This window comes from Ictidomys tridecemlineatus, chromosome 2 (assembly GCF_052094955.1).
Source record: "Ictidomys tridecemlineatus isolate mIctTri1 chromosome 2, mIctTri1.hap1, whole genome shotgun sequence".
Taxonomy (NCBI): domain Eukaryota; kingdom Metazoa; phylum Chordata; class Mammalia; order Rodentia; family Sciuridae; genus Ictidomys; species Ictidomys tridecemlineatus.
Genome location: NC_135478.1, coordinates 8,124,950 through 8,245,067, shown reverse-complemented (window position 1 = coordinate 8,245,067; position 120,118 = coordinate 8,124,950). Strand labels below are relative to the sequence as shown.

At 49.5% G+C, this 120,118-nt stretch overlaps 8 protein-coding genes and 2 non-coding genes across 21 annotated transcripts in view; 4 read left to right on the top strand and 6 right to left on the bottom strand.

Annotated features, from left to right (window-relative positions):
• Positions 1-3,598, bottom strand: part of Mrpl4 (mitochondrial ribosomal protein L4) — a 4,840-nt gene extending 1,242 nt beyond the window's left edge. The window contains exons 1-7 of the mRNA XM_078035933.1: positions 3,443-3,598; positions 3,291-3,357; positions 3,050-3,200; positions 2,219-2,270; positions 1,151-1,268; positions 312-418; positions 79-188 (exon numbers count right to left, since the gene is read on the bottom strand). Coding sequence (XP_077892059.1) covers positions 79-188; positions 312-418; positions 1,151-1,268; positions 2,219-2,270; positions 3,050-3,200; positions 3,291-3,357; positions 3,443-3,499 — 662 coding nt within the window. The 5' untranslated portion in view covers positions 3,500-3,598. The remainder of the gene's footprint in view (positions 1-78; positions 189-311; positions 419-1,150; positions 1,269-2,218; positions 2,271-3,049; positions 3,201-3,290; positions 3,358-3,442) is intronic.
• A 15,739-nt stretch (positions 3,599-19,337) lies between these two features.
• S1pr2 (sphingosine-1-phosphate receptor 2) lies at positions 19,338-26,717 on the top strand. 2 transcript variants are annotated; one of them, XM_040290486.2, is made up of 3 exons: positions 19,338-19,626; positions 20,368-20,524; positions 24,319-26,717. In XM_040290486.2, the coding sequence occupies exon 3, from the start codon at positions 24,361-24,363 to the stop codon at positions 25,417-25,419; it is 1,059 nt and encodes a 352-aa protein (XP_040146420.1). In that variant the 5' UTR covers positions 19,338-19,626; positions 20,368-20,524; positions 24,319-24,360; the 3' UTR covers positions 25,420-26,717. The 2 variants fall into 2 exon arrangements, with proteins under 2 accessions (XP_040146420.1, XP_005336175.1); XM_005336118.5 differs by lacking the exon at positions 20,368-20,524 and having other exon boundaries at positions 19,341-19,626.
• Positions 26,718-41,160: 14,443 nt separating this feature from the next.
• Dnmt1 (DNA methyltransferase 1) lies at positions 41,161-86,441 on the top strand. Of its 8 annotated transcripts, none has more exons than XM_078035859.1 (40): positions 41,161-41,363; positions 49,494-49,530; positions 50,295-50,402; positions 50,597-50,813; positions 51,414-51,489; positions 53,043-53,115; positions 54,663-54,718; positions 55,050-55,131; positions 55,939-55,973; positions 56,909-56,996; positions 59,812-59,846; positions 60,220-60,298; positions 63,206-63,240; positions 63,550-63,595; positions 63,686-63,766; positions 63,844-63,953; positions 66,854-66,972; positions 67,247-67,339; positions 68,380-68,531; positions 68,762-68,949; positions 69,034-69,232; positions 71,663-71,760; positions 71,924-72,071; positions 72,983-73,098; positions 73,261-73,465; positions 73,538-73,677; positions 75,533-75,706; positions 77,938-78,159; positions 78,801-78,993; positions 79,767-79,851; positions 80,095-80,223; positions 80,371-80,653; positions 80,888-81,029; positions 81,933-82,099; positions 82,517-82,694; positions 83,170-83,365; positions 83,824-83,987; positions 84,185-84,301; positions 85,481-85,571; positions 86,089-86,441. In XM_078035859.1, the coding sequence occupies exons 1-40, from the start codon at positions 41,284-41,286 to the stop codon at positions 86,121-86,123; spliced, it is 4,872 nt and encodes a 1,623-aa protein (XP_077891985.1). In that variant the 5' UTR covers positions 41,161-41,283; the 3' UTR covers positions 86,124-86,441. The 8 variants fall into 8 exon arrangements, with proteins under 8 accessions (XP_077891985.1, XP_077891999.1, XP_077891982.1 ...); XM_078035873.1 differs by having other exon boundaries at positions 41,162-41,363; positions 69,049-69,232; XM_078035856.1 differs by having other exon boundaries at positions 41,162-41,363; positions 83,821-83,987.
• A 9,273-nt stretch (positions 86,442-95,714) lies between these two features.
• On the top strand, positions 95,715-100,051 carry Eif3g (eukaryotic translation initiation factor 3 subunit G). Of its 2 annotated transcripts, none has more exons than XM_040290499.2 (11): positions 95,715-95,836; positions 95,977-96,023; positions 96,396-96,479; positions 96,576-96,727; positions 96,866-96,925; positions 97,961-98,065; positions 98,160-98,349; positions 99,016-99,123; positions 99,249-99,385; positions 99,468-99,574; positions 99,935-100,051. In XM_040290499.2, exons 1-11 carry the CDS (start codon positions 95,817-95,819, stop codon positions 99,948-99,950), a joined length of 1,026 nt encoding a protein of 341 aa, XP_040146433.1. In that variant the 5' UTR covers positions 95,715-95,816; the 3' UTR covers positions 99,951-100,051. The 2 variants fall into 2 exon arrangements, with proteins under 2 accessions (XP_040146433.1, XP_005336174.1); XM_005336117.4 differs by having other exon boundaries at positions 95,716-95,836; positions 96,639-96,727.
• Positions 100,052-100,105: 54 nt separating this feature from the next.
• On the bottom strand, positions 100,106-102,890 carry P2ry11 (purinergic receptor P2Y11). The gene is made up of 2 exons (XM_005336274.4): positions 102,834-102,890; positions 100,106-101,446 (listed from the first exon to the last, which is right to left on the bottom strand). The coding sequence occupies exons 1-2, from the start codon at positions 102,850-102,852 to the stop codon at positions 100,347-100,349; spliced, it is 1,119 nt and encodes a 372-aa protein (XP_005336331.1). The 5' UTR covers positions 102,853-102,890; the 3' UTR covers positions 100,106-100,346.
• A 312-nt stretch (positions 102,891-103,202) lies between these two features.
• On the bottom strand, positions 103,203-107,064 carry Ppan (peter pan homolog). The gene is made up of 12 exons (XM_005336116.5): positions 106,949-107,064; positions 106,690-106,860; positions 106,217-106,318; positions 105,973-106,023; positions 105,696-105,866; positions 104,806-104,882; positions 104,499-104,606; positions 104,279-104,402; positions 104,113-104,191; positions 103,876-104,005; positions 103,648-103,805; positions 103,203-103,568 (listed from the first exon to the last, which is right to left on the bottom strand). Exons 1-12 carry the CDS (start codon positions 106,964-106,966, stop codon positions 103,351-103,353), a joined length of 1,407 nt encoding a protein of 468 aa, XP_005336173.2. The 5' UTR covers positions 106,967-107,064; the 3' UTR covers positions 103,203-103,350.
• On the bottom strand, positions 104,684-104,763 carry LOC120892132 (small nucleolar RNA U105B). The gene has a single exon (XR_005736788.1). It is a non-coding gene; the product is annotated as a small nucleolar RNA U105B (small nucleolar RNA).
• Positions 106,087-106,172, bottom strand: LOC120892125 (small nucleolar RNA SNORD105). The gene has a single exon (XR_005736782.1). It is a non-coding gene; the product is annotated as a small nucleolar RNA SNORD105 (small nucleolar RNA).
• On the top strand, positions 107,057-114,955 carry Angptl6 (angiopoietin like 6). 3 transcript variants are annotated; one of them, XM_078035647.1, is made up of 8 exons: positions 107,065-107,203; positions 107,905-108,009; positions 109,091-109,181; positions 111,451-112,033; positions 112,701-112,878; positions 113,381-113,568; positions 113,648-113,918; positions 114,523-114,955. In XM_078035647.1, the coding sequence occupies exons 4-8, from the start codon at positions 111,458-111,460 to the stop codon at positions 114,711-114,713; spliced, it is 1,404 nt and encodes a 467-aa protein (XP_077891773.1). In that variant the 5' UTR covers positions 107,065-107,203; positions 107,905-108,009; positions 109,091-109,181; positions 111,451-111,457; the 3' UTR covers positions 114,714-114,955. The 3 variants fall into 3 exon arrangements, with proteins under 3 accessions (XP_005336172.2, XP_077891773.1, XP_077891769.1); XM_078035643.1 differs by having other exon boundaries at positions 109,074-109,181; XM_005336115.5 differs by lacking the exon at positions 107,905-108,009 and having other exon boundaries at positions 107,057-107,203.
• Positions 114,364-119,254, bottom strand: Shfl (shiftless antiviral inhibitor of ribosomal frameshifting). The gene is made up of 8 exons (XM_078035826.1): positions 118,915-119,254; positions 118,352-118,475; positions 118,147-118,196; positions 116,788-116,826; positions 116,426-116,575; positions 115,869-115,972; positions 115,595-115,749; positions 114,364-115,221 (listed from the first exon to the last, which is right to left on the bottom strand). Exons 1-8 carry the CDS (start codon positions 118,933-118,935, stop codon positions 114,986-114,988), a joined length of 879 nt encoding a protein of 292 aa, XP_077891952.1. The 5' UTR covers positions 118,936-119,254; the 3' UTR covers positions 114,364-114,985.
• Positions 119,255-120,118: the final 864 nt, after the last annotated feature.

The following is a 120,118-nucleotide window of genomic DNA, read 5'->3' as shown; positions in this document are numbered from 1 at the left end:
CTGTGAGAGGACAGGAGGTGAGCCCTGTGGAGGATGGAGCTCAGGCCTCCTCGTCCCTGCCCTTCCCAGTATTCTCACAAATCCACAAGGAGCACAGAGTTCCCCCAGCGGCGGTAGCGCGCCAGCTCCGTCAAGTACTGAGGGTCTGGAGTGGGCAGCTCCAGGGAGTCTACAATATGCAGGTCATCCTGGTGGGAGGAAGAAAGCACCCCTGAGCCTGGGTCCAGAGCTCCCCGCTCCAGCCGGCCTCCCCAGGCACCCTGCCCCCATTCTCCAAGATCCTCATGGCTCCCAGTAGGACTGCTTTGTACCTGAGCCAGCTTGACGGTCAATGCCACCTTGAGGCCCAGCGCCCTCATTTTCATGGGTAGCATGTAGTAGTAACTTGTGGGGCCTCGGGGACCATGGGCAACACCTCCTGTGGGGACAGAGGTGTGTGAGCAGGTATGGGCCACTGCTGGGCCTGGAGGTCAGAAATGTGCCTCACTGGCTGGAAAGAAGTTGCTGGAGGGGAGGCTGCCCCCCTGCCCAGTCAAGCAAAGAAGTGGGGATCTTGGGAAGGGAGAGAGAGAGGAGGCTGGACCAGTGACTTTACCTGTCTGGAACTTGGTCTACCCAGGTGTCAAGTCCTGAGTTTTGATGATTCCTAACCCATAGGACACTGGGAATTACAGCATGACATGAGATTAATTAAAGCACAAACCATTAATGTTGCAGTTATGAGGAAGTTAAAATGTTCAGGACTGGCCAGGCTTGGTGGCACAAGCCTATAATCCCAGTGGCTCAGGACCTGAAATGCCAAGGTAAGGAGCTCAGACTTCACTTAAAGGCTTGTGGAAGCTGGGTGGTTTAGGAAGATCCCTCTGGGTGCCATGTGAAATGTGGGCAAGGAAAGATGAGAGGGGAGGGGAGGCCAAGAGGGGCTGTGGCCATGATCTGAAAAGAGAAGACATGCAGATGAGGAGAGGGAACAACTCTCAGAACTCTGTTCCCCACTGAGAAAATAGGGTCTGTAGTCCCAGCCTCTTAGCTGATGAGGAAGGGTGCATGGGGCTGAGATGATATCACACAAGAAGTGGGCAACTGTGTGTGAAAAAGCACCCAGGTGCTGGACTCAGCCAGAGCCCTTCTCCCCCTTGTCCCCACTTGCCTCCTCGCCAGATGGGGGACCGGATGCTGCCATGCCGAGCTCGCCCACTGCCTTTCTGTGGCCAGGGCTTCCGGCCACCGCCCCGCACCTCAGCCCTAGTCTTGGTCTTGGCATAGCTCTGTGGGTACAAAGTGAGCAGGGGTCAGGTCCATAAGACAGATGACTTTGCAGGTGCCTGGTCCAAGAATATGGTGGTAAGCCAGGCTGACCTGCTGCCAGGAGGCACAGAGATCAGGGCTCTGATGGGACAAGCACAAAGTGCTTAGAGATGGAGGAGAAGATGAAGAAATCAAGAGTTCCCTCCTCTGTACCAGAACTTCAGCCTCCCAAAGGGTCTTGCTGGCTCTCAGCAGATGTCCTATACTTTTTAAATTTTAACGTAGCTACACATTAATGGTAGGTGGCTGGAGAGAACAAGGAAGAGGCGCGGGGTAGGAATCATGAGGAACATGGGATGCCATGCTGGTGGCTTTATTCCCAGGGTGATGTGGAGACATGGAAGGAACTCTCTGGACCTCTGGGGCAGGTGCTTAAAGGCGGACAGACCCTGACTGATTCTTCCATGTTTTTGGCATAAAACCCAAACACCTCACTATTGTTCCCATTGAGCTTTACAGCACTATTGGGCGCCTTCTGGTCCCTGCCACAGTACTTTTGCATAACCTGCTTTCATTATCTCCACCTTAGCTCCACTGCCACCTTAATCTAACCAGATCTACAGGAAGGCTTGAGGTTAAATGCCCTTTCTCTGGGATGACTGCCCCAAACTATACATTTACAGACATGACTACTTAAGTAGTGTTCATCTCTCCCACATGACTGTGAGCTTCATGAAGGCAGGGACAGGGCCTGTCTTGTCCACTGTTGAATCCTCTCACCTAACACACTGCCACAATGCTGGGTGCTCAGAAAATGTCTAAGAATTGACCTACCCTTGAATGGCTCTAGAAAGAAAAGACGAAGTCCATGTTGAGCAGTCCAGAGAAAACACACCATTGGTTTCCTCTGCTCCTGCCTGAGCCCCACAGGAAACTCCATCCCCTTTCCTCCCTCTACCCAGGAACTCACAATTCTCTTGAAGTTCTTCTGCCAGGTGGCAACCTGGTGCAGGATATCTAGCCTAGGGAAGAGGAGGGAAACATGAGAACCAACTCTACTTAAAACCTCCAAGGTCCCACAAGACCTGCGTTTTCCTGACCCCATCCTGTACCTGCTCCAGCCAAGTTGGTTTCTCTGAAAGATGAAGTCTAGCCTCAGGGCTTTTGCACTTGCTCTTCCCTCTGCCTGAAATGCTTTTGCTCTGGCTGGTTCCTTTTCAGCTTGCAGATGCCAGCTTAAACTACTTGAGAGGAGTCCCTTTTTACTACAGCTATACTTTACCTTTTTTTTTGGTACTAAGGATTGAACCCAGAGGCACTTTACCACTGAGTATGGATAGGGTCTCACTAAGCTGCTTAGGGCCTCATTAAATTGCTAAGGCTAGCCAAGCCAGGCATGGTGGCACACACCTGTGCCACCCACAGGCTCAGAGGCTAAGGTAGGAGGATTGCAAATTTCAGACCAGCTCCAGCAACTTAGTGAGGCCCTAAGCACTTCAGTGAGACTCTCAAAAATGAAATGAAATAAAATAAAATAAAAGGCTGGGGATGTGGTAAAGCACACCTGGGTTAAATCCCTGGTACCAAAATAGAAAGACAGACAAGACAGGTAGCTAAAGCTGGCCCTGAACTTGTGATCCTCCTGCCTCAACTTCACACAATCCCGAGGCAGGGAAAACCGTCATCCCCCTTTGGCAGGTGGAGGAACAGGTTCACGGATATGAGTCCTGGGCACCCCATTCCTGAACTCGGGCTCCCCATCCCTTGGCCGATCAGTTCGCCATTACAGACCCCCACTCACCTGGGTGCTGTGGCGAAAACGTCAGGGTGCAGTTCAGCCAGGCCCACGCGCTCCTGCTCGAAGCCCCGCAGGGACTCGACCCAGGCCTGCACAGGGCGCCGGTGCGCGGGTAGTGGGAGTTCGCACTTGCGCAACACCGGCTCCCGGAGACCTGAAACAATTGGGAGGTCAAGGGTCAGGGTCAAGAGTCAAAGTTCTCGGTCGCCGCCGCCCCTCCAGAGGACGACCCTAGCTGCCTCACCCGCACCCGCCACCGGCTCCGAGTTCTCCGCGGGCCGTGCTGCCTCTTCGGCCAGCGAGCTGAGGCCCTGTTAGTGGGAGGCAAGAGTGAGAGACGACCCCCCGGCCTCCCTGCCTTTGTCCTCTGACCCTGTCTCCCGTCCTCCGCCTCACCCTGCAGCCCGAGGGCCGAAGCCAGGCCCGCGCCCCGACCCGGACTAACTGCAGCATCGCCCAGCTGCTTCCCACGCCACTGGAGGTCGAGGCTCCCTCGGGTCGCGCGCGTGACGTCACGCGATGATGTCACGCGCGCGACACCGCCCGCCGCGCTCGGATCCGATGCAGGAAAGCCGAGTGTTGCGAGAACGTGGCTCGGCCGGGGATGCAGCCCAGCGTACCCCTACCTCCGTCCCGGAACTAACCCCCGGCCCCACTCTTCACTTCTTAGCTTAGGGACCTCTACGGCTCGACTGCATCGCAGGAAGCCCCACCCTCCCTTAGGCCTTGTCCCCCCCCCCCGGGTTCCGCCCCCAAGGAACCGTGCAGGAATCCAACCAATGAAACGTCTCCTGCCTGAAGCCAATTAGCCAATGGTCGTTAAGTGGGTGGAATGGCCCGCCCACGACCGGGAGGTTTTGAGCGGGTACCCAGGAATGCCGGCAGTAACTGCTGAGTTTCTGCTGCCGGCCACGCCCTCCGGCCACGCCCCCATTTAGCTTCGGATTCGCCGGGTGGTTTTCTATGTTCATTTTTTTTTTTAATTTATTTTTTAGTTGTAGTTGGACACAACACCTTTATTTTTATTTATTTTTACGTGGTGCTGAGGATCGAACCCAGGGCCTTGCACGTGCTAGGCGAGCACTCTACCGCTGAGCCCCAGCCCCAGCCCAGCCACAACCCCAGCCCCTGTGTTCAATTTTATGGGTTGGTGGGTGTAGTTGTTTAAATGCAGGGCCTTGTAGCTCCCACAGAACCCCTTCAGGTTTGGGCCTGCCAGCTAATATCCCCCAGGGGAGGGCTGCGTCCCCTGGAAGCCCCTCAGATCAGCTCTGTGTCTCCCTCACCCCTGGGCCGAAGTCCTGTCCCCTCTCACATCTTCTAGAGCTCTCCGAGGACAGCAGAGTGGGGGTTTCAAGCTCCCAACAGTAATCCAGATGCTTATCTTTAGGCTCTTTTCTTCGTTCCCACACGACTCCAGGGGGCGCCACGAGCCCGTATCTGGCCAGAGCTGTCCACTCGAAGGCCGATAGGCTCTCGCCTCACTGCCGACCTCGAGGTTTCGGAGCCAACCTTAGTTTCTTCATCTAGAAAATGGAGAGGTTATGAGATTTTGATAAAACGATGGCGGCAAAGTGTGCCAAGTTTGGAATTCAGTTAACATAGCTTTACCAGGGATTGAATCCAGGGACGCTTAACCATTGAGCAACACTCCCGGCTCTTTTTAGTTTTTAATTTTAATTTCCAGGATCTCCCTAACTTGCTGAAACTAGCCTTAAACTTGAGATCCTCCTGCCTCAGCCTCCTGAGTCACTAGGATTATGGACATGTGCCACCACGCTAGGATGTAGCACTATTATTGAAGGGAGAGGTTTGTCATCAAAGAGAAAGGAGACAAAACAAGGGTGGGAATGGACCCTGGAGGATTTAAGTGCTGTACTAAATTGAATGTGGGCTTTTTCTTCTTTCTTTTTCCTTTTTTTTTTTTTTTTTTTTTTGCATCTGATATGTAATACTTTGTAGGCATTTTTATGGAGTATTAGTTAAAATTTACAATGGAGCTGGGGGTGTAGCTAAGTGGTAGAGTGCTTGCCTAGCATGGGTTTCATCCCCAGCTCTGCAAAAGAGCTTTTTTTTTTTTTATATTTATTTTTTAATTTTCGGCGGACACAACATCTTTGTTGGTATGTGGTGCTGAGGGTCGAACCCAGGCCCCACGCATGCCAGGCAAGCGCGCTACCGCTTGAGCCACATCCCCAGCCCCAAAAGAGCTTTTTAAAATTTATTTTACAAAGTATTTTACAGTCATGTGCCACCACATAATGAGGCTTCAATCAGCAGAATAATAGAACTAAACATTAATACTGCTTGGTAACTTTTTTTTTTTTTTGGTACCAAGGATTGAACCCAAAGGCATTTAACCACTGAGCCACATCCCCAGCCCTGTTTAGTGTCTTTTTAAATTGTTTTTTTTCAGTGCTTATAATATTCAGTATAGTAACACTGTACTGATTAGTAGCTTAGGAGCAGCAGGCTGTATCACAAAGCTTAGGTGTGCAGTAGGCCACATCTCCTAGGTGTGATGTAAAAAGCATACCCTCTGATAGTCTGCTCTGAGGACAAATCTGCTCTGAGGACAAAATCCCCTCTGTATACATTTCTCAGTATGTGTCCTTGTCATCAAGTGACATGACTATTCTATCACCACAAAATGTGAATGTGTGTTTAAAACTCCATAGACTTTCCTTTTTTGTTTGTTTGTTTATACTGGGAATTGGACCCAGGGATGCTCTACCACTGAGCTATAATCCCCAGTGCTTTTTATTTTTTGAGACAGGGTCTCACTAAATTGCTGAGGCTGGCCTTGAACTTGTAATTCTCCTGCCTCAGTCTCCCCAGGTGGGTACCAGTGTACTTGGCTATATTTTGCAATTAAAAAGAAAACTGACACATACATACACCCTGGGGTGGTGGTACATGCCTTTAATGCCAGAGATACAGGAGCCTGAGGCAGAAGGATCACAAGTTCGAAACCAGCCTCAGAAACTTAGTGAGGCCCTAAGCAACTCAGAGACTCATCTCAAAATAAAAAAATGAAAAAGGGCTGGGGATGTGGCTCAGTGGCTAAGCACCCCTGGGCTCAATCCCCAATTCTCCCTCCCCCAAAAACATAATAATTATGCATTTTATGGGATACTGTGTGACAATTCACTATGTATTTATATAATGTGTGATGATCAAATCAGGGTAATTAGCATGTGCCTGTCTGTAAACATGTATCATTTCTTTGTGTTGGGAGCCTTTGAACTCTTCTTTCTTTATAAAATACATAATAAATTGTTGCTTGCTAGTCTCCCTACTTTGCTGTAGGATATTATAATGTATTTCTCCTATTTATCTGGGTTTTTCCTTTGGGGGAGAAGGGCAGGGATTAATCTCAGGTCCTCTCATGTGCTAAGCAAGCACCTACTACCGAACTACACCCCAGGCCCCTTCTAAGTATATTCCGGAACCTGTTTTCCAACTTTGTTCTCTCTCCCCTTCCCCTACCTTCCCAGCCTCTGGTGACCAATTTTTTTTTTTTTTTAGTGGGAGGGGTTACTGAGGATTGAACCCAGGAGTACTTCACTACTGAGCTTCATCCCCATCCCTTTTTTATTTTTTATTTTGTGACAGGGTCTTGGTAAGTTGCTTAGGGCTTGGTTAAATTGTTAAGGCTGGCTTTGAACTCGATCCTCCTGCCTCAGCCTCCTGAGCAGCTGGGATTACAGGCATGTACCACCACTGTTTTACTCTATACTCCTATGATATCAACTTTCATAGCTTCCACATGCATGAGAACATGCACTATTTGTCTTTCTGTGATTGACTTATTTCACTTATAATGTCTTCCAGTTCCATCTGTGTTGCCACACATGTAAGGATTTCATTCTGTTTATGGCCGAGTAATACTCCATTGTGTATGTAGACTACATTTTCCTGTGTGGATGGACACCAGGGTTGATTCCATATCTTAGCTGTTGTGACTAGTGAAGCAATAAAGCCTGCCCGGGGAGGTATTTCTTTGGTTCACTGATTTCATTTCCCTTGGTTATGTGTCCAGTGTAGAATAGCTGGATCATATGGTAGTTCTATTTTTGGTTTTTTGAGGAACCTCCATACTCTTTTCCATAATAGCTGTACTAATTTGCATTCTCGACACACACAAGTGTTCCCCTTTCTCTGCATCCTCACAAGCATTTGCTATTTTTTTTGTCTTCTTGATTAAAGTCATTCTAACTGCAGTGAAATGACAACTTGTTGTGGTTTTGATTTGCATTTCCCCTAATGATTAGTGATGGTGAGCATTTTTTTTTCCTGTGTATTTCTTGGCCATTTACTTTGCAATTTTAAAAGATCTTTTCATTCCCAATTTTGTAGAATTGTATTCATTTTGTGTTTTCATGGGTTATTCACATACCTGGTAAAGAAAAGTTCAAAAAAATTACAAATGGAAGGGCTGGGGGTATAGCTTAGTAGTAGAGTATATGGTTAAGTATTCACACAGCCCTGGGCTCAATTCCTGGCATCAAAAAATAAAGAGATAAAAAAAGAAAGGGGGGTTGGGGCTGGGGCTCAGTGGTAGAGCACTTGCCCAGCAGATGTGGGGCCCTGGGTTGGATCCTCAGCACCACAAAAAAAATAAATAAACAAAATAAAGGTATTGTGTCCATCTACTACTAAAAAATAATAATCATAAACAATAAAAAGTAAAGAATGAATAGAGTTAGAACCATCTCTTCCAATGTATGCCCCTGACCCAGTTCTCCCAGAAGCCACCACCACAGGGTGTCTCCTTCCAAAACCAGTTCACGATTTTACAGGCGGATTTGCAAAGTTGGCAGGGAGTTTAGCTTTCATATAGTGATGATGGAACAGCACTTAGTTGCTTCATGATTTATTAGGCACCAACTGTGCATTACCAGGGTAAATCCAGAAGATACTCTTGGGATACTCATAGCCCAATGCAGAAGGCTGTGGGGTCAAAATGGGGGAGGAGATTAATATGGTAGCAGGGAGCTCAGGGGAAAAATTCCTGCAAAGGGACAGGGGTTAGGGGGTGAGTCCCTAGGCTGTAATCTGAAAACTACAGCTAGAGGGTGTGACAGGACTCCCCTACCCCCCAGATTCTGAGGATAAACCCAAGGCCCCAGGGAGCTGGCTAAGTGCTCTACCACTGAGCCACACCCCAGCCCAAGTTCTGCCAGGACTTCGACCAGGGGATGAAGTATCTGAGGGAACGAACTGCAGTTGCAGGGGCCTGGGGTGAAGAGAGACTTTCCTGACCACCACTTGCGTCCTTCATGGATTTTCACTAACGCTGGTCCACCTCAGGGCCTTTGCATCACTGTTCATTCTCCCTGCAATGTAGTTTCCCCAGAGCTCCCAATTGTACTTGTTCCCATGCCTCCTTGGATTCTTTGCCCAAATATCACCTCCTTAGAGGATCCCATCCAACCACCCTACTGAAAACAGCAATCTCTGCCCCTCATCCTTCTTTTTGATCCCTTATTCTGCTCACCCCACCCCTCTTTTTGGTACTGGGAATGGAACCAGGGCCTTATCTGTGTTAAGCACTCACTACCACTGAGCTGCACCCCAACGCCCTGCCCTATTTTTCCCCATTAGTATTTATGTTCTCCATCTTCAATGCTTTTTGTTTGTCTCTCACAGTGGCTGGGGCTGGAATTTTCTTCTGTCTTGATTCCTGCTGTAGCCTCAACATTCAGCATATTGCACGAACACCAGAGGTGCTCAATAAGTGCTTCTTGAGTGAGTTCCTTCACTCATTATCCTGATGCAGGATCCTGGGCCTCAAAGTCTCTACCCTCTGAGGTCAATGATTTTTTTTTTAACCCATAGTCCCAGAAGTCACATAGACACAGGCTCAAATCCAGGGGCTGCCACTCCTCATTGACTGGATGTCCTTGTGAGCTCTTGGGAGCTGTGGCCTCCTTCGTAATCTGTAAGTGAGATATGCCCAAACTCTCCCCTGCTGCGCTGTGCTAAGGATCTTTTCTTCCATTCCAGCTCCTCACAGAGGAAGTCTGTAAACACCTGAGTCAGATCATGTTCCCTGTTTTCCTTAGAGAAAAAGCCAAAGTCCTTGTCACAGCCTACAAGGCCCTAGAAGGACCTGTCCTCACCTCCTCCTTCCCTCCACCTGTATCACCCTGTGGCTGCAGCCTCTTTGCCAGAACCTGCCAATAAGATCCCAGCCTCAGGGCCTTTGTACTTTTTGTGGGGGTACTAGGGATTGAACTCAGGGGCACCCAACCACTGAGCCACATCCCCAGCCCTATTTTGTATTTTATTAGAGACAGGGTCTCACTGCGTTGCTTAGCACCTCACCATTGCTGAGGCTGGCCTTGAACTCACGATCCTCCAGAACCACTGGGATTACAGGCGTGTGCCAACCCACCGGGACTTGCACTTGTTTTTAATTTCTTCTAGATCCAGAATCATTCCCTTCCAATTGGTTTTTCCCCCATCCCAACACCTGCATTCCTCAATCCCTTAACTGAAACAATCCTTCTTTTTCTACCCCACATTCATCATCCACCTTTCTTGTTTAATTTATCTGCAGAACATTCGCCACATTCTAAAAGATGATGTCATACTCTTCTTTATCCTGGTTTTCTGTGTTGTTTTCTTTCCTAGTGCGGGGGATGGAACCCAGGGCTTCACTCATGCTAGACAAACACTGCACCACTGAGCTACACCCCAAGCTTGCCTTGTTCTGCCACTAACATATTGATTATGAGTCTTAATAAAAAAGAGGTGATGGCTTTGAAACCTGCACCCTAGGAGGCTCAAAGTTTGACTATTTGAGCCTAAGCCTTGGTAGAGGTCAAAGGTTGATGCAACCAGTTCTTTCCTGTGGATCAAAGGCTCAACTGCAGGTGACCTGTGTCACTAGTAGTGACACAGCTAGCAGCAACCTTGCTTTCCAGAGAGGCACTTTGCTGGCTGTGGATATCCCGGCAATTGAGGGGATGCACTTTGGATGCTGGAGGGTCCTGCAGCATCTGGGTTCCTGCATCACTTCATAAAAGCCAGCACAGGGCTGGAATGTCATGGGTCAGATCACGGGTAGGAAGTACAAGGCAAGCGGATGGGTCCAACGGGGGCAGTCCAGCCTAAAGTCCCCTCCCCCACCAACTGCCAGAACATCTGCTGAGCGTTTCTATTCAGCTCAGCCTGTGAGTAACTGCCAAACCCCATGAGGAGGAGGAGCCTCCTATCAAGGCACCCCTCCAGCCTCTGGAGATGAGGCTGATTTGCATGGACATTTCTGTTTGCTTCATTTCCCTGAGCAACTGCAGTGGGGGAATGAGGCAGAAAAAAGACAGAGAAATAGCACCAGAGCCAGGTGTTGGCAGAGTCTGACCTCCCACTCAGGCTAAACCCCTAGGCCGCTCACATGGGGTCCCTGGGCCTCCGTTTCCTCCTCTGTAAAATGGAAGTACAATTGCCCCTTCCTCATATGTTTTTTGTCCCCACCTCCAATACTAGGGATGGAACAGAGGACATGCACGTGCCAGGCAAGTGCTCCACCACTGAGCCACATCCTGAGACACTCACATGGTTTGTGGCAGGACTGGGCTTCTGCATCCTCACGTCTCCTCCTCACCTCCTTCTTCCCTCCGGCTGCATCACCCTATGGTTGCAGCCTCTTTGCCAGAACCTGCCAATCACATCCCAGCCTCAGGGCCTTTGCACTTGTTCTTTTTTGGGGGGCACGGGGGTCTCCTAGATGGCGAGGGGCCAACCTTTGCATGACATCTCTTGTGCATTGGCTCTTGTGAGACTCAGCTGATGGGAGGCCCTGGGTATAGATTGGAGGCAGAAGAATGGGAAGAACCAAGGCTTTTCTCCTCTCTCTGTTTCTGAAAGCCTCTCTCATCTGACAAAACTGCCTTGTATGCTAATTTTTGTTTGTTTGCTTGTCTGTGGCACTGGGGATTGAACCTGGAACCTCAAGCCTTCTAGGCAAGTGTCTAGCACTGAGCTACATCCCCAAGCACCACCCCACACTGTAAATTTTGAGACAGGTTTTTGCTAAGTTACCCTGTTTGGCCTCCAACTTTTGATCCTCCTCCTCAGCCTCCGGAGTAGCTGGAATTACAGGTGTGAGCCACTGTGTCCAAAGCATGTTTGTTCATTTTTAGTTTCATTCATTCCTTCGTTTTTGCTGTGTTAAGGGTGGAACCCAGGTCCTCTCGAATACCAGGCAAGTGACCTACCACTGAGTTTTACCTATACCAATTTTAAGTAGTCCCTCAACTCTGTTATCAACTACGTCCTCTGGTTTGGGATTGTTTTCTGATTAGGCCCTGAGTGTTGCAAGGGTAGGAGGATTCTTTTGTAATTGTTTTTGCTATTATTTTTAGAGATAATTTAAATACAATAAAGTCTTGCCTTTTTAGTGTACAGTGATGCAAGTTTCCACAAACCTATATAGTCAAGTAACCACCCCCACAGTCAAGATCTAATATGGTTTCATCACACAAAAAATTCCCCATGCTCTTTTTTTTTTTTTCCAATTTTTAGTCGTAGATGGACACAATACCTTCATTTTATTTATTTATGTGGTGCTGAGGATCGAACTCACTGCCTTACACATGCAAGGCAAGCGCTCTACCACTGAGCCACAACCCCAGCCTCCCCATGCTCTTTTGTAGTCAAAGACACTCTAGAGTCTGGCAATCACTGATCTGTTCACCTTCCCTAAAGTTTTCTTTCTTTCTTTCTTTCTTTTTTTTAAAGAGAGAGAGAGAGAGAATTTTAATATTTATTTATTTAGTTTTTGGTAGACACAACATCTTTGTTTGTATGTGGTGCTGAGGATCGAACCCGGGCCAAACCCATGCCAGGCGAGTGCGCTACTGCTTGAGCCACATCCCTAGCCCAAGTTTTTAATAAAAGTTTTGCCTTTTCTTTCTTTTCTTTTCTTTTTTTTTTTTTTTTTTGTCCTAGGGATTGAACCTTGGGGGCATGACCACTGAGCCACATCCCCAAGTCCTTTTTTTATTTTTTATTTTGAGACAGGACCTCAATAAATTGCTTAGGACCTTGTTAAGTTGCTGAGTCTGGCTTTGAACTTGTGATCCTCTTGCCTCAGCCTCCTGAGCTGCTGGGATTACAGGCATGAGCCACCATGCCCAGCTACTCTGGCCTTTTCTGGAACATCCCAGAAATAGGATTATATGAGTTATAGCTTTTTTTGTTTGGCTTCTTTACCTCCTCACAATGCCTTTGATTTTCTTTCACGGGGCTGGGGATTGAACCCAGGGCCTCCCAAAATCTAGGCAAGTGTCCTACCACTGAGCCACCGAACCACACCCCGAGAAGTGCAGTGGGAAGGATAGACTATGAATTCTCTGTTCCTTCCCTACTACTGTGCTACTGTGAGAGTTTGCTTTGTTGTTGTTTAAGGGAGAATATGTATTTATTTATTTTTATATAATTTTTGCCCCCAAAAAATATCAATTTAGAATCAGCTAGACTCAGTTTAGATAATCCCAGTTTGATCGGTGACGTTCAAAACATCACAATCAAGATGAACAGATGCCTCTTCTTCATTAGGCCTGATCAGGCTTGTTTTTGTTTGTTTGTTTGTTTGTTTGTTTTGTATATTTATTTGTCAGTTTTTGTTTTTTTATTTTTATTTATTTTTTATTTTTGTTACTGGGGATTGAACTTGGCACTCAACCACTGAGCTACATCCCTAGTCCTAGTCCTTTTTTTTTGTATGTTATTTAGAGACAGGGTCTCACTGAGTTGCTTAGTGCCTTGCTGTTGTTGAGGCTGGCTTTGAACTTGGGATCCTCCTGCCTCAGCCTCCTGAGCCACTGTGATTACAGTGGCTGATTTTTTTTATTTTAGTGGCTGATTTTTCTTTATGTTAGTTAGTGCTGGAGGGGCAACACAGGGTCCCATGCACACAAAGCATGTCTCTACCACTGAGCTACACTGCCAGTATCCTTGATCAGGATATTGACCTTGGTCATATCAGTGTCACAGAATGATCTGGTGCTGGTTGACCTTGACATCCACAGAGAACACAAGGCCACGGGTAGTTATGATGATGGCATGGAGGTCAAGTTTGTTAATCTGGGAAGTGGCTGCCTTGGGAGCCTGGGAGTCCTGGCTCCCAAGAGGCGGGGTGACTTAGGGAATCTTCTTTTTTTTAATTGGCTGTGGACCTCTTTCAGCATTGACCTTCAAACCCTGTGCTTGGTCTTGGCCTTTGGGAGGGGCAGAAGCCCCCCTCTTCACCTTCTGACCCATCTTGGTAGAAAGGCTGCTGTAAGCTTTTGATGTGTTAATATTTCTCAAGGGCTTAGGGCAGTAACTGGCCAGTTACTCGCAGCTGTTACTGTTGCAGGGGGGGGGGGGACTTGCTGAGAAGTGGGCTCCTCCTCTCATTGGGGCCAGAGGAGGAAGCCCACCTCTTCAAGGCTCCAAGGGCCAAGACTGCATCTGGTGAGGACGTGGCAGTGGCTAGGTTCCACTGGGAGCCTCCCCATCCTATCCGTCCCCGCAGCTAAGAGTGGGCCCCAAGCCCATGGACGGCTGAGACAAGGCAGCTGCCAAGATCGGCATCTGGAAGGTTTCTCCGCAGCCTGGGGCCCCTTCCCCCGTGCTGGGGCGGTGATGAGAAAGTTGAGACCCATCTCAGACACTTCTCTCCTTGTGGCTCCTCCTGCCAAAAGCAGAGGGCTGGGGGTGGGGGGCTGGTGGAGGGCCAGGGAGAGCTGAAAACAGGCCTAAACCTCGTGGATTTGGGGACGTTAGCAATATATGAAGTGGGGATGGCACCGGAGGTCAAAGGGTTCCCTTCCTTTGGATTATGGAGAACATGCTACCTTTCCTCATTGACTGATGCGGGCTTGACAAGTAACCACTTCCCTTCTGTTCTAATCCCTAGGGCAGGGGCAGGAGTCACTGTGTAAGACTGGAGTGAGACTCAGGATGAACAAGAGGGCTGCCAGGCTAGAGGAGCCAGGTGGCTCCAGTTCAGGTCCCACCATGCCTATTAACCCAGGCTAAGGCAGGAGGATCATAAATTCATGCAGAGTATATTAAAAAAAAAAAGAAAGCTGGGAATATAACTCAGTGGTAGTGCCTTATTTAGTACACCCAAGGCCAAGGTGCTGAGTTCAGTTCCCAGTACTGCAGAACAAAAAGAAAAGAAAAAAGGGAAGAATGCCATCACTCCTATGTGCCTCCGTTCTATCACGGAGCTACACCCCCCAACCTCCCTGTTTCTCATTACTATAACAAAATACCTGAGAGAGGAGAACTTATAAAGAAAAGAGAGGATTCATCTTGGTTCATGGTGTTGGTCTATCTGGTGATCACCTCCTTTTCCTTCTCTTCCTTCTCATGTCTACGTAGTGCTGGGAATTGAATTAGGGGCCCTCTAACACTGAGATGCACCTCCAGCCCTTTTTATTTTGTTATTTTGAGACAGTCTGGCCTTGAATTTGCCCAGACTGGCCTTGAATTTGCAATCCTCCTGCCTCAGCCTCCTGAGAAGCTGGGATTACAGGAATGCTTCCCCCACATCCAGCTGGTGATAGCCTTTGTGCTGGCAAGAGTCCCAAACCATGCAGGGCTTCACATGTCAAGAGACAGGAGCACGTGTCGACAGGAGCCCATATCTGTTTGTCACTTCTGATCTCTGTCCCTCTATCACCCCTCCTAGGGATGGAACCCAGGGCCTCTCGCATGCTAGGTAAGCGTTCTACCACGGAGCTGCACCCCCAACCTCCCTTTTCTTAGCCAACAGTATTCAATCACGGGGGCTGCACCCTGATGACTTATCCTAATTACCTTCCAAAGGCCCCATCTCTAAACACCATAACGGGAATCAATTTCCACCTCTTAATACTCCACGGTAGGAACTCAATGTAAACCTGTGAAGCCCGGGGTGCACGCACCAACCTTATCCAAACCACAGCACTCAGGTGTCCTCATCTGTAAAATGGGGTGATGAGAATAATAATAATATCCACCTCCTTAGGTTGTGAGGGTTCACAGAGCCACGCCCAGCACACAGTGTGGTGTGAGCGTTAGCCATTATTGTGATTCTATAATTCGTGGAAGCTCATCTGAACCCCTTCCTTCTCCTCTATTTTCCCTGCCTGAGAGCTCTTCAAGAAAGGTCCCCGTTTCCTTCCTCTGCCACTGTTCCCTCGTTCACGGGCCTCCTAGGGCAGGGCCAGCTCTCCCTTGACCTCTTCAGATTATCAGGAAGTCCAGGCCTCCCGCGTCTTCCAGCTGACCTGGAGAAGACCGCATATTGCCCCAGAGGCAGGAGGGAGGCGGAAGTTGCCTGTTGGCGTGTCTGTGTGTCCCTGGGGATATCACCTTCGTCTGGGAGCCACTGTGGCCCTGGCAGACACCGGATATGTCTGTGGCCTTGACATCACCCCCACCCCAAGGTCCCTGGGGAGATGGCAAATTGCTGAGCCAGCCGAGAGGCAAGTGGGGGGGCACTTCCTCCCCAGCCTTCAGGTCCCCGCAGAGGTCTGAGATTTCCGCTCCGATAGCTTCACTGAAGAGAGGACCCAGTTTCTCTGCGTCTCCTCCCCTGTGGGCTGAGCACCTGGTTTCTAGACGTTGTCTGGGCAACACATCTTCATCAGGATGCAGTGAGGGCTGGCTGAAGTCCAAGTGAACCCCAAGATCTGGTCCAGAATCAAGTAGTCTCCAAAATGCAGCTCAGGGAAAGAAGTCTAGAAGGCCACAGCCAGTCACTCTCCCTGTGTTAGGACTCTCTGGTTTCTCTGCCTCCGGTCAGACCGCAGCTTTTCTTCCCCATGATAAGGATTGAACCCAGAACCTTGTTCATGCCAGGCAATTGCTCTGCTGCTAAGCCACATCCCCAGACGACCCAGACCGAGGACTTTGAATGGTACAACTAACAAGGCATCACCAGGAGCTAGCCAAGAATATCATGTACGTGTCACGTGCATGTATTTGTTGCAGGCATATATGTAACATTCATATGTTGATTCCTAATATTAATTTCTTTGTCTTTTTAAAAAATCTTTTTCTTTTTGGCAGTACTAGGGTTTGAACTCAGCCATGTTCTACCTCTGAACAACATCTCCAGTCACCGCCCCCCTTTGTGTGTGTGTGCTACTGGGTGTTGAACACAGGTGTACCCCACCACTGAGTTACTTCCCCAGTTCTTTTTTTTTTTTTTTCAGTACCAGAGATTGAACCACCCAGGGGCACTTAACCACTGAGCCACATCCCCAGCCTTTTTTTTTTTTAAATATTTTTTTAGTTGTTGATGGACCTTTCTTTATTTTACTCATTTATTTATACGCAGTGATGAGAATTGAACCCAGTGCCTCACACATGCTAGGCAAGCACTCTACCACTGGGCCACCACCCCAGCACCCCCAGCCCTTTTAACTTTTTAAATTGCTCAGGGCCTCCCTAAGATTGCTCTGTGCGATCTTCCTGTCTCAGGTTCCTGAGCTGCTAGGATGACAGGCATGCACCACCACACCTGGCTTCCACAGTCCTTTTTACAAATTTTTTACTTTAGCCTGGTGCAGTGGCGCATGCCTATTATCTTAGCCGGAGAATCACAAGTTTAAGGCCAGCCTGAGCAATTGAGTGAGACCCTGTTTCAAAAAAGACAGAAAGAACTGGGGATGTAGCTACAGGTAGTGTGTCCTTGGGTTCAATCTCCACAGTACCACAAAAGAAAGAGAGAGAGAGAGAGAGTTTACTTATGCTTCCAGGCCAACCTCTAACTTGCAGCCCTCTTGCCTCAACCTCCAGAGTAGGCATAATTAGAGATGTGCACCATAGCTCCCAGCAATATTCATTTTTTTATTGATTATGTATGTATGTATTTATGAGTTTCTGGAATTGCAAATATGCACCACTGCTCTCAGAAAAAAAAATTATTTACAATATTATTGGGGCTGGGGGTGTAGATCACTTGCCTAGCATGTGCAAAGTTCTGGACTTGATCCCTAGCATTGCAAAAAAAAAAATTATTAATTTTTTTCTTTTGGTACCAAGGATTGAACCCAAGGGTGCTTAACCACTGAGCAACATCCTAGTCCCTTTGTATTTTTTATTTTAAGACAGGGCCTCGCTATATTCTTTAGGACCTCCCTGAGTTGCTGAGACTGACTTTGAACTTGTGATCCTCCTGCCTTAGCCTTCCAAGCTGCTGGGATTATAGGTGTGCACAAACACCCCCCGACTATATACTAATATTTTTGATATTGTTAATTACTTTTATTATAAGAAATTTTTTACAACTAGAAGTCTGGGAACTTGTTGCCTTTTATTTTTCATGACTGTACATTTTTGGAATTGGTAGTACGAGCTAAAATTTTCAATCTATCCCCAGGGTACACCGTGAAAAGCTAGCTCCTGTCCCCCATTTCTCCTCCCTGAGATTAACAACTGTGACTAGTGTCTTGTGCCTTGTGCTGGAAGAGACCCGTGAGTCCACAGGCAAATGGGTATGTATTTATACAGCACTTATAAATACACCCTAAAATGTAGGCATGCAATGTATTTGGCCCGCATTGGTTTTTTTTTTTTTTTTTTTTTTTTTTCAGTTTTTAAACTGTTGAAGACAGTTTCACATCAGTGCACATAGGACTACTCCATTTTTATTTTTATCTTTTTTTAAATTTGGTGCTGAGAGGTAAATTCAGGTTCTCCCACATGCTAAACACAGGCTTTACCTCTGAACTTCACCTGCAGTCCCATTTTTATTTTTAACAGGCATTAGTGGCTCAATTCTTTCTTCCCTTTTTTCTTTCCTTTCTTCCCTAGAGAATGAATTCAGGTGTGCTCTGTCACTGACCTTTTTGATTTTTATTTTGAGACAGGGTCTCATTAAGTTGCCTAGGCTGGCCCAGAACTTATGATCTTCCTGCCTCAGCCTCCTGAGTAGCTGGGATAGTAGGCATGCGTGATGACACCTGGCTTCAATTCTCATTTTCTTTTTCTTCTTTTCGCTTTTCGGCACTCTTCATTAAGGTACAGTCTGCAGAGAAGAGAGTGTAACTAGCCACTCCCTTCTTTTTATTGGTTGCATCATCTGCGTATCGAGCAGCCTTAATTTTTAAATTTAATTTATTGTTGGAATAGAACGTGTGGGTGCATGTTATGAAAGTCTAAAAGTACAAAGGATTCACAGATTGAAAGCACAGCAGCCTTCCTCCCAGTGTGTCCCCCGTCTCTCGGTTCCTCTTCCAGGAAATTTACCACTTTCTTTTTCCTGTCCTATTCTGGATATTCAGCACTGTATAGAGAACATCAGCTGCACTGGGTCAGGAAGATTTTGTCTGTTTCTTTCCATGACATACTTCACGTTTTTAGTCTCTGGCACACAGTAGGTGCTTAATTGGTAGATAAACATGTAAGCAGATTATGTATACATTTGCAGGAATGGTACTTTTTTTCTTTTTCTTTTTTTTGTCATGCTAGGGATGGAAACCAGGGCCTTGTGCATGTTAGGCAGGAGTTCCACCATCCAGTTACATTCCCAGGTCCTACAAATATGTCTTAAAAGACAGTCTTTCCTCCCTGAACACACAAGCTCCATGAGAGCAAGGAATCTCCCCACCCGGGGCTTTTGTTCACTACTGTACATAGTAAATGCATTAAAAATATTTGTTGAAGAAATGAGGGGCTCTCTTATCCTATTATCAAGTTCCGGTTTTACTTACACACACATGCACACACGCACACACACAAAAATATCAGTAAATGAAGGTGATCTTCATTTTCGCAGTTAAGCCCAGGATAAACTGGAAGATGGGAAAAAAGGAGAAATTAGGAAACTTTAGTCTCACTTCAAAAGCAGCAAGTATGACGTGGATCTGCTGGCTGACTTCAGCAAGAGCAGAGCAGGATCTACAGAAGTAGGACAGGATAGAAGTGTGTTCAATTTCCTAGGGGGAAAAGGGCAGCACCTGAGTTCTGGGGTCTTACCAAGGCAGAGAACAATCCTATTTTTGGGGCAGGGTGTGGCACGCAGTAGGAATTTGTTTTAAAGACAAACCGGCGCTCAATGCCTATTTGTTGTGTTGACACACAGTAGGTGCTCCATGGCTTCTGGTAGAGTAAATAAAGGAGATCCTCCTATTCTAGAGTCTCAGGCATAAGCCAAGAGGACATCTAGATTTGAAGACAGTTGCTTTAGGTTGAGGCCACCTGGCTAGGAGAGCCATGACGTCACGGGGCTGCGTGAAGCCACGCACTGGCCGGTTCTCACGGGTGGGGGCTGGGAGGGGCAGGGCGAGAAGTGTGGGGGGGCGGACAAAGGGGCTCTGCGCACCGCCCCTGTCGGCCCCCGCGCTAGCCCGGGCTGGCCGGCCACATCTGGAATTCATTGCAGTCGCCGCCGGAAAGGGGAGGAGAGGAAGGCGGGGCAAGAGGGGGGGCCGAGGCGGCGGCTCTCCCCGCCCCCCTCTGCCCCGGGTCCCCAGCCGCTGGACGCAGCTGAGCCCTGTAAGCAGCCCCAACCCCAGCCACGGCCGCCCTGGGGACGCAGACGCCAAGGCCCCTCGGGCCAGGGCAGGGACCCGGGCCGGCTTGACCAGGTGAGCGCTCACGGCCAGAGAGAGATAGAAAGGGCAGGCCCCTGTCCCCTGAGGTCGCGGGATCAGAGGTGGGGGGCCCAGCCAGGGGTCCGGGGCGCACTAAGGCACGCACGCGCCGCCCGTGTTTCTGCTGCACGGAGGGGATGGTCACGGTGCACCCTCTCCACGATTCCAGGCGATCCCCACCGACGCGGCTGCGAACCCCCAGACTTCTCTCCCCGCCTTTCCCGGGGCAGGAAGTTGGCGCCGAAACATAAGGCGGAATCCTAGCGCTTTCGACTGGGGACTTTGGGAGGCTGGACAGTGTTCCTAGGGATCAGGGTTTGGGGGAGTGCTCATGGTGGGGGGGCACAGCACCCCTCCTGGCTGTCTCGGACTGAGTCAGGGCTAAAGGTGCTGTGGGTGCAAAGCCTCCAAGTTAGGGGGCGGGGCCCCACCGGAGGACTGATGCCCACCGCCTGGGCGTCTAGTTTCCTGCCTCGGTTTCCCTGAGTTGTTCGTTTTCTCTTAGCCCCCCGCGGGGGCGTGGCTTCGTTCTGGAAGGAAAGGAAGAGTGACTGCGTGGCTGGGGCACCTCCTCTTTCCCCTCTAGCCAAGTGATGAGGCGTAGATGGAGGCACGCGTGGCGTGGACTCCGCGGAGTCCCGGGCTCTGCAGAGCGTTGGAATCTCGCCCCCTTCTCAGGCACGAGTTGACTCACCCGGGGATTTCCACCCCCTCCCCCGTCTCTGCCCTTGTCAGACACTCCAGGCGCCACTCAGAGAGCCCACGGTCCCCCGCGTGTCGCGACGCGGGAGCGGCACTGGTGCATCTCCTGCAGCTGGGATCTCCTTGCTCCCCCGACCTCCGGGAACTTCGAGGCGAGGTCACTGGTGAAATCACCCACCCGCTCTGGGAGGTGTGAGGGTACCCCGCGTGGGCCGGTCTCGGGAGGGAGAAGGCGCCGCCCCAGCGCGAGCGAGTGGATACCGCACATTCCTCGGCCAGATAAGGAGGCCGAGAGTGCGGCACGGGGCGGGGGCGGGTCCTGCTCCGGTCTCCACGGAGACGCGCCGCGCGTTGTGTTGGGAGGGCTGCTAGGGGACCTAGGCATCTCCAGCTCCCTTTGTTTTTTGGTCTGGGCGGCGCTTAGGAGCTGTGGTCCACCCTCAGAAGCCCCTTGGTGGCTAGGTTGGTTCCTTCATTCATTCATTTGCCCACTCCGCTGGTTTTCTGAGTGCTTGATTTGTGCCAGACATCATTGGAAGGACTGAGAATGAAGTTGGTCCTTAGTTTCCAGCAACTCACGTGGCACTCTAGAAGCCAGACAAAAACCCAGATAATTTCTGATAGCGGCAAGTGCTGTGATAGACAGGGATTGCGGAAGGCTGCTGCTGTAGACTGGTGGTCTGGGGAGGCCCCAGTGAGAGAGTGACCTTTACATAGAAACCTGAAAGAGGAGGAGGCTGTCACTCAAAGATTTGAGGGGAGGATGTCTGCCGGAAAGAACAGCAGCAAAAGCTTTGAGGTAGAGATGGCTCATAGGAAGCCAGTATGGTCACAATGGAGTGTCTCTGGGAGAGAATGGGAGGAGGCTGGGTGGGCAGGAGCCATAGGGAGCCATGGGAGAATGTGGAGCTGAGGAGCGGCATGAAGTTATAAATTAAAAAGCTCCCCCTGGCTGCTTGGAAGAGAATAGCAGTGTAGGGAGCCCTGACCGCCAGAAGGCAAGCAAAAGAGATAAAGCTGCTCTTGGCAAGGGGCATGGGATCTCTGGGGACCAGCAGGAATTATGACCACAGGGTCTACCTCTCTGGAACTGTGAGGGGATGGAGGAGAGAGAGCCTGGAAGCCACTGAGCCTTCCTCCTCCCTTCCCCCTTCCTAATCTCCAGCCAAACAGTCGTGTCTGGGTCTATCTCTTTTCCCTTCCCTCCCAACCCTGTCACTTGTCCCTCTTGTTCCATTTCAGGCGTGAACATTGCATCTCCCCAGAGGCCTCTTCCTGAGTGTCCGAGGGGGAGTCTGGACTGCCCTGGTGAAGGTTAACAGGAGACAGGCTCTAGGCCTTGGAGTCCGGTACAGGGAGAAGCAGGGAAGGCCAGCAGGAACAATGAATCTAGGATACAGCATGGTCCTCAGTTTACCTCTAACCAGGAGAGCTGCCCTCTCTGCGGATGCCTTAAGCTTCCTGGGTCTGCAGAAAGTGAGAGTGCAGCGCCCACAGTCTTCCTCTCTAGAGAAGAAGACAGACTTTCTGATCAGTCCCTGGGGCATGTGGGCTGAACACGTTTCTTATTTCTCCAGGAAATGGCAGTAAATCTTTCTCCTCCACACTGGAGAGGGGTGGTGGCCCCTATGCAGCCTGCGAAGGGGGCAGCGGCAGGGGAAAAACCCTGGGCTTCTTGCCCACCATCGAGTGAGCGTCCCAGGCTTTCCAGGGGACCTTGATTCTAAATTATGAACCCCAGGAGGGACCCAACAGGCCAGGGCTGCCTGGGGGGCGTCTGATGGGGTGACCCAGCGGTCAGGCCACGGTTCAAAGTAATCCTCAGGGACAGCTACTCAGCTTTAAGACTGTCCTCTGAAAGAGCTGAGCTCCACTTGCTCGTGAACGCAGATAGTAGGATTAACCGGAGAGCGCCCCCAACCGGGCCAATCAGAGGCCGAAGATGGAAATTTCAGGCCAATAGGCAAATCGCTCAGTGCCCTGGGATTGAAAATGAGCCAATCAGTGCACGGGATGTTTCTGGCTCGACGGCCAGTCCCGTGAGGCCGCTGCCCAGGCCGAGCCAGCCTGGGAGCTGCTGCTGCGGGCAGAGGGCATCAGGGCGCCCGGGGCCCTGTCCGGCAGGGGAACAAGGGGCCTCTGTGTGGCGATCTGGGCGGGGCTGCTGTCCCCGAGGACACGCACAAGCTCTTCTCTGTTCCCAAACTAGGACGGATGCCCCTCCGCTCTGGGAGAAGCAGCTGCCTCTGTAGGGCCCAAGGCCAGGACGCCCCTCCCAGGGGGCATCCTGGAAGTGAGATGACTGGGCGACCCCGGAAGCCCCTATCACTCCTAGGCTCACCAAGAACCGGCCTAACCAGCCTTTTCTGGAACCGTGCTTCTGGCTTACACTTGGCCCTTGGCAGGAGTGTTTCCATGGACTGGGGAGGGTTCTTAGCTCTTCTCCCCTTCACTTAGCCAAGGGTTGGCGCTTCCTCCCCGCTTCCCTCGTGAGAGGCAGACACTGGCCAGGCTCCTTTGAGACGCTCCTACCCCACCCCAGAGCTGGCCACGGTGTGTGCCTCTCATCCTCCCTTTCTAACAAGCCTCTTCCCGCCCCTTCCCCCATGGCTCAGTTTTCCTTGAAAGGGGGGTGGGTGAGTCAGGCTTTCATGGAAACAAATGCCTTCCCTGCGGGGCTGCACGCCCCCTCACCACTCACATGACTTAGCACAGCTGCCCCTTCTTCCCAGCCAAGACCTCCCAGACTGGTCTCTGGTGACCCTCCATTTCAGCTCCCCCCACCCAGACTTTCCCACACCGGATGTGACTAGGGCTCCACCCTATTTGTTCCTGGGGCCTTACACATCTGGATTTTATCCTGGCCAGGGAGGGGGGCTGCCAGCGCCCTACCCAACCCCCTGGGACCCTCTGTCCCAGGGCAAAGCTACATGGTGCTGATGAGAACAGGCTGTTGGGAACCTCTTGGTTGATTTAGTCAGCATCCTCTTCCAGAAGATTGGGTGGAGTGTACCCAGCCCAGAGTCCTTTGTGTGTGCCAGGAAGAGGGACGCTAAGAACATTAGCTAACACTTGTTGAGTGCTTACTATGTGCTAAGTGGGTTGTGTGCTTTCTTAAAAAAAAAAAAACAGGGTCTCACCATGTTATTCAAACTAGAACCACAGAGAGGTGTCAACACCACACTAAGCTTCATGATCCTTTATTTTATTTATTTACTTTTTGGTGATGCTAGTGATTGAGCCCAAGGCCTTACACATGCTCAGTAAGCACTCTACCGCCAAGCCACCCCTCCATGCAATCTTTAAAAGGATTTTCCTAACATCCCTTGGAAGGGGGTTTTCTTCTACCCAGTGCATAGATGAGAGCTTTGAGGCTAAGAGGCTGAGTGACTTGCCTGGCATGTCAGAGTTGGAGTGAGAACAAACTCACTCTGCATTGTCCCCAGGGTCTGTGTCCTTAAGATAGTGTGACCTCTGGGCTGCTTGAACCTCAGGGCCGCCCTGGTGTCTCCCAAGTCCTTATTTCAGGAGCACCCATGGCTTCGAGGCTTAGACTCAGCCTGAAATCAGGGCAATGGGTGGTAATAAGCAAGGGATGGTACTATCAGTGGCATGAATCTCACTAACCCAGGTCAGCAGGCGGCATGAAGCCAGAGGCTTGCTCTCTGAATAAGTGGACAAAGTTTCTGAAAGCCCAGGGTGTCCACTTCATGGCATTTGGGGACTCTTGTCTGTTCCTGTGAAGGAGGATGCCTCTGCAGGGTGACGGAGGCTGTGGGGCCGCCCTCTCTGGCCCTGCCACTTGCCAGCTTGGAGACTTTGGGAGAGTGAATCAGCCCGACTGGGTGTCCTATCTGAAAAGTGGGGATGATGATATTCCGACTTCCTGTGTCTACTCAGTGAGGACCGTCCAGGATCAGAGCCAGGCATCAGCCACGGCACTGACCTGTTGTCTGTGTGTCTTTCTGTCTCTCTTCTCTGCAGTTGTGACAGACCCATGGCCCCGGCCAATCACTGAGCCCCACCATGGGCGGCTTATACTCAGAGTACCTCAATTCCAGCAAGGTCCGGGAACACTACAATTACACCAAGGAGACGCTGGACACACAGGAGACGCCCTCCCGCCAGGTGGCCTCGGCCTTTATCATCATCCTGTGCTGCGCCATCGTGGTGGAGAATCTGCTGGTGCTCATCGCGGTGGCCCGGAACAGCAAGTTCCACTCCGCCATGTACCTATTCCTGGGTAACTTGGCTGCCTCAGATCTCCTGGCAGGGGTGGCCTTCGTGGCCAACACCTTGCTCTCGGGCCCTGTCACTCTGGGGCTGACCCCTGTGCAGTGGTTTGCCCGGGAGGGCTCAGCCTTTATCACACTGTCAGCCTCCGTCTTCAGCCTCCTGGCCATCGCCATTGAGCGGCACGTGGCCATTGCCAAAGTCAAGCTCTACGGCAGTGACAAGAGCTGCCGCATGCTGCTGCTCATCGGGGCCTCGTGGCTCATCTCGCTGGTTCTCGGGGGCCTGCCCATCCTGGGCTGGAACTGCCTGGGCCACCTGGAGGCCTGCTCCACCGTTCTGCCGCTCTACGCCAAGCAGTACGTGCTGTGTGTGGTGACCATCTTTTCCGTCATCTTGTCGGCCATCGTTGCCCTCTACGTCCGCATCTACTGCGTGGTCCGCTCGAGCCATGCGGATGTGGCAGGCCCCCAGACGCTGGCCCTGCTCAAGACGGTCACCATCGTGTTGGGCGTCTTCATCGTGTGCTGGCTGCCAGCCTTCAGCATCCTCCTCCTGGACTACGCCTGTCCCGTCCGCTCCTGCCCCATCCTCTACAAGGCCCATTACTTCTTTGCCTTCGCCACCCTCAATTCACTGCTCAACCCTGTCATCTACACGTGGCGCAGCCGGGACCTGAGGAGGGAGGTGCTGCGGCCCCTGCACTGCTGGCGGCCAGCGGCAGGGGTGGCGGGAAGGCGGGACGGGACCCCAGGCCATCGCCTCCTGCCCCTTCGCAGCTCCAGCTCTCTGGAGAGGGGCACGCACATGCCCACATCACCCACGTTTCTAGAGGGCAACACAGTGGTCTGAAGGGAAGGTGGATCAACAACCAGGCCTCTGAGGGCTGCAGAGAGGTGCTGGGTGACCTCGGACAGAGACAGGGGGCTGCCCAGCAAGGCTCATCCCAATCCCAGAGATCTGGGAGATGTTGAGAGTTCACAGCTGGGGTGGCCAGTGGGGACACTGACTAATCAGTAGTGCTTCAGTGGGATGCTGGAGGCTAGTACAGTAACCATGGGGATCTTCAAAGGACTAGGATGACAGCAGGAGGGAGCTCAGAGCAGGAGCAGTTTACCATCCAGTACAAAGGATTCAACATTTTCCTTTCCAACCCCCCAACCTGCACCCAGCTCTTGTCTCTGAATTTATCTCTCTTGCCACCTTTTCCGGACAACCTCAGTCCCTTCTTTGGAACCACTGTCTCCAGTTGGTTGGAAATCTCAGCCCCAACCTTCCCAGACCCAACTCCACAGCTTCCCTAAATTTCATCAGCTGCCACTTTGACTCCGTCTTCTCTTTCCTTTCACATGCCCAGAAAGGAAACCACGGGGTTAGAGATGGGGCGGGGAGGGGGCCCGAGCCCCATTCCTCACTCTCAGACCTCATTGGCCAATTGCACTATTTGGGGCACAGAAGAATCACTGAGGGCTGGAAAAACCGGTTTGGGGGGCTGAGGAGGGCTCTGGGCCTCCCTGTGGGACAGGGTAGAACTTGAGAAAATTCTGGGGGAGATGTTTGCCCATTTCCCCCCACTCCTATCCCCAAAACCACTCCCCCAAGCTCTTCCCACCTTCACAAGTCCTCCCCAGCCCAGGGCCCAGGGCCCCAAAGGCAGGGCAGCCTTGAGCCCGCTGTGCCTCCTTGCAAGATGTCTTGAATGGAGCATGGGGGTGGGGTGGCCCAGGCCATTTCCTGGGGACATTCTCCCCTCCCCTGCCCCAGAAGGACTTTGCTAATTCCTGTGGATAGATGGAAGAGCTGTTGCGGTACAAACTATATTTATGTGTGTCTGTGTGCAAGTGTGTGGTGTCTGTGTCCTCATCCCTGCCCTGTTTCCCCCAGAATGGATGCTGTTCTGTCTTAACGTTCATGTCCATGTTGAAACTGCCAAAGAGGGTTCTGGTCCTGCCCAGAACCTCTTTGGAATTGCTGGCTTATCTCTACAGGAGGAAAACCTCAAGTTAATGTCTTTGTGAATGCAAAGGCTGGGGGAGGGGGGCTTTGGGAGGCAAGGAGCCAGTTGGGGGCTTGTCTCCCTTTATATAGCTCCCCAGATGCCCCCCCCATGCCAGACACCCAGATCTGGGCCAATAAACGGTTCAATTTTTCTTTCTGGTGCTGTTGTGTCTTTGGTGACCATTCCCTCATGAGCACCCCTTGGCTGGGCCAATTGAGTCAGGGAAGGGTGGCTGCCCATCCTTTCCTTTGCCAACCTTCCCTTTTCTTTCTTACTGCCCCCCTCCCCCCCCCCAACCCCGCCAAGCTGTGAGAGCAGTGGCTTCTGAGAAAACGCTGTCCTGCCACTCCCAGTGATTCATGAAGGCTGGGGCCTCCTTGCCTTTTTTCTAAGAGACAGCCTGGCTGGTGATGGGGGCCCCTCCTCCATCCCAAGTCCCTTTGCCTTCCTGTGAGGGAGGTGTCATGTGGATTCAGAGAAGTTAAGCAAACTGAGGGTCACACAGCACTCATCAGGGAATTCCTGGCTGGATTTGAACCAAGGGGGCTGATTCTGGCTTCAACACTGGGCTGGAGAAAGGCGCTGAAACCTGCTCTTTGATATGGAAGGGGAGGCTACAAGCCTTTCCCAGGACCAGAAGAAACCCAGATGGTCTTGCAGCTGGGGGGGTTGAGAGGCCCCTAACTGGGCTCTTCTCCATTGTCTGGAGGCCGGGAGCCCAGCAGCCCTTTTGAAGACAGGTTTTGATGGGGGATTCCAGGCCCCCAAGCTAGAGCCTCACCCAGTGATACCAGCTGCCCAGGACAACAGACAGAAGCAACCCCCACAGGAATTCCCCTCTTTATTTAGAAACCTGAACCCTAGCTGGGACTCAGGGTAGGAGGTGGTGGGGTTGCAGAAGTGCCAGAAGCCAGCCCAGAGTCAATGAGTTTTCTCCAAATATCTATGCTTCCTCCAGCTCCTCCTTTAGTCCTGCGTCAAATGCCACCTCCTCAGAGAGTCCTTCTCTGCACATCTCATTCCCCCTTTAGCCCCTTATCTGCTTACCACCTGGCAGTAAATTATATCAATTATGTGTCTGTCCCATTAAAATGTGAGCACCTTAAAGACAGGACTGTGTTATTCACCAGTGTGTCTCTAGCATCTTAAATAGTACTTAGGGGACTGGGGTATAGCTCAGCGGTAGAGCATTTGCTTAGCATGCATGAAGCCCCTGGTTTGATTCCTAGCACCACAAAATACAAAACAAAAAAAAAAAGTACTTGGCATGTTCTGACTCTAAGACCTTTGTACTTCCCATCCTCTCCGCCTGGAGTATGTGCTCATTTAGTGTTTTTTTTCCCCCCTTTTCTTTTTTAGTTGTAGAGGGACATAATACCTTTATTTATTTATTTTTATGTGGTGAGGAGGATCAAACCCAGTGCCTCACATATGCCAGGCGAGCACTCTGCCACTGAGCCACAACCCCAGCCAGCCTCATTAGTGTTTGTAGGATGAGTGGAGGCTAGGGTAGGCTAGCCCAGTGGCAGAGAGCATGCTTAGCTTATGGGGAGCTAGATTCAATCCTCAGCAGTGAAAAAAAAAAAAGTATTAGCTATGAAGAAAATACAATAAAGTGTCACTTTGTGGGTACAGTTTTTTTTTTTTTTTTGGTACTGGAGATCAAATCCAGGGGTGCTATATCTCTGAGCTACATTCCCACCCTTTCTATTTTATCTTGAGGCAGGGTCTCACTAAATTGCCCAAGCTGACCTTGAACTTGTGATGCACCTGCCTTAGTCTCTAGAGTTACTGGGGTTACAGGTGTGTACCATCATGCCTGGCCACAGGTGATATTTTAGATGGCAAACCCAGAGTCATACCCCACATTGGTTGGATAGCCCTTTGGAGATAAGGCTAATCATAATAGGAAAACCATCAGTGCTAGGAGGTGTTGGGAGTACTTGACATCTGCAAACTCATGAAATCCTCAAAATAGCCCTTTAGAGTAGTATTAGTGCCTGCTCTTAGACAGGTAAAGAAACTGGGGCACAGAGAGGTCAAAGTGAGGAGTGAAGTGAGACCCCTCCACTGGGATCACATCTGGTCCTCAATATTCTGGTCTCAAGATCTGATTTACTGATAGCTCCCAATCTTTGGAGTCTAGAATGAAACGGACCAAGTTGCAGGAAATGCAAGATGATTTCCATTTTTTTTTTTTTTTTGCTAGGGAGGCTGGTAGCTATCAGGGAACATTAGAATCTCCTGAAAGAACTTGTTAAAATGCAGATCCTCAGGCTCCACAGGCAGAAATTTAGATCTAATAGGTCTTACCTGATGCCAGAAATGTGCATTTTTCACCAAGCAACCCTGATAATTGAAAAATGTCTGGTCAGGAAAAAAAAAAGTTTTGATTATTATTGTCATTATTGCAACTCATCTTAGACTGGGGCTTGTAGCTCTGTGGTCGAGCACTTGTCTAGCATGCATAAGGCCCTGAGTTCCAACCACAGCACTATGAGGGGAACAAAAGTGATTCTTAAACCATACTCTGAGAAACATTCTAGACCCCATAATCCAGAACACGAACATAATCCACATCCATGGGTACATTTTTTTCTGTTGTTGGTACTGGAGTGCTTTGCCACTGAGCTACATCCCCAGCCCTTTTAATTTTTTTTTTGGGGGGGGTACCAGGGATTGAACTCAGGGGCACTTGACCACAGAGCCATATTCCTAGTCCTATTTTGTATTTGTTTATTTAGAGACAGGGTCTCACTAAGTTGCTTGGTATACCTCGCTTTTGCTGAGGCTGGCTTTGAACCTGCCATCCTCCTGCCTCAGCTTCCTGAGCCGCTGTGATTATAGCCACCTTTTTATTTTTATTTTTTTTGTGACAGGGTCTCAATAAGTTGCTGAGGGTCTTGCTATATTGCTGAGGCTGAACTCAGACTTTCCTATCTCAGCTTTTTGAGTCACTAGGATTACAGGTGTGTGTCATCCGTACCCGGCAGATCTATGGACACTTGAAATGTGGTTAACATAAAGCAGAGACTAAATTCTAAATTTTAATACCCATGCATGGTCCTTGGTTACAGTATTAGAAATCACAATTCTAGACTCTTTCAGCATCATAACAAAAACCCACAGGGCGTACCACTATTATGAACGACGTGGTAACTTCCATATATTTCTTTTAACAATGATGTCAAGATGAGACTCAGTTGCAAATGATAAACAAAATATTAGTGACTTAAATGAGAAAGAAATTGACTTCTCTCAGGTGAAAGAGCTTCAGAGGAAATAGGTCCAGGTCAAGAAGGAGGGATGGCCACTTACTAGTACTTAGGCTCCCACTGTCTATCCGTTCATGTATCCATCCATCCATCCATCTAAATACTTCACCAAGTTTCCTAAGAACAAAGCATTCTTTTACATAACCTCAAAAAGCCTCAAAAGCAGGAAATCAGCCAACCTTAATCAGATGTCACCAGTTGTCTCATTATCGACCTGAACAGCAGAAAAAAATCCTAGATCACTCATTGCACTCAGTTGTCTCTTAGTCTCTTTCAACTGGGACACTTTTTGATCGTGTCTTTCATGATCTTGACATTTTTGAGAAATAGAAGTCAGGATAATGCCCTTCTTCTGATATTTCCTTACCTCTAGACAAAGACTATGAATGTCTGGCAGGAAGACCTCAGAAGAAGTGAGGCTGTATCCCTCTCCCTGCATCCTATCAGGAGGAACCTGCTGATAGGTATCATTACCGATGCTGATTAGTCCCATCAGTGGTAATGTTAACATTGATCACTTGCAATCCTCAGCATCAGGAAAAAAAAATTTTGTTTGATCACTTGGCTAAAGCAATATCCTCCAGATTTCTCTGCTTTAAATTTACTTTTTACAATTATTAAGTATCTTGTGGGAAGATACTTGGAAACTGTTAACTATGCTCTTATTCATTAGGCTTTCACTTCCATCTAGTTTTGCTTGAATCGGTTATTACTCACCGGATATTCTGAAGCAAATCTGAGAGGTCAAATCTTTTCATTTGTAAATACTCTTCTTTTTTATCTTTAAAAGATAGCAATACTTAAAAAACTTAACCACAGGTTTGGGTTTGTGGCTCAGTGGTAGAGCGCTCGCCTAGCAATGTGTGAGGCCCTGGGTTCGATCCTTAACACCACATAAAAATAAATAAATAAAATAAAATCATTGTGTCCATATACAACTAAAGAAAAATATTTTTTAAAAAAACTTAACCACAATACCATCATCATACTTATTAAAAGTATCAATTAGAAGTTAGGTGCAGGGCTGGGGTTGTGGTTCAGCGATAGAGCACTCACCTAGCACGTGAGGCACTGGGTTCAATTCTCAGCAGGACATAAAAACAAATAAATAAGTAAAATGTACTGTGTCCATCTACAACTAAAAATATTAAAAGAAAAGAAGCCAAGTGCAGTGGCGAACACCTGTAATCCTAGTGACTCAGAAGGCTGAAGCAGGAGACTCACAAGTTCGAGGCCAGCCTCAACAACTTAGGGAGGCCCTATCTTAAAAAATAATAATAATTAAAAGGGCTGTGGGTACCAAAATAATAAAGTTCCCCATTTATCAGTTTTATATGGGGGGCGTATTTCTGAGGATTGAACTCAGGACACTTGACCACTGAGCCACATCTCAAGCCCAATTTTGTATTTTATTTAGAGATGGGGTCTCACTGAGTTGCTTAACACCTTGCTTTTGCTGAGGCTGGCTTTGAATTTTCGATCCTTAGGCCTCAGCCTCCAGAGCCGCTGGGATTAAGGCATGCACCCCCATGTCCAGCTGGTTTTATTCTTTAGCATATAATGCATTTAAATTAGAATCCAAATAAGATTTATTTATGCCTGTATTTACCACTGCCTCAGCAATTTCATTTCCAGAACTTGTTTGCAGAAGTAAATACTCCTTTCGGTATCAAAAACACCCAAACAATGTAAACTTGAATACTCTTATCAAAAAGGTTAATAAATTCTGTGTGTCACTTGGTGGAACGTTACACAACTAATAAAATATGATTTTGAGGAACAAAAAAAAAGATTTATTTATGGAATTTAATTAAGGAAAGGTGTTGCAAGGAATCTCTAAAATATTTTTTTTTTAAAGAGAGAGTGAGAGAGGAGGACAGAGAGAGAGAGAGAATTTTAACATTTATTTATTTTTTCTTAGTTCTCGGCGGACACAACATCTTTGTTGGTATGTGGTGCTGCTGAGGATCGAACCCGGGCCACACGCATGCTAGGCGAGCGCGCTACCGCTTGAGCCACATCCCAGCCCCAGAATCTCTGAAATATTGTATTTTGAATTTTTTTAGTTGTTGATGGACCTTTATTTTATTCATTTATTTATATGTAGGGCTGAGAATCGAACCCAGTGTCTCACACATGCAAAGCAAGTGCTCTATCACTGAGCCACAACCTTAGCCCCTGAAATATTGTTTAACATATAGATTTTATTTTCCTTTCCTATTTACTTACTTTTTGTAAATCATTTGTTGAAGAAACCAGGTGATTTTCCTTGGAGAGCTTCCCACAATAACATTGATTGATGTTATTTAATGTGCTCCTTTGTCCTAAATCAGACTCAGGATGCACAAATATTTTGGGAGTCTGGGGCTTCAGTTCTTTATAAATGGTGGAGAAAATGTCTATCCGAAGGCCAAAGTCGGATTATCTCTCCTTTTTACTGATAACTAAGACTGATCTGTGGTTTCAGATGCCGTCAACTGGTCCTCCCTTTGTCAATTCCTCGAATTCCCTAATGGTTTATCTATGGGCAACACATCGTTTTGTTAGCAGTCTTCAAAGGGTTTCTAACGCATCTCCCTAACCTCATATCCTGGTCATTTTCCCCATTTGTCTACAAAACTGATATACTTTCCTCGAGTTCAGACCGCCAACATCTATTACCTTTCCCTAAATGTCTTATCCTGGAATAGTTGCCTCTACAGGAGAGGGAAATAATACTGGTCAGATGTGATTCATTTTTAGTGGTCATTGTGGTGTAAGTGTTAACAGTGCCTACTATGAAGTTAGAAAAACTAGATTTGAATCTCAATGCAACCCTTAACAGCTCAAGTAGACTTTGGGCAGGGCACCTGACAACTCTCACCTGGTTTCATCATCTGTAAAAATGGGCATGTTAATAATCCCCACCTCCAATGCAAAATGGTATAGCTGCTTTGGAAGTTGGTTTAGCAGCTTTGTACAAAGGCAAACAAGACCCAGCAACCTGACTCCAGGTATCCACCTCCCAAAGAGAAATGAGAACACATGTCTTCCAGAGACTGTATATGAACATTCATAGCAGCATTTTTAATGGCCTGAAAGTGGAAACAACCCAAATGTCCATCAATTGGTGAATGGATAAACAAGTTACAGTACATCCCTACAGTAGAATAACATTCAGCAATAAAAGGGGACAGAATACTGACACACACAATAACCTCCTTGTAATGAAACTTCCCAACATGATTTTAAAATGTTGTCCACAAGCAGGCAGCTTGTGAAAAAAAAATACAGGTTCCTGGGCTCTACCAGGGCCTGAAGAGTCTGATTCCAGGGCCCAGGACTCCTCCTGGTTACATTGCCCTGTTCCTGATGTGAACCATCCATGACTTATAATTTTCCCAAAGGCTGTTTTGGGGCTGATTTTAGGCTTAGGCATCCAAGAGGTGTCCAGAAGGCAAATGGTTAGGACAAGGCTCAGGTGCTTTATATAATGTCATTTCTACATGGTTAAATCAGAGATTCTACCCCGACAGGAGACATCTGACCATTTATGGAGGCGTTTGGTGGTTCTGCCTGGCTGGAGGCAGGTCAGCAAGGAGGGTGCTGCTATGGCACCTTGTGAGCAGGGATCAGGGATGTGGCTCATTACATGCATAGGACACAGCCTATGTGACAAAGGATAATTCAGCCCCTTAATTAAGGAAAGGTGTTGTTAAGGAATCTCTGAAATATTGTTTAACATATAGGTCTCCTTTCCCTTTACTATTTATTTATTTTTCTATTTATTGTTTATTCCACAGTGCCCAGATTGTGGAATCCTGGGCTAAAGGAATTGTGTGTGCTTTTCTTTTCTTCTTCTTCTTCCTCTTCTCCTTTTTTTTTAGTTGTAGTTGACACAATACCTTTATTTTATTTATTTATTCTTATACGGTGCTGAGGATCGAACCCAGGGCCTCACATGTGCTAGGCGAGCGCTGAGCCACGACCCCAGCCCCATGTGTGCCTTTCTCATTCCCTCTATTTGCTCAGATGAGTTGTGGCTCCTTAGTCGGAGACTGGGAAACTTCTAGAAACATCCCCAATACTCTGACTGGAGAGCTTAACTCCCTCTCTTTGCCAGGTAGTTTTAATAACTTGGCAATTGCCTTTGGAGAATCAATTGTGGTTAATTGATGGTCATTTTGGGGACGGAAGCTCCTCAGGTGAAACTCGTCTGGTTTATTGGTGTGGGCAGGCCCAGCCCTTATTTCTACCCCCGTCGCCGGGAGAGGGAGACTTTCTTTGCGGCTCGAGAGCGGATGCTGTGTTTTCACATTATTCTCCAGAAGGTAGGCACCTCTCGCCTCTGACCACTGTTCTTCTCCAGGGCTGTGAAGGGCAGAGGCTGTGGGACCCAGGCTGGCCAGAGAGGCCTGAGCAGAGCTAAAGGAGGGGGACACGGTGTAAGTGGCCTGGAGGGGAGAAAGCCATGGCCAGAGTGGGAGGAGTGGGTGGGAACTGTGGAGAGAAGAGGAACCGTCAGTAGGTATGTCCCCGTCGGCTTCTCTGATGCACCACCACGTTTGAGATGCGATTGTCGTTCTAAATGGGATTGCCAGGTCCAAGTTCTCGAAACTTTGTGGCAGGATTTGGCAAAATCTACCCGTAAGGCTAGTGGGCCGAATGTAACCACAGCCAGTTTTCATGCAGACAGTGGGTGTCTTTTCCATTTTTAAAGGGGTTGAGGTGAAAAAAAAAAAGAAAAAGAACCTTTTGTGACACTCGAGAATGGTGTGGAAATTGATTTTTCGGTGGCTGTACGTGGTCTTACCGGCTCACCACAATGCTGACTCACTTATGTATTGTCCGTGACTGCTTTGAGGCCACAAGGGCAGAGTTGGTAGTTGTGGCAGACTGTAGAGCCCACAAATCCAAAAAAAAAAAAAAAATTCCCTCTGTGACCCTTTATAGAAAAAGCTTCTGACCCCCCCAGGTTTAGTATTCTCTATCTGTCCCTTGTGGCTTATGCTGTCTTCAGTTTGGGGCTGTTGAGAATAAACTCAACAATTTTGTTCTTGTCATTGGATTGCTGGGTCCTGGGGCAAGAACACATCTAGCCTCAGCAGGTGTTCCCAAACCAGTTTCCAAAGTGGCTGTACCATTTTTGGACTCGCCCCAACAGCATCAAAGAGTTGTGCTCTCTCTGGCTAACACTTTCATTTCAGCCGTCCTGGGGTGTGTGTGTGTAAGATATGGTATTGAGGTTTTATTTTACATTTCCCTGATGACTAAGGAACTGGAGCAGCTTTCCCGATGAGCCTTGTCCACTTGGATATCCTCTTTTGTAAAGGGCCTGTTCAGACGCTTTTGTTCACTTAATAAAAAAAGGGATTGTCTCTGACTAATTTGAAGGCGCTCCATGTGTGATAGATTGGCGTTGTGTCAGGCTTTGCCAGCGGAGCCTGGGAAGGGCTGCGTTTCCCCGAGGACTCCGAAGTCTTCCAGGTGTGCTCAGTGAGGTAGGAAGGAAGTGTGCTAATCAGATTTGGCTTCTAATAAGTTTCTCCTGAACACTTGGGGAGGGGGCAGAGGGCAACCTGGGCTGGCATCTAGGAGAAAGCTGAGGGAGCTTTGAGCCAGGAGGGGCAGATAGGTTAAGTGACTCGAGGGTTCTGTGAGGCAAAGCTTGCAGGGGGTGGCAGCTGGCCTCCTGTGATCCCCCAACAGTCATCCATCAGTTTGCTCAAGGGGCCTCACAAGGAGGAGGCAGCTGTGTCCAGCACACTCCAAAGGCCATGGGTTTTCCTGGATTTGATTCCTGGCTTGGGCAAGTCACTCAAGTCTGGAGAGTTTTTGAGGACCATGGGGTTGAGACTGGTGAAGTGTCCCTGTTGAGTCATTGAGTGCTACAGCTGCCGCTAAGGGCCTCTGTGGGGGCCTGGTGCTGAGCACGCGCTCAGTTGCTGTGACAATTTCCCTGGCATCTGCGGTGACTCAGCTTTGGCCTTCTGACTGGGGCTTGGGACACGTGGCTATTCCTCCACCAGTCTTGCCAAATTTGGGCAGCCTGGCCCCTGGCCAGGCTGATATCTGGGCCTCTGCCGAGCGTAGCCCTTCAGGTGGAGCTGGAATATGACTGGGAAGCAGGGGCTTGGGCCTGGGAAGCCTTTTGTGGGTGCTGTGGTTTGTGAACAGGACTTCAGAGTTGTAGAGATGAGGCAGACAGAATACCCACAAGCTGGTCCTGTTTTTTTTCTGGTGGTTTCAGTAGCTTCTCTCAAAGGAGGACTGTCTTCTAGGCTGTGGGTGGGGGATCTCTCTGTTGGTCCAACTACTCATTCCAGGGGATTCTGGAAATCCCTCAATATCTTCTCCCACCATGGCTTTGTGTGGCAATTCTACCGGCCAAATGATGGAGAGAGCCAACAAGGTAGGGCCTGGAGATGGAGTAGATTTGCAGCCTGGTCCAGTTTGGGCCTCAGTTTCCCCTTGTGAAATGGAAGTTACAACGTTGTAGGACAGAAAACTGCTTCATTACACTCCCGTATAGCCTTGTCTCTTTTGGGTACCTTCCATGTCGTATATATTAATTCAACTGATAACTGCATTTCTTCGGAGAATGTAGTCTATGTAGGATTCCACACATGCCGCCTGAGAGACAAATCTGGCCCACCATCTTTGTGGCCCCCACCCACCCCATACTGGGTATTGAACCGGATTGAACCCAGAAGTACTTTATTCCTGAGCTATATGCCTTTTTTTTTTTTTTTTTTTAAATTTTGAGATGGGGCCTTGCTACGTGGCTAAGGCTGTTCTTGGACTATCACAGCAGACTTGAGCAATTTGATCAGGGAATGTGTGACTCACAAAACCAAAAATATTATCTGGTCTTTTACAGAAAGGTTTCCAACCTCTGCTCTAGTTGGGATAGATAGTATTTACCATGGTCAGATTTTTTTATTATGAAGAAACAGTGTAATAAGATGGCGTGAGTAGAGGGCAAACTATTGCTTACAGGAGGTCTGGAGAAAGCTTCTAAGCACAAGCAAACTGTGAGCTGTGCAAATTTTCCAGAAGAATGGTCTGCACAGAAATTACAGTAAAAACAAAGGCCCTGGGGCACATGAGCCTGAAAGGGTAAAAATGGGTCAGTTAAGTTGGTGATCAACGAGATGGAGTAGAATCAGATGAATCTAGGCTGGGTGCTGAAGATGGAATAATTTTTCTTTTTTTCTTAGCTACAGTGTGGAGGGGAAAGAACTCTCTGCAGCAGATAGAATTTGAGTTGTAGAAAAATTTGGATTGTAGTTCCAAAGAACAACCAAGAGGTTGTATTCAACTTGTGGGAAGCCTGTAGGCAAACTTTGTCTGAGCCTTGGCCCCATCCATAAAATGACCAGACTCATTCCTTCCTAGCAAGGTTGACACAAGTATTATAAAGAATCTGCCTTTGTGGAAGTCCCCAGTAAATACAGCTGCTGTGGCCAGGGATGTAGCCCGGTGGTAGAGGACTTGCCTAGCAGTGCAAGGCCCTGGGTCTGATTCCCCAGCTCTAGAAAAACAAAAGCCCAGCTCCTCTCCCTTGTATTGAGTCTCCTTTTGCCCTGGAGCGCCTCTTTCCCCAAGGTATATGAGGCCCACGTGCTAGGTGCTGACAGTTTTATGAGCCCGAGTTGCACTCTGTTGAAACTTTCTTGTGACTGTTACCCTGTTTCTGGCTTTGTCAAGTTTCCCAGTCCTGTCTCTTTTGGCCATCTGTGGGATGGCCAAGTGGCCAACACTGGGGTCACCATTTTGTATTCGGGCTCTGGACTAAAGACATCTGGTTGCTGATTGAATCTATGATCTTGTATAAACAAGTAGCTTTGGAGTCAGAGTCCCATGTAACTAATCTCCTAGGCCATAGGAAATGCAGTCTTAATACATAATCATAAAACCCTAATCATAAAACCCAAAACTTAGGAGGCTGTGTGTGAGGCTTCTACTTAATTCCCAGCAAGTACACATAAGTAAAAATCCCTAAACCTGATTCCAAAATCCAAAACTTTGAGTATGAATATGTTGTCACTAATGGAAAATTCTATGCCATGAAACTTTCTTGCCCCAAATTGTTAAAAAAAAAAAAAAAAGTACAAAATTATATTCTAGGGACTGGTGTTGTGGCTCAGTGGTAGATTGCTCACATAGCATGTGCAAGGCCCTGGGTTTGATCCTCAGCACCACATATAAATAATGAATTAAAGGTATTGTGTCCAGCTACTTCTAAAAAATCAATATTAAAAAATAGGGGCTGGGGTTATGGCTCAGTGGTAGAGCACTTGCCTAGGTAGAGCACCTGTCTAGCATGTGAGGCCCTGGGTTTGATCCTCAGCACTGCATATAAATAAATGAATAAACTAAAGGTATATCAACATTAGGAGAAAAGCTAAAAAAAATATTAAAAAATTATATTCAGGATGTGTATGAGACTTATATATGAAACATAATTTCATGTTTAGACTTGCATCCCCTCCCTAAGTTATTGTTGTATGTATGCAAATATCCTCAACTTAAAAAAAAATATTTGAAATCCAAGATACTTCTGGTCCCAAGCATTTCAGGGGAGGGAAAATAAACCTGTGCTTCTCTTTAGGGTTGTTAAGCACCAAATTAAATAACTCTAAAGAGCTATTTAGGACCATTTATAAGTTCTACTAGATGTTAAATTAATATGTATTTTGGGCCAGGCATAGTAATGCATGCCTGTAATTCCAGCTACCTGGGCTGAGGCAGGAGTATTGCAAGTTTGAGGCCAGCCTCAGCAACCCAGTGACACTCTCAATAATTTAGCAAGACCCTGTCTCAAAATAAATAAGGGCTGGGGATGTGGCTTGGTGCCTCTGGGTTTAATCCCCAGTAGCACAATAAAAGATTTATATTTATCAATTCTAAAATTAACATAAAACATTAAAATTACTTTAACCAAAGATTTTTCAGTGTTCCAGCAACCTGCCTTATGTGATTGATGCATAGCAAGGTTGGACATTTTGGGATACAAATACTTTGGTACAAAAATATAAAAATATGTCCAAGTTAACATGCCATTCTTTGTCATAGATAAAATACCACATTAAAAAAATCTTAATGTTTTTGGTACTAGGGATTGAAACAGGGATGCTTTATTACTGAACTACATCCCCAGCTCTTTTTATTTTGGGACATAGCCTCATTAAGTTGCTTTGGCTAGCCTCAAATTTAAAATCCTTCTGCCTTGGCCTCCTCTTGTGATTATAGATGTGCACCACTGTACCTGGCCTAAGTTTTTGTGGTACTGGGGATTGAACCCATTGCTTGGCTGTTACTAGGTAAGTGCTCTTCCACTGAGCTATATCCCCATGCCTAGTTTCTTCTTTTTTTATTGCAATAAAAAGCCACAAAAAAAAAAAGATTGTGTGTATGTGTTTCTAGGGATTGAATCCAGGGCCTTACACATGCTAGGCAAGTGCTATATCAAAGAGGTACATCCCAACTCCAAAATTTACCTTTTCTTTAGAGACTTTAGGATCTTGCTTCAGGCTGGCCCTGAGCTCAAGTGATCCTCTGCTTCAGTCTCCCTAATGCTGGGACTACAGGCTCAGTGTTGTACCTTAGCTACCATCTTCACCATTTTTAAGGGTACAGTTCAGTAGTGTTAAGTATATGCATATTGTGCAACAGATTTCTGGAAACCTTTCATTTCATGAAACTGAAACTCTACATGCAGTGAACAATTCCCCTTTTTCCACTCCTTTTCATCCTTGGTAGCTGCCATTCTGTTTTCTGTTTCTAAGGTTTTTGACTTTAGATACCTCACAGAAATGGAATCCTGTATCTTTTCGTGACTGTCTTATTTCACGTGTTCTCCAGGTTCAGTCATGTTGAAGCATGAGATGGGAATACTTTTTTTTTTTAAATATTCTTTAGTTGTAGGTGGACACAATACTTTAATTTTTATGTGGTGCTGAGGATTGAACTCGGTGCCTCACACATGCTAGATGAGCACTTTTCCTTTGAGCCACAACCCCAGCCTGAGATGGGATTTATTTTTTAAGGCTGAATAATATTTCACTGTGTATGTGCCACATTTTCTTTCTTTCTTTCTTTTTTTTTTTTGGTGCTGGGGATTGAACCCAGGGCCTTGGGCTTGCAAGACAAGCACTCTACCAACTGATCTATACCCCCAGCCCCTATATGACACATTTTCTTTACCCACTCATCTGTAGATGGACATTTTGATTTCACCTCTTAGCTACTGAGTAGTGCTTCAATGAAGATGGTTGTGCAAATACCACAAGATCCTGTTTTTTTTAATTCTGTGAATACATGCCTGGAAGCTAAAACACACAATCCATAGGCTTGTACCCTGTGATGGTGCCAGGCAGAAGTGGGACTGTGGGATCACAAAATTCTATTTTTAACTTTGAGGAAATTTCATACTGTTTTCTATGGTGGCTGAACCATTTTTCTCCCATTTCAGTTGCTTGTTTCTGTTCCACTGTTGTTTGATTCATTTGCTGTGCAGATGTTTTCAAGTTTGATGTAGACTCATTTGTGTATTTTAGATTTTGTTATATTCAAGTATTGTCAAATTCAATATCATGACGCTTTCCCTCATGGTTTCCTCTCTAGTTCCATGTTTTCTTACATAGTCTATGGTTTCAGGTCTTACATTTAGTTCTTTAATCCATTTTGAGAAGTTGGGATCTAACGTTTTTTTTTTTTTTGTGGTGCTGGGGATTGAACCCAGGGCCTTGTGCATGGAGGCAAGCACTTACCATGAGCTATAGCCCCAGCCCTAACTTCTTTCTTTTGTAAAAGTTTTCCCAGAACTAGATATTCAACAGCCCATCTTTTTCTTATGATTTGGTGCTGTATCAAATAGACAGGCCTTGGAGGTGGTCCCTCGCCTCCCTACAGTGTGAGATCCTTGGCGTTGGCTACAAATTCTGAGTATCCTCAAGATTTTCTGGAATAAGTGCTATTAGCCCGATCTATAAAGAGAACACTGAGGCTGAGTCCAAGTGTTCAGCCCAAGGTCACACTGTGAACAAATGGAGGTTGGATTAGGACTGAGGGCTGTAACTCAAGAGCTCAAATGCGGGCTTTTAACTCCCCCAAACTGCTGGAGGCTCCACTGCCCGCATGCCCGCATGCCCGCATGCCCTCAGGCCGGCAAGAATGAATGAATGTCTCCGGCACTGCGCCCTCTAGACTGCAAATGTTAGAGGAGCTTGGACGAACCCATTGCTCTGTGTGTGTGGGGGTGCATGCCCGCCTCACGCATGCGCAGCCTCGGAGCACAGCCCGCTCCGCTCTGTCTGCCCGCACATGGTACGTCCTTCCTTCCCCCGTGCCCGAGCAAGGGTGGTACGCGCTGCCTCCGCTCACCGCCCCTCCCCGTCAGTTTCCGCGCGAAAAGCTGGGGCTGTCTGCTTTGCTGCCGCGTCTGCTGCAGTCTCGGAGATGCCGGCCCGCACCGCTCCGGCCCGGGTGCCCGCGCTGGCCATCCCGGCCATCTCCCTGCCTGACGATGTCCGCAGGCGGTACGTATTGTGGAGGACAGTCGGCCCAGGGAGGGAGAGAGGCAAAGCATTAGGGTGGGGGGTCGCTTTCCCTCCAGGTGGCCCGAAGCCGCTGCTGACAGCCGGGCACGCATGCGTAGGGATGAGGCGGCGCGCCGCTGTTGGCGCGGCAGGGTGTCACTTCCGGTTGCGCGCTCCCCTTGCTGTTTGGCGCCAAAATGGGCCGAGGTCCCTCTAAAATCCCTGGTGACTAAAAACTTGAGTTCTTTTTCTGATCCTCAAATAGAACAAGCTTTGGGTTCGTCTAGGCGGCTCCCCTACCCGAGCAGCTGTGGGCCGCGCTCTCGCCGCCAGCCTAGTCGCTCAGGAAGTGGGCAGCCCAGGGCCTCCAGACACCCCTCAGTCCTGGTACTCCGGCCTCCACTTCCGGTGCCCAGCTGGCTCCCCTCGGGTGCTTGGGGACCCTTGGGCATCCCCTTTGATGCTTCCTCCTCTCCCTGAGCTGTGCATCCTGATGGAGGCTTCCAGAGATGGACGTTACCCGGGCGCTGCCAGCTCAGGCTCGCGAGCTCGGTCTTCCACCCGGGCTCCGTCCCTCACCTGGGACTACAAGGTCCTTGCCCCGCGGGGGAACTTGTGTTTCAGAAGGAGCGCTTAGAGTGCACGTCAGGCCTGGGCAGCATGCAAGCTGGTCTCTCTGATAGTAAATCTGCGCCCTAAGCCTTGGGCCTCAAGGAAGCCTTCACAGCGAGGACTGGTCAGTGTCCAGTGTGCACCTAGGAATAAGTGAGGGATGACGGCTGATGGAGGGGACCCCCTCCCCAGCTATTCTTGCCCTCCTAGGACTTCTGTGCACAGGGATTGGCGGGAAGATGGCCTGGCCTCTTGCTGAAGGACATCCATTCATTCCTGAAAAACTTGTTCCAAAGGAGGTGTGTGTGCATTAGTCACGGGAACCCTGGCTGGATCTGGACACTTCATCTAGATTTGTGAAATTAATTTCACCATCTTTTATTTCCACCGGCTTGTACCCTGTGATGGTGCCAGGCGAGTTTTGATTTGGGTTTTGGAGAATGAAGTAGGAAGGGGGCTATTTGATGCACAACTACTTCCCTTTAACACTTTTTTTTTTTTTTTTGGTATGGGAGATTGAGGCCAGAGGTACTTTCCCATTGAGCCACTTCCCAGCCCTTTATTTTGAGACAGGGTCTCACTAAGTTACTTAGAGCCTCCCAGTTGCTTGAGAACTGATCTGAAACTTGAGATCCTCCTGCCTCAACGTCCCAAATTGCTGGGATTACAGGCATGGGCTCCCACACCCAGCCTGATTCACCCTATTTTTTTGGTACTAGGGATTGAAGCCAGGGGCACTTAACCACTGAGCCACATCCTCAGTGCCCCCCGCCCCCATTTCAAGATTTTTTTAATTTTAGAGAAAGGGTCTGGCTAAATTGCTGAGGCTGGCTTTGAATTCAGAATCCTCTAGCTCAGCCTACTGAGTTGCTGGGATTACAGGCGTGCACCACTGTGCCCAGCTTCACACTTTTTAAAAATATATATTTTAGTTATTGGTGGACTTTATTTATATGCAGTGCTGAGAATCCAGGCAAGTGTCCTACCACTGAGCCACAACCCCAGCCTTTCACAATACTTCTGAACCCACAGTTAGAAAGTTTACATCTTATTGAGTCTGTATCCCCCACATGCCCCCTACCCACAAAATAGAACTTGATTTCAGATGGAGTAATCAGAGTACCTGGCTTCATAATATTAACAGTTGAGAAGTTTGCACCCCCCCTTCTTGTTAGTCTCAAGTACCAAAAATAGTCATCTTTCAGGGCAAGCCACATTTTCTTCAGCCTGGTTGTTCTTACCCAGTTGATGCTGCCATCATTTGCTCCATAAGTGTGATCTCCCCTTTGTCTTCTGGTGTTTTTTTTTTTTTTGGTTTGCTTTTTTTTTTTTTTTTTTGGGTGTGGTTCTATGGGTGGAACTCGGGGCCTTTTGCTTGCTAGGTAAGTGCTCTACCACTGATCTATATTCCTAGCTTTCTAGCTTTCAGTTATGTCTTCTATAAAGTAGAAACTGATCTTGTTAAAAGACCGGTTGGAGCCAGTAGTTTCCCTGCTCCATACGCTTCCTTGCACACTTGGCCAGAATTCCCATTGACTTCTCCACCTCATCTTGTGCTCTTCTCATAAACCCGCACATGCCTTCTCTGGTGACTCTCGGGTCCATACAGAGCAACCAGCGTGAGGCCGGATGCCACCAACCCCTTCCCCAAGTTGATTTCTGTCCATCCCCTCCCCCACCATTGTACCCAAGGGTCCCTCACTAAGCATGTGCTCCACCACTGATCTGCACCCCACAGCCTTATCCATTTGTTCTTAACCCTTCCCCTTAAAGATAGTCTGGCTTCCCTGCAATAAGTAGCCTTGAATTCATTTTAAAAATAACCATTACCTTGTTGTCTAGAGATTGAACCCAGGGCCTTGCGCGGCGTGCTAGGACAGAGCTCTACTTCTGATATGCATCCCTGGCCTAGAAGGGTGTTGATCTCAGTTTACTCTGCTTGTTGCCTTTGCTACTTGAGTTGCATTATTTCAAGTAGCGTTAGACCATGTTTGCCTTGTTCATTGTATCTGCAGCTTGGTGCACATACACATGAGACTCTTTAAAGAGTTTGCAGTCAGATCTTCCCTGTGAGGAAGCCTAGATTTACGATTCTAGCAGCAGCCTCTGCATGGCTGATTATCTATCATTTTTTTTTTCTTTTTTTCCCCATGCTGGGGATTGAGCTCTGCCTCATGCATGCTGAATAAGCACTGTGCCATTGAGCTACACACCCAGCCCTGCTGATTAGCCTTTGTAATTACTACAGCTTTCTTATCTGCTAGTCATTCTGTGATTAGATTAAACTGGGTTTTGAACATCACCTCTTAATTTCATGGCAGCTACTAAGCAGATGTTGAATAGAGCAAAAATGACTAATCTTTTTCTAGTTCTTCCCTACAGTAGAATTTTAGGGATGCAAACTACAGGAGTTCAAATCCTGTACCATCTTTGTGGCAAAGCCATCTAACCTCTTGGTGCTGGTGCCCCATCTATAAAATGGGGATGGGGCGGCCCCTTTATGGTGTTACAGATTTAGTACAAGATGTAGGTGTGTTGAAGCGCCTGCCTGGAGGTCGTTATCGCTTGTTATCGAGTGTTCAACCTTGTATTTCACTTCTATCAGGGAAGCATAATTTATATTGTATATACAGATCTGATACCCTGGCAGATGTTAGTGTGGCCATGTAGTCTGCAGGAGATGAGGGATACAGGGATAGGTTTACTTCTTATTCCAACCTTATTTGTTGACTGGCTGCTTCTGGAATCATCTGGGCGCTTTTTTTTTTTTTTTTTTTTTTTTTTTTTTTTTTTAAGTGGTGCTGGGGTGGAATCCAGGGTCCCACATGTTAGCTAGGCAAGTGCTGTATCACTGAGCTACATTTCCAGCCCCCGGCTTGTTCTCTTTTGCTTCTTTAGCTTTTGTGCCAGGTGTCTAGTTCTATTTTATTTTTCTTTTTGCTTTGCTGGGGATTAATTCCATGGCTTTACACCTGAGTGGCAGGTTACTACTACTGAGCTATATCTTCAGCCTTTATTTTTTTTTTTTAACTTTATTTTTTGGTACTAGGGATTGAACTCGGGACACTGAGCCACATCGCCAGTCCTCTTTTCTATTTTATTTAGAGACAAGGTCTCGCTGAGGCTGGCTTTGAACCCACGATCCTCCGTCTCAGCCTCCTGAGCCACTGGAATTACAGGCATGCACCACTGTGCCTGGCCTCTGTAGCCTTTTTTAAATTTTGAGAAGGTCTTGCTGAGTTGTCCAGAGTGGCCTCAAACTTTATCTTCCTGCCTCAGCCTCTAAAGTTGCTGGGTTTATAGGCAAGTGCCACCGCACTCAGTTCCAGTTCTATTCTTAAAGACCTTTTTTTTTTTTTTCCCTAGGCATTGAACCCAGGGAGCTTTGTCACTGAGCCACATCCCCAGTCTTTTTTTAAATCTTGAGTCAAGCTCTTCCTAAGTTCTTAGGGACTTGCTAAATTGCTGAGGCTGGCCTCGAACTTGTGATCCTCTTGCCTCAGCCTCCCAGGTCGCTGGGATTACAGATGTGCACCACCACTCCTGGAGATCCTTTTCCCTTAAGAGATGTGGTGGCTTTGTCTTTATCTCAATATCTTGCTTCTCAATTCTTAACTTTGGATTTCTTGAGGTATATACCACCAGGGACCCTCTCTTCCCCGACTTCCATTTTCTTTCTTCTGTTCCAGTCCTACAGTTACTTTTAGCAGTTGGGGTACCAGCTGGAGATGCCAATTTTAATGCCTATCTTGAGTGCCAGTGCTAATTTCTAGTTGCTGAATAATTGTCTCCTTAGCTGCTGCGGGGCTGGGCTGGAGCTGTAGTAGAGGGCTCGCCTAGCATCTGAGGTCCTGCATCTGGTCTTTCACACTGCAGGCAACAAATACATAGCTGCTGTTCACAACTAAGTTACAGCCTGTGTACTCTCCTTTCTCTCCACCAACAAGTTTAGAATTTGGTAGTTTTTAGTTGCTGCCATAACAAATTGACACTCAGTGGTTTAAACATCAAATGTTTATTATCATAGGTTGTGCAGGCCTGAAACCGGTCTCACTGGATGAAAAATCACGGTGTCCGCAGGCTGCATTCCTTTTTGGAAGCTCTGGGGGAGAATGTTTCCTGCTGTCCCGGGCGGGCGTTGGCTGAATTCAGTTCCTTGCAGTTGTAGGACTCGGACCTCCATTTTCTTGTCTGAGCTGAAGGCTGTTCCCAGCCTTTGAGAGGCTGTCTCATCTTTTGGCTCATGGTCTCCTTTATCTTTAAAGCCAGCAACTGCAGGTTGCATCCTCACATCTCTCTGACCCTTCTTCCATAGTCATATTTCTTTTGAAATGCAGCTGGGAGGTTCTGTGCTGCTAAGGGCTAGATTAGAGATTAGATCAGGCCCACAGATCATGCAGGTTAATCTCCATCTCAAGGGCTGTTGAACAATCACATCTGCAGGGTCCTTTTTGCCACATAAAAGAATATTCATGGATTCGGTAGGTTGGGGTATGAATATCTTTGGGGTATTTACTGTTTGCCTTCTGCAAATACCATTGGCTAGTTCCCTCCTGCCTGTGGCCTTCTTAAGCAGGGCTGAGTCTTAGAACTTGTCTTACATAGCCCACTCCTATTGCCTAACCCATGTTTCTCACCAACATATCTGGCTTAGATGTTAGAGTAATTTAACATTTTGTCATTTTGCCTTGTCCAGGTTTTTGGGTGCTAGTGATCAAACCCAGAGGTATTCTACCACTCGCTACATCCCCACCCTTTTTATTGAGACAGGGCCTCCCTAAGTTCCCTAGTCTGTCAAACTTGTGATCCTCCTGTCTCACTCCCTTGAGTAGCTGGGATTATAGGCATTTACCACCTGTACCTGGTTATAGTGTGCCTCTGCCAGATCAGTTTTTCCAAAGCATGACTCTGGTATCATGGTTTCTCCCTCCCTTGTGATTCCTCTGGTTTGTTGACTGGGGAACAGAACTCATGATTTTTAGCCTGACATCCTGACCTCCTTCAGGCTGTCGCCAGCCTTCACTCTCTGGTCTTGCCTTTCTGACCTGGTATGCTTGTCTGTTTCTTGGGTGTCTCCTGAGTGACATTCAGAACCCTGGTGCTCCAGCTTGGGCAGCTCCCTCTGCCCAGGTCATAAAGAGCTCTTGGTTGCCCTGAGTCCCTCCTTGGTGGCCTGACTGCCCTTTCTCTGGGAAAGTGCTCAGATGTTGACTGTGGGGTATTGCCTTACTTCATATTGTTTCTATATTTCTTATGACTGATCTCTGAGGAATACAATTGGGAATGAATCATGAGATCTCAGGTGGGCAGAGAGCTAAGGTTATATAGAGTTGAGTCCTCTGCTAAGTCGTGCTCCATTTCTAATCCTCCTAGGTATAACTGTCAAGTGGGCATAGGATGGCATAAATGTCACTAGGGGAGGGACCAACTCAAGCAAAGGCCTGGTGGCAGGGAGGAAAGCCGAACCCAGCGGCCAGCTTCCTTCCCACCAGCTCCTGGGATCCTGCTGTGGTTCACTTTGGGGACAGGAAGGATAAATGCAGTCTTCAGATGCCTTAAAACATCTCGCCCTGTGAAGATGTGTTGCTCTTTGCCAGGCTAAATATCCCAGTGTATAGCAAGATTGAAAGAGTTCAGACCTGCAGGTCTGTTTAATGCCCAGGTGCAAGAGATGGCTGAAAAGGGCACCTTGGTGGGCTGTACAGTCACTTGAGCCATGTCCCTAATACCTGGATAACCTCGGGATTCAGGCACTGTTCAGCTAGTCAGGGTAGAAGCTGTGTCCTGCCACTTTGAAAACAGTGACCAGAGCCGGAAGTGAAGCTTAGTGGTAGAGTACTACTTCGAATGCATGAGTCCCTGGATTTGATCCCTAGCACTGCCCCAAACAAAACAAGAAACCAAGTGACCGAGAAGGCAAAAGTAATGCTGCTGCAGTAGCGTGTGTGCCTCTGGCTGGTGATGCCCACTTCTACAGCTGTCCTTATTGCAGGCTCTCACTGGACAGTTACTATGGGAATAGGAAGACATTTTTGCCTGCAAGGGGCTTCACGTGTTTCTGGATCTCCCACTTCTTCCTGCAGTGCTGGGGGTGGAGCCCAGGGCCTTGTGCACCCTAGGCAAGTGCTCTACCACTGAGCCACACCCCAGCCCTTGCTCCTGAAGGTCTTTATTCCAAAGGTTCCCAAGCCCAAGTTACAGTCCATATAACATACAGTGTATATCACCACTGTGCCCACAGTGAGCCAAGCTTCTTTTTCCTGACCACCCAGCAAGTCAGAAAGTCCCTGCTTGGTGGCACCCATCCAGCCACCCAGCCTGGAATTGGGGCCTGGTATACAGTTGGTGCCTACAGACATGAGTGGCACTTGAAGAAAGTGAGTGCACTGCCACAGTGTGTGGCAGTGGTCAGGCCAGACACATCACTCGAATTCCTGGCTTTGCTGTTTGTTCTAGGCCTCTGTGGAGGCCAGCCAGGGAGAGCTATTTCTGCCCCTTGGCTAGTGATAACTGAGCACCTAGTCTTTGTGGCGCTGGGTGGGAGAATCCAGAGATGGCAGAGGCCTGGTGCCGCCACAGGGTGCCCTCCATGGATAGTCACCCACCCAACTGGTTAGACCTGTTCTTGCCTCACTCTCTGCAGTCAGCACTGGCTGGGGACAACAGCCTTTCGCTCTCCTTGGTGTCTTCATTCCTTCAGTTTCTCCATCCCCTACAGCAATGGCAAGCCACTGTCTTCAATAATCAGATTTTCCACCAAAACTCGACAGTTCTGCTCTTCTGAACAACGGGAATAAATATGAATGAGGTGCATGTATTCTGAAGGATGAGCTTTTTGGGGAGCCAGCCCGCTCTCCTAACTTGGTCTCTAGTTCCCGTGGGCAGGGTGGGGCACTCCGCTGCTCAGATGCCTTGACCTCCAATTTAGCTCCTCAATGAGAATGTTCCACCTTCTCTTGCCTATGGAACATTCGCTGCCTGTTCCTTAGTGTGACCCTAGTCCACTCATTGTAGCACTGGCCACTCTGGCACACCCTTAAGGGCTCTGGAGAAAGACCAGAAGGAACCAGAATTTACAGAAGGAACCTGGCTGCCGATATCGTGTGTGCACACTGGGGATTGAACCCAGAGGCACTCTGCCACTGCGCCACATCCCCAGCCTTTGTTGAGACAGGGTGTTACTCCATTCCTAGAGCCTTGCTAAGTTGCTGAGGCTGGTCTCATGCCTGGCCTGATACCTTTTTAAATAATATCTATTCTGTTCTAGAGTTCATGTGTTGTCCTCATTATCTCCAGAAAACCAACCTCAAAAAGGCAGCTTTGCTCAGTTCACAAATGACTTCTTGTGTACGCATCGTGGAAGCACACACTACACATCGTGGGGGACGGGGGAAAGCCACCTTATTTGTGTTCTGTCATTTTAAGCTTAATTCCAAAATTCATTAAAATTGTGGTATTCTTACAGCTAAATGAAGTTTTTACATGAGTGTTTCATTCTCCCTTATTTTATTCCACCAGGCTCAAAGACTTGGAAAGAGACAGCTTAACGGAAAAGGTAATCTCCAGAGTGCGGGGTTTTTTGTTTTGTGTTTTAGATAGTCTTACTAGCTTGCCCAGACTGTTGAATTCCTGGGCTCAAATGACTTTGTCATCTAGAGATGACAAATGTCATGTTAATGCTCTGCTATGTACATAGTTGTTGTGCTGTATTGTTTAGGGAATAGACAAGAAAATCTTTTTTTGGCCGGGGGGGGGGGGTTGGTACTAAAGATTGAACCCGGGGAGCTTTATCACTATTATCACTAATATCTCCAGTTCACTTTTTTCTTTTTTTACATTTTTTATTGGTACATTAGTTTTATAGAATGGTGGGATTTGTTACATATTCGTACATGCACACAATATAACAATATTTGGCCACTAACAACACTCCCTAGCACTTTCCCTCTCCTTTCCTTCTACCACCCTCTTTTTTTTTTTTTGAGACAGGGTCTTGTTCAGTTGCTGAGGCTGATCTCATACTTGCAGTCGTCCTGCCTTAGCATCCTGACTTGCTGGGATTACAGGCATGTGCCACTCCATCGAACCCAGATGAAATTCTTTTAAGAATATTTTCCATCTGAGGATGGTTGAATACTTAGATGCAGAACCTGTGAATATGGAGAACTGACCATTTTTTTTTTTAGTGTGTTGGCTGAGACAGTGCTGCCTGCCATTCAGTCATTGTGATGTGACCAGGTGGTTCGGTTACTTGTGTATTAGCCCATTAGTTAATATCTTGGGAGTTTGGGGACTGATGAACATATATTCTTCCCTTAGGAGTGTGTGAAGGAGAAATTGAATCTCTTGCATGAATTTCTGCAAACAGAAATAAAGAATCAGTTATGTGATTTGGAAACCAAATTACATAAAGAAGAATTATCTGAGGTAAGTCAGTTCCCAGCCTCTTGGCTACCAGAAGAAACGTCTCCTCCCTGTAACTTGTGTGTCACCAAGGAGTCGGAGAAACCCCCGCTCCTTGTTGCCTGATGATTGTAAAGGAAACACATGTATTTGTTCCCTTGTTCTTATTGCCATTTATTTACATTCACTGCTACTTAAATTATCCTTTCCTGCTGTAGGAGGGCTACCTGGCTAAAGTCAAATCCCTTTTAAATAAAGATTTGTCCTTGGAGAACGGAGCTCACACTGTCAGTCGAGAAACGAACGGCCATCTAGAAAACGGGAGCCAAGCAAGCCGTGCAGACAGGAGAGTGAAAATGTCAGAACCAAACACCCCCAAATCCGGTTCCAAACCTCGTGGACCCAGAAGAAGCAAGTCTGATAGCGAGACTAAGGGTAAGAACCCTTGGCTCATCTCCAACCTTGGAGGAGGTTATAATACACACGAGGGCACAGACTTTGACTCATGCACCCCTGGGCAGTGTCTTGTTTTCTTTTTTCGTGTTGAGGGTGGAACCCAGGGCCTCCTACATGCTAAGTGCACTCTCTACCACTGAGCTACTCCCCAATACTTCTGTTTTTTTTTTTTTTTTTTTTTTTCGTGTGTGTGTGTGTGTGTGTGTGTGTGTGTGTGTGTGTGTATACTTCCTAACTTAGACTTGGGTAGATGTTTCCCGAGTTCGGTTCTGGGCTTTTTCAACTTTATAATGTCCATACTCGCTGAAAAACATATTTTGAATTATTTTTGGTACTAGGGATTAAACCTAGATGCCTTTTACATGGAGCTGCATCCCCAGTCCTTTTTGTTTATTTTGAAGTGGTCTCTAAGTTACTGAGGCTAGCCTTGAATTTGCAGTCCTCCCGCTGGTTATTGACTAGGATCTAAAACCTCAGGATACTTAAGCCTCAATACCTGACTTTCTGAAATAGCTAGGACCATGCGTGGACTTATCTTTTCATAGTGGCTTTTTCTTGTTTGTTTTTTTCCTCAAACAGCTGAAGCTTCATCTAGTCCCATGGTTACGAGGAGAACGACCAGGCAGACCACCATCACATCTCATTTTACAAAAGGGTCAGTATATAATGAATGGATTGCTACTTTTTCTTGGTGCACGGCTTTTGGTAAAACATGAATGGAATAGTTTATAATTTATCAGTGCCAACTTTTATGTTGCATAGATTTTTTTCCCCCCGTTTTTTTTTTGCATTGTGCTGAGATGGAATCCAGGGCCTGGTATATGCTAGGCAAGTGCTCTCCTCCTGAGCTACAGCCCCTGCATACGTTTTCATCTTGCAGTTTTTGTTGACATTCATAAACGGCATTTTTAAAGATATTTTTTAGTTATCGATGCACTTTTTATTTATGTGGTGCTGAGAATCAAACCCAGTGCCTTACACATGCTAGGCAAGGACTCTACCCCTGAGCCATAAAAAAAACAACAAAACAAAACAAAACAAAAAAACCCCAGCCCCAATAACAGCTTTTTTCTGGGGGGCGGATACTGGGGATTGAACTCAGGGGCACTCGACCACTGAGCCACATCCCCAACCATTTTTGTATTTTATTTAGAGACAGGATCTCACTGAGTTGCTTAGCACCTTGCCACTGCTGAGGCTGGATTTGAACCTGTGATCCTCCTGCCTCATATTCCTGAGCTGCTGGGATTACAGGCATGTGCCACCACCCCTGGCATGAACAACATTTCTGAATAATTCATCTACTTTTGTTTTTACAGAAAACTTCAATATACACAAAATTAGAGTATAGTACAGTGAACCCCTGAATACTCATTCATCCAGTTACAAATGGCTATTGTTTCATAACCTAACTATCACTTTGAAACAAATCCCAAACATGTCATCCAACATAAAAACAATATACTGTTTCATGCCTTTTACAATTTTTTTTTCCCTCTGCTGAGGATTAAGCTCAGGGCCTGTAGGTATGCTACTTCTGAGCTATATACCTAGCATAACTTTTTTTTTTTTTTTTTTTAACTGAAGACTTAAACCAGGGATGTTTACCACTGAGATCCACCCCAGCCCTTTTTATTTTGAGATAGGGGTCTCACTAAGTTGCTGAGGCTGACCTTGAACTTGGAATCCTTCTGTCTCAGCCTCCTAAGTTGCTGGGATTATGGTGTATATTGCCGTGCCCAGCTACTTTTTATTCTTTGAGGCTGGTTTCTTTTTTTTTTTTTTTTAATATTTTTAGTTTTAGATGGACACAATATACTTATTTTTATTTATGTGGTGCTGAGGATCGAACCCAGCTCTACCACTGAGCTACAGCCCCAGCCTCGAGGCTGATTTCTTTATAGATGGCACTGTGTATCAGGTGTGTGATGTCTCTTCTCTTTGTGACATTAGCAGCCATTGTTCAGTATTTAGATGGCATGATTTCTTAGGACATGCAAAATGGAATTATCCTAAATCTGTCAAAGAAATATTAAATTTAAGCCTCTTTCAACATCCTGCCAATAAGGGTCTCTCCTGGGAGGAAAGAAGGCATCTAGGTCCTGCATTAGGCTGAGTCCTTTTGGGAAGGAGGGCCACAAGTTATTCTGGGCCCACTGGAGGGCAGGGGTCTCTCTGAACTAACAGTTGCCTGATTCTGTATGACAGCCCTGCTAAACGGAAACCTGAGGAAGAACCTGAAAGAACAAATTCAGATGACTCTGAGGAAGACAAAGACCAGGTAACACAGGCATCTCACAAAAATTAGAGTTCAGAATCGATATATGCTTAGATAACCTAGCATGTGGTTCATACTGTCAAGTTGGGGTTCTCCAGAGAAGCAACAGCTGTGTGTGTGTGTGTGTGTGTGTGTATGTGTGTTTTGATACATATGATATATGGACATATAAAATGTCAGAAAGCTATGTGATTCTTTGGCTCAAAGATGGTTGGAAGCTGGGACCAGGGTTGTGGCTTGGTGGTAGAGTGATTGCCTTGCATGAGTGAATCAGGGTTTGAAACTCAGCACCACATAAAAATAAATTAAAGATTGTGTCCATCTACACACACACACACACACACACACACACAAATGATGGTGGAAACTGAAAGGACAGGCTGGCATCTGTAGGATAGGCTGGTAGGCTGGAGGACCCAGGAAGAATTGATGTTGCAGTTTGAGTCTAAAAGCATCTGGAGGCAAAAACTTAATTTTGGTGTTGGTCGAACTGAGGGCCTCACACATGCTAGGCAAGTACTTTACCATTGAATTATATCCCATCCCCAGAATTTTGTGTACTCCTAATCAGATGTTTCATATATAAATGTTTCTTGTGATAGTACACGGATGTTCCATATACCCTATGTTCCACTTTTCACCAATGATAACATCTCAGACTGTTAGGTACAAATGGCAACAAACCCTCAGGAAATTAACATTGGTACAGGGTACAGACTATTCAGATGGTATCAGTTTTCATACTTGTATGGACACATGTATCATTACATGCAGCTTTATCACAGGCATATATATATTGGGGTTTATGGGATTCAACCCAGAGTCTATGCACACATGGTAAGTGCTGTACTGCTGGCATATACTCCAAACCCTTTAGTTGTCAAATAGCGTTCAGATTTGTTTTTATTGTAACTTTTCTTTGCTGAAGATGGAACCTAGGGCTTCATGCTAGCAAACACTATACCATTTCTACATTCCCAGCCTCCTCATCACTGTATTTTTATCCCTTTTTAAGTTAAATGAACAGTTAACCTAGAGATGGAAAATCTCATGACCTTAGGGAAACAGTACACTAGTGCATCCACCTGAGAAAGGAACTAATGTCCTAGCTGGGCAGTCACAGTTGCTTCCTGATATGAATCCCAAACTTCCACTTTGTTTTATCCCAGTACTGAAGAATTGCTGACCTGAGAGAATCTGACTCCTATAGCATCCCTAGGCAGTCTCTAGGAATCAGACATGTATTGGCCTAACTCCTGGCCTTGACTTGGTTTGGGGAGCTATGGGGCATTGAAATAAGACCAACAGTTTCCCAGATAGCCCACAAACCTAGACATCCCTCTTTTCCCACCCGTTTTTATCTTTTGTTTTGCACCATTAGGAATGGAACCCAGCGCGTGCTAGGCAAGCACTCCACCACTGAGCCACCCGGCTCCACCCTGCTTTTAACTATATCATGTGTGTTTATTTGATAATTTGACTCATGATTTTGGTGATATTCCTTTGAATCCCATATTGTCTTTTTGTTCTCCCTCCTTCCCTCCACATAGGAAGAGAAGAGACGTTTACAGGAAGAGAAGAGACGTAGAGTTACAGCCACTGAATCGTAAGAATAATTATTATACCTTTCTTTTTGTTTGTGTTGTTTCACCTCCCAGAAAGTTTGAAAAGTGGAGTTAATAGTTTCCCTAGCAACAATAGACCTGTTAAGGATGCTAAATTTTGGGTCAGATAAGTAACCATTTGAGGTAAAATTCTCCATTAAAAAGAATAAATTAAGAAAAATATCAGTTTTCCTCATCAGAGCTGGATTTAAAGGTAATACCAAATACATGTAAAATGAATATTACCCTTTGGGGCTCGGAGATTTTATGAAATAACTTCAGGGAAATGAACCTGTATAAGTCCCAGTTGCTGTATTTTATTTTGCTTAACAGATTTGCTGAACCTAGTGCAACAGAACAGGAAAGAGCGACACCAGGAACACATGCTGACACTGAAGAGGAAGAGAGAGGAGGAGTAATACCTTGTTACCTCCTTTTTTTTTTTTTTTTTTTTTTTTTTTTAATTCTACTGTGATCTCAAGTCTCCCCTGGTTCCAGGCATGAGGGCAGGGAATGGGCAATGTATGGGTACACAGTGAGTGTCATGAATAATCTAATAGCCTTAATTTGGTCAAGACACTCGACACTCCCCAACTGTCCATAAGGAAGGTATGTCATAAGTTGTGATGGTAAGACCTCAGTGGCAGACCTAGGGGGCCAGCTGGACCTTGGTTACTTGGTCACAGAGCTTGTCTGTCCCCTTACTTGCCCGCCTTCAGTCTTTGTGAAGACGTTTTAAACATGGGAGGTCCTTACATTCTATAGCATCATCCTGATACAAAGTTGCCTTCTTGGACTAGAGATGTAACTCAGAGGCTGATACCTTCCTAGCAAGGGTGAGGCTCTGGGTTCATCTATAGTACTACCAAAAAGAAAAAAAAAAACTTAATTTTCTTTTGAGATGGTGTTTCTTTGTTGACTAGGCTGGTCTCAAACTCCTGAGCTCAAATGATCCTCCTATCTCAGCCTCCCAAGGAGCTGGGACTCTTGGCTTAAACTACAGTGTTACAGGATCTAGTCTTTTTTAAAAAAAAAAAAAGAAAGAAAGAAAAAGAAAAAAATTTCCTGATTGTCCTGCCATTTGCCCTATCAAAAAGAAGGGGCAAGAAAAATTGTCTCAAAGGCAGATAGTTTTTACTCCTACCAAATAGATGATAGGAGCAGTTTAGAACATAAAGATTCAGGCCCACATGGAAAAATTACTCTTTTTATTCCCCCTTAGGAAGAGAGGAGACTCAGAAGTCAAACCAAAGAACCGTAAGTATAGTTAACTTGCCTTTGTGCTTTGACACCTAACTGTTAACGTGAGGGTTTCAGTGCGATGACTAGAGTGCTGAACGCTGGTGCAGGACTCCAGCCTGTGAAGTTCAGATCACTGCAGGGAAGGCTAAAGTCACCTGGGATGTTTTCTGACCCTGGCCTGCCCTCAGGGTGGTCCTAAACAGGCTGTCATGTGGTGCCAGAGGCCTCAGAGGCTGGTTGATTATCTTGCTCTGATAGTGCTTGGTGACAACCCTCCCGGAAGCTCAGCTGCTTAAAACGGCACTCATCCAGCTCAACAGCTGTTAGGTGGCTGTGGTTTACTAGGACTGATGGGGCTGCCCCAGCTGCCCCATGAATAGGCCAACCTGGGCACACTCTCCTGACAGGGGTAGAGCATGATGGCACAGTGAGAAGTGTAGCACTTTCTCAAGTTTCTGATGTCCCATATGAAGGACCTGAGTCCAGAGGTGGGTTGGGTACCCCATCCAAGTGCAGGTCCCTGGTGGAGAGAGACTGATCCCTCACATAGCCAGTTTACTATAGTTGCTGGTGCAGACCATACTCAGCCTAGCTCCAAAGGCTAGATGTCCACCTTCTTCCACCACAGGCAGAGCTCCCATGGGGTCCAGGTAGTGGAGGCCCCCTGTCTGTTTTTCATTGCCATCTCTGATCAATATTCTGTGCAGGGCTGGGCTGGAGCTCTGTGGTGGAGGCTCTGGGCTCAGTTCCTAACACCAAAAAACTCATGAAGCAGTATTTCTGAAGATCTTAAGTTTCAAAGTAACTGGTGCCTTTTGGATTTCCCCGCAGTGCAGATAAGAGGTGGCTTGTGCCCTGAATCTAGGAAGGAGACCACTGTAAGCCTTCCGTGGGGCTGCCTGAAGTAGCCCTAGCTCCCCAGCTGACACATCTTTCGTTTTATGTGACAGAACACCTATACCGAAACTGGAGGAGGAGCTGGATGGAGAAGCCAGACCAGGGACTCACAATGAAGCGGAAGGAGATAAGCGAGTAAAGGCAAAATTTTTTTCATTTTTAAATAATATTTTTTGTGGTAGATGGGCACAATACCTTTATTTATGTGATGCTGAGGATTGAACCCAGGGCCTCGCAAGTGCTAGGCGAGTGTTCTACCACTGAGCCACAACCCCAGCCCAAGGCAAAAATCTTTATTATCTATTCTCATGTTCCTGTTTGGTTGGTGGAAACAGTACAGGGCATGGCTCTGGGATTCAAACCCAGCCCCACATACTGTGGGATGACTCTGGGCAACTTAATGTGTCGGATCAGTGTCACATGTCTGCACTGATACATAGTGAGCATTGTTGTTCTGTCTCTGCACCATGTTGGAGAGCCTGTGTTTCTAGACTGAGACTGGTGTGCAACCTGCTTCTCTTGAGGCCTTTTCCACCCAAAAGTCTTGATCTGTGCTCAGCTCAATTTGGCAAGTTCTCCTTTACCAGCCTGCCTGTTAAATCCTTCTGAGCCTAGTTCTCTTCTTGCTCCCCAGCCAGCCTCCCTGCCTCCTACTCGGCCAAAGAAGCATTTTTAAAACCTAGAACAAGCTGGGTGTGGTGGCACATGCCTGAAACCTAGCCCCTACAGAGGCTGAGGCAGGAGGATTGCAGATTCTAGGCCAGCCTGGGCAACTTGTTGAGATCCTGTCTCAAAGTAAAAATAAATAAATAAATAAAAATGAAAAAGGGAGGGGGTGCTGGGGATATATCTATGGTGGAGTGACCTAGGGTTCAATGCCTAGAATCAGACACACACACACACACACACACACACACAAAAAAAAACACACACACACAAATAGTTCCCTAGTTTTTTCCGAGGATTGGTGCCAGGACCCTCTGATACCAAAGTCTGCTCAAGTCCTTTACACAAAATGACATATTTGCAAACTACACACATCCTCCCGTATACTTTAAATCATTTCTAGATTATGTATGCTGCCTAATACAACATAAATGCTATGTAAATAGTTGTTATACTGTACTCTTTTTTTTTTGTACCAAGGATTGAACTTGGGGCACTTGACCAATTTAGAGATAGGGTCTCACTGAGTTGATTAGTGCCTCACTAAGATGCTAAGGCTGGCTTTGAACTTGCGATCCTCCTGTCTCAGCCTCCCGAGTTGCTGAGATTACAGGCATATGTGACTGTGCCCGACTGGCTGTTACACTGTATTTAGGAAATGACAAGAACAGTGTGTTCATGTTTTTTTTTTTTTGTGTGTGTGTGTGTGTGTTCATGTTAAGGATAGGAAAATCCTGAGCATCTTCCGTCCCCAGTTGGATGGATCAGATGATAAGGAGGGCCCCTAGTTCTTGGGGCTTGACCTCTGAAAGTGTAGGCTGACAGTACTATCCTCTACCTGAGCTTTAAGCAAGAGGGACAAGCTGTGTGCTGGGGGCTGCAGGCCTCTGCTCCTCTAATAGGGAATCACAAACTTGGGTAGTCCCAGGGCTACCCATGTGGTTTTTCTGCCTGTTGAGATCTAGAGTGAAGCCCAAAGTCACAGCCTTACTGGGTCATGAGCTGGTTGGCAAGGGTTCCCTGTTTTTGTCCCGTGGCACATGAGCCCATAGGTATGGCTGCCAGTGGGCTGTGATGTCTCACTGCCTCTCTCTTTTCCTGTCCAGATATGGGTTGCATTTCCATCAGTGTTTGCCTGAAATCCCTTCAGAAGGGAGAGACAATAGAAGTATAAACACTCTATCCTCAGTTGGACTTTTTGTCCCTTGGTAGAAAGGGATGTCAGGATCAAACATGGGGCTTTTTAAACTTTTAGTTGTAGAAGGACACTACACCTTTATCTTATGTTTTATGTGGTGCTGAGGATCGAACCCAGTACCTCACACTTGGTAGGCAAGTGCTGCTCCACTGAGCCACAACCCCAGCCCCCTAGTAAGGTATTTTATTATACACAGCCTCACAAAATACTAGATTGTCCATGTAAGTTAATAACAGAGTTGGGAAATTCTGCTTTTTTTTGTTAGCAGTAGGGATTGAATCCAAGGCAGTTTATCAATGAGCTACATCCCCAGCCTTTTTTATTGTTTTGAGACAGGGTCTTGCCAAGTTGCCCAGGCCAGCCTTGAATTTATGATCCACTTGCCTCTGCCTCCTGCGTTGCCAGAATTAGTAGTGTTCCATTGCACTGGCCTGGAATTTCTGCTTTTTCTCAATCTTTTCTGAAACCCCATTCCTTTTTTTTTTTTTTAATTCTTTATATCCCAATGTCTGTAAAAGTCTTAACCACTTACCAGAGGACTGGTGGGACTTTAGCCTTTCTGGACAACATCAGCAAAATGTCCACAAATTCCCCGTTACACTCAACTCTCCTAGGACAGAAGTTGGCAGGGTGTGGCTAGCAGGCCAAATCCAGCCCACTGCCTGTTTTTTGTAAACTTTTCTTAGAATGCAGCCACATCTCTTTATTCATACTTTCTGCGGCTGCTCTTGTGGTACAGTGGCAGGAAGGATAGTCGTGACACAAACCCCATGGCTTACAAAACTGAAAATACCTGGCCCTTAACAGAAGCAGGTCATCAACCCCTGGTCTAGGCAATTTGTTTGCAGGGGTATGTGTTGGGTGTTATAGAAAATTCTTTAGTACCTGCTTATTGGTAGGTTGGGGAAACTGAGGAGTAAATATTTAAAGCTTCATCTTCACCCTGTAGTCCTGCCCGTGCTGTTCCTGTTCTCTGGCTCTGTAGTGCAGAAGGCTTTAGCCTGTTTTCTGGTATCGAATTTCATCTTGCTATCTGTCTCAAACTAATTTTTCTAATTTTTCCCTTCTTTCTCTCTCCCCTTTCCTTGTTAGGATGAAAGGAGGTCTAGAAGTCAATCCAAAGACCTGTAAGTAACTAAAATGCTTGTTTGTCATCCCAATTATTAAAACCTCTGTTCTAGAACCTGGGATGATACAGGAGTCATGGGGAATGGTTGGCTTTGGAAGGAAAGTGCCGATGCGCAGGGCTGGGTGCCAAGTCATCCTGTGCCCACCCTTTCCTGAATCTAGCACAGTTGTGTCTCAACTTCCAGCACTTCCTTCAGGGCCCACATCTGTGGGGGCTTCTGTGGGCCTTCTTTTTTGGTGACAAGTTAGCAGTCTGCTTCAGAGCCCCATGAACATTTTGCTTTTCAATAGGGAGGCCTTATTTTGTCATTTGGCACAAGTTGACAAGTTTTTTTTGAGCTAATATTTGATACATATTTTTCCACCCAACAGAGCTGCCAAACGGAGACCTGACGAAAAAGAACCTGAACAAGTAACTCCACAAATGTCTGAGAGAGATGAGGATGAAAAGGTAAAGGTCATGCTTTCAATCTCATTGTATTTCATAAAGTCCATTGACTAAATGTTTAAAAAATGGGATTTTATTTAGGTATTGGGGGGGAAGCACTCACCCAGCATGTACCAGGTCCTGGATATAATTCCTAGCACTATGCAAAAATATTTTTAACTTGCATTTATTATGAAAATATTTAAACATACCCAGTAGACCAAAGGTAGTAAATCTCTACATACTCATTCTCAGTCTTCAGCAGATAGCAGCTAAGGCCACGCAAGTTTACCCAAACCTTGTCCTACGTGATGTTGCATAAGTTAGACATAGTACAGGAGAAATCTCAAAGGAAGAACTCATTTTAAACATGATCATAGGGTGTTATCATACATCAGTTAATATATCTAGTCTGTGTTCGCATTTCCCTGGTTGTCTCTTATTTTTAGAGTTTGAATCATAGGCCCAAAGATCTAGACAATGTACAATCATGCATTGCTTAATGACAGGGATATATTCTGGGAAATGATTCCTTACATGATTTTGTCATGGTGTAAACACGAGTGTACATACACAAACTAAGATGGCTATGTGACATCAGCAGATGACAGACAATGGTCTCATGGGTCCATCAATCAAGATATTATGCAATACAGGATTGTATTTGGTTGAGATTTGTCCTAAACCTCTAGTTTTCCTGATCTGCAAATTTCTTTTTTTTTTTTTTTATTTTTTTTAAAGAGAGTGAGAGAGGAGAAACAGTGAGAGAGAGAAAGAGAACCCCTAATTTATTTCTCAGTTCTCGGCGGACACAACATCCCTGTTGGCATGTGGTGCTGAGGATCGAACCCGGGCCGCACGCATGCCAGGCGAGCGCGCTACCGCTTGAGCCACATCCCCAGCCCCTGCAAATTTCTTAACTAAGAAATTAAACAAATTTCTTATCTGTAGTGTCCTAGGTTCTAGATTTTACCAGTTATCTTCTTCAACCCTGTCTCCTTCAGGCTGCTTGGCTAGATGCAGGTTGTTAACTTTAGAGAACTTATTAGGAGGTGGTGCTATATGCTTCTTGCAGTATCACCTTGGTAAGCACAGTGGTGTCTCAAGGATGAGATTGATCCTAGGCTCAGATGGCATCAGCCTGATCCATCCATTATAAAGACCCTTCACCTTTTCACTTTTTTTTTTCCCTATTGAGGATCAAACGTAGGGCCTTCTATCACTGAGCTACCTGCCAAGTCCTCAGTGGGTGTGCTTGGGTTTTTTTTGTTTTAGTTGTTGATGGACCTTTATTTTTATGTGGTGCTGAGGATCAAACCCAGTGCTCACATGCTAGGCAAGTGTTCTACCACTGAGCCACAAACACAGCCCTGTCTTCACTGTTTCGAACTGTCATTGCAACCGTGATTTTTGCCAAAAGTTGCAAAGTGGCAGTAATCTAAGTCCTTTGCTTGCCTTATTTTTGGCAGCACTGGGGATTAAACCCAGAACCTTACACATGCTAGGCAGGAGTTCTACCTCTTAGCTACATAGCTGGCCCTTTCAAAAATTTTATCTTTAGGCTCTCTTGCTACATTATTACCCAGGCTGGACTTGAACTTGTGATTCTCTTGCCTCAGCTTCCTGAGTTGCTGGGATCAAAGGTGTGTGCTACTACACCTGGCTTACTTGAACCCACTCTAAAAATTTCCCTACAATGAGTTTGCTCAGGCTGCCATAACACATTGTGCAGCTCACATGACTGACTTTGGGCTGGGGCTGGGGCTCAGAGGTAGAGCACTCGCCTAAAATGCATGACCACTGGGTTTGATCCTCAGCACCACATAAAAATAGATTGTGTCCACCTATAACTAAAAAAATCAATGCTAAAAAAAAAAAAAAAACCTGACATATATTTGCTCCATGTTTGGAGGCTAGAAGTAAAAAGTTAAGGTGGTGGTATTAGGGATAGTCTCTAGTGAGGCTTCTCTGGTTCATATAGCTGCCACCTCACTGTGTTCATGTGGATTTCCTCTGAACTGGCACCTAAAGAGCGGGCTCTAGTGTCCCTTTCCCTTTAAGGACATCACTCATACCTTTAACCTCAGTTGCCTCCTTAAAAGCCACGTCTCTGGCCAGGCATGGTTGTGCCCACCTGTAATCCCAGCAGCTCAAAGGCCAAGGCAGGAGGATTGTGAGCTCAAAGCCAGCCTCAGCAATAGTAAGGCTCTAAGCAACTCGGTGAAATCCTGTGTCTAAACAAAATAAGGCTGGGGATGGGGCTCAGTGATCGAGTACCCCTGAGTTCAATCCCTGCTGCCCCCCAAAAAAACCTGAATATAGTTGGCAACTTATTGGGTTTTAACATGTTTCGTCCCATAGTCCCAGAAGTAGAACACCTAGGAAAATTTAAATTATGCAACAAATAGTCTAGTTATGCTAACTTTGAAATGTTTTAAGAGACTATTTTTTACTATTTTGAGTAATAGGTAACTGATAAGAGCATATGAATATAATACTCTTTATTTCACATATGGAAAAAAATACAGGGAAAATAAGCTCTAGGTTATGACTTTTAAATCTATTTTAATATACTTGTGTCAATTTTACGGAATTATTCACAGAATTAATAACTTGAGGCTGAATGGGTTAACGTTAGAATTTGGAGGGGACACAGTTCGGCTACTTTCCTAGATACCACTTGTACAAGAAAGCTAGGGTTTATTTGTTTTAAGTTGGCTCCTTGGGACTCCTGAGGAAGTCTTTGGTTATAAGACTTTTGTAAGATTTGGGCACTGGGATGAGTCGGGTCTTATCTCCTGTTCCTCTCATTACTTTATTCCCCATTGCATAAGTTTTTTGATAATTATATATGGAATTCTCAACTCAGAAGCCCCATCCAGATGTAGAATTCTTTCTTACTCTTACTCTGCTTTTGTCTCTTGTATTTAGGAGGAAAAAAGACGAAAAACTACACCCAAAGAACCGTAAGAATTTTTTTTGTTTATATGAAGCAGATCATAAGGTTAAGACAGTTCTTCTAGAAGGAAGTAGCTTTGAGTTGCTGGAGCAACCTTAGCCGTTGAGTTGGGTTGGGGACCAGGATACTCCAGTTCTGCAGCCTGGAGCAGGATTCCTCTAGGCAGTAAAGAACCACTTGTGACCTGGTGCCTCGTCAGTTACTGTGGCAGCTGGTGTCTGTGGTTGGGGGGTGGAGTAGGCTTCAGTCTGACAGGGTGGATTTTGATATATTCTGAATTGATTAAAGTGCAATCAGTTTTGTGCTTTATTCCCAGAGCTGAGAAAAAAATGACTCGGAACAAAACCCTTTTGAACCCCAAGGTAAACCTACACGTGGGAATGAGGCAGGTGCTGTGGTGCCGTGAGGTTGCTCCCTCTGCCTCTGAGGCCATTTCTGTTCTGTTCCCACAGGTTCAGCCACCCAAGTGCAACGAATGCGGGCAGTTCCTGGATGATGTTGACCTCAAGTATGAGCAGCACCCCTCTGATGCGGTAAGTTCCAGCACTTTTGTCACCCTTTTCTATCACACCTCCTGTGTGCTTCTGCTTATTGGTCCCATGTCCCTCAGCTGGAAGAGCCCCAGATGTTGACAAATGAGAAACTGTCCATCTTTGATGAAAATGGATCTGGCTTTGGGAGTTACGAAGATCTTCCCCAACACAAACTGACGTACTTCAGGTAACTGATGTGCTTGCATGTGGGTGTTTGCTTCATTATATTAAGTCATATCTCTGAAATCATTCAAGTTCTTGCTATCCTGGAGAAATCCTTAACACCTAACCTGCAACATTTCTCAAGCTGCTAACCATTTGTGGGTAAGAGCACAAAGCTGGTGGAGGTATAGTAGACCTTGCCCAGGTATATCAGTTTTGTATTTTGGTTCTTAACATCTCTACATATTAAGTCTGCAGTCTGTATCCATCTTGAAGGTCAGCTCTGTGCTGGGTGCTGATCTAGGTCCTATCAAGTCCTAGTCTTCATGAGACAATATAAGTGACACCTGCTGGGTATAGGTTGAACATTCCCTATCTGAAACACTTGGTCAGAAGTGTTAGATTTCTGTTTTATTTATTTAGAATATTTACATGTACATGAGATTTCTTGGATGGGGCCCAAACTTAAACATGACATTCACTTGTTTCATATGTTTTATATGGCAGGCATTTCAGTGCATCTGCTTTACACAGGGTCAGGGGTGCACTTTTCCACTTGTGTTGTGTTGATGCTCAGTGTTTTGGGATTTTGGATTAGTGATGCTCTCTCAAACTGTAACAACTATGACAAATTTCAAAGCCTGATGAACACAGGTGGGAGAAAGATCCTCTGTTTAGAGGGTGATACCTTGAATAAGCTCCTTGGTCACAAGAGAACTCTGGGGAGAGCTGGGGTGGAGGTGGCGTGCCTAAGGGCTCGGGTGGGCCTGTGCTGGCTGTGGAGGCTGTTAATCTGGTATGGCCTACATGGCAATGGGGCCCAGGCCTTGGAGACTATTTCTGGTGGTGGGGAGCCCCTCAGGAGTACCCATTAGAAGTCTCAGGTGGACATAGCTCCTGGAACCACACCCCTTCCCAGGCAGGGATTCTCCTGCTGGCTTGGACAAGATCCATTTATGTGCAGCCTCACTCCACATGCCTTCTGTGGTTGACGTGCCTCCTCCCCTTCTTCCCTACCACTGTGACCCTGATCCATGTCAGGAGGCTGTCTGGCTTCCAGCAAGCCTCAGGGCCAGGCCACAAATAGGGTACCAGATCTCTGGTGAGCTTGAGTGAAGCCTGCTGGGGCAGACACAGCATAGGGTCAGGCCTGAGGGCCTCCTTATGATGTTGACCTCAAGTATGAGCAGCACCCCCTGATGCGGTGAGTTCCAGCACTGTTGTTATCCTTTTCTCTCGCACCTCGTGTGCTTCTGCTTATTGGTCCCATGTCCCTCAGCGGGAAGAGCCTCAGATGTTGACAGATGACAAACTGTCCATCTGAGCTAGGATGGGGGCTAGTGCAGGCTTGAATGCCACTGCTGTCTGCTGCAGTCAGGGGTTTCTGTCAATCTGTTCTTGTTGAGGGGGTGCTACTGAGGATGTGCTTCCCTGGAACCAGACTGCCTGGGTTGTTCAGGGACTCTGCATGTGATGGAAACAAGTCACAGGCAGGATCCAGCCTGTGAGTCTGGGTTTTATCCCTGCCTGGAGACAAAGTCCTCTCCAATGTTGCCTCTATGGAGAGAGACCCTGTCAGGCCGAGGACTGATGTTTCCCTCCTGTGGCCTTCCTTTGATACATTCTGTCCATGTCTTTCCACTGGATCTTAAGTCCTGAGGGCGGGATTGTGGAGTCTGTCCATGGTGCCTGGCATGGGGTCAGGCTCAATTCTGGGTGTTTAGTTTTTTATTACTTAAAAAGTTCTGACTGGGGCCTAGCTCAGTGGCAGAGCCCTGGAATATACGCAAGGCGGGGCCAGTCTCTAGGACTGCAGAAATATTGCGAGAGGCCGAGGCGGAGCTCGGTGTTATAGGATCCAGCATGCCAGGCAGATGCTCTGTTGAAGTCCCAGCACTGCAAATAAAGTTTTGAAGTTTGCCCTCTTCTGATTCCTCACTTATGGAAGAACTTGCCCCTAAATGTCAAGGGGTGTCTGAGCAGAAATGTGGATGCCCATTTTATGGTTGAGATTGAACCCCCAACAAGAGGCACAAGGCATTCCCTACATGACATATTCTCCCTTTTCATCTGTTCTATAACCTGCTTTAAGTTGTGGAATTTTTGTTTTTGGTAGCAGGAATTGAACCTGGGTATACTATACTGCTGAGCTATATCCCCAGTATTTTCTATTATTTGGAGATAGAGTGTCTCTAAGTTGCTGAGGCTGGCCTTGTACTTGTGATCCTCCTGCCTCAGTCTCCCAAGAGGCTGGGATTACATGCCTGACCATCATGCCCAGCTTAATTTTCTTGAAGTGATTCACATAACCCAAATTAACTATATGTAGTACAAAACATCCTGAATAGGTAAATCTATAGGAATAAAGTAAATTGCAATTCCTAAGGATTTGAGGGAATAGAGAGCGACAACTTAATGGGTACAAGGTTTTTTTGGGTAATGGAGATGTTTTAGAGCTAGATGGGTCATTGTGCAGTGTGGTGAGCAAGTAGTCTATTCTAGAAGCCAGTGTTTCTCCCACTGTCAGTCTTTTTTTTTTTTTTTTTTTGTAATAGGGATGGAACCCAGGGAACTTCACCACTGAGCTACATCCCCAGTCCTTTATTCATTTTGAGCCAAGCCTCATGAAGTTGCTGAGGGTGGACTTAAACTTGCAATTGTCCTCCTTCAGCCTCTTGAGTTGCTGGAATTAGAGGCATGCACACCACACCCAGTTTCCCACTGTCTCACCTCAGTGTCACTTTGACATAGGTCAGGGGATTGGATAGATGCCATGGGTGATAGAACATGGTACTAATCTTAAGTTCTGGCAGCCGAAAAGATAACCAAGTCTAGTGCTTGTCCATTGCTTTATGCCCGATTCTAATCATAAGTGATGACCTGCCTTTTCTGGTCATTTGTTGAGCCTCCCTTTATTGCCCATAGTGTGTACTGTAAGCGAGGTCACCTGTGCCCGATTGACACTGGCCTCATCGAGAAGAACGTGGAGCTTCTCTTTTCTGGTACAGCAAAACCAATCTATGATGATAATCCGTCTCTTGAAGGTAAGTGTTATGATTCAAGGTTGTGTTTGGGTGTGATGGTTTAAAACCAAATGCAAAACACTTCAAAGCAATAGTCCACTGAACTGCTGCCCCTTACAGTTAGTTTGGATCTCTGCCTTGCCCAGTGAAAACAGTCACCCTGATGAGGACTATGCCCCCAGCTAATAAGAAACATCAACTGAGCTGGGTCCTTAGAGCCTCACATAGCTTTCTTGGGTCCTATGAGTCAGCGTGCTTATTTAGTTTCCTATTGGAAAACTTCTTCCTCTCACAGGTGGTGTTAATGGCAAGAATCTTGGCCCCATTAATGAATGGTGGATCACTGGCTTTGATGGAGGTGAAAAGGCACTCATCGGCTTCAGCACCTGTAAGTGTCGGACCAATCTCAGGATGTTCTGAATCTGAAGGGGCCTTGGCTCTTGCCCTTCCTGGGGGTTGATTGGACTCTAGTAGAAAGTCTTGGCAGGCTTGGAGAGCCCTGCTCAACCATGGCTTGTTTATCTGCGTCATGTTATCTCTGGCCTCTCATGTTAATCTCTGGCCTTGGAAGTGACCCTCTAGTTTTTGGGGTTTTTGGAACCGGAGATTGAACCCAGGATTACTCGACCACTGAGCCATATCTCCAGCCCTATTTTGTATTTCATTTAGAGACAGGGTCTCACTGAGTTGCTTAGGGCCTTGCTAAGTTGCTGAGGCTGGCTTTGAACTCTCAATCCTCCTGTCTCAACCTCCCTAGCCGCTGGGATTGCAGACATGCACCACTGCATCTGGCTTGCCCCTCTAGTTTTAAAGGCAGGTCTTATTCTTTTTTTCATAGTGGGGACTGAAACCAGAGGGGCTCTACTCCGAATCACATCCCTAGCCCTTTAAGACGGGTTCGTGCTAAATTGCATAGGACCTTGGCCTCCCAGGTTGCTGGTATTACAGGCATTGTCACTGTGCCTGACTACAAGTCTTACTCTGGCAACTCAAACCCAGACCACACTCCAGAAACCAGGAACAAGCTCACTGAACACCAGCTTAGCTCATCTTCATTCTCTAGCCAGCCCAGACAAGCCTCTTTAGGATGAGCTGATGTGTTATACTTTTTATTTGGATGTGGAAGGACTTTTAAACTGTATTACTGCCCTTTTCCCAGTGTAAGTGCCATCAGGTTTAAACTGCTTTTTAAAATGTCACATTCCAGGTATGATGGCACACACAGTTTGAGCTACATGGGAGACTGAAGCAGGAAGGGTCAGTGAGACCAAGCTTGGGCAACATTGCGAGGTTCCCATCTCTTGAAAACCAAATGAAATAAAAAGAACATCTTTGCAAAGAAATAAGTGTTTGAGATGGAGGTACTGATAATTACCTCAATTTGATCATTCCATTTTGTTTTTTAACAAAATCATGTGTTCCTGCCAGCATTTGCCGAATACATTCTGATGGAACCCAGCCCAGAGTATGCCCCAATATTTGGGCTGATGCAGGAGAAAATCTACATCAGCAAGATAGTAGTGGAATTCCTCCAGGGCAACCCTGATGCGACCTATGAAGACCTGATCAACAAGATTGAGGTAAGAGGGTTGTGGTCTGCATCACCTGGGTTCAGTCCAGTTGGCATCCACTGTGGTCGTTGCTTAAACACTCACATCCACTTCCAGAATCAGCAGAAGCTACCTGTTGGTTCTATGAGGATACCAGGGCTGGGGCTAGAGTGCTGACCTAGTGTGTGCAGGGACCTGGCTTCCATCCCCTGCACCACAAAAAAAGTTGGAAACATCCGCCTTTCTTATCTTTTTCCAAGACCACGGTTCCCCCTTCTACAATCAACTTGAATCGGTTCACAGAGGATTCTCTCCTTCGACACGCCCAGTTTGTGGTGAGCCAGGTAGAGAGTTATGATGACGCCAAGGACAGTGACGAGCAGCCCATCTTCCTGACCCCCTGTATGAGAGACCTCATCAAGTTGGCAGGGGTCACCCTGGGACAAAGGTAAGGATGTAGCGGGAATTGAAGTGAGAAGCTGAGACCGGGACAATTTCCTGTGTCCAGTGTCCCGGTCACATAAAATGTTAGACGCTTCTCCCTTAGGCGAGCCGAAAGACGTCAGACCATCAGGCATCCTGCCAAGGAGAAGGATAAAGGACCCACAAAAGCCACCACCACCAAACTAGTCTACCAGATCTTTGACACTTTCTTCGCAGAGCAGATTGAAAAGGATGACAGGGAGGACAAAGAGAATGCCTTTAAACGCCGGCGGTGTGGCGTCTGCGAGGTAATCCACCTGAGCTGCATTCTGGTCCCCCTGAGCTGGCCCAGGTCCTAGCCACATCCCTGTGTAGCTCCTGTCTTTGTGCCTCAAGACTTACTGCTCCAATGTGGTCCCTACAGTAGAATTGTGGGGAAAGAGTGGTCTGGGGGAGAACCTGCATGTTGCATAGAACAGTCTGAAGCATGACAGTAAGCCACTGTCACTTACTGGAGAGCCTGGCCTCCTGGGGGCCTTCGGTCTTCCTGCACTTCCTCATGCGAGTCTATAGGCTCCTTGTGGTCACTGAAGTAGCAGCTACCACCCATAGACGAGAGGCCATTCCCAGGAGCCACCTGTCTCAAACTTCCTGCCAAAGTAGGTGCTTGATTCAACTTAATTGGAGGTCATAAGAGACCTCTTTTTTTTTTTTTTTTTTTAACATAACTAGTTGTCTCTCTGTATTCATGGGTTCTACATCTTGTAGTGAGCTAATCGCTGATCAAAAGTATTCAGAAAGATTGCATCTGAGCTGAATGCAAACAGGCTTTTCCCTAAGCGATTATGGTGACAATTCTGTACATAGCACTTCCATTGTGTTAGGGATTCTACACCTAGAGATGATTTAAAGTGGAAGGATGCACATTTATTCCAAGTAAATACCGATTTTGCATAAGGGACTTGAGCATCTTTGTTTTTGTCTGTTTGGGGCAAGTCCCAGATTCTGCAGATACCAAGAGACAACTGTAGAGAAATTAACCCCCAAATTCTATGGCCCAGAGAGCACATGTTTTGGAATGTTTTTTAGTTTCTTTGAGGCAGCTACTGCACCTCTGCCTGTCTTCCTCAGCAGCAGCCCTCGGCAGGGGTCTGTACGTCTTCACCATTCTTGTTTTGTTTATTTACTTAGCATGCATGATTCTAATGATTATTACTTGTGAAGTCTTATAATATAACTGCAGTTGTATGCAACTGATATGTGTTAACAGAGATAGTTAACACATCATAACTGTTTTCAACGGACTCCTCCATGACATTAATGTTGTAATGCTGCAGCAATATCCTGGAGCAAAAATTCTTGTGAGTTTCTCTTAGAAGCAGAGTTGCTGGGATACAGGTGTGCATACAGCTATCTCTAACTGTGGGGTATTGGTTCCAAGACACCCTTGAACACAAATCCTTATGTTTTAGTCTCCTATATGATGGCATAGTATATGCCTGTAGACTCCAAATATCCTCTGTACACTTTATTTTTAACTTAGTTGTAGATGGACACAATACTTTTTTTTTTAGTTTGGTGCTGAGGATTGAACACAGTGCCTCAACATGTGCAAGGCAAGCACCACTGAGGTACAAACCCAGTCCCTCTTTGTGGGGACTTTAAATCAACTCTAGGTCACTTATAGTACCAGATATCATGTAAACACTATGGAAATGCACTGCTGGGAATGGTACACAGGCTTGTTCAACAAGCCTCTCCTGCTGTGCTATGTGCCTGGCCCTTTTGAGATGGCATCTCCCTAGGTTACTGAGGCTGGGTTTGAACTTGCCATCCTCCTGCCTCAGCCTCCTGAGCAGTTGGGATTACAAACATGTACTGCTATGCCCACCTGGAAATGGTTTTTTATATTGTATTGTTTAGGGAGTAATGGCAAGAAAAAGTCCCTGTAGTGGTTTTTTGTTGTTGTTGTTGTTGTTGTTTTTTTTCAAATATTTTAATCTGTGGCTGGTTGGACCATGATGTGGAACTCACAGATGTAGAGAGCCCACTACAGTTCATTTATGAACATCCCAACTTATTCTTCATGATGGGCAGCTTCTCAGTATTACAAATGACATCCTTGAGCAAGGCTCCTGTGAGTGTCTTGGAGGTGGAGTGGCCAGGGTGTGGTGTGCACTTACCTGGAAATTGTTCTCCAAGGTGGTTTTACCAATTTGTCTTCTGAGTGGTGCCTTTCCCATGCCACCTCTCTGGCTGCTTAATAATCCTTGCTAATCTGGAATGCTATCTTGTTTTTAACTTTTGTCATTCCTCCTATAATGTTAAATGTAGTTTTTAAAACTCACCAGAAATGATTGGTTCCTTATGGCCAGTTGATTTGCCTTTTTTGGGGGGGGCGGGGGTGGAGTACTTGACCACTAGGCCACACCCTCAGCCCTTTTATGTATTAAAGATGGGGTCTCACTGAGTTGCCTAGCACTTCACTGTTGCTGAGGCTGGCTTTGGACTCACAATCCTCCTGCTCCAGCCTCCCAAGCCTGTGGGATCACAGGTGTGCGCCATGGCGCCTGGCTTCAATTGCTTTTTTTTTTTTTTTTTTTTTAATTATAGGTGGACACAGTAACTTTTATGTGGTGCTGAGGATCGAACCCAGCGCCTCACGCATGCCAGGAGAGCGCTCTGCCTCTGAGCTCCAGCCCCAGCTCTTCATTTGCCTTTTTAATGATATTTTTCAGGTTTGCCAACAGCCTGAGTGTGGAAAGTGCAAAGCCTGTAAGGACATGGTTAAATTTGGTGGCAGTGGACGGAGCAAGCAAGCTTGTCTAAAGAGGAGGTAGGTTGGGCCACCTGTTCTCATGGCAACTGGTGCAGGTGTGCTGTGCAGAAGGGCCTGCCTGGTGTAGAGCAGGCAGGTGTCCTATGTTGTCCAGACTACAACAGCCTCTGTTGGTTTGACTCTCCTCATAGAGAGGTCCTTACAACAAGTGACTTTTCAGGTGTCCCAATATGGCAATGAAGGAGGCAGATGATGATGAAGAAGTTGACGATGACATCCCAGAGGTGCCATCACCCAAAAAAATGCATCAAGGGAAGAAAAAGAAACAGAACAAAGATCGGATCTCTTGGGTTGGGGAGGCCGTCAAGGTAATCCTCAGATCAGACTCTCCTTTGATTTACCGCGGGCTCCTGAGGAGCAAGTGGTCTGATAATTTCCCTCGTGGTAGCCTGGACCTTGGGGCCAAGAACCTGTGTGCTCCATAAGGAGCTGGAGTAGCCTAGCTCCAGAGGGGCTTTGTCTCCACCCTCTACCTTCAACCTCGTGGTGCTAGGAATTCAACCCAGGGCTTCATGTGTTTTAGGCAAGTGTTTTATGAGCTGCACCCCCAGTCCAAGCTCCTGATTTTTGAATGAAATTGTGAGGAGTTCGGTTTTTTTTTTTTTGTAGTTGTATATGGACAGCATGCCTTTATTATTTTTACTTAATGCTAAGGATTGAACCCAGTGCTTCACATGTGCAAGGCCACTGAGCTACAGCCCCAGCCCATGAGTTGTATTTTTAACTTTTTTTTTTTTTTTTTTTTGGTGTTGGTGCTGGGGATTGAGTATGTTTTAGTTTTTTTTGTTGTTGTGCTAGGGATTCAACCCAGGAGCATTAACCACTGAATTACATCCCCAGCCCTTTTTTGTATTTTATTTAGAGACAGAGTCTCTCTGAGTAATTTAGTGCCTCACTAAGTTGCTGAGGCTAGCTTTGAACTCAAAATCCTCCTGACAGCCTTGTGAGCCACTAGGATTAGGAGATTGAATCCAGGGCCTTTGCATGCTTGGTAAGCATTCTACCAACTGCAACTGAGCTGTATCCCTAGCCTGTTAACTTTTTTTGAGGGGTGTTGGGGGTTGAACCAAGGGCCTTGCACATGCTAAGCATGTGCTCTGTCACTGAGCCATATCCCCTGCCCCAAGTCATGTTTTAGTCTGATTTCCAGAGGAATACAGAGGTGAGGCCTAGCAAGGACCCTGGAGATGACCCTTATTTGAACTTCATCTTGTTCCAGACTGATGGGAAGAAGAGTTACTATCGTCAGGTGTGCATTGATGCGGAAACCCTGGAGGTGGGGGACTGTGTCTCTGTCATTCCAGATGACTCCTCAAAACCTCTGTATCTAGCAAGGTGTGTATCCTTCTACTTGTCTTTAGCATACTCACAAACAAGTAGGAGGTACCTGTTGAGCCAGAGTAAAACCCAAAGCCCCCCCACCGTTCCTGCAGGGGACTCCGTCAAGCTTCTGATTATAGGTCAGATCTTTCTCCATATCCTGTCTTCTGACTCCAGGGTCACGGCACTGTGGGAGGACAACGGCAATGGGCAGATGTTCCATGCTCACTGGTTTTGTGCTGGGACAGACACAGTCCTTGGGGCCACATCAGACCCCCTGGAGCTGTTCCTGGTGGATGAGTGTGAGGACATGCAGCTTTCCTACATCCACAGCAAAGTCAAGGTCATTCATAAAGCTCCCTCGGAAAACTGGGCGATGGAGGTGAGTGCCCCTGCCCCTGCACCCCTTTCTTTCTGTGGAGGTTGTTGCTGACACACATTCCTATCCCCAAAGGGAGGTATGGATCCGGAGTCCATGCTGCCAGGGGACCATGATGATGGAAAGACCTATTTCTACCAGTTCTGGTACGATCAAGACTATGCAAGATTTGAGTCCCCTCCCAAGACCCAGCCAACAGAGGACAACAAGTTCAAGTGAGTGTTAGGAGTGGGTTTGGTGGTTCCCTCCCCATGGCCTTGTCCTGCTACTTGAGGACAATATCTGCCCCCCTACTCCATGCCAGTCCCTCTAGTATCCCAGGTGCTCCTGTCTGGTGGGCTTGCTCCCTCTCCATTGGGTTCCTTGCTGACCAAACCTTTCTGACAACCAGAAAGGTTTGACATTTATGGCGACCTGCAGCTAGCTACCTTGTTTTCCTCCCAGGAGCCCTATGTGTCCTCCTACTCATGCATTGCTCAGTGTGGTACAAAGCTTGTGTGACTTGGGTGTTTTCTCCTGTAAACAAGATCATTTTATACTAACTAGTGGGTAGCTATCTAGGGATTTTTTTTTTTTTTTTTTTTTTTTTTCCTGTTTCTGGAGATAAGAGCACCCTGTGTTCAACCACTGAGCTACATTTCCATACTTATTTTGAGACAGGGTCTTGCTGAGTTGCTGAGGCTGGCCTCAAACTTGGCTATTTCGCCTCAGCCTCCCAAGTTGCTAGGATTAAGGGTGTGTGCCACCACACTTGGCCGGGTATTTAAAAAAAAAAAAAAAAAAGTGCCCTGGGCTTTCCTTCTAATTTTTCTCGCACATGAACAAAAAGCTGCTGCTGTGCCTCAACTGTTGACTATCTTGGGCAGCTTGCTTTTATATCTATCCAGAATTGCCACAACAGAGCACTCTGTAAAATATTGGTTATTTCCCATTGTGGTCATGTTGTCTGAGAACCACGTGGCTCTCAGATCACAAGAGGATCATGCTGCCTGTGGCTAACGCAGGGAGGGATCAAAGTTAAAAATCTGAAGTGCAGTTTCTACTGAACACACATTGTTTCACCATCGCAAAGCTGAACCGTCTGGAGTTGGACCATTCATATACTGCAGTACAGGTGATGGGGCAAAGGCAAGAAGAGCTCGCTTAGAGCTTTCTGCGTTCTCATCAGTTTGCTGGCTTTTTTGGCTTGTTTCAAATTCTGTATGTGGTGCTGGAGATGGAACCCAGGGCTTTGCATTTGGGAAGCATGTGCCCTGCCACCCAGCTATACCTCTAGTCCTTTGGGGGTAAGTGGTTTTTTTTTTTTTTTTTTTGTACTAGGCGTTGAACCCAGGGGTGTTCTACCATTGAGCTCCATTCCCCAGCCCTTTTATTATTGATAAGGAGGCTCTAAGCAATTTATTGAGACCCTAAGTTGCTGAGACTGGCCTCAAACTTGAGATCCTCCTTCATCAGCCTCCCAAGTCATAGGGATTACAGACACACACCACCCACCTGGCCCCTTGATGTTTATTTTTAAGGCTGTCTCCAGCTCTTTATTCTTAAATAAGTCCTTAGTGTTGGACTAGGTGTGATGGTGCATGTCCATAATCCCATCTACTCAGGATGCTGAAGCAGGAAGATCACAAATTCAAGAAACAAATAAAATGAAAGGGCTGAGAACGTAGCTTAGTGATAGAGCACTTGCCTAACATGTGAGGCCCAGTATCAAAAAAAAATTGTTGGATTTTTCTCACCCTTTCAGCCTTTATGGGGAGAGCAGGATGAGGCACCTCTGGTTTGAGCGCCTCACTGAGCCACTTTTACATGCTTACTCGGGTGGTGTTAACTATATTCCAGTTTCTTTATTGATGGCCCAAAAGTGGGATTGGCTTGTCATTTTTTCAAGGTACCTCTCTGGGATCTGATCCCAAATAAATACCTTCAAAGTGTGACCATGAGAAAGCAGTTCCTTTATACGTCCCCATCTTTGATTCCCCCCGTGGTTACCAGTCTCTGGATTAGACTGGGGATGGTGGCTGCACAGTCTCTGCCAGTCAGTCCACGGCCACATTTCTGCCTTCACTGCAGGTTCTGTGCAAGCTGTGCCCGACTGGCCGAAATGAGGCAGAAAGAAATTCCCAGAGCTCTGGAGCAGCTTGTTGACCTGGAGAGCAAAATTCTCTACAACTCTGCCACCAAGAATGGCATCCTGTATAGGGTGGGTGACGGCGTGTACCTGCTTCCTGAGGCCTTCACATTCAAGTGAGTGAGTACCCATCTTTGCCAGGCATGGATCCCTCATAGCTGTCCCCCCCATCCCTCAGTATTAGACACTGCCCCACTACTCCTATTAGCATCTGTGGTCACCGCTGTCCATTAGAAGGGTTGCAGTTCCCCTGAGCAGTTAGTTGAGTTTCCATTACTGTAATAAAATGCCCAAGGTGACCTCTGTGTTTCACTCTACAGTTATGAGATTTTTTTAATATCTTCTAGTTGTCAATGTTTATTTTTAAGGCTGTCTCCAGCTCTTTAAGGACTTATTTAAGAATAATGTTGGACTAGGTGTGATGGTGCATGTCCATAATCCCATCTACTCAGGGGGCTGAGGCAGGAAGATCACAAATGCACTCACTTGGGGTCCCTCTCCAGCTCTGACTATCCCTGAGGCCTCTTCTTGGTTGCCACTTTACTATTTATACTATTTGTTTATACGTGATCTGAGAATCATACCCAGTGCCTCACACATGCTAGCCAAGTGCTCTACCCTGAGCTACAACCCCAGCACTCATTGCAGATTTTATGCCAAATATTCTTACAAGAAAGTGGGGTGCAGATGTTATGTGAAGATTTTAACATTGTCACTATGACTTAAGTCGTTCATTACTAAACTGTCCTTAGAGCAAGATTAGGATGCAGTGTGTCTGTGAATATACTTTAATATGGTGGCAACAACTGTGGTGAAATACGGTAACTCACACAGAGAAGGTGTGTTTTGCCTCAGCTGTGGAGGTTCTAGTACAAGACCCAGAGAGCCCATTGCTTTGGACCTCTGAGGGTTCTGGATGGCCATCAGTGGTAGGGAGCACATGATGAAACCAACTTCTCTCCACGGGCAGGAAGCAGAAAAGGAAAAGAGAAAGAAGCTGGGTCTCACAATTCCCTTCAAGGGCACAAGCCCAGTGACCTAAGGATCTCTAAAGAGTGCCCCCAGGGACCAAGCCTTTGACATAGAAGCCTCTGGGGGACCTTAATGTCTGAATTACCAGAGTGAAGCTGTGACTTTGTAAGAGGCTGAGAGTGCTGCACTCACCTGGGGTCCCTCTCCAGCTCTGACCAGCCCTAAGGCCTCTTCTTGTTTGCCACTGCATGATGGCAGAGTGCACCTCTCCTGCAAGGTCTCTGGGGATTGAGTTTGGGACTTTGCCCAGGGCCTGGTTTATGTTACTGGTGTGGTGTGCATGAGTTCCTTGCTTCAGAAGATCTCTCGTCTATAGGAGGGTTGAGACTCTCCAGGGAAGAAGTCAAAGCCATAGGTAATTCCCACATGTGATCCTTTCTTTGTCTCAAGAGTCACATGATTGGAATTAAAACCAACACTTTCTGAACTTGGTTCAATTCCTGGATTTCTAGTTTCATTTCCCTAGAGTTCTACTGGGAACCTGCTCCCCAGCCTTAGTTCAGTCACTGAGCTAAGAGATACAAGAAGGAGGGTGCTTCCAGCTTTGGTGTCTTTCAGCTGTGTCACCCCTTAGGCACTGGTTGTCCTGGGGCAGATGGGTGGCTTCCCTGTTGTGCTTTCTGCCGGGTGCTCCTGACGCATCAGATAGGCCAAGCACAGCACTGAGGCTCCCTGGGAGCCGAGCAGACAGAGGGACCTAGTGGGGAAGGCGAGACAGCTGCTGTCCAGAGCAATAGCAGCTGGCTTTACCATGGGTGTTGGACCAAACTGGAGTTGACCAGGTCCTGTGCCTTCCCTGGGCCTCCAACACTGCTCCTAGGTCACGTGTTTCAGTTGGGATGGCATAGGTCATGCCATAGTGACCACCCACAAATCGGCACACCACAACACTTTCTCTGAGCTCTTAGGAGGTGGGGATGTTTGTCCCAAGGGGCTTGGCTGTTGAATCACTTGGTCCCTGGGCTGTCAGAGCCATCTCCTTGAAGTTGCTAGTCTCTTCCCGAGAAGCACGCTGGTCATGCCCACGGTAGCCGAGTGCTCCTGTGTCACTTCTGCTTGTGCTCATTAATTGGAGCTTATCACTTACCAAGAAGTACAAAATACCCCATGCCTGGGAGGCAGGAAGGGAGTTAGCAATTTTTGGGTAGTGGTTAAAACTGAACGAGAGTCTGTCTTGATGCAGACCAGAGGGCACCTTACTGTAGTAGCCGAGAAGCTGTGGACCTAAAATGGTGGTGGTTCCTGCTTAGTCCTGCCAAACTGATCACTGCTTGGCTTAAACACTCATTTGTCCCTGATTGTTGATTCTCTGCAGCATCAAGCTGTCCAGCCCTGTGAAACGCCCAAAGAAGGAGCCTGTGGATGAGGATCTATACCCAGAGCACTACCGAAAGTATTCTGACTACATCAAAGGCAGCAACCTGGATGCCCCCGAGCCCTACCGGATCGGCCGGATAAAAGAGATCTTTTGTGCCAAGAAAACCAATGGCAAGCCCAATGGGTCAGAAATCAAGATCAGGCTGAACAAGTTCTACAGGTCAGTGGAGGTCTTTGCCTCTACAAGAGGCTGCAGGCTCTTCTAGAAGATGCTACCTGGAGCCAGGTTGTGCTTGACATAGTACAGTCAAACCATGTTAGAATTGGGTAGAAGCTGGGCATGCTGGCACACACCTTAATCCCATCTACTTGAGAGGCTGAGGCAGGAGGATTGTAAGTTCAAGGCCAGCTTGGGCAACATAGTAAGACACCCCCAATATACCCCTCAAAAAAAAAAAAATCCTCAGGTTTTGTGTATAAGGTGCGGTGAGACAAAGTTTCTTCCCTTGTCCTGGGGATTGAACCTAAGGGCATCTGGGTTGCACTGAGCTGCATCCTCTTCCCTTTGAGACAACTTGGCCAAATTGCTTAGGCTAGCTGTAACTTGAGATCCTCCTGCTTCAGCCTCCTGAAAGCTAAAATTACAGGCATGCACCTCCATGCCCAGTGAGACAAATGAATTTGTTTAGTCTTAGGTACCAGTCCCAAGATTCCATTACATATGGAAACTATTTCAAAACCTTAAAAAAAAAAAAAATCCAAAACATTTCTGGTCTCAGGTGTTTAAGATGAGGAATTTTCATCTGATTCATTGTAAGTTTGCAGCAAAAGAATCCCTCACAAAGCACCTTCTGCTCACAGGCCCGAGAACACCCACAAGTCCACCTCGGCAAGCTACCATGCAGACATCAACCTGCTCTACTGGAGTGACGAGGAGGCCGTAGTGGACTTCCAGGCTGTGCAGGGCCGCTGCACCGTGGAGTACGGGGAGGACCTGCCAGAGTGCCTGCAGGAGTACTCAGAAGGCGGCCCTGACCGCTTCTACTTCTTGGAGGTGGTGACCAGGCTCACTGGAGGGGCATCAGAGTCAGACTTGGGAGAAAGCAATGTGTTCAGGAAGGCAGTTGATTGTGAGGTTATACGTAAAAAGTACTGGCAATAGGGTTTTGACTTTTGAAAGAAACCAGGTAGTTGGGTGCCATGAGTCCTATTCATTAGGAGTTTTTGGGTGTTACTTGCAAAGCTTTATTCTCCACGGCACTATCTGTAACACTGGTCTATGAGCCAAGCCTGCTAGGTGGCCTTCAGTAGCCCAACCAGTGCCTTTGTGGGTTGGAAAAAGGTGCCTCTTTCCCAGGAGACAGTGCTGTCCCTCACCTGGTCCCTTCAGCCAGGTGCCTGTGCCCAGGCCAGACCCACATTACCTTACAGACAGTTGTGGTCATGGACAGGATCCAGGAGCCTGATAAAGCTACTTGCTTTTACATCATTGAAGCTTGGCTTTTCCATGTTGGGTTATCTTAAAACAGCACATGTCAGCATTTCCCCAGGTTCCTGCATTGTTGGCCTAATTGGAAGGTGGACCCTTTGTAACAGTTCCCTGTTCAGAGTGAATAGTCAAAATGTTCATAGCCAAAGTTTTAACACTGGCCAGATAAAGTATATATTTTAAAGTTTCTAAAATAAAAATCAGACTGCTCATACTGGTGGCTAATTAGCTGTGGGTCTGTTTAGGGGAGACATTAAGTGACTCTTTGCCAGACTGACTTATGTATCCTATCAGGGAAGGGATTAAGTCATTTCCTGACTGTTGTGGTTCTTTTTCAGGCCTATAATGCAAAGACCAAAAGCTTTGAAGATCCTCCAAATCATGCCCGTAGCCCGGGGAATAAAGGAAAAGGGAAGGGGAAAGGTATGTCATTATCTGCAGGGTTTATTTCTCTTCATTACTAAAAATGAAACCCCAATGCCTCATGCATGCTGGGCACGCACTCTGCCCCTAAGCTGCACCAACTGTAGGTTTCACTTACAGACTGGAATCACTTCCTTTCCCTCACACTGTGCTGTTAACGACTCAAAATGAGGCTCTTTGATGAAGTGTTGAGCCTGGTAGGACTCTGTCAGTTGGCTTTAATTTGTGGCATGTTTCCCCTAGGGAAAGGCAAGACGAAGTGTCAGGCCTCTGAGCCGAGTGAACCAGAGACAGCAATAAAACTGCCCAAGCTGCGGACCCTGGACGTGTTTTCTGGCTGTGGGGGGTTGTCGGAAGGGTTCCACCAAGCAGGTAAGGATTCTGGCTGGTTTTTTCTCTGAACTAGTCAGACTGGATCCAGCAGCTTTAGCCTGAAGCCCTGCTGGCCCTGGTCACCATCCTGGCTCTGGCCTCTTATGAGAGGCTTCAGAGCATGCCTTTTGTCCTTGTGTGCACCAGGCGTCTCCGAGACTCTGTGGGCCATTGAAATGTGGGATCCCGCGGCGCAGGCATTCCGGCTGAACAACCCCCACTCCACGGTGTTCACGGAGGACTGCAATGTCCTGCTCAAGCTGGTTATGGCAGGGGAGAAGACCAACAGCCGTGGCCAGAGGCTGCCCCAGAAGGGCGACGTGGAGATGCTGTGTGGCGGGCCCCCCTGCCAAGGCTTTAGCGGCATGAACCGCTTCAACTCTCGTACCTACTCAAAGTTCAAAAACTCCTTAGTGGTCTCCTTCCTCAGGTAAGTGAGTTGGAAGTCTTTGTCACCTACTCCCTGAGGACAAAGACATTACCGGGACAGGAGTGCCAGATGTGCCCCACGCTAGGCTGTGCACCCAGGAAATCCCTAGGCAGTGCTGGAGCCAGCACATTAAGAGGCACAGCTTCAGTAAGACTCCCGAGCAGCTTCGGGTAGGATGGCTCTCTCCCCAGTCCCTATATGGGTGACTCCCGTGGTCTCTCCTGCCCCCGACAGCTACTGTGACTACTACCGGCCCCGGTTCTTCCTTTTGGAGAACGTCAGGAACTTCGTCTCCTTCAAGCGCTCTATGGTGCTGAAGCTCACCCTCCGCTGCCTCGTCTGCATGGGCTACCAGTGTACCTTTGGCGTGCTGCAGGTGGGCTCCTGGACACAAGCCGGGTGGGCAGTGGTCCCTCGGTTACTGTTCCTGTCTGAAAAGAGGGTACATAGGCTCACTGTCCAAGCCACAGATGGCAGCATAGTCCCCTGCAGTGATGGCTAGGGTTAGGGAGGTGGACACTTATGCCTGCACTCCCCTGGATGGCATTCTCAGGACTTGAATATAAAAATGGCCATCCCCTAGCAAGGCCACCTTTTGGTATCCTCTTGAGAGCTGCATCCTCTCAGTGCCTAGGGAGGGTGCGAGCCAGCATAGGGTGCCGGAATACGCTGCTTCACCCTTTCTTCAAGGAGATGTGAGAATAGTAGAGCCCTGAACCAGCTGAGTTCCCCTTAGCATGTGCTTTTCCTTCTATACGTGTGTGCAGAACCTTCAGGGGACAGAGGGTCACACTCCAGGAAGCTCCAATGGCCTGTCAGCAGGGATAGGAATAGTCAGGGGCCAGGGCTTAGCTGAAAATCCTCTTCTCCATGGACCTCTGCTCAGAGTGTAACTTAACATGAAGTAGCTGTCAAAGTGGGAGGACACTGGGCCCCAGTCCCCGTGAGTAAGTGAGCACCAGGGGGAACAGTGAAGCCTGGTCAGCAGTCTGTCCCTGTGACCATCACCATCAGGTAAGTGGCAAAGCGCTCACCTATTCTTGAGGTTCCATGCAGTTTTCCAAAGAGTTGGCTGAAGTCACCAGCTCCTTCTCATCCTCTCCAGTGGCCACTGTGTGGGACGTTCCTCTTACTAGAAAGGAACCCACAGGGTCAGTTAGGAATCCTATAGGCGAGTTTTGTCCTATGTCCTCTGAAAGTTAGGTGCTTTGGGCCCCAGTCCTGAGTCCACATGGTCAGATGCCCCACTGACCACACGCATGTCTGACCCTACTCACAGGCTGGTCAGTATGGTGTGGCCCAGACCCGGAGGCGGGCCATCATCCTGGCTGCGGCCCCTGGAGAGAAACTCCCCCTGTTCCCAGAGCCCCTGCACGTGTTTGCACCCCGTGCCTGCCAGCTGAGTGTCGTCGTGGATGATAAGAAGTTTGTCAGCAACATCACCAGGTAGGGGGCCTCTCTCACCCCTGTGCCACACAGAGCTGGCGGCTGTCATGAGCTTATGGGCTTCACCTGGAGAGGTTGGCTGCTGGGTCTGTCTAGAGGCCTGAGCCAAGGAGCAGATGGTAGTATATGGACGGCCTGCCATGAGGTTGCTCTGTGCCACCTCCAGTCTTAGGTTTGTCCCCTTGTGTTGCAGATAGCCACATGCCTAGCTTCAGTCACAAGCAAAGCCCCTTGCAGAGGCCACACCACAGCTGTTCTCTGCTTCAACCAGCTAAAGAAGGCTGCACTTGCGCCAGACAGCAATGACCTGAGCTGGGCAGTCTGCTCTGGAGAGGGCAGTGCTAATAGCCAGGGGTGGCAGCTATGATGAGGGGACAGCAGTGTGATCCCAACAGTATCGACTCTTCTCTGCTGCAGGTTGAGCTCAGGTCCGTTCCGAACCATCACAGTGCGGGACACGATGTCGGACCTCCCTGAGATCCGGAACGGGGCCTCGGCGCAGGAGATCTCCTATAACGGGGAGCCTCAGTCCTGGTTCCAGAGGCAGCTTCGGGGCTCGCACTACCAGCCCATCCTTAGGGACCACATCTGTAAGGTAGTGGCTTTTCAGGATGGTGCCTCATCGGCCACAGCCTGGCTCCCCCGCATCCCAGACAGTCACTTTCCAGGAGCCAGCTTGTGGGCTGAGCTCCGGCCAGGCAGCGCAGACTATTCCTAGGCCCTCTCCTCCTCTTGGGGTCCTCGCAGCCAATGCATAGCCACTGCCTCTCCACTCTTGGCCCCTAATCCAAGCTTGTATCATCCACTCAATGTCATGCTTGCCCCTGTCCCTTCACTTACTTTTTCCCTAGCCCTCCCCAAACACTATTCCGCATCTCTTAAGGCCCTAGTGTCATGTGGTCATCCCTGAGCTGGGGTTAGGTTAACTTTTTGGCCCCTCCCCATGACATGAGCCCCTAAGATTCCCTGTCACACTGGTGTTCCCAGTGCCCAGAGCAATGCCCAGCCACAGTATATACTCAGGTTCCCCTTACGCCAGGTGACAGCCAGGGCTCCTTATGCACTTTCAGGACATGAGCGCATTGGTGGCCGCCCGTATGCGTCACATCCCCCTGGCCCCGGGCTCAGACTGGCGCGATCTGCCCAACATTGAGGTGCAACTCACTGATGGCACCCTGGCCAAGAAACTGCGCTATACCTACCACGACAAAAAGAATGGCCGCAGCAGCTCCGGCGCCCTCCGTGGAGTCTGCTCCTGTGTGGAAGGTTAGGACCCAAAGATCATGGCTCCCCTGCAGTAGGGGCTGGGGAGGGGACTGCTGCTGGGCTTCCCCAGAAGCCCATACTTGGGCATTGCCTCCTTAAGCTGGAGGCCCTCGCCAAGTCAGAATCCCCAAAAAATTAGTTTCCAGGAGTATTAAGTCAAAGTGGCGCTGGGGCTTGGTGGCAGAGCGCTGGCCTAGCATGCGTGAGGCACTGGGTTCGATCCGGCCACCACATAAAAATAAATAAAGGTATTGTATCTATCTACAACTAAAAAAAAATTTTTTTAAAAGTGGCTCTGCCCACCAAGTGGGACTGCCAGCTGCTCAGTGGGTGAGTGCTATGCACAGTGGGGGCTGGCCATGTACCCAAAGCTTCTCGGCGCCCCCTCAGGCCTCCCTCCTGCCTCCCTCCTGCCCCTCTTGCCGCTGTGTCCTTATTGCAGTCTTCTCTTCCAGCAGGCAAAGCCTGTGACCCCTCCGCCAGACAGTTTAACACCCTCATCCCCTGGTGCCTGCCCCACACCGGAAACAGGCACAACCACTGGGCCGGCCTGTACGGACGGCTTGAGTGGGATGGCTTCTTCAGCACAACCGTCACCAACCCCGAGCCTATGGGCAAGCAGGTGAGTCCTGGGCAGGGACATCCAGCCAGGCCTTGCACTGGGAGGAGTGGGGCGCATGTCGGATCTAGCCTGCCTCCCACACCCTGTACTGGTAGAGGTGGGTGTGCTGGCCCTGACTGGACACCCCCTCCCCCATTGGTGAGCCAGCCCTGGACTTGCCCCCTTTCCCACCGTGTACCCTGCCTGTCTGCCCCCAGGGACGTGTGCTTCACCCCGAGCAGCACCGTGTGGTGAGTGTGCGGGAGTGCGCCCGCTCCCAGGGCTTCCCCGACACCTACCGGCTGTTTGGCAACATCCTGGACAGGCACCGACAGGTCAGTGAACAGGCTGGTCGCACATCACTGCTGCAGCCCCACCTAGATGGAAAGGAACCTCTGTCCCTCTGTCCAGAGTGAGCCCTGTACAGCCTGGAAGGACGGGCTGAGCACCAGAGCTTGTCAGCCACATGTCCTCAGCACTCAGTGCCCAGGGGGACCACGGAACCAAGTCACCCTGTTGCTGGCACTGAGAGCTTACAAATTGGGCTGTGTCGCTAAGTGCATGTGATCTGTAGCTCTGAGGCTGATTCAGCCCAAAGGAAAGTTCAGAGACCCCAACGGAACAGGTTAAACACACAGTGGCAAACTTACCGTTACTGAGGATTCAAATGGACCGGACTCTTGGGGTGGTCGTGTGACTTTTAGATGTATTGCCATCAATGTAGTGACTCATCCAGCAGAGCTGAGGCGACATACCTGCAACCTCGGTGACTTGGGAGATGATCACAAGTTCAAGGATCTAAGCAATATAGTGAGACCTTGTCTCAAAATGGAAAAAAGGGGGGGGGGTTGGGCAGGGCTGTAGCTCAGTAGTAAAGCGCCCCTAGTTTTAATCCCCAGTACCAAAGTCTCCCATTAAGGCCTGGGATCCTAGCAAAAGCCACCTTTTACCCCAGATCTGCTTCCCAGAAGCAAAGGCTCTTGACTGGGAGCATAGCATGTCTTGGCAGCTTCCCTTTCTCTAGCTTTGAGTCTTCTAAAGCCCTTTAAAGGCCCAGGCTCAGTGATACAGGTCTAATCCCTGGGGCTGGGGAGCCTGAAGCAGGAGGATCACAAGTTCAAAGCCAGCCTCAGCAAAAGCAAGGTGCTAAGCAACTCAGTGAGACTCTGTCTCTAAATAAAATACAAAGTAGGGCTGGGGATATGGTTGAGTGCCCCGAGTTCAATCCCTGGTACTTTAAAGAATTCTGTTTTGTTTTTGTTTTGTTTTTTGTCTTTGTTTTTTAAAGGTTTTTTTTTTTTAAACGACACATGGGTGTTGGGGGGATGGGCCAACTGGAAGGCCAAGGGCCATTGTGATAGAAAGGCCTTGGGGGCCCATGTGGGACATGGGCAGGAGGCAGCCCCAGCCCTCAGGGTCCCATTCCCCACATCATGCCTTGTTCTGAGTAGAGGCTGTTCCAGGGCATTGCTCCAGCTGTGCCAAGCAAGTAGCACCCTTCTTCCTTCCTGCAGGTGGGTAACGCTGTGCCACCTCCCCTGGCCAAAGCCATTGGCTTGGAGATCAAGCTCTGTATGTTGGCCAAAGCTCGAGAGAGTGCCTCAGGTAAGCGGGGTTGGGGCTGGTGGATGGCTTTCCTCCTGAGCCTGCCTTCCCTCTGGCTGTTCCTGAGGGCAGCTGGATACAGCTCTGCTCCAGGATTCATGAGATTCACCAGCCCTGTCCACCCAGCAGAGGGGTGCTCTGAGGACTGGTGATCTCACATCCAGGGCTTAGAACAGGAGCTGACATGGTAGGCATACTGCCAGGCCCCTCCCTCCTAGGCTAACCCAAGCAGTGGAGCAGACTCTAGGGAGCATGACCTCCAAATTTTCCTTTGTAACTGACAGGTCTTCATTGGGTCCACCATTAGCTTCCCGGGTGTTAATTCTTCCCAACTTGATGTTTTTTTTTTTTGTGTGTGTGTGTGTGTATGGGGCTGGGGTGGAACCCAGGCCTCAAGCATGCTGGGGAAGTGTGCTACCATGAAGCTGTACCCTCAGCCCTAAGTATATTCTTATGCTTGCCTATGGCTTAGTGTGACACTGTTCCCAAGGTAATTCTTCCTTTTGTTTCCCTTCAGCTAAAGCAAAGGAAGAGGTGGCTGCTAAGGACTAGCTTCACCCTCCATCACTCTTGTTTCTGGCACCAGGAATCCCCAACATGCACTGATGTTGTATTTTTAACATGTTTAAATCTGTCAGTTCAGATGTGTTGTACACAGTGTTTGTGGCCTTGGCTGACATGAAGCTGTTCTGTGAGGTTTGCTGAACTAATGACTTAGTGATCAAACTGTGCAGTTCTTTGTGCATTCTGGATTTTAAAAGTTTTTTATTATGCATTATATCAAATTACCACTGTACAAGTGGAAATTAAGACTTTATGTAGTTTTTATATGTTGTAATATTTCTTCAAATAAATCTCTCCTATAAATCACCTGGGGTAGTGACTGATTGATGCGGGACTCTGGCTGCCTTTTGGCCCAGGTTGGACAGGAAAAGGCTCCTCAGCACTGAAGGTGACACCATGTCTCCAAGTGTTCTGGGGGTGGAGTTGACTGTGGCTCACTTCTGGCCAATGAGATGCAAAAGGAACTTGCTAGTGTGATTTTCATAAAAGGCTTCTAAGAGATCTTTCTCCTTGGCCCTTCTGCCCTTCTTCGGTCTGGAGCAGACTGATGCCTATTGATCCCCAGCCACTTTGCGACCATGAAGACACAAAACCCCATGCAGTGAACAGTACAGCAAGAAATCACCCTGGAGCCACTCTCAAAACCCTAATCTGCCTACCCCAGACAAAAGCTCCTTGGTTCTTGGGAGGCCCAGGCAGGAGAATTGAAGGCTTGAACTCGGTCTCGCTAAATTGCTGAGGCTGTCTCAAAGCTGGTGGTGCAGGATGTAGCTTAGTGGTAAAGTGCCCCTGGGTTAAATCCCCAGTACCAAAAAACAAAACCAGAAAAACCTTTTTTGCTTAAAACTGTTTGGCTGAAAATTCAGGAAGCCCAGCTAACTTAATCCTACTGAATTCTAAGATGAACAAACCTTTAGTGATCACTGTGTAATGATTCTAAATGCAGACAAGTGTCCACTGCCTACGTGTAACCGAGAGCCACTAGGGTGTTGTAACAAGGGCCCCACCATCTCTCGTTCTCTAAGTGGCCCACATGGGGGCACTTCAACTAGCTTTTCTCCCAATGAGTCACAGATGTCCTGATCATAAGACTAAAGGACTAAATATGATGGAATGCAAAGCTTACTAAATTCCTTCAGTAACTTCGTGCTTTCCCCCTCTCTGCTCCTAAAAACTTCACCATACTTGACATTCTAGTACATTCTCTTCCCTTGTCTCCAGGGAAATATCTAGAAAGGATTCCTGGGTCACTGGATATAAGTGTTTCAATATTTTTACTTCAGCACAGGTGACTTAACTACCTCTGGGAAGGCTTTAACACCTCCCCCAACAGTGCAGACTCCTCAACCCACCTTTTCTTTTGCTCAAATATTGCCAACTGGATAGTCAGAGTGGCTTTTTTTTTTTTTTTTTTTTTAATTTGGTCTTGCTATGTTGCTCTGGAGCTCTGAGCTCCAGTGATCCTCCTAAGGTGGTCCCACCAAGTGCACACCACTGTAGTTGACTTAAATTTCCCCAGAGGTGGGCATTAAACCCAGGGCCTTGTGTGCGCTAAGCAAGTTCTCTGCCACTGAGCTCTATTGCCAACCCCTGCACCACCTCCCTCCCTTTTTTTTTTAGGTACCAGGGATTCAACCCAGAGGTGCTTAACCATTGAGCCACATTCCCTGTCCTTTTTTTTTTTTGTTTTGAGACAGGGACTCAATTGCTTCTCTTGCAGTACTGGGGATTAAACCTCTGGGTATTTACTGCTCATCTGTACCCCAGTCCTTTTTATTTTACTTTTTATTTTTGTGATACTGGAGGTTGAACCCAGAGATGCTCTTCCACTGAGCTTCACCCAGTTTTTAATTTTATTTTTTTTTGAAGTACCATTTTTAATCTATTAGATCAGCAAAAATATAAAAGTTTTATAATAATTCATTGGTGAGGCTATAAGGAAACAAAGTGTCATGCTTTACTGGTAGGAATAGAAATTAATGCAATTCATTGAAGGTAACTTGGCAATAATTATCAATACCACCAATTTTTATTTTTTTTTAATATTTATTTTTTAGTTTTTGGTGGACACAACCTCTTTGTATGTGGTGCTGAGGATCGAACCCGGGCCGCACACATGCCAGGCGAGCGCGCTACCACTTGAGCCACATCCCCAGCCCTTAATTTTTAGTTTTGAGACTAGATTTTGCTAAGTTGTTGAGGCTAAACATTAACTCCCTTTTCCCCTTCCCCCGGCCCTGACAACCACCCTTCTTCCTCTAGGAATCTGACTGTTCAGGGTACCTCATGGAGATGGAGTCGTAAGCACTGTCCCTCTGTGCCTGTCTTCTTTCACTTGGTATGGTTAGGATCATTCCCTTTTGAGTGCAGCCATGTCCCATTGTATGAATGGACCACATTTTTGTTACCATTCATCACTGATGGCCACTTGAGTTGCTTCCACCTTTTTGCTATGTGAATCGTGGCGGCATGAACATAAATGTGTCCAAGATCCCAGTTTTGAACCTTTTGTGTAAAAACCAGAATGGAATTGTTGGACCATATGGTGATTCTTTTCTTTCTTTTTATTTTATTTCTAAGATATCTTTTAGTGGTGGATGGGTACAATACCTTTATTTTTATGTGGGGCTGAGGATCAAACTCGGTGCCTCACACGTGCAAGTCAAGCTCTCTGCTACTGAACCCCAGCCCCAGCCCCCATATGGTGAGTCTAACTTTACTATTTGAGGAATTACCACATTATTTTCCATAGCAGCAGGTTGTTTTTCATGAAAAATACAGGTCCCTGTCTATTTCCCTAATCAACCACAATCAGGATGTTGTGCGCTCTCTCTCTCTCTCTCTCTCTCTCTCTCTCTCTCTCTCTCTCTCTCTCTCTCTCTCTCCCCCTCCCTCCCTCCCTCCCTCTCTCATGTTAGGGCTTTAAAAAAAAAAAAAAAAAAACTTAGCTTTTTACAGTCCTGGGGATTGACCATTGACCCAGGGGCATTCTGCCACTGAGCCACATATCCAGCCCTTTTTGATTTTTTTAAAATAGTTTTTTAGTTGTAGATGGACACAATACCCTAATTTTGTTTATTTGGTTTGTTTATGTGGTGTCGGGGATCAGACCCCCTGCCTCACACATGCCAGGCAAGCGCTCTACCACGGAGCCACAACCCCAGCCCTCCTTTTATTTTGAGACAGGACTTTGCTGAATTACTGAGGCTGGCCTTGACTGGTGGGTTATAGTTATGCCCATTAGTGGGATCCATCGTTACATATTCATACATGCACACAACACAGTTTGGTCCACTGAACTCCCCAAGACCCTTTCCCTCCTCTCCTTCCCACTTGTCCCCTTCCTCTCTGTACTGATCTCCCTTCTATGCCCTATCTCCTTTCTATCCATAGTTTTCCAGTGACCACATCTGTGCATCATCAGCTTAGTATTTCCTGTATCTTGAAAAATATTAGGTAAACTGAGTGCCATGGAGCATACCTATAATTCCAACAACGCTGGAGGCTGAAAACAGGAGGATTGGAAGTTTGAAGCTCTCAGCAATTTAGTGAGACCCTCTCTCAAAAAATAAAAAGGGCTGGGTGCTGTGGTACACACCTGTAATCCCAGTGGCTTAGGAGGCTGAGGTAGGAGGATTGGGAGTTCAAAGCCAGCCTCAGCAAAAGTGAGGCTCTAAGCAACTCAGCGAGACCCTGTCTCTAAATAAAATACAAAATAGAGCTGGAGATGTGGCTCAGTGGTTGAGTGCCCCTGAGTTCGATCCTCAGTACCCAATAAATGAAAAATAAAATTAAAAATGAAAAGGGTTGGGGATGTATCTCAGCAGTGACAAAGTGCCTCTGGGCTCAATCCCCCATATCAATAAGAAAAAGAAATCGGGTGCATGTTATTCTACTGTACCTCTCTGCCACATCCTTTTCTCCCAGCAGTGTTTGGAGTTTCTAAGGAAACAAACTAGAAAATATCTTAAATTCTACAGCAACCACATGGATGATCAGCATTTGTTTCTTTTTTCTTTTTCCCCATGAGGAACCTCTTGCTAAAATATGTCCTTAAGTGTCCCCAAAGTTCTATCGGAGGCATAGTCCACAGGATGGCACCATTGGGAGGCTGGAGAAACTAAAGACGTGGGGCCTGCGAGGTCTTTGTATCATCGGAGCATGATTCTGAGGGGGTAGACGGACCCCTGCTCCTAGTCTTCTTTTCTCTTGCTTTCTGGCACATACTGCATCATGTGCCCCCCACCCGTCCCACAACCCCTTGCCCTTGAGCAGTGAGGCCAACCACCCACACACTGACTTTAAAACTGTGGGTCACTGTTGAATGAATTTTATCATAAAATGATTGAGCCACAGCTATATAAAGAACATGAATAAATATTGCAATCATATTATCAAGAGACAAAAGCCAGGCACAAAGAATACAAATTTTTTAAGCCCACAAAGCTCAAAAAACATGCAAAACTAGGGGCTCAGCGGTAGAGTGCTTGCCTAACATGTGTGAGGCACGGTTTGATTCTCAGCACCACATATAAGTAAATAAAATAAACAACCAATGACAAGTAAAAAATAACTTTCAAAAGCATGCAAAACCAATCCATGATGTCTGATAAGCTAAAACCATGAAAGTGTGGAAACAAATACCATAAAACAGGCAGCAGTGACCTGTGGAGGTGGGTTGTCGTAGGGACTTATAATGGGAAGAGGCATGGAAGAGTCTTCTGAGTGTTGGAAACATTTCATATTTGACCTGGGGTGGTGGTTATATGGAAGGCTTATTTTAAAATGATTTATGGAGTTTCACTTTTCTGTATATTTGTCATATTTCATAATAAAGAAGTTAAAGGCAAAAATAAAAACAACTGTGGGTCAAGTCGGGCACAGGGCTGCACACCTGTAATTACAGGGACTTGGGAGGCTGAGACAGGAGGATCTCAAGTTCAAGGCCAACCTCAGCAACTTAGTGAGGCCCTGTCTCAAAATGAAACAAATAGAAAGGGCTGGGGATGAGGCTCAGTGGTTAAGTGCTTCTGGGTTCAATTCCCAGTAACAATCAATCAATCAAGACTGGGTCCTGGGCTGGGGATACAGCTCAGATGGTAGATGCTTGTCTCGCAGGCACAAGGCCCTGGGTTCAGTCTCCAGCACCACAAAGACAGGGTCTTGCTAAATTGCTGAGGACCTCACTAAGTTTCTCAGGTTGGCCTTGAATTTGAGATCCTCTTGCTTCAGTCTCCCAAATGGCTGGGATTACAGGTGTGCCACCACACCTGGCCTCGTCTAGCTGTTTCTGATAGTTCTTTCTAGTAAATGACTTGCATGTAACTTCACGTCTATGTGCTATTAAAGATTTTCACAGGCTGGTGTCGTGGTGCATGCCTGTAATCCCAGCAACTCAAGAGGCTGGGGCAAGAGGACGGTAAGTTCCAGACCAGCCTTGGCAATTTAGCAAGGCTCTAAACAACTTAGTGAGACCCTGTCTCAAAACAACAACAACAAAAAAAAAAATTAAAAAGGATGGGGGTGGGTACAGCTCATCAGTGAAGCACCCCTGGGTTTCATCCCCAGCACTCCCCCTAAAGAAAAGGTTTTCAGAAACTAAGCGTTGCGTGGAGTTCAAAGATAGAGTCTGTGCCTTGCATGTATGGAGCCCTGGGTTCCATCCCCAATGCTACCAAAAGAAAAGAAAAAAAAAAGAGGATTTGCACAAGTTGGTTCTTGTAACATTTTACAGCTTTCTTCCTACACTTAAGAGGAAGAAAAGGATCATCTCTATCCTCTGAATGTTATCTTAATTTTTTTTCTGGTACAAACTCAGGGACCCTCGACCACTAAGCCAATCCCCACTGCGCCAATCCCCAGCCCTATTTTGTATGTTATTTAGAGACAGGGTCTCACTGAGTTGCTTAGCGCCTCGCCATTGCTGAGGCTGGCTTTGAACTCACGATCCTCCTGCCTGAGCTGCCTGAGCTGCTGGGATTTTAGGCATGCACCACCGCACCCAGCTATCTTAATTCCTAACCCTTACCTTGACTTTTTAAATTTTCTTTTACATAAACACAAATAGATCTACATTCTTTTTTTTTTTTTAAATATTTATTTTTTAGTTCTCGGCAGACACAACATCTTTGTTGGTATGTGGTGCTGAGGATCGAACCCAGGCCGCACACATGCCAGGCGAGCGCGCTACCGCTTGAGCCACATCCCCAGCCCTAGATCTACATTCTTCAAGGCCACCCAGTGTTTCCCAGGGGATGACTTTTGCTCACCATAATCTAATTCAAGCAACCCTTGTGGACAAGCAGACAGGGGCTCCCAGGGGTGGTACTATGAGCCACAGGGCACGCACATTTACAAGCTTGCAGGTTAAGTTATTAGCTGACTCAAAGCAAAATTCCTAGGGCATTATATGTTTTTTTTTTTTTTTTTTTAGTTTTTAGTTCTCGGCGGACACAACATCTTTGTTGGTATGTGGTGCTGAGGATCGAACCCTGGCTGCACGCATGCCAGGCGAGCGCGCTACCGCTTGAGCCACATCCCCAGCCTGCATTATATGTTTTTGAAAGTATTGCCTAATTTCCATCAGAAGAACTATCATAATTTTTTTTTTTTTTTTTTTTTTTTTTTTTTTGGTGGAGCTGAAGATGGAGCCCAGGGCTTGGTGGCTGCTACACCCCCAGACTGTGTTTACATAATTTTAGACACTAAAGTTGTGGGTTGGTGTTACATCTCTACATTCTTACTACACATGGATAACACAAAACTTTAAGTTTTGTCCATTGGCTAGTTTGTTTGGATTTTGCATTTCTTGGAGTAAATTTGAGTAAGCCTATGCAGTTTTTTTTGTTGTTGTTTTTTTTTTCAGTGCTAGGAATTGAACCCAGGGTAACTCTATCCTGCCCCTGGCTGCTTGCACAAATTTTTACTGGGAATTTGTGTAAACTTTCTATTTTCATTCATATTGCCACACACCACCCTCCTAAAAGAGGACACTGAGGTTCCCCCTTTCTTAGACCGCTTCCCAGCCTCCTTCCTGTTCTGCTAATTTCCCCTTCCACATTGCCCCCTACTGGTTACCCAAATCATTTTTCTCACAAGAACCTATGGTGGGGCTGGGGATGTGGCTCAAGTGGTAGCGCACTGGCCTGGTATGTGCAAGGCACTGGGTTTGATCCTTAGCACCACATGAAAATAAATAAAGATATTGTGTCCACCTAAAACAAAAAAATAAATATTTTTTTAAAAGAACCTATGGTTACCACAGGGCGCCTCTCAAAACACTTCAGTGACCTTATGCCTGCAAGGATGAAGAACAGTGGCCCACATCTGTAATCTCAGCAGCTCAGGAGGTTGAGGCAGGAGGATTGCAAGTTTGGGGCCAGCCTCAGCAACTTAATGAGGCCCTAAGCAACAGGGAGACCTTGTCTCAAAAAATAAAAGGGCTGGGGTTGTGGCTCAGTGGTTAGGCACCCCTGAGTGCAATCGTTGGTACCTAAAAAATAAAAAAGCCCTCTGATTTGGTTCTCACCTCTCTCCAAAAGTGTATTAGTTGAGCACTTACTATGTGTGGAGCAGTCAATATGTGTGTTAATGATTCAGGATGAAACAAAGCAGGCAAATATTTGCTTTCTCTAGCTAGCATTCTAGCGCAGTGTTTCATGACTTTTTCCTTCAGTACTGCTTTCCTAAGGAAAAATAAATGGAATTATTTTCTAATTGAATCTAAATCAGTAAATTCATTTTAATCTAATTACATTCAATTTCTTCCTGACAATAGATATTAAATCCTGAGGGTTTTTTTTTTTCTTGATTTTTTTTTCTGTTAGGGTTGACTTTGGAGGTCCAAATATATTTAAGATTTTTTTCCTTCTCCATCCAAGAACCAATTTTGGCCTCCTGGGGTGTCCTAATGCTTACACTGAGAATGTGTGTTCTTAGAGGGAAAACTGACAACGAGTTAATGAACACAATTCCGTCAGAGGGCTGTGGCTGAATCTCAGGGAGAGTGTGTGCTGAGAAGGCCTAAGTCCCTGCGTTCCATCCCAGCACAACATTAAAAAAAAAAGGTATCAGAGAGCAGGGCGCGCTGGTGCATGCCTGTAATCCCAGTGGCTCAGGAGGCTGAGACAGGAGGACCACAAGTTCAAAGCCAGCCTCAGCAACTGAGAGACACTAAGCAATTCAGTGAGACTCCATCTTTAAATAAAATACAAAATAGAGCTGAGGATGTGGCTGAGTGGTCAAGTGCCCCTGAATTCAGTCCCCTTCCCTGCCCCCCCCAAAATGTTATCAGCGAGGTAACAAGTTTGGGGCTATAGCAAGCTAGGCTTGCCTCACATGCACAAGGCCCTGGGTTCACCCCCAGCACTACAAAAAAAAAAAAAAGTAACTTCTTCTTCAGATAAGGGAATTCCTCCCCAGATAAGGAGAAACAGCCCAGGCAAAGGGATAATTTCCTCCTTACAGTGCAGCACAGAGTGTAGGGTTGGGTTCTTTGTCTTGCAAAAAACAATTTTTTTTTTTTTGTTTTTTTTTGTTTTGGTGGCACTGGGGATTGAATGTCTTGCAAATTTGAAGAATGAAACCCACAGACACAGGGTGAGGGCAAAATAACCAAAATAACGGGATTTATTAGAGTAATAGAAAGCAGAGCTGCTGAAGTGGGAAGGGTCCCAAGAGAGGGACACAGAGAGTGGCTGCTGTCCGGGGGTTAATGTGAACTACAGGGTTAAGGAAGCCAGTCCCTGACCTAATAATCCCGGGTAAGTCCACAGAATTGGACCTTAATGAGGCCTGCTTGCAGTTAGTTTCTCAGCCCTGTTACACAGAGACCTGACCTGGAAGGGGCTCGAATTTCCTTTTTACTAATTTTAGCCCTGTGCCTGCCTTATCAGTAGCTGGAATACAATAATCGTTGCATATGTGAGCATTCTTATTATTGTTAATTATTATTATTATTATTATGTGCAATGCTGGGGATCAAACTCAAGGTCTTGAGCAGGCTAGGCAAGTGGACCACTGGGCCACATCCTAGTACAATTAGTGAGGTTTTTAGCCAGATGTAGTGGCGAGCGAGCACCTGTAGTCCCCACTGCTGAAGGAGGCTGAAGCAAGAGCATCATTTGAGCCCAGGAGTTCCCGGCCACCCTGGGCAACATAGCAAGATCCCATCTCTTAAAAAAAAAAAAAAATAGTGAACTTTAGATCTGGAAGCGGTGGTGGGGACTCAGCGGAGGCTGAGGTAGGATTGCAAATTCAAGGTCAGCCTGGGCAATTCAGTGAGACCTTATCTTAAAAAAAAAAAAAAAAAGACTGGGCAACTGTAACTCTGGGGTAGATTACTCCTGAGTACAAAAAAAAAAAAAAAGACTCGTTATCCTCTCCTCTCCTGTTTTTTTTTTACCCTGTTTTTTTCTTTTTCTGCCTTCCTGCCTTCCCTCCCTCTCCCCTCCCCCGCCCTCTCTTTTTCTTTCTTTCTTAAGTCCTGAGATGGCATCAGCTCCGCTAACTTTAGTTAGCAGCGTCCTGGGGCGTCTGCCCCTGGCGTGTCCACCTCCGTCCGCAGGGGGCGCTGTGGACGTGAAGACCGGGCTACTCTGGCCGGCGGCGGAACCAGAAGTTTCGTTCCCCCGCACTTCCGCCCTCTGGCCCGGGCTTAAGCTGCGTGGGGAAGACTTGGCGATGCCGACCGGAGACTTTGAGTGAGTACGGGGTCGCGGAGGAGCTCTCGGGAGGCGATCGGGGAGATTCTGGGGAGTGTTATTGGGCCGAGATGTGCCAAGGCCGCGGAGGGTGGCCCTCACTGACCCAACCGCCTTTCTCCGCAAACTTGTCCCCGCAGTTCGAAGCCCAGCTGGGCCGACCAGGTGGAAGAGGAGGGAGAGGACGGTGAGTGTAGCGGGTCGCCCTGGGTCACCGCACTGCCGCCTGTTTTGGTGCTCCCCCCCCCCCGCGCCATCCTCCTCGGGTCCTACCTGTTGCCAATTCCCATGTCACTGCCACAGTCTTCCCAGCTGCTCCCTACTCCAGGGAGGAAGTTGGAAAGCCTGCCTTAGTACTAGCGCCTGGGTGACTTTATGGCCCGCCCCCCACTTTCATGGCCGGGATCCCTACCCTTGCCACTGCTTAGGGTCACCACCCAGCCGTATGCCTGGCCAGCCCTTTGCCCTTGGTCCCGCCTTCATCAGCTCCTGGTGTGGAGTTGTCCCAGAGGTCCTTTCATCTTAGCTTAGACCTTTCTTCCCACACTCCCTCTGACAGACAAATGTGTCACCAGCGAGCTCCTTAAGGGCATCCCTCTGGCCACTGGCGATACCAGCCCAGAACCTGAGCTACTTCCAGGAGGTAAGTGACCTCTTCCTCTCTACCTCTGGGCTATGTAGTTGTCTCCCACCTCACCCCAGTCTCTCTCTGTCACCTGGAACTCTTGTGTTTCCCCAGCCACATTCCCACCTGGGTCTCCATTACCCAGGGCAGTCTCCCTCAACTTTTCCCCTCTCCCAGCTCCACTGCCACCTCCTAAGGAGGTTATCAATGGAAACATAAAGACAGTGACTGAGTACAAGATAGATGAAGACGGCAAGAAATTCAAGGTGAGGCTAGAGTGGTGACAGAGGGTGAGTCCCCTGGTGCTTGGGGGCACATAGATTGGGTGGGTTGATGATGAAGATCCCCTGGTCCCAGGAACTTTGGAATGCAGGAAGCCTGACACTCTCCCCTTTCATCCACAGATTGTCCGCACCTTCAGAATTGAGACCCGAAAGGCCTCTAAGGCTGTTGCAAGGAGGAAGGTGAGACCCTTCTTCCCGTTTTAGGAACTGACCCAGGAGTTTTCACTGTTGGAGGAAGGGTTTAACTGTTTGCACCTGTGTTGTCAAAGCAGAATTGAGCTCTGAGTATTTTCGCGTTCTTCTGGGGCCTTGAAAAGTAGACAGTATTAGATTCTTGTTTTTTTTTTTTTTTTTTAAACCTCTCGTACCAAGGATTAAACTAAGGTCGTTGCATATGCTAGCCAATCACTCTACCTCTGAGATACATCCCCCACTTTTTTTTTTTTTGGTATATGTTATTAGGAATTGAGCCCAGGGGTGCTTTACAGTTGAGTTGTACCCCCAGCACATTAACTCATTTAAAAAAAAAAAAAAATGTTTTTTGAGATAGGATTTTGCTGAGTTGTCCAGGCTGACTTCAAACTTGAGATCCTCCTGCTTCAGCCTTCTGAGTAGCTGTACTTACAGGTGTGTGCCACCACACCTGCCCTGGGGCTAGATTCTTATTCCTCTTGGACTGTCTACCTGGAGGAACTAGCCCTCCCTTGGGGTGGCATAGCAGCTTTCATTTACCCAGGATTCAGGGCTTCTGGAAGAAGTAACAACATTAAGTACATTTAATACACTTTGCTCTGCACTTTGTGCCAGACACCATGCCAGGCACTGATCTCCACAGCAGCCCAGGGAGCATTTGTGGTCCCCATTCTATAGGGGGTAAGTTGAGGCTCACTGTTTAAAGTCTCTCAAGGTTCCTCACTCTGAGTGACCCCCCACATTCCTGAGCATTGCCTCCTGGTGGGAGCTGGCCCAGCAAGCTGCCCTGGGAATTGTTGACTATGTAGTTGGCTCCTACCTCGCCCTGAGTCTCTGTCACCTGGAACTCTTGTGTTGATTGAGAGCTGCCCCTGCTTCCTCAGAAATGGGAACAGTCACTGTTCCCATGATGGGGAGGTGTTTGGAGAGAGTAAAAATGGGGTACTCTAGGCAGTGGTAGGCCTGGGGTGCCCCAGGGTGTGACCCCAATCTTTATCCTGACCCATCCCTCTCTGAGCCTAGAACTGGAAGAAATTCGGGAACTCAGAGTTTGACCCACCAGGCCCCAATGTGGCCACCACCACAGTCAGTGATGATGTCTCCATGACATTCATCACCAGCAAAGAGGTAGGTGGGGCTGAGGGTGGGGCTGGTGCCCAGGGTGGTGGTAGCAGGGGTGAAGCAGCCCCCTCTGAGCTGCTGCCACCTGCTTCCCTGCCAGGACCTGAACTGCCAGGAGGAGGAGGATCCGATGAACAAGCTCAAGGGCCAGAAGATAGTGTCCTGTCGCATCTGCAAGGGTGACCACTGGACCACCCGCTGCCCGTACAAGGACACGCTTGGGCCCATGCAGAAGGAGTTGGCAGAGCAGCTAGGCCTGTCCACGGGCGAGAAGGAGAAGCTGCCGGGAGGTACGGCATGGCCTGGGGTGGCGCGGGATGGGATTGGGCACCTGGAGAGTCCTGGGCTGTCCTGGCTCTGTGTGTAGCTGTCATCTCCCACTTAACAGCATCTGTGGCTGTGCTCCATTGGGCCTGTCTCCTTGTTGGGGCCCTGTGTGTGTAACTGCACTGACTGTGATTGGGATGTGGCTGTCCCCTGTATGTGACTCCCTGACTGTGATTCTCCTCACCATCGTGACTTGAGTGTGTGTGTCTGTGGGACTCAAGTGCCTGTCTGAGGTCTCAGCCCTTCAGCCCGCTGGGAACGAGTGTGAGTCTGGATGTCCTCTGGGGGCTTGTATGCAGTTGCACTTATCACTTGCCATGTGTGGAGCCCTTGGGAACTGTCCCTTTCCATGTGACCTTGGGCTGTGGGTGCCTGGGACTGCATTGGCCCTGTGAGCCCTTGCTCTGCTGGTGTTGCTGGCAGGGTGCTCAAAGAGTATCCTCTTCCTGGATGTGATCATGGTGTCATTGTGGACACTGAGGCTCTGAGAGGCCTCAAAGTGACCTGACTTCTGTGGCTTGGCAGATGGTACCTGCGTCTAGGCATGGTTGGATCTGGGTGGTCGGGCAGATCTGTCACTCTGTTGGCACGTGGCAAGGCTTCACTGGGACCGTACTTTGGGTTTGCAGAACTGGAGCCCGTGCAGGCCGCACAGAACAAGACTGGGAAGTACGTGCCACCGAGCTTGCGGGATGGGGCCAGTCGCCGTGGGGAGTCCATGCAGCCCAACCGCAGAGGTGAGGGGTGTTTGGGTGCCAGGCTGGCTGGTGGACGCCTCCCAGCACCCTGTAATTACCCCTGCGTTGTGGTTGTGGGGTGGGGTGGGGCCTTCCTCTCATAATCACCTGTTCCCTACGCACAGCTGATGACAACGCCACCATTCGTGTCACCAACCTATCCGAGGACACGCGTGAGACAGACCTGCAGGAGCTTTTTAGGCCCTTTGGCTCCATCTCTCGCATCTACCTGGCTAAGGACAAGACCACTGGCCAGTCCAAGGTGGGTGGGCAGTGGCGGGGGTGGGCAGGCAGGTGGACGGGCGCTATCCCGGGTCTGGCTGCTGAGCCTCACCTTCTTCCAGGGCTTTGCCTTCATAAGCTTCCACCGCCGGGAGGACGCCGCACGTGCCATCGCCGGGGTGTCTGGCTTCGGCTACGACCACCTCATCCTCAATGTGGAATGGGCCAAGTAAGACCCCTGCTGCCCCAGACCTGCCCCCTCCCTGACACAGATCACAGTGAGGCTGACATGGGTCCCACCCCAACTGAATCGTCAAGGCTGTTTTGAACTGCCCTTCCTTTATTGTCATTTTTCTAAAAATTCTGGCAGAGAGGCCATCAGACATTAGTGACAGACAGCTGCCTTGCCTGGGACCCACCACCAGTCTGGCAGGCAGGGCCCAGCTTGTGACCCATAGCCTGACTCCTCGTGTGCCCTGCCACCACACTGCCTGGCCTCCCCCAGAGCCCTGCTGTTTGCGGTGGGGGGGGTCTTGCGGTGCCATCACGTCCTGCATTTTGTTGTCCTCACTACTTCCTCCTTCTCTAGGCCATCAACCAACTGAGCCACCTGTCACCACTGCCACTGCTGTCCAGCCTAGACCTCTGTGACGGAAAGGAGCCTCCAAGAGCAGGGGACTCCAAGGGCATTAAAAGGCTCAAAGCACCCACGTGTGTCCTCCTCATTCTCGCGCGCCTCCTCCCTGGGGTGATGGCACCAGCTCTCCAGGCTGGTGTTGGCCCCCTAAACCCGTGGGGCCTTCTTGGGTGGGTGCTGTGGGTGAGGAATCCATCGTGTGCTGGCCTGGGCTCCAGCTGTCCCACCCTGGCCAGGGGCACAGGCCTTGCTCTAGGGAGGCAGTGGCAGCTCAGCGGCCTCTTGGTGCGTCAGGGCCGATGCCTGCTGTGCTCTGGTTCTCACTCTAGTCCTGTCCCAGTGCCTGGTGGCGAGAGCAGGCGGGTCACAGGCTCAGCTCAGAGGCCTGGGGTTCTGGGGTTCGGAGATTGTCATTATCAAGAGACAGGTCTTGGCCAGCAGTCTTGTCTTCTGGGTGGCCTCCGACACACTGTGGGCAGTTTTGGCGACAACAGCTCAGGCTGGGCACCACAGCCATGTAGAGCAGGGGATGTATGCAGATGGCCAGGGGCACAAGGCCCCGCATCACCTGGAAGCCCAGATAGGGCCCCAGCTCCAGCGCCCCCCTAGCCTGGGTCTCATTTGCAAAGCCTGGGCAGCGGGTGTACCAGCGCTGCCGGGCATCCACATTGAGCACCCGTGTAATGTGATAGGGCATGTAGGAACTGGCGTAGAGGACTACACCACTGGCCACCAGCACTGCCACACGCAGCTTCTCGCCTGCTGTCATACCATGGCTGCGAAAAACGGCCCACCCCAGGGCACTATAGGCCACCAGGGAAAGCAATAGTGGCACGCCACCACCCAGCCCTGCCAGTACCAGGCTGTAGGCTTTGTAGGCTGCAAGCTGGTGGTCATCTGCTGTCCCCAGGCACTTGATGCAGGCCTCAGGCCTGTTTGTGCTGCATGGACCTGCTCCCTCCTGAGGCCTCTTTAGGCGGGAGAAGCTGAGCATGGGGGCGGCCAGCAGGGCTGCCAGGGCCCAGCCAGTGGCACTGATGGCCCAGGCATGCTTGGGCCGCAGGTGGCTGCGGGTGAAGAAGGGGTGGACAACGCCCAGGTATCGGTTGAGGCTGATACAAGTGATGAAGATGACACCCCCCAGCAGGTTGCAGGTGAAGAGGAAGCGCTCCAGGCGGCAGGCAATGTCCCCATAGCGCCAGTTCTTGGGTGGGTAGAAGTAGGCGGCCAGCGGGGGCAGCGTCAGGGCATAGAGCAGGTTGCTGATGGCCAGCTGGGCAGAGAAGACCACAGCTGGGTTCCAGGGCCGCTGCTCGCGACTGCCAAAGCGGTACAGGGCCAGGCCATTGCCAGCCATGGCCACCAGGAACTCAGCCACCAGAACAGGCCAGAGGAAGTCCTGCTGGTAGCTACTAAGCACAAGGTCAGCAGCTGCTGTGAACTTCTCAGGGCAGGACTTGTCACCTGTGGGTGGGGGATGTGAACAGCTGAGCTCTGTCCTTCCTCAGCATGGTTCCTGCTGCCCTCAGCCCACATCTGCAGTGAGGTTGATTCTTCCTGCTGGGGCCTGCATGCACCATCTCCCGAGGTCCTCATGTCCTGCAAGGGACACCAGCCTCGGCTCCTGTTTGCAATGGAATCTGGCCCAGAGTCAAGAGATTCTATTACTTAGCTGATGAATTCACTGGGTCACGGAGGACCGGCTGAGCACTAGCAGAGGGCCAGTGCTCTCATGGTGGTCTGCATGTAGGTCAGCAATGACTACCCAGAGCAGAGCCGTGGGCCCCAGGGCAGGAACCTCAGGGAGTCCCCAAACTTACACTAGTCCTTGAAGTCGAATCTATCAGCAAGTCCCAGCAGTGCTACATCAGAATCTGTCCCTCCCTAGCCCCTTCCTGAGCCAGCCCCCATCATCCCCCACCTATACCAGCCCTGTGAGCCCTGGACCTCCAGCTTCCTGCTTCACCTTGTCCTCCCTACAACCCAGAGGGTGCCTGTGAGCACCAGAGGGAGGTCTCACCCGCACAGGCCTCCATGGCTCCTGCTTCAGAAAGGTCAGTTCTGCAGGGGTTAGAACTCAGCAGAAGAGCATGTTCTTGGCTTGTGCAAGGGCCTGGGGTTAACGCCAAGAATCCCCCCTCCCCCCCAAAATAAAGTTCCATCCCACAAAGCCCTGAAGGAACCATCCCTCTCACTCTCCCTCCCTCGTGTTCTCCGCAGCCATGACTCCCTACAGCAACCCCCAAACCACCAGCTTCCTGGCTGATCCTTAGACATGTCCAGCCCCTGGGCCTTTGCACTGACTGTTCTTCTTGCTCAGTTACTGAGTCACCAGTCAGTCATGCAAGTCACCCTTCCTGCTACCCCTGGAATCTGACCATGTCTGGAGGAGGACTGATCTCCCTCAAGTGGGACGTGCATCGCTCATGTCCTCCAGCCCCCTTTCCCTGCTCTTTACCATAGCCAGGTTATCTTCTTTTGATCATAATGAACATTTCCACCAGAATCCCCTCCAGGAGGGCAGGAAGCGCCACTGTCATTGTCCCCAATAAGTGCCGCAGAGCTGGTTCCCATCCCCTTGTGTGCCCCTCCCTCAGCCTTAGCTTTGTGATCTGAAAACTTGGCCTGTTCTGTGTGGCAGGCTGGCCCCTAGTTCTTGGGGATGCGCAAGCCCCGCTCCAGCCCAGCCTGTCCCTCAGAAGGTTCTGAAGCCTCCTGCCAAGCACCTTTTAACCCTCTCCCCTCTTCCTGAAGATCCCTGGCCAGCCCCTCTGTCACCACCTGGGTTGAGCAGCCTAACTCCTGCCATGTGTCCACTCGACCCTTAATTAGTCCAGCACTTGCTCCTTACCTGAGATGGTGGCCGCCATGGCCTGATCAGCCAGCCTGTGGCCCGCCACCCACGCCAAGCCCGGCTGAGGCTCCACCCCAGTCACCAGCAGCCCCTCCCTCAGCCTGCAGAGCTGGTCAGACGCCCAGCTTCCTTCCTCATTGCACCACAGCAGAAGGTAGTCTGCTCAGGGACCTGGGGGAGGGGAGACCAGGAGGGGCCCAGTGCCTCAGCACAGGACACCATGGTCAACCACTGGTCTCCTCACTGCCAGAGGGGGGGACATGCACCAGGATCTGGGGCAGAAACCAGGTTGGCCCTGGTTCCTAGGCTGTCATGTTGGGCACCAGGTGCCCCTGATCCATCCAGAAAGCAGACTTCAGACACGCGCCAAGTTCAGTCTTTATTGATGTGTGAGGGTGGGGCTGGGGGGCTGGGGGTTAGACTACCACTCCTTTATGAAAGGAAACCAGGGCTGCACAGGGGCAGCTCTTTTGGGCCCCAATCTGGGGCATTCCATGCATCACTGGGCTCAGACTCAAGCCCTTCTCTTCAGTGGCCTCCCCCGGCTGCGCTCTCGGGCAGTCCCTCTGTGCCCCTGCTTGCCCTGGACTCCCGTGGGTCTACTCTTGGGCTTCAGAGGCCTCCGGCCACCGTCCTGACCCCTGTCTCGGTTAGGCCTCCGCTCCTTCACCCGCTGCTTCTTGCCTGGAGGCCCGGTGTGCAGTCTCCGCTTGGTCACCCTGGGGAACATGTCTGTGGGAAGACAGTCGTCAGGGCCCCCAAGGACCAAAAACATGTCCTGGGTGCCCAGCTGCAGGACCCTGCCACGCACCCTCATCAGGTTCCTCGCCCACTGCCTGGCGGAAATACTCTGCTTCATCTTCTTCCTCCTGCTGGCCAGCCCCCTCGGCCTCTGGGGGCACCCCTGGGTCCTCAGCATCACTGTCCCCATCAGCACGAGCTCTCTTCATGCCTGCCAGGCTCTTCTTCCTGCAGGAGATGGTTGTCAGCCAGCCACCTGCTGGAGGGCCATCCAGCCCGCCCAGCTGTCCACAGGGACCTGTGGGCCTCCCGCTGCTCCCGCTTGCGCTGGACATTCTGGTTCTGCTGATCCTGCCTCTGGGCCTTGAGCCGCAGCTTCTCCTCCTTGGCTGCCAGCATGGCCTGCAGCTCCTCCTCCGTCTTGTGCACTGAACAGGAGGACACAGGTCACCAAGGTCCTGTGTGCTGTAGCACCACAACCTACCCTGGCTGGCCTCGTATCCCTGAACCCGAGCCTGGCCAACCCTAGCCTCACCGAAACTGTGGAACAGCACGTTGCCCTCCCCGACGCCCTCTTGGATCTTAATGAGCTGCAGTGTCATCCGGGGACCAATCTGGGGGGATGGGGGATGGAGGAAGAGTCAGTTCTTCTTTGGGACTGGGGGCTGCCAGAGAAGGTCACCCCTGCCACTGAGCATCACCTCTGTGAGCCGCACTGCGCTCTGCTGGGCCCGCATGTTGCCACGTCCTGCAATGGCCTGGGGTAGCTCAGTAATGTTGTGTTCGCCATCAGGCTCCGCCTCACTTTCTGACAGCCCTGCACCCCTGTGGGGACACATGGGACTTAGCAGGTGATCAGACTCCAGGGACAGTTCTAGGGCCCTTGGATTGCAGTGACCTCCCACCCTGAGCCCTCCTCACGTGGCCAGCAGCTCACTGATGTCCTGCAGGCGACTCATGTTGGGGAACTTCTCCTGCAGGAGCTTCTTCATCCCCCGACTTGCACCCACGGGAACCACTTTGATGCTACTGCACGGCAGAAGCGGGGTGGGGTACGAGTGACGTTAGGTCACAGCGTCAGAACCCATTCTGTGCCCCTTGCCTCTGGGCAGTGCATCAGAGCGTTTACTTTGAGACTGAGCAATCACGGAGTCTCAGCAGCTGTGCTGTCATCAGTCGCACAAGGAGGCCTGGCCCTGCACCCCTCACTCCCTCTCAGAGCACTCACTAATGGCGGAAGTCCAGCTCCTGGGAGTCAGCGTTGTAATTGATGAGAAGGCAGCGCTTGATGGTGTTCAGGTTCACCTGAGGGAAGAGAAGGGACCCAGTGAGCTGCCTGCAGCCTGCACAACCCTGGCCAAGCAGGCCCCACACCACTGGCCATGCTCCAGGAACCTCATGTTTGGTGGGGAGCACTGGTGATGCCATGCAGCTGCTGGTGCTGCAAGTGGTGCCCACATCAGATTCCCTATTGAGCAGGAGAACTGCTGCCAACATGGACTAGGGGCTGGGGCTCTGAAAAAAAACTGCGTCCTACTGGGCACGGTGGCACATGACTGTAATCCCAGCAGCTCAGGAGACTGAGGCAAGAGAATCCCAAATTCAAAGCCAGCCTCAGCAATTTAGCAAGGCCCTGCATCAAAATAAAAAAGGGCTGGGAATGTGGCTCTGTGGTTAAGTGCCCCTGGGTGGTTCAATCCCTGGTGCCAAACCAAACCAAACCCTATAGTCCTTGGCCTAGCATGCACAAGGGCCTGGGTTTAATCCCCAACTCTGAAGGTGGTTATGAGCCCCAAACAAAACTCCAGTCCTGCACTCTTTCAACCTCCCGCCCCTCACCTTTTTATTTTCAGACAGGGTCTAAGTTGTTTGGGGCCTTACTAAGTTGCTGAGGCTGGCTCTGAACTTGCAATTCTGCTTCAGCTCTCTGAGGTGCTGAGATTACAGACACGCACTACTGTGCCCAACTAGTCGCACACTCTTGATTCTAACCTCAGGCTAATGACATCTCTGTAAACCTGTTTCCCCTCTATCAAATAAGGTCATTAATAAAGGGCTGGTGGTACCCATTCCATGACCCATCCACCCACACCTGCCAAGACAAGAGGCCCAGCCTACCTTGTGCACGTTGATGGAGGGGAACAGGTTCTGGAACATGGTGGCCATAAGCTTCACATGCATGCCGTGAGGTCCAAAGTTGTTGAGTACGAGGAGGGGAGGGTGGGCAAACTGCTGCTCATGCATGCGGTGCCGGCGCAGCGAGGAGACCACATCTCGCACCAGTGTGTACTGCAAGGCAGGACGGGAGTGGATGATTATCACTCACATGTGGCAGGGGCCATCCCCAAGCCCAGCTCCTACCTAACATGGCCCCTGTACCACCTCCACCCCTCACCTTGTTGATCTGGAAGGTCAAAGTGGGGCCTCCTGGGAGCCGCATCAGTTTCTGCAGGAGAAAAAGAGGATCAGTGCGGATGCAGGTATTCAGCAGGGGCAGGGCAAGTGGGAACCTCTGCCTGTCTCTTCAGAGCGTTTACTTTGAAGCCAGAATCATGGCAGCTCAGAGGCACAGGGTTTCATCATGAGAGACAAGGAAGGAGAGGGCTTAGGGGAGATGAAAGGTGTGGATGCCCACTCACAAAGTAGACACTGGTCTCTGTTTTGCTTAGGATCAGGAAGTGTGTGACCCCAAGGGGCCCAGCCACTGCCACACAGTCCTTCAGCGAGTTCTTCTTACGGATCTAGAAATTACAAAAAGGAAAAGAAACGAATAGCGGTATTCCTCACTGACCAAGACAGTGACCTTCAGCTGAGGGTCCCGATCGCTAGAACCAGGGTTTAGTTAAGTGCCATCTCTGCTCCTTGCCTCCTATGCACCTTTCGTTAACAGATGAGCAATCAGAAGCCCAGTGAAGCCTTGCCCCAGGTCTTTCAGAGAAGCTACGGTTTGCTGTCCCCACTGTCCAACTAAGCCCCAAGCTAGATGCAGAGACCCTGTCCTCAGGTAGGTCCCGTTCTCCAGTCGGGACACAGAGGCCTCCCGAGGTTTCAGAGCCGGCCCTCAGCCGCGATGACGGCCCAGGGTGGGTAGAGGCGGGCTGGCTGGGCAGACCTGCAGACGGGTGGCGGTGAGCGGCTCCATGACCCGACGCACGTCCAGGCTGAGCTGCCGGACGCTGCGACCCGCACTGCCCCGCGTGAACACGAACGAGTGCGGTTGCGCGGCGTAAGCCTCGAGGTTGCGGAGCCGCGCCTGGGCGCGCGCGCGCTTCTGGTGCCGGGACTGAGGGGACGACAGACGAACGGTGAGCGCCTCGGCCTCCGCCGGGACCCCGCCGGTACTCCCCGCACCCTCGGCCGCCGCGCCATACCCTCCCCGATTGCCCCATGCTGCCGTCTATTCCACGAGGCCGTCTCTGCCGGCCACTTCCGGCGCCGCGCTGCTCACTTCCGGCGCCGGAGCCGATGGCGTCATCGGGCGGGCTGCGCACTAAGTGGCCTCGAGGGGAGCGGGGGCGGGGAGTAGGAAATCTTTGGAGGGGTTGCTATGGAGACACCGGTGCCTGTTTCTACGGAAACCAGGGTGGGGTCGAACAGCTCCGGGAGGCGGAGAAGCCTATCCACAGGTTCGAATCCCGCCCGGGCCCATTTCGTCCAGCGGCGCCATTACGTCTCCACTTCGAGGATCCTACAGTACCCCAAAGTGAGGGTGGGACTGTCTGCCCTGGGCTGCGAGCCAAGAGACGGAATGTGCACACAGTGCTTGACACCTTGGCACCAGGCACTTGGGAGCAGCCAGAGAGGGAATCAGGCCATGGCGGTTTTCCATTCTCGTCCTGTCGGCCGATGGGCTGGGGATGGAAACTCCACCTCAACTTCCGGAGACTTTGGGCACGGCGGGCGCTTCGAGAATAGTCCACCCCGCCCTCTTCCACCCAGAGCCCGGGTCTTGGCCTCAGCCTCTGGCTTTCCCCCAAAACCTCGCCTGGGAGGGGAGGCCACCCGCCCAGGCCCTCTCTCGGCTCCCCCAGCCCCTGCCCCCTCCCCATCCTTTGTCCTCCCATCTCGGCCTCCCTTTCCTCCAACATCAGTCGGTTTCCAGCCTTCCCCTCTCCTCTCCATCGCTTCCCTGTCTCTCCCTTCTCCCCAGGTCTCTCCACTCGGTGGCCTCTCTCCCTCCCTCAGTCTGTCTGTGACTTAGGAGGTTTCTCCTCTCTCTGCTGCCAATGGGGAAGCCGGCAGGGGCTGAGGGTGGGGGGCCCAGCCCCGGCCCAGAGCCCAGCCTGGCAGCCTCGCTCAGATCTGGGACAACCATTTCCTCTTGCAGCCCCGGAGTCCACTCGGGTTACTGCAGGAGTTCAGGACTGTTGGAAGTGGGGAAGGAGGCTGCTCCCCCCGTGCTGGGCTGCTGGCCGGCAGGGCCTTCATACAGGTCAGGGGCCCCGGCCCGCTTCCGGGGGGGCTCTGCATGAATCTCTTTCTACCTCTGAGAAATGACTGCATGGTTATTTCCTCCTGTTCTGTCCCTGTGTGATTTGACTTTTGTGAAAATGTGACCCAGTGAATGAGGGACAAACATTCATGGTTTGGCAGATGGGCATCTGGGCGTTGCTGTGTGCCGGCTTGGTATCTCTGTGCTGCCTGTGTGTGGCCACATGTACCTGGCGTGTTCATGTCTGAGGGGCAGACCCAGACCCACAACCCGTGGATATTTCCCTTTGAGTTTCACTGTGTGGCCATATTTGAACATACAATTGTTGCCTAGATCTTCGTTATGTTTCTTGTGTCTTTTGTTCTTTTTTTATGGTGCTGGGGATGGAATCCACTGAGCAATGTCCCTAGCCCTCCTTGTCTTTGTGGGTGTGCCAGATGAACTAGTGGTCATGTGTACATGAACTTCATTTGTCTATCTTTGCTGCTTTGCGCAGTACTTTGTCAGTTTTGTTGGGTAACGGCACGAGTGTGTGTGTCTTTGTTTTGTTATGCACACGCATGTGTGTGACTGTTGTGTTGTATGTATAAGTTCAGGATCCAAGCTATCTGGACTGAATCCCCCTGTATCTCTTTCTGGCCGTGTGAGTGCAGGCAAGTGGCTCACCCTCTCTGAACTTTTTCCCTTTTCTAAAATGTTGCTACACAGAGAATCTGGAGTGGGCTTCTAGGATTAAATGAGATAAAAGGTGTAGAGTTCAGAGGTGCGTCGGACACACAGTAGGTGCCCACTGATGCTCTCCAGCATTATCCTTCTATGTGTCTGGGGCTGGGATCCTGCAGGTCCTACCAGGGCCTGCAGCCTCCCACTCGCTCCACTGGGAGGAAGAGAAAGGACGTCCAGGGCACTGACCGGTGTTATCAGGCTCTGGTGGCCTGGGCAGGGGGGTCTGGCAATTCTGCCTCCGTTCTCACGTGGGAAAGGCTAAATATTTACAGTTGCTCCACTCCCAGATTCTGGGGGCCGGGGGTGGTTACCAAGTCTTCTCTCTCCTTTCTCACCAGCCTCTCCCCTTCCTTAGCTCAGAGGCCCTCCCGGACCCTCGGCTTTTCCTCTGACTTCTTGTGCCTGCTGTGAGCTTCGCTGGATTCAGGGTCTTGGTCGTGTGAGAGGTGAGAGATGGGAGTGCAGGTGGATGCTGATTCTCTTTGTCAGGAGACCCTGGCCTCTGCTTGGCTGGGCGGAGGAGGCTCCCAGGCCTCCTGCTCACCACCCCAGGCTGACAACATGAAAGGCGCTGGGTTTTACACACCTTCCAGCTCCAGGGGATTTGGTCCATTCCTGTTGTGGGAGACTGAGTGTTGGAAAGAGAAGACCCTCCCAACCCTGACAGCTCTTTCTTGGTGTGTCAGTACAATAGCAAATGGGCCCTTCCACCACTCAGAACCCTTCCTGGCCCCCCCGACTCAGAGTAGAACCCCAAGTCCTCCTCAAGGCCCCCAATACTGAGCACCCTATGTCCTGCTACCTCTCTGCCTTCATTTCCTGCTCTCCCTCTTGCTCACTCTGTTCCACACAGGGCTTCCCCTGCTGTTCCCTGAGCATATCCAAAGCAAGGTCCAACCTTAGGGTCTTTGCACTTACTGTTCCCGTTCTCTCTTCCTTCAGGTTTTGCGCAAGTGTCGCCCTTTCAGTGAGACTTTTCCTGATCTCTCTCTTTACGTCCCTTCTCCCCAGCTCCAGACTCTCCCTCTTCCTATCTGATTTTCCTCCTAAACTCCATTGCTCTGACTTCCCTGCGGAGTATTCCATAGTTTCCCCAAGGACACTATTAGATCCAGGAGGGCAGAGGTTCTGTGTTTTGGTTGAGGCTGTGTCCCTGTTGCCACACAAACAGGCATACAGGTTCCAAGGGTCAGTAAGCACACACAGGCATGCATGTCCCCTTCTGAGACTGCAAAGGTGTGAACCCTGGGGCCTGGAGATGAAGGTGAGGAGGGCATAGGTGTGGCTTTGGCAGGGCCAGGGTGGTGGCCACAAGTATCCATTTGCCAGTAAAGATTCTGTCTGAGCTCACCTGCAGGAGCACTTGGAACACCTGGGGCTGGGGCACACCTGACCTGGGGACTGGGGCCTGGGGAGGAGTGCTAGGCACTATTTTAGGCACAGGATAAGGCAGCCAAGGAAACCCCAGAAACCCCGGGGAATGCAGTGGGGGTATGCAAATAAGTAGCAATGAGTGGGGCATAAACTGAAAAACACAGAGAGTCAGGAAGTGCAGCCCAGATCTAGTGGGACCTGAACCAGGATGGGGGGGGCACGTTAAAATCCAAAGAATGTTGCATGTGGAGCTGACTGCAAATGCCAAGGCCCTGAGGCAGGATCTGGCCAAGTGCTGTTCCTGGGTGCTTTGGAGGCGTGAGGGCAGGGAGGGGACGAGGTAGAGTGTGTCACTGGGAGGACTAGGGCTTTCACGCTAAGTGAGGTGGGAACTACTGAAGGTTGAGTAGAGGAAGGATAGGAACAGACTCCTGAGGTCAAGGTGTCCACTGGCTGCTGAGGGCAGAGTGTTGGAAGTGGGGGGGCAGCTGCTGTAAGGAAAGCCAGGTGGTGTCATGAGCTGGGACCCTGGGGGGGGGGCAGGGGGCTGGAGGAATTCAGGATCTAAACAGAGGCGCCCAGGCTTGGCGGAGGCCTGGGTCTGTTATGAAGGGAAGCAGATGTGCTCACTCTGGGTTGGAGGGGGAGGGCTTTGTTACCAGACTTGCGCCTCCCCCATCTCACCACCCGCTTTCCTCTGCTTTTTTTTTTTTTTTTTTTTAGGTGCTGGGAAGGCACCCCGGGCCTTGCACATGCTAAGCAAGCGTTCTCCCTCTGCTTTTGCTCCAGCCCCTTACATTTTCCTTAGTACCGCCGGCGTGGGCGACTCGGGCCTTTGCACTTGCGTTACCCTTGCCGGGGTTGCTTCTCTCCAGACTTTCCCACGACTTCCTGCCGTCACCTCCTCCTGGAAGCCTTCCCCTGTCCGCATCCACCTCCTCTCAAACAGCCCCTGTGTGGACTCTTCACATCCCTCCCGCTCCGAGCTACCGTTATTTTTAGCACTTAGCACCGGCTGACTAATATACTCTACGAATCCTATATTTGTTTCTTGCCCACTAGGGCGGGGACTTTTGTGCTTCGCTCACGACTAGAAAAGAGTCTGGCACACAGTCGGCGCTCAATAAGCATTTGATGAATGAATGCAGGAGGCATTTTAACCGCAGGGCGCCTGGATCCGGAGAGGGATCGCCCTGGGGCGTCTCGGAGAAAGAGACGGAGACGGATCCCGGACCCGCGGCCAAGCAGGAGTGGACACACGCATGCCCGCGTGCGTCGCCCGAATGGGGGGCCGGACGTGGGCTCCCGGTGCAACCGCCTCCTGTCCTCCCCTGCTTGCAGGAACGTCATGTCGGTGCCCCGGTTGCGCGCGCTGCCGCTGCTGCTCCTGCTGGGCGCGTCGTGGGCGCGGGCGGGCGCCCCGCGCTGCACCTACACCTTCGTGCTGCCCCAGCAGAAGTTCACCGGTGCCGTGTGCTGGAGCGGAGCAGCTGCCGCACGACCCACTTCCGAAGCCGTGAACGCCAGCGAGGTGGCGGCGCTGCGCATGCGCGTCGGCCGCCACGAGGAGCTGCTGCGCGAGCTGCAGAGGCTGGCCGCCGCCGACGGCGCAGTGGCCGGCGAGGTGCGCGCGCTGCGCAAGGAGAGCCGCGGCCTGAGCGCGCGCCTGGGCCAGCTGCGCGCGCAGCTGCAGCATGAGGCCGGCACGGGGGCGGGGCCGAGCCAGGGGGCGGAGCCTGCCGCTGCTCTGGCGCTGCTCGGGGAACGCGTGCTCAATGCGTCGGCCGAGGCTCAGCAGGCCGCCGCCCGCTTCCACCAGCTGGACGTCAAGTTTCGAGAGCTGGCACAGCTGGTCAGCCAGCAGAGCGACCTCATCGCCCGCCTGGAGCGCCTGTGCCCGGGGGGCGCCGGCGGGCAACAGCAGGTAACCAGAAAGCCTTTCTCAGTAGCATCTGTTTGCTGTGCACATCATCTGTGAAATGGGCCTTCTGCAACCCCAGGATGTTATCTGCAGTTCCGAAATCCGAAAAACCTGGAAACGAGATTCCTATCCGTTCCTTTCATTACTTATTTGGGTCAAAATATAGTTAGGGGCTATTTATAGCCTTTACTTACCCATTTAATGTGAATATTCATACGCTCCTCCACCCAAGCATATTATTACCGTGTATAAGGACCAGTGACCGGGCATCCCTGTCATTCAGAATTTTGCCATGCCATTCTGAATTCTAGAAATATCTGGCCCTGGATTTTGCATAAAAGATAGTTTCTCTGATAGTCCCTATCTTACCGTGTTGATGGGAGAATCTGTTAAATAGCAGGTAGGACATGCTCCTGTTATTCCAGCTTCACAGAGGAGACTGAGGTGCAGTTGAGTTAAGCTCTCAGCACCAAAGAGAATTTTAGCCCAGCTCTATCTGTGCTTGATGACCAAGAGAGAATCTCCAGGGGGGGATTTAGGGCTGGGACGCGTCCCCCACCAAGTTCCTGTTGGGGCACTGGGAGAGTCTACATCCTCTCTGGCCCTGAGAGACCATGCCTCCTGAGCTAGGCATTGATGCAATTGCACTTGACTTTTTCCATCGCCCCAGGTCCTGCCCCCGCCCCTGGTGCCTGTGGTGCCCTTGAGTCTGGTGGGCAGCACCAGTAACACCAGCAGGAGGCTGGACCCAGCTCCAGAGCCCCAGAGAGACCAGACCCGGAGACAACAGGGCCCCTTGGCCTCTCCTAGGCCTGCAGGGTCCCCTGTGATCCCTACCAAGCCATCAGGTAAAATGAGGGGGTCTGAGGAGCCAGGGGATCTCCATTGCAGTGTGGGTGGAAGGAAATGAGTCAAGATTTTCATGGGAGAGTCTTCTCATAGTGAAGACTGGAGGAAAGGCTGCTTTTATCTTATAATGCAACGCTTATATAAAGACAAAATTTCTTACTATGGTGTGAAAATAGGAGAGAAAATATGAGGGGAGGGACTCTCATTTTGATGAGGGGACAGCAGGTGGAGGACTGCTACTTGGGTGAGTGGAGTTGGTTCAGTCTAAGTTCAGGACATATATTCTGGTGAGGAGATGACAGAACTAAGCGCCCTGGGCTCCACATTTGCTCTTATGAGAGAAGGACTTGCGAGGTGAGGTGAGGAAGTGGCTGCTGGTGTTACTTGGATGAGGGAAAGGGAGGGCAGAGTCTGTTTTGTGAGGGGACCAGCAAGGAGGAGGACTCTTGTTCTGCTGAGGAGTTGGTTGGCCCGGCTGTGCCTCCATCCCTGTGCCCTTAGGCCCGTGGCAGGACTGTGCGGAGGCCTACCAGGCAGGCCACAGCCAGAGTGGGGTCTACGAGCTGCGACTCGGCCGGCTCCAGGTGTCCGCGTGGTGCGAGCAGCAGCTGGAGGGCGGAGGGTGGACAGTGATCCAGCGGCGCCAGGACGGCTCAGTCAACTTCTTCACCACCTGGCAGCACTACAAGGTGGGCAGGCCCGGGCGGCACGGGGTGGGGGGGGCGCAGGGCAACGTCCCTGACCTCCCGACTCTTCACGTCTCGCCAGGTGGGCTTTGGGCGGCCTGACGGGGAATACTGGCTGGGCCTCGAACCTGTGCATCAGCTGACCAGCCGGGGGGACCACGAGCTGCTGGTGCTCCTGGAGGACTGGGGGGGCCGTGGGGCACGTGCCCACTATGATAGCTTCTCTCTGGAACCCGAGAGTGACCACTATCGCCTACGGCTTGGCCAGTACCACGGTGACGCTGGAGATTCTCTTTCTTGGCACAACGACAAACCCTTCAGCACTTTGGATAGAGATCGAGACTCCTATTCCGGTAGGAGTTCTTATTCTGGAGGGAGGGTAGGGCAGGTGGGACTCCTGTTCTGGGTAGGGAATGAAAAGCAGTGGACAGGATTCCCCTCTGATAAGTATTTGAATAGGAAAGCAAGAGAACAAGGCTAGGACTTTTATGATTCTGTTCTCTTCTGGAGGGCATAGGGTGAGAACCAGGATATTCTCACTCTTGCTCTTTTTGTGCGTGTGTGCATGCACGTGCACTGGGGATCAAATCTTGGACCTCACACAGGCTAAGAAAGCTCTTTACCACTGAGCTGCACCCACCCCAGCCCAGTCTCTTATTCTAGAAAGGAAGCAGGAATTTTTTTTTCCTGATAAAGGAATGAGTGATGATGACTAATTTTTAAAAGTGGGAAAGGTGTGTCTTGTACTTTGGTAAGGAGACAGGGAAGGCATTAAGACTATTACTCTGAAAAACAAAGTGGGAGGCCAGGGTTTTTATTTTGGAGAGGAAATGGAGGATCAGGGCTTATATTCAGTAAGACTGGGGAGGACCAGGGGATGGCTGGCACATGCCTTGCACATGGCGTGCAGGGGAGGCTTGTTCAATCTGGTGAGGACACCCACTCTTTTCCCCTCAGGTAACTGTGCCTTGTACCAGCGCGGGGGCTGGTGGTACCATGCTTGTGCCCACTCCAACCTCAACGGTGTGTGGCACCGTGGTGGCCACTACCGAAACCGCTACCAGGATGGTGTCTACTGGGCTGAGTTCCGTGGCGGGGCGTACTCCCTCAAGAAGGCCGCCATGCTGATCCGACCCGCCAGGCCCTGACTGCCCGGGCCTCTGCCCGCCTGGCCCCAGGGTGTTTCCCAGCAGAAGACTAAATTGTCCTGGCCGCACCTCTCTGTGGCTCAGTGCTGAGCCTGTCCCGGACTTTCCCACTGTGGATTTGCTCCCCAGAGCCCCAGAATGGGACCCAGGAGTCCCCCACCCGTGTCGCGGGCCCAGACAGCTCCCCAAGGGCACTTGTCTCGGCTTTGAGCTCACATTTATAACAACACAGAGCATCCAGAGCCCGCGTCTGGTGTGTGCGCCCGCGGGGGTCACTCCCTGGGCCTGCCCTCCTCCTCCTCCTCTTCCTCTTCCTCCTCCTCCTCCTCCTCCTTCAGGTCCTCCAAGATGAGGTTGTCCAGGTCCTCCAGGAGGCCGCCCTGGCTCAGGCAAGTGGCCACCGTGGAGCCGCTGCTGATGTGGGGGTTGCTGGGGTGGAGGACTTTGGGCAGATGGTTCTGTTTGCGGCTCTTGGGGTGTGCACAGGATGTGCCAGGCACATGGGGCTCTGGGGAGGGAGAGGAGCTGAGGTCACGGGCCCAAGGTCCCGGGAGACTTGGGATGAGGCAGCAGGGGCCATGTGGGGCTCTGTGGAGGCCAGGAAGGGACCGAGTCCACAGATTATGAGGACAGAGCTGCAGGAAATGGAGCACATAGAGACTACAGAGAGCCAGGGACACGGGGTCAGCTGGGACTGCAGGGATAAGACAGGAGCCCAGAACAGAGGCCACGGGACCCTGGATGTGGGCCACTGCGCGAGACCTCAGAACCCCATGGGCAAGACTCGGGCCAAGGAAAGGGGAGCCCGGAAGGTGACTGCGAGTGGGGCTGTGGCCACACGGAGGACACAGGCCGCCCGAGCGGTCAGTGGTGGGGCTCACCTCGCCGGTTGTAGCAGTCGGCAGCCGAGCAGGAGTGGGTGTGTGTGCTGCGGCGGTCCATGTCCCGGTCCCAGCGCGGGGGCAGGATCCGTGTTGGATACACGGGGAAGCCGCACCCGTAGCAGGGGGACGGGGACCCCATTTGTGCCCAGCCCCTGGGGGCGGGCAGGGCTGTGAGGGTCCGAGGGCGAGGCTGGGCCGGGGTTGGGGCCAGGACAGGGTGGGACAGGACTGGGAAGGGGCAGGAGGGTGGGGTGGGGGTCAGTGCCCTCACCGGAAGTTATGCCGACACTTCGGGCAGTGGAACTCGGCCACGCCCCACATCTTGTCACAGGGCACTGGGTCGTAGCGCTTGCGGCATTTCCGGCACCGAGATACCTGGGGTGTGGAGAGGGCACTGGGTTGTCGCCAGTGCAGTGGCACCGCAGAGGCTGCTGGTGCTGGAGCTGCTGAACTGTATGTCCAGCAGGTCACACTGGCTGCCTGCGACGGCCACTGCGGCAACGTGGACACCAAGGCAGTGGGCACACTGCGGGCCCCACAGGCCCCGGGCAGAAGCCAGCCGTGGTGTGGCGGGGCTCGGGTTTGACTCCGTAGGTGCCAAACTGCACAGGGTCAGGCGCTTGGGCAGGGGTTTGGCTTCTCAAATCCAAGGTCAGGAGCCCACCTCGGTGCCACGGGTTGAGATCAGAGCTCACAGTCGGGCTCCAAGGTTGGAAGTGTCACTGAGCTCTCAGAGGCTCATGTCCTCTGGTCAGAGGGGTGGCTGCTGAGGACGGGGCTCAGGAGTGAAGTATGGGACGGAATCAAGGTCGAGCTTGGGAGCATCACCTCTTTGCGCTGGGGCACACGGCGCCACCAGACGTGATCACAGGAGGAACAGGCAAACTGGCGGTCCACGGCAGGGATCAGGTCGTCCTGGGCACGCTGGAACATGCGCAGGTTGGCTTGCGTCAATGGCATGAGGGAAGTGGCCACCGCCTGTGGAATGGGGTTGGTGGGGACGAGAAGGGGGGTCACCCTCCTCCACAAACATAAATGTCAGCCCTCTTCTCCCTACAAATGTGTCCCTGTCCTGCCCCTGTGCTGTCTGCCATGGATGGATGGATGGATGGACGGACGGACAGACAGATGTCCTCTCTGCCTTTCCTCCCTCATCCCACACCCTGGCCTTGTCCCAGCCACCAACGCACCTGGATATCCCGATCCTGTTTCATGTCCTCTGGTGGGTCCTAGATGGAGACACTGGGGCAGAAACTGGGCCAGGCTCTCGGGCCTCTTTGTACCCTTGTTTGCTGGGGGAGGGGTCCCTGCATGGTGGCTCCTGGATGGGGAGAGGTGGCCCTGGCTCCCTTTGAGAATAGGGTGCCCCCAAGTCCCAGGAGCTGAGTGAGCCGCGCCTCACTTACTGAGAATCACCAGTGTGGCCTCAGGTATCCAAATAACAGCCCTGGGAGGAGGGCGTTGCCCAGTATTCCCATTGCTCAGATAGGGAAACCGAGGCCCAGAGCCTGAGAGTACCCCAAGTGAGCATGGCTGGCGGAGCCTGGACCCCATACCCTCTTCCTGCCTGAAGACTCACCACAGGCTATTGACACTGACATACTGCTTCCTTGAGGCCACACTGCCTTAGGCTAAGTGTTTGGGATGGGGATTCAGACAGAGGCAGGTTGGAATCTCGGCTCTGTCACTTCCAACTGTGGAAAGTAGGGCAAGGTACTTGTCCCTGGGGTTGTTATTGAGGGACACCTCAGAGCCAGGCTCTGATTCCAGGTGGCCAGGGTTCAAATCCCAGCTAGCACCTGCTTGCCCCATGAACCTGGACAATGATGTCATCATGCTGGGCCTTACTTTCCATGTCTGTAAAATGGGGTGAAGCATATTAGGACCTGTCTAATGGGGTCACTGTTGCCACAAAAAAGTCAGTTCCTGGAGTCCTGCCACAAGGGAAATGCTCAGTCAATGTATTGCTATTATTTTTGTAATCCTATGCTCTATGTATATAAAGAGACACATACTTTATTATGCTCTTTAATAACTCTGTGATTGGCCTTTCCATCAGGGACATTCAGATTATCAGCCACCCAAGCTGTCTTACGATGCAGGTGGCCATCTTGCACCTGTGCCTCAAAGCCATTCATTCCTTCCTTTCACACACGGGTTCCCTCCTCCCTCCTCCCCAGCTCCTAACCCTCCTTCTTCTGGGGCCAGTTCCCTTTCTGACTTCCCTCCTCCTGGAAGATCTTTGTCTTCCCTCTTGCCTCCGCTTCCTTTTCCGGGGCTCCCTTCTCCCCATCGTGAAGTCTTGGCAGCCCCAGCCCCAGGCAGCCTTCCCTGACCTCTGGAGGCCTCTCCCGCCTGGCTTGTTGCACTGCCTGTTTCAAGCCCCGGCCAGAAACGGATTGAGAGGGGAAAAAGTGCGTGAGGTCGGTTGATGAGTGGAGGACCATCTGTGGCCAGGCCCTCTTGCTCCAGAGTGGGTCACCACGGTGGGGTCGGGTCCCCTCTCTCTCCTTCCGGTTACCCAGTCCTTGGGCGAGGGGGCAGGTTACCTGGGCATCCAGGTCGTTACTCAGTTCCTGTCCATCTCTCTGCTTTACCCCTGATGGGAGAGTCAGTGAAGGAAAGGCCCTTGAGGGGTCTGTTGGAGTTCCAGGTCCCGCGGTCTCCCCAAGGCTGGGACCTCCGGGGAGAGGGTCTCCACGCCTCTCCCTAGACCACGTGGTCCCAGCCCAACTCCAGGGCCCGGCCGCTCACCGTACACGATGGAGCGTCCCACTCCGGTGTGGTCGCTGCCGAATTTCCTCATAAGCACCCCTGCCTTCTTGTTGGACACCTTCCCATGAAACTTCTCCCGGAGGCGCCGGACGCTCTTCTCCAGCTGTGATGGGGACAGGGGCCTCGAGTAGGGGAAGGAGAGGAGCGACGGCCCTCCCCCATCTCTGGGTATCTTTCTTCGGGCCTGAGCTTGACCCTTGGTTTTGGCCTCCGCTCCCCCCGCATCCCTTTAAGGCATTTCCTGGAAAAAGCCAAAGTCCTCGCGGGGCGCTGGGGGAGGGTGCGGGCTGGAGCGCGCGGCCCGGCCTCGGGGACGGGGCGGGGGACGGCCAGACAACCCCTGGTCCCTGACCCCTGACCCTGCAGCCCCCGCTTTCCCTCGGGGAGGCCGCGCTTCGCTCTGGGGGACGTGGGAGTCGCTCTCTGCTCCAAGGGGGCCTAACGTCACCGCGGGGAGGCTGGCTCCGGATGGAGTCCCCCGGAACTGCGAAGCCCCCTCGGCGTCGGTCGCGGCCCCCGGCCCAGCCAAAGCCATCTCCTACCTCTACCCCTTCCTGAGACATGGTGGCGGCGGCGGCGCAGGTCTCCGCGAGGGTCCGCACTGCGCGGCGCGGCCGCCCCCTACCTGGGCGCGCCCGTCGGTCCGGCCGCCGCGCAGGGCAGGGGGCGGTGCCTCGCGGCGGCTCCGCCCTTCCTCCCCGGCCCCTCTTTCGCTTTCGATTCTTGGGGGACGGGGCGCGCTGGCTCCGCCTCGGCTCCGCCTCTGCTCTGGCGCCCCGAACCCAGCCTGGCGCCCGGGGTCTGCGCCCTGCGGCGGAGCGCGCACCCCTCGGGCGGGGGAGGCGGCGCGGCCTCTGCAGTCGGTCACATGTCCCCACGCTGCGCGGGGTCCGCGTCTTCACGTCCCTCGTGGGGGCGGGGCCGCATCCGAAGGCCGCGGCTGGTCCCCGAGGCCCCCACCTCCGAGCGCGCTCCCCAGTTCGTCACCCTGCGCCCCGCGCTCGCGCTCTCGCTCTCCCGGGAATCAGGCACCTGGCCCCTTTTCTTGCTCTGAGTCTTTCACCTGGCCACCATCATCTCATTGAAGCTCAGTTTACTTCTCTGTAAAATGGGCACGACAGGAAAGCCTACCTCCTGGGGCAGAGTGTGTGCCGGGATTCCCCGGCAGGAAACTTAATGGAGCCTGCCACACCGTAGACACTCCCCTGGTCACTGGGCCACCCACGGTGGGACCGCGGTAGGGGCAGACGATGAGGAAGAATACAGATTCCTGGCCCCTAACAGCCGGGCAGAATCCGCTGCCTCAAGGCGCCAGGGAATCCACACTGTAAGTCGGGAGGTTGACAATCCCGTGGTCCAGGACCATTCTCACGCAGTGGGCTGGGGAGCCCTTAGATGGGCTCTTGTCCAGCCTGAGGACACGAGCCATGGCTTCATGGAGAAGGGGACAATTTGTACAGAAGCCCTGAAGTTTAAGGTTTTAGCTAGGCGAAGAATAGAGGGGAGAAGGAAGCCGACAGTGGTGTTTGGGGCAGGGTCTCAGCTGGCATGCGCTGTCAGGGGGGGGGACCGCCTTGTGAGATGTCCTGGACTCTGTAGGGTGCGGGGCAGCATCCCTGGCCTCCACCCACGAGGTGCCAGGGACAGCCCTCCCCAATTGCGCAATCAAACTGGACTCCAGACATTGCCACGGTCCCTGGGAGGCAAAGTTGCCTTGGGAAAACCAATCCTAAAATGCTTTTTCAG

Excerpts from the sequence above, each read along its gene's own strand:
- Shfl (XM_078035826.1), bottom strand. The coding sequence starts at position 118,935 with ATGTCTCAGGAAGGGGTAGAG. Across the intron at positions 116,576-116,787 it reads AACAGGATCGGGATATCCAG|GCGGTGGCCACTTCCCTCAT; the intron begins GTGCGTTGGTGG and ends CCCATTCCACAG. Across the intron at positions 115,222-115,594 it reads CGACTGCTACAACCGGCGAG|AGCCCCATGTGCCTGGCACA; the intron begins GTGAGCCCCACC and ends CTCCCTCCCCAG.
- Ppan (XM_005336116.5), bottom strand. Across the intron at positions 105,867-105,972 it reads TGACCTTCCAGATCAACAAG|TACACACTGGTGCGAGATGT; the intron begins GTGAGGGGTGGA and ends CCTGCCTTGCAG. Across the intron at positions 103,569-103,647 it reads GGGCGAGGAACCTGATGAGG|ACATGTTCCCCAGGGTGACC; the intron begins GTGCGTGGCAGG and ends GTCTTCCCACAG.
- Eif3g (XM_040290499.2), top strand. The coding sequence starts at position 95,817 with ATGCCGACCGGAGACTTTGA. Across the intron at positions 96,926-97,960 it reads AGGCTGTTGCAAGGAGGAAG|AACTGGAAGAAATTCGGGAA; the intron begins GTGAGACCCTTC and ends CTCTGAGCCTAG. Across the intron at positions 99,124-99,248 it reads CATGCAGCCCAACCGCAGAG|CTGATGACAACGCCACCATT; the intron begins GTGAGGGGTGTT and ends CCCTACGCACAG.
- Angptl6 (XM_005336115.5), top strand. The coding sequence starts at position 111,458 with ATGTCGGTGCCCCGGTTGCGCGCGCTGCCGCTGCTGCTCCTGCTGGGC. Across the intron at positions 112,034-112,700 it reads GCGCCGGCGGGCAACAGCAG|GTCCTGCCCCCGCCCCTGGT; the intron begins GTAACCAGAAAG and ends CCATCGCCCCAG. Across the intron at positions 113,919-114,522 it reads AGATCGAGACTCCTATTCCG|GTAACTGTGCCTTGTACCAG; the intron begins GTAGGAGTTCTT and ends TTTTCCCCTCAG.
- Dnmt1 (XM_078035856.1), top strand. The coding sequence starts at position 41,284 with ATGCCGGCCCGCACCGCTCCGGCCCGGGTGCCCGCGCTGGCCATCCCG. Across the intron at positions 49,531-50,294 it reads GAGACAGCTTAACGGAAAAG|GAGTGTGTGAAGGAGAAATT; the intron begins GTAATCTCCAGA and ends TTCTTCCCTTAG. Across the intron at positions 84,302-85,480 it reads TCCTGGACAGGCACCGACAG|GTGGGTAACGCTGTGCCACC; the intron begins GTCAGTGAACAG and ends TCCTTCCTGCAG.
- S1pr2 (XM_040290486.2), top strand. The coding sequence starts at position 24,361 with ATGGGCGGCTTATACTCAGAGTACCTCAATTCCAGCAAGGTCCGGGAA.